This window comes from Pan paniscus, chromosome 8 (genome assembly GCF_029289425.2).
Source record: "Pan paniscus chromosome 8, NHGRI_mPanPan1-v2.0_pri, whole genome shotgun sequence".
Lineage (NCBI taxonomy): Eukaryota > Metazoa > Chordata > Mammalia > Primates > Hominidae > Pan > Pan paniscus.
In genome coordinates this window covers 5,061,817-5,205,995 of record NC_073257.2, presented here as the reverse complement: position 1 = coordinate 5,205,995, position 144,179 = coordinate 5,061,817, and positions in this window count along the sequence as shown.

Here is a 144,179-nt window from a genome sequence, read left to right as displayed (position 1 = left end):
GTGGTGTAGATATTTCCATGTTTACACAGATGACTGTATAGGTATTTCCATGTTTATACAGATGGCGTTGTACATATTTCCATGTTTATAGAGATAGCGGTGTAGATATTTCCATATTTATACAGATAACGGTGTAGAAATTTCCATGTTTATACAGATATCGGTGTAAATATATCCATGTTTATACAGATCACGGTGTAGATATTTCCATGTTTATAGAGATAGCATTGTAGATATTTCCATGTTTATACAGATAGCGGTGTAGATATTTCCATGTTTACACAGACCGCGGTGTAGATATTTCCATGTTTATACAGATAGCGGTGCAGATATTTCCATGTTTGTACAGATGGCGGTGTTGATATTTCCATCTATACACAGATGACCGTGTAGATATTTCCATGTTTATACAGATGGCGGCGCAGATATTTCTATGGATATGTAGATGGCGGTGTAGATATTTCCATGTTTATACAGATAGCGGTGTAGTTATTTCCATGTTTATATGGAGAGCGGTGTAGATATTTCCATATATGTACACATGGCTGTGTAGATATTTCCATGTTTATACAGATGGCGGTGTAGATATTTCCATGTATATACACATGGCTGTGTAGATATTTCCATGTTTATACAGATGGCGGTGTAGATATTTCCATGTTTATACAGATAACTTTGTAAGTATTTCCATGTTTATAAAGATGGCGGTGTAGATATTTCGATGTTTATAGAGATAGCAGTGGAGATATTTCCATGTTTATACAGATAGCGGTGTAGATATTTCCATGTTTATACTGATCACGGTGTAGATATTTCCATGTTTATAGAGATGGCGGTGTAGATATTTCCATGTTCATAGAGATAGCGGTGTTGATTTTTCCATGTTTATAGAGATAGCTGTGTGGATATTTCCATGTTTATGCAGATAGGGGTGTAGATATTTCCATGTTTATAGAGATGGCGGTGTAGATACTTCCATGTTTATACAGATCACGGTGTAGATATTTCCATGTTTATACAGATCGCAGTGTAGATATTTCCATATTTATACAGATCATGGTGGAGAAATTTCCATGTTTATACAGATCGTGGTGCTGATATTCCCATGTTTATAGGGATAGCGGTGCAAATATTTCCACATTTATAGAGATAGCGGTGTAGTTATTTGCATGTTTATACAGATAGCGGTGTAGATATCTCCATGTATAAACAGATGTCTGTGTATATATTTCCATGTTTAAACAGATGGCGGTATAGATATTTCCTTGTTTATACAAATATCGGTGTAGTTATTTGCATGTTTATACAGATAGCGGTGTAGACATTTCCATGTATATACAGATGGCAGTGTAGATTTTTCCATGTTCCTACACATGACTGTGCCAGGTATTTTCATGTTTATACAGATGGCTTTGTAGATATTTCCATGTTTATAGAGATAGCGGTGTAGATATTTCGATGTTTATACAGATAGCGGTGTAAATATTTCCATGTTTATACAGATCGTGGTGAAGATATTTCCATGTTTACATATACCGGTGTAGAAATTTTCATGTTTATACAGACCGCAGTGTAGATATTTCCATGTTTATACAGATAGCGGTGTAGATATTTCCATGTTTGTACAGATGGCGGTTTTGATGTTTCCATCTATACACAGATTGACGTGTAAGTATTTCCATGTGTATACAGATGGCATTGTAGATATTTCCGTGTTTATACAGATGGTGGTGTAGATATTTCCATGTTTATACATATGACTGTACAGGTATATCCATGTTTTTCCAGACGGCATTGAAGATATTTCCATGTTTACAGAGATAGCAGAGTAGATATTTCCATGTTTATACAGATGGCGGTGTAGATATTTCCATGTTTATAGAGATAGCGGTGTAGATATTGCCATATTTATACAGATAACGGTGTAGATATTTCCATGTTTATACAGATAGCGGTGTAAATATTTCCATGTTTATACAGATCACGGTGTAGTTATTTCCATGTTTATAGAGATAGCGGTGTAGATATTTCCATGTTTATACAGATAGCGGTTTACATATTTTCATGTGTATACAGACCGCGGTGAAGATATTTCCATGTTTATACAGATAGCGGTGCAGATATTTCCATGTTTGTAAAGATGGCGGTGTTGATATTTCCATCTATACACAGATGATCGTGTAGATATTTCCATGTTTATACAGATGGCGGCGCAGATATTTCCATGGGTATGTAGATGGCGGTGGAGATATTTCCAAGTTTATACAGATAGTGGTGTAGTTATTTCCATGTTTATATAGATAACGGTGTAGATATTTCCATGTATATACACATGGCTGTGTAGATATTTCCATGTTTATACAGATGGCGGTGTAGATATTTCCACGTTTATACAGATAACTTTGTAAGTTTTTCCATGTTTATACAGATGGCGGTGTAGATATTTCAATGTTTATAGAGATGGCAGTGGAGATATTTCCATGTTTATACAGATAGCGGTGTAGATATTTCCATGTTTATACTGATCACGGTGTAGCTATTTCCATGTTTATACCGATAACTTTGTAAGTATTTCCATGTTTATACAGATGGCGGTGTAGATATTTCGATGTTTATAGAGATAACAGTGGAGATATTTCCATGTTTATAGAGATAGCGGTGTGGATGTTTCCATGTTTATACAGATAGGGGTGTAGATATTTCCATGTTTATACAGATCACGTTGTAGATATTTCCATGTTTATACAGATCGCGGTGTAGATATTTCCATGTTTATACAGATCATGGTGTAGATATTTCCATGTATATACAGATCGCGGTGTTGATATTACCATGTTTATAGGGATAGAGGTGCAAATATTTCCACATTTATAGAGATAGCGGTGTAGTTATTAGCATGTTTATACAGATAGTGGTGTATGTATTTCCATGTATAAACAGATGTCTGTGTAGATATTTCCATGTTTAAACAGATGGTGGTGTAGATATTTCCTTGTTTATACAAATAGCGGTGTATTTATTTCCATGTTTATACAGATAGCGGTGTAGATTTTCATGTATATACAGACGGCTTTGTAGATATTTCCATGTTTATACAGATGACTTTGCAGGTATTTCCATGTATATACAGATAGGGGTGTAGAAATTTCCATATTTATAGTGATGGCGGTGTAGATATTTCCATGTTTATACAGATCACGTTGTAGATATTTCCTTGCTTATACAAATAGCGGTGTAGTTATTTCCATGTTTATACAGATAGCGATGCAGATATTTCATTGTTTATACAAATAGCACTGTAGATATTTCCATGTTTATACAGATCACGGTGTAGATATTTCCTTGTTTATACAAATAGCAGTGTAGTTATTTCCATGTTTATACAGATAGCGGTGTAGATATTTCCATGTATATACAGATGGCTGTGTAGATATTTCCATGTTTATACAGATGGCTGTGTAGATATGTCCATGTTTATACAGATGACTTGTAGGTATTTCCATGTTTATACAGATGGCGGTGAAGATATTTCCATGTTTATAGAGATACCTCTGTAGATATATCCATGTTTATACAGATAGCGGTGTAGATATTTCCATGTTTATACAGATCGTGGTGTAGATATTTCCATGTTTATGCAGGTCACGGTGTAGATATTTCCATGTTTATATAGATAGCGGTGTAGATATTTCCATGTTTTTACAGATATTGTTGTAGATATTTCCATGTTTACACAGACTGAGGTGTAGGTATTTCCATCTTTCTACAGATGGCATTGTAGATATTTCCATATTTATACAGATGGCGGTGTAGATATTTCCATGTTTATATAGATGGTGGTGTAGATATTACCATGTTTATACAGATAGCTTTGTAGATATTTCCATGTTTATACAGATCGTGGTGAAGCTATTTCCATGTTTATACAGATCGCGGTGTAGATATTTCCATGTTTATACAGATCGCAGTGTATATATTTCCATGTTTATACAGATGGCGGTGTAGATATTTCCATGTTTATAGAGATGGCAGTGTAGATATTTCCATGTTCATTGTGATAACGGTGTAGATATATCCATGTTCATAGAGATAGCAGTGAGGATATTTCCATGTTTATACAGATAGCAGTGTAGATATTTCCATTTTTATAGAGATAGCAGTTTTGATACTTCATATTTATACAGATTGCGGCGTAGATATTTCCATGTTTATACAGATTGCGGTGTAGATATTTCCATGTTTATACAGTTAGCGGTGTAGATATTTCCACGTTTATACAGATGGCGGTGTAGATATTTCCATCTTTCTACAAATGGCAGTGTAGATATTTCCATGTTTATAGAGATGGCTGTGTAGATATTTCCATGTTTATATAGATGGCAATGTAGATATTTTCTTGTTTATGTAGATGGCGTTGTAGATATCTCCATGTTTAAAGAGATGGCAGTGTACATATTTCCATGTTTATAGAGACAGCGGTGTAGGTATTTCCATGTTTATACAGATAGCGGTGCAGATATTTCCATGTTTATACAGATTCCTATGCAGATAGTTCCATATTTATACAGAGGGCTGTGTGGATATTTCTATGTTTATACAGATGGCAGTGTAGATATTTCCATGTTCCTACACATGACTGTGTAGGCATTTCCATGTTTATACAGATGGCTTTGTAGATATTTCCATGTTTATTGAGATAGCGGTGCAGATATTTCCATGTTTATACAGATAGCGGTGTATATATGTAAATGTTTATACAAATCGTGGTGTAGATATTTCCATGTTTATACAGATACCGGTGTAGATATTTCCATGTTTATACAGAGCGCAGTGTAGATATTTCCATATTTATAGAGATAGAAGTGCAGATATTTCCATGTTTGTACAGATGGCATTGTAGATATTTCCATGTTTATAGAGATAGCGGTGTAGATATTTCCATGTTTATACAGATAGCGGTTTAGCTATTTCCATGTTTATACAGACTGCGGTGTAGATATTTCCATGTTTATACAGATAGCGGTGCAGACATTTCCATGTTTGTACAGATGGCGGTGTTGATATTTCCATGTATACACTGATGACCGTGTAGATATTTCCATGTTTATACAGATGGCGGCGCAGATATTTCCATGGCTATGTAGAAGGCAGTGTAGTTATTTCCATGTTTATACAGATAACGGTGTAGTTATTTCCATGTTTATATAGATAGCGGTGTAGATATTTCCATGTATATACACATTGCTGTGTAGATATTTCCATGTTTATACAGATGGCAGTGTAGCTTTTTCCATGTTTATACCGATAACTTTGTAAATATTTCCATGTTTATACAGATGGCGGTGTAGATATTTCGATGTTTATAGAGATAGCAGTGGAGATATTTCCATGTGTATAGAGATAGTGGTGTAGATATTTCCACGTTTATACTGATCGCGGTGAAGATTTTTCCATGTTTATAAAGATAGCCGTGTGGATATTTCCATGTTTATACAGATAGGGGTGCAGATATTTCTATGTTTATAGAGATGGCGGTGTAGATATTTCCATGTTTATACAGATCACGTTGTAGATATTTCCTTGTTTATACAAATAGCGGTGTAGTTATTTCCATGTTTATACAGATAGCAGTGTAGATATTTCTTTGTTTATACAAATAGCACTGTAGATATTTCCATGTTTATACAGATCACGGTGTAGATATTTCCTTGTTTATACAAATAGCGGTGTATTTATTTCCATGTTTATACAGATAGCGGTGTAGATTTTCATGTATATACAGACGGCTGCGTAGATATTTCCATGTTTATAGAGATGGCTTTGTAGATATTTCCATGTTTATACAGATGACTTTGTAGGTATTTCCATGTATATACAGATAGGGGTGTAGAAATTTCCATGTTTATAGTGATGGCGGTGTAGATATTTCCATGTTTATACAGATCACGTTGCAGATATTTCCTTGTTTATACAAATAGCGGTGTAGTTATTTCCATGTTTTTACAGATAGCGCTGCAGATATTTCCTTGTTTATACAAATAGCACTGTAGATATTTCCATGTTTATACAAATCACGGTGTAGTTATTTTCTTGTTTATACAAATAGCAGTGTAGTTATTTCCATGTTTATACAGATAGCGGTGTAGATATTTCCATGTATATACAGATGGCTGTGTAGATATTTCCATGTTTATACAGATGGCTGTGTAGATATGTCCATGTTTATACAGATGACTTGTAGGTATTTCCATGTTTATACAGATGGCGGTGAAGATATTTCCATGTTTATAGAGATACCTCTGTAGATATATCCATGTTTATACAGATAGCGGTGTAGATATTTCCATGTTTATACAGATCGTGGTGTAGATATTTCCATGTTTATGCAGGCCACGGTGTAGATATTTCCATGTTTATATAGATAGCGGTGTAGATATTTCCATGTTTTTACAGATATTGTTGTAGATATTTCCATGTTTACACAGATTGAGGTGTAGGTATTTCCATCTTTCTACAGATGGCATTGTAGATATTTCCATGTTTATACAGATGGCGGTGTAGATATTTCCAAGTTTATATAGATGGTGGTGTAGATATTACCATGTTTATACAGATAGCTTTGTAGATATTTCCATGTTTTACAGATCGTTGTGAAGATATTTCCATGTTTATACAGATCGCGGTGTAGATATTTCCATGTTTATACAGATCGCGGTGTATATATTTCCATGTTTATACAGATGGCGGTGTAGATATTTCCATGTTTATAGAGATGGCAGTGTAGATATTTCCATGTTCATTGTGATAACGGTGTAGATATATCCATGTTCATGGAGATAGCAGTGAGGATATTTCCATGTTTATACAGATAGCAGTGTAGATATTTCCATTTTTATACAGATAGCAGTTTTGATACTTCATATTTATACAGATAGCGGTGTAGATATTTCCATGTTTATACAGATTGCGGTGTAGATATTTCCATGTTTATACAGTTAGCGGTGTAGATATTTCCACGTTTATACAGATGGCGGTGTAGATATTTCCATCTTTCTACAAATGGCAGTGTAGATATTTCCATGTTTATAGAGATGGCGGTGTAGATATTTCCATGTTTATATAGATGGCAATGTAGATATTTTCTTGTTTATGTAGATGGCGTTGTAGATATCTCCATGTTTAAAGAGATGGCGGTGTACATATTTCCATGTTTATAGAGACAGCGGTGTAGGTATTTCCATGTTTATACAGATAGCGGTGCAGATATTTCCATGTTTATACAGATTCCTATGCAGATATTCCCATATTTATACAGAGGGCTGTGTAGATATTTCTATGTTTATACAGATGGCAGTGTAGATATTTCCATGTTCCTACACATGACTGTGTAGGCATTTCCATGTTTATACAGATGGCTTTGTAGATATTTCCATGTTTATAGAGATAGCGGTGCAGATAATTCCATGTTTATACAGAGAGCGGTGTATATATTTCCATGTTTATACAGATCGTGGTGTAGATATTTCCATGTTTATATAGATACCGGTGCAGATATTTCCATGTTTATACAGAGCACAGTGTAGATATTTCCATATTTATAGAGATAGAAGTGTAGATATTTCCATGTTTGTACAAATGGCGGTGTTGATGTTTCCATCTATACACAGATTGCCGTGTAGGTATTTCCATGTGTATACAGATGGCATTATAGATATTTCCATGTTTATACAGATGGTGGTGTTGATATTTCCATGTTAATACAGATGACTGTATAGATATTTCCATGTTTTTACAGATGGCATTGTAGATATTTCCATGTTTACTGAGATAGCGGTGTAGATATTTCATGTTTATACAGATAGCGGTTTAGCTATTTCCATGTTTATACAGACCGCGGTGTAGATATTTCCATGTTTATACAGGTAGCGGTGCAGATATTTCCATGTTTGAACAGATGGCGGTGTTGATATTTCCATCTATACACTGACGACCGTGTAGATATTTCCATATTTATACAGATGGCGGCGCAGATATTTCCATGGATATGTAGAAGGCAGTGTAGTTATTTCCATGTTTATACAGATAACGGTGTAGTTATTTCCATGTTTATATAGATAGCGGTGTAGATATTTCCATGTATATACACATGGCTGTGTAGATATTTCCATGTTTATACAGATGGCAGTGTAGCTATTTCCATGTTTATACCGATAACTTTGTAAGTATTTCCATGTTTATACAGATGGCGCTGTAGATATTTCGATGTTTATAGAGATAGCAGTGGAGATATTTCCATGTTTATAGAGATAGCGGTGTAGATATTTCCAAGTTTATACTGATCGCGGTGTAGATTTTTCCATGTTTTTAAAGATAGCGGTGTGGATATTTCCATGTTTATACAGATAGGGGTGTAGATATTTCTATGTTTATAGAGATGGAGGTGTAGATATTTCCATGTTTATACAGATCACGTTGTAGATATTTCCTTGTTTATACAAATAGCGGTGTAGTTATTTCCATGTTTATACAGATAGCGGTGTAGATATTTCTTTGTTTATACAAATAGCACTGTGGATATTTCCATGTTTATACAGATCACGGTGTAGATATTTCCTTGTTTATACAAATAGCGGTGTAGATATTTCCATGTTTATACATATAGCGGTGTAGATATTTCCAGGTATATACAGAAGGCTGTGTAGATATTTCCATGTTTATACAGATGGCTGTGTAGATATTTCCATGTTTATACAGATGACATGTAGGTATTTCCATGTTTATACAGATGGCGGTGAAGATATTTACGTGTTTATAGAGATAGCTGTGTAGATAATTCCATGTTTATACAGATAGCGGTGTAGATATTTCCATATTTACGCATATCGCTGTGTAGATATTTCCATGTTTATGCAGATCGCGGTGTAGATATTTCCATGTTTATACAGATAGCGGTGTAGATATTTCCATGATTTACAGATATTGTTGTAGATATTTCCATGTTTACTCAGATTGCGGTGTAGGTATTTCCATCTTTCTACAGATGGCATTGTAGATATTTCCATGTTTATACAGATAGCTTTGTAGATATTTCCATGTTTATAGAGATGGAGTTGTAGATATTTCCATGTTCATTGTGATAACGGTGTAGATATATCCATGTTCATAGAGATAGCAGTGAGGATATTTCCATGTTTATACAGATAGCAGTGTAGATATTTCCATTTTTATAGAGATAGCGGTTTTGATATTTCATATTTACAATGATAGCGGTGTAGATATTTCCATGTTTATACAGATTGCGGTGTAGATATTTCCATGTTTATACAGTTAGCGGTGTAGATATTTACACGTTTATACTGATGGCGGTGTAGATATTTCCATCTTTCTACAAATGGCAGTGTAGATATTTCCATGTTTATTGAGATGGCGGTGTAGATATTTCCATGTTTATATAGATGGCAATGTAGATATTTTCTTGTTTATGTAGATGGCGTTGTAGATATCAGCATGTTTAAAGAGATGGCGGTGTACATATTTCCATGTTTATAGAGACAGCGGTGTAGGTATTTTCATGTTTATACAGATAGCGGTGCAGATATTTCCATGTTTATACGTATTCCCATGCAGATATTTCCATATTTATTCAGAGGGCTGTGTAGATATTTCCATGTTTATACAGACAGCGGTGTATATATTTCCATGTTTATACAGATCGTCGTGTAGATATTTCCATGTTTATACAGATACTGGTGTAGCTATTTCCATGTTTATAAAGAGCGCAGTGTAGATATTTCCATGTTTATAGAGATAGCAGTGTAGATATTTCCATGTTTGTACAGATGGCGGTGTTGATGTTTCCATCTATACACAGATTGCCGTGTAGTTATTTCCATGTGTTTACAGATGCCTATGCAGATATGTCCATATTTATACAGAGGGCTGTGTAGATATTTCTATGTGTATACAGATGGCAGTGTGGATATTTCCATGTAACTACACATGACTGTGTAGGTATTTCCACGTTTATACATACGGCTTTGTAGATATTTCCATGTCTATAGAGATAGCGGTGCAGATATTTCCATGTTTATACAGATCGTGGTGTAGATATTTCCATGTTTATGCAGATACCGGTGTAGATATTTCCATGTTTATACAGACCGCCGTGTATATATTTCCATGTTTATAGAGATAGCAGTGTAGATATTTCCAAGTTTGTACAGATGGCGGTGTTGAAGTTTCCATCTATACACTGATTGCCTTGTAGGTATTTCCATGTGTATACAGATGGCATTGTAGATATTTCCATGTTTATACAGAGGGTGGTGTAGATATTTCCATGTTTACACAGGTGACTGTATAGGTATTTCCATGTTTAAACAGATGGCGGTGTAGATATTTCCATGTTTATAGAGATAGCGGTGTAGAAATTTCCATATTTATACAGATAACGGTGAAGAAATTTCCATGTTTATACAGATAGCGGTGTAAATATTTCCATGTTTATACAAGTCACGGTGTAGATAATTCCGTGTTTAAACAAATAGCGGTGTAGTTATTTCCATGATTATACAGATAGCGGAGTACATATTTCCATGTACATACTGATGGCTATATAGATATTTCCATGTTTATACAGATGGCTTTGTAGATATTTCCATGTTTATACAGATAGCGGTGTAGATATTTCCATGTTTATGAAGATCGCGGTGTAGATATTTCCATGTTCATACAGATAGCAGTGTAGATATTTCCATGTTTTTTCAGATATCGGTGTAGATATTTTCATGTTTACACAGATTGCGGTGTACATATTTCCATCTTTCTACAGATGGCATTGTAGATATTTCCTTGTTTATACAGATGGCGGTGTAGATATTTCCATGTTTATATAGATGGTGGTGTAGATATTACCATGTTTATACAGATAGCGGTGTAGATATTTCCATGTTTATACAGATCGTGGTGAAGATATTTCCATGTTTATACAGATCGCAGTGTAGATATTTCCATGTCTATACACATAGCGATGTAGATATTTCCATGTTTATACAGATAGCGGTGTAGATATTTCCATGTTTATAGGGATAGCGGTGTAGGTATTTCCATGTTTATAGACATAGCGGTGTAGATATTTCCATGTTTATATAGATGGCGTTGTAGATATTTCCATGTTTATACCGATAGCGGTGTTGGTATTTCCACGTTTATACAGATAGCGATGTAGATATTTCCATGTTTATACAGCTCGCTGTGCAGATATTTGTATCTTTATACAGATGGCATTGTAGATATTTCGTTATTCTCACAGATGGCGGTGTAGATGTTTCCATGTTTATACAGATGACGGGGTAGTTAGTTCCATGTTTATGGAGATGGCAGTGTAGATAATTTCATGTTTATGGAGATGGCAGTGTAGACATTTTCATGTTTATAGAGATGGCGGTGTATTTATTTCCATGTTTATAGAGATAGCAGTGTAGATAATTACATGTTTATACAGATGGCTGTGTAGATATTTCCATGTGTATACTGATGGCATTGTAGATATTTCCATGTTTATACAGATGACTGTATAGGTATTTCCATGTTTTTACAGATGGCAGTGCAGGTATTTCCATGTTTATAGAGATAGCAGTGTAGATATTTCCATGTTTGTACAGACGGCGTTGCTGATATTTCCATCTATACACAGATGGCCGTGTAGATATTTCCATGTTTATACAGATGGCGGCGTAGATATTTCCATGGACATGCAGATGGCGGTGTAGATATTTCCGTGTTTATACAGATCGCAGTGTAGATATTTCCATGTTTACACAGATGGTGGTGTGGATATTTCCGTGTTAATACACATGGCGGAGTAGATACTTCCATCTTTATGGAGATGGCAGTGTAGTTATTTTCATGTTTATAGAGTTGGCGGTGTAGATATTTCCATACTTATAGAGATAGCGGTGTAGATATTTAAATATTTATACAGATGTCTGTGTAGTTATTTCCATGTGTATACAGATGGTACTGTAGGTATTTCCATGTTTATACAGATGGTGGTGTAGATATTTCCATGTTTATTCAGATGACTGTGTAGTTATTTCCATATTTTTACAGACTGCAGTGTAGATATTTCAATGTTTATAGAGAAGGCGCTGTAGATATTTCCATGTTTATACAGATCTCGGTGTAGATATTTCCATATTTATACAGATTGCGGTGTAGATATTTCCATGTTTTTACAGATATTGGTGTAGATATTTCCATGTTTACACAGATTGCGGTGTAGATATTTCCATCTTTCTACAGATGGCAATGTAGATATTGCCATGTTTATACTGATGGCGGTGTAGATATTTCCATGTTTATATAGATGGTGGTGTAGATATTACCATGTTTATACAGATAGCGGTGTAGATATTTCCATGTTTATACAGATCGTGGTGAAGATATTTCCATGTTTATAAAGATCGGGGTGTAGATATTTCCATGTATATACAGATCGCGGTGGAGATATTTCCATGTTTATAGAGATAGCGGTGTTGATATTTCCATGTTTATAGAGATAGCGGTGTAGGTATTTCCATGTTTATAGACATAGCGGTGTAGATATTTCCATGTTTATACCAATAGCGGTGTTGGTATTTCCACGTTTATACAGATATCGATGTAGATATTTCCATGTTTATACAGCTCGCGGTGCAGATATTTATATCTTTATACAGATGGCATTGTAGATATTTCCTCATTCACACAGATGGCGGTGTAGATGTTTCCATGTTTATACAGATGGCAGAGTAGTTAGTTCCATGTTTATGGAGATGGCAGTGTAGATATTTCAATGTTTATAGAGATGGCGCTGTAAATATTTCTATGTTTATACAGATAACGGTGGAGTTATTTCCATGTTTATACAGACAGCAGTGGAGATATTTCCATGTTGATACACATAGCGGTGTACATATTTCCATGTTTATAGAGACAGCAGTGTAGGTAATTCCATGTTTGTACAGATAGCGGTGCAGAAATTTCCATGTTTATACAGATACCTATGCAGTTATCTCCATATTTATGCAGAGGGCTGTGTAGATATTTCTATGTTTATACAGATGTCAGTGTAGATATTTCCATGTTCCTACACTTGAGTGTGTAGGTATTTCCATATTTATTCAGATGGCTTTGTAGATATTTCCATGTCTATAGAGATAGCGGTGCAGATATTTCCATGTTTATACAGATCGTGGTGTAGATATTTCCATGTTTATACAGATCATGGTGTAGATATTTCCATGTTTATACAGATACCGGTGTAGATATTTCCATGTTTATACAGACAGCAGTGTATATATTTCCATGTTTATAGAGATAGCAGTGTAGATATTTCCAAGTTTGTACAGATGGCGGTGTTGATGTTTCCATCTATACACAGATTGCCGTGTAGGTATTTCCATGTGTATACAGATGGCGTTGTAGATATTTCCATGTTTATACAGATGGTGGTGTAGATTTTTCCATGTTTACACAGATGTCTATATAGGTATTTCCATGTTTATACAGATGGCGTTGTAGATATTCCCATGTTTATAGAGATAGCCGTGTAGATATTTCCATATTTATACAGATAACGGTGTAGAAATTTCCATGAGTATACAGATAGCGGTGTAAATATTTCCATGTTTATACAGATCACGGTGTAAATATTTCCTTGTTTATACAAATAGCGGTGTAGTTATTTCCATGTTTATACAGATAGTGGTGTAGATATTTCCATGTTTATACAGATAGCGGTGAAGATATTTCCATGTTTATACAGATCGCGGTGTAGATATTTCCATGTTTATACACATCACGGTGTAGATATTTCCATGTTTATACAGATAGTGGTGTAGATATTTCCATGTTTATACAGATATAGGTGTAGATATTTCCATGTTTACACCGATTGCGGTGTAGATATTTCCATATTTCTACAGATGGCATTGTAGATATTTCCATGTTTATACAGATGGCGGTGTAGATATTTCCACGTTTATATAGATGGTGGTGTAGATATTACCATGTTTTTACACATAGCGGTGTAGATATTTCCATGTTTTTACAGATCGTGGTGAAGATATTTTCATTTTTACACAGATCACGGTGTAGATATTTCCATGTTTATACAGATCGCGATGTAGATATTTCCATGTTTATAGAGATAGCGGTGTAGATATTTCCATGTTTATACAGATAGCGGTGTAGATATTTCCATGTTTATAGAGATAGCGGTGTAGGTATTTCCATGGTTATAGACATAGCGGTGTAGATATTTCCATGTTTATATAGATGGCGTTGTAGATATTTCCATGTTTATACCGATAGCGGTGTTGGTATTTCCACGTTTATACAGATAGCGATGTAGATATTTCCATGTTTATACCGCTTGCGGTGCAGGTATTTATATCTTTATACAGATGGCATTGTAGATATTTCCTTATTCACACAGATGTCGGTGTAGATGTTTCCATGTTTATACAGATGGAGGAGTAGTTAGTTCCATATTTATGGAGATGGCAGTGTAGATATTTTCATGCTTATAGAGATGGCGGTGGAGACATTTCCATGTTTAGAGAGATAGCAGTGTAGATATTTACATGTTTATACAGATGGCTGTGTAGATATTTCCATGTGTATACAGATGGCATTGTAGATATTTCCATGTTTATACAGATGACTGTATAGGTATTTCCATGTTTTTACAGATGGCAGTGCAGTTATTTCCATGTTTATAGAGATAGCGGTGTAGATATTTCCATGTTTCTACAGATGGCGGTGTTGGTATTTCCATCTATACACAGATGGCCGTGTAGATATTTCCATGTTTATACAAGTGGCGGCGTAGATATTTCCAAGGACATGCACATGGCGGTGTAGATATTTCCATGTTTCTACAGATAGCGGTGTAGATATTTCCATGTTTACACAGATGGTGGTGTAGAGATTTCCGTGTTTATACTCATGGCGGTGTAGATACTTCCACCTTTATGGTGATGGCAGTGTAGATATTTTCATGTTTATAGAGATGGCGGTGTAGATATTTCCATATTTATAGAGATAGCGGTGTAGATATTTCCATCTTCCTACAGATGGCAGTGTAAATATTTCCATGTTTATACAGATGGCAGTGTAGATATTTCCATATTTATACAGATGTCTGTGTTGATATTTCCATGTGTATACAGATGGTATTGTAGCTATTTCCATGTTCATACAGATGGTGGTGTAGATATTTCCATGTTTATTCAGATGACTGTGTAGATATTTCCATGTTTTTACAGATGGCAGTGTAGATATTTCAATGTTTATAGAGATGGCGCTGTATATATTTCCATGTTTATACAGATAACGGTGGAGATATTTCCATGTTTATGCAGAGAGCAGTGGAGATATTTCCATGTTTACACGCATAGCGGTGTACATATTTCCATGTTTATAGAGACAGCGGTGTAGGTATTTCCATGTTTATACAGATAGCAGTGCAGATATTTCCATGTTTACACAGATGCCTATGTAGATATTTCCATATTTTTACAGAGGGCTGTGTAGATATTTCTATGTTTATACAGATGGCAGTGTAGATATTTAAATGCTCCTACACATGACTCTGTAGTTATTTCCATGTTTATACAGATGTCTTTGTAGATATTTCCATGTATATAGAGATAGCGGTGCAGATATTTCCATGTTTATACAGATAGCGGTGTAGATATTTCCATGTTTATACAGACCGCAGTGTAGATATTTCCGTGATTATAGAGATAGCAGTGTAGATATTTCCATGTTTGTACAGATGGCGGTGTTGATGTTTCCATCTATACACAGATTGCCTTGTAGGTATTTCCATGTGTATACAGATGGCATTTTAGATATTTCCATGTTTATACAGATGTTGGTGTAGGTATTCCCATGTTTACACAGATGGCTGTATAGGTATTTCCTTGTTTATACAGATGGCGGTGTAGATATTTCCATATTTATACAGACAATGGTGTAGAAATTTCCATGGTTATACAGATAGCGTTGTAAATATTTCCATGTTTATACAGATCACGCTGTAGATATTTCCATGTTTATAGAGATAGCGGTGTAGGTATTTCCATGTTTATACAGATAGCGGAGTAGTTATTTCCATGTTTATACAGACCACGGTGTAGATATTTCCATGTTTATACAGATAGTGGTGCAGATATTTCCATGTTTGTACAGATGGCGGTGTTGATATTTCCATGTATACACAGATGACCGTGTAGATATTTCCATGTTTATACAGATGGCGGCACAGATATTCCTATGGATATGTAGATGGTGGTGTAGATATTTCCATGGATATACAGATAGCGCTGTACTTATTTCCGTGTTTATATAGAGAACGGTGTAGATATTTCCATGTATGTACACATGGCTTTGAAGATATTTCCATGTTTATACAGATGGCGGTGTAGATATTTCCATGTTTATACAGATAACTTTGTATGTATTTCAATGTTTATACAGACGGCGGTGTAGATATTTCCATGTTTATAGAGATAGCGGTGTAGATATTTCCATATTTATACAGATAATGGTGTAGAAATTTCCATGTTTATACATATAGCGGTGTAAATATTTCCATGTTTATACAAGTCACGGTGTAGATATTTCCTTGTTTATACAAATAGCGGTGAAGTTATTTCCATGTTTATACAGGTAGTGGTGTAGATATTTCCATGTATATACAGATGGCTGTGTAGATATTTCCATGTTTATACAGATGGCTTTGTAGATATTTCCATGTTTATATAGATGACATTGGAGGTATTTCCTTGTTTATACAGATGGCGGTGTAGATATTTCCATGTTTATAGAGATAGCTGTGTAGATATTTCCATGTTTATACAGATCACGGTGTAGATACTTCCATGTTTACACAGATTGTGGTGTAGATATTTCCGTGTTTATACAGATGGCGGAGTAGAGACTTCCATCTTTATGGAGATGGCAGAGTAGTTATTTTCATGTTTATAGAGATGGCGGTGTAGATATTTCCATATTTATAGAGATAGCGGTATAGATATTTCCATCTTTCTACAGATGGCAGTGTAGATATTTCCATGTTTATACAGATGGCGGTGTAGATATTTCCATATTTATACAGATGACTGTGTAGATATTTCCATGTTTATACAGATAACGGTGTAGAAATTTCCATGTTTATACAGATAGCGGTATAAATATTTCCATGTTTATACAGATCACGGTGTAGATATTTCCATGTTTATAGAGACAGCGGTGCAGATATTTCCATGTTTATACAGACCGCGGTGTAGATATTTCCATGTTTATACAGATAGCGGTGCAGATATTTCCATGTTTGTACAGATGGTGGAGTTGATATTTCCATCTATACACAGATGACCGTGTCGATATTTCCATGTTTATACAGATGGCGGCGCAGATATTTCCATGGATATGTAGATGGCGGTGTAGATATTTCCATGTTTATACAGATAGCAGTGTAGTCATTTCCATGTTTATATAGATAGCGGTGTAGATATTTCCATGTATATACACATGGTTGTGTAGATATTTCCATATTTATACAGATGGTGGTGTAGATATTTCCATGTTTATACAGATAACTTTGTAATTATTTCCATGTTTATACAGATGGCGGTGTAGATATTTCGATGTTTATAGAGATAGCAGTGGAGATCTTTCCATGTTTATACAGATGGCGTTGTAGATATTTCCATGTTTATACAGATAGAATTGCAGATATTTCCATGTTTATACAGATAGCAGTGTAGATATTTCCACTGATATAGAGATAGCGGTTTAGATATTTCATATTTATACAGATAGCGGTGTAGATATTTCCATGTTTATACAGATTGCGGTGTAGATATTTCCATGTTCATACAGATGCCTATGCAGATATCTCCATATGGTATTGTAGGTACTTCCATGTTTACACATATGGTGGTGTAGATATTTCCATGTTTATTCAGATAACTGTGTAGTTATTTCCATGTTTTTACAGATGGCAGTGTATATATTTCAATGTTTATAGAGATGTCGCTGTAGATATTTCCATGTTTAAACAGATACCGGTGTAGATATTTCTATGTTTATACAGACCGCAGTGTAGATATTTCCATGTTTATAGAGATAGCAGTGTAGATATTTCCATGTTTGTACAGATGGCGATTTTGATGTTTCCATCTATACACAGATTGCCGTGTAGGTATTTCCATGTGTATACAGATGGCGGTGTAGATATTTCCATGTTTATAGAGATAGCGGTGTAGATATTTCCATATTTATACAGATAACGGTGTAGAAATTTCCATCTTTATACAGATAGCGGTGTACATATTTCCATGTTTATACAGATCACGGTGTAGATATTTCCATGTTTATAGAGATAGCAGTGTAGATATTTCCATGTTTATACAGATAGTTGTGTAAATACTTCCATTTTTATACAGACCGCGGTGTAGATATTTCCATGGTTATACAGATAGCAGTGCAGATATTTCCATGTTTGTACAGATGGCGGTGTTGATATTTCCATCTATACACAGATGACCGTGTAGATATTTCCATGTTTATACAGATGGCGGCGCAGATATATCCATGGATATGTAGATGGTGGTGTAGATATTTCCATGTTTATACAAATAGCGGTGTAGTTATTTCCATGTTTATATAGATAGCGGTGTAGATATTTCCATGTATATACACATGGCTGTGTAGATATTTCCATGTTTATAGAGATGGCAGTGTAGATATTTCCATGTTTATACAGATAACTTTGTAAGTATTTCCATGTTAATACAGATGGCGGTGTAGATATTTCGATGTTTATAAAGATAGCAGTGGAGATATTTCCATGTTTATACAGATAGCATTGTAGATATTTCCATGTATAAACTGATCGTGGTGTAGATATTTCCATGTTTATAGAGATGGCGGTGCAGATATTTCCACGTTCATAGAGATAGCGGTGTTGATATTTCCATGTTTATAGATATAGCGGTGTGGATATTTCCATGTTTATACAGATAGGGGTGTAGATATTTCCATGTTTATAGAGATGGCGGTGTAGATATTTCCATGTTTATACAGATCACGGTGTAGATATTTGCTTGTTTATAAAAATAGCGGTGTAGTTATTTCCATATTTATACAGATCGCGATGTAGATATTTCCAAGTATATACAGATGGCTGTGTATATATTTCCATGTTTATATAGATGGCTGTGTAGATATTTCCATGTTTATACAGATGAGTTTGTAGTTATTTCCATGTTTATACAGATGGCGGTGTAGATATTTCCATGTTTATAGAGATAGCTGTGTAGATACTTCCATGTTTATACAGATCGCAGTCTAGATATTACCATGTTTATACAGATAGCGGTGTAGATATTTCCATGTATATACAGATCATGGTGAAGATGTTTCCATGTTTATACAGATCACGGTGTAGATATTTCCATGTTTGTACAGATGGCGGTGTAGATATTTCCATGTTTATACAGATAGCGATGTAGATATTTCCATGTTTATACAGATAGCGGTGTAGTTATTTCCATGTTTATAGAGATAGCGGTGTAGGTATTTCCATGTTTATAGACATAGCGGTGTAGATATTTCCATGTTTATATAGATGGCGTTGTAGATGTTTCCATGTTTATACCGATAGCGGTGTTGCTATTTCCACCTTTATACAGATAGCGATGTAGATATTTCCTTGTTTATGCAGCTCGCGGTGCAGATATTTATGTCTTTATAAAGATGGCATTGTAGATATTTCCTTGTTCACCCAGATGGCGGTGTAGATGTTTCCTTGTTTACACAGATGGCGGAGTAGTTTGTTCCATGTTTATGGAGATGGCAGTGTGGATATTTCCATGCTTATAGAGATAGCAGTGTAGATATTTACATGTTTATCCAGATGGATGTGTAGATATTTCCATGTGTATACAGAAGGCATTGTAGTTATTTCCATGTTTATACAGATGACTGTATAGGTATTTCCATGTTTTTACAGATGGCAGTGCAGATATTTCCATGTTTATACAGATAGCGGTGTAGATATTTCCATGTATAAACAGATGTCTCTGTAGATATTTCCATGTTTAAACAGATGGTGGTGTAGATATTTCCTTGTTTATACAAATAAATGTGTATTTATTTCCAAGTTTATACAGATAGCGGTGAAGATATTTCCATGTATATACAGACGGCTGTGTAGATATTTCCATGTTTATACAGATGGCTGTGTAGATATTTCCATGTTTATACAGATCGCGGTGTTGATATTTCCATGTTATACAGATCGCGGTGTAGATATTTCCATGTTTATACAGATCGCGGTGTAGATATTTCCATGTTCCTACACATGACTGTGTTGGTATTTCCATGTTTATACAGATGGCTTTGTAGATATTTCCATGTTTATAGAGATAGCGGTGTAGATATTTCCATGTTTATACAGATAGCGGTGTAAATATTTCCATGTTTATACAGATCGTGGTGTAGAAATTTCCATGTTTATGCAGACCGCAGTGTAGATATTTCCATGTTTATACAGATGGCGGTGTAGATATTTCCATGTTTATAGAGATAGCGGTGTAGGTATTTCCATATTTATACAGATAACGGTGTACATATTTCCATGTTTATACAGATAGCAGTGTAAATATTTCCATGTTTATATAGATCACGGTGTAGATATTTCCATGTATATAGAGATAGCGGTGTAGATATTTCCATGTTTATACAGATAGCGGTGTAGATATTTCCATGTTTATACAGAACGCGGTGTAGATATTTCCATGTTTATACAGATAGCGGTGTAGATATTTCCACGTGTGTACAGATGGCGGTGTTGATATTTCCATCTATACACAGATGACCATGTAGATATTTCCATGTATATGCAGACGGCGGCGCAGGTATTTCCATGGATATGTAGATGGCGGTGTAGATATTTCCATGTTTATACAGATAGCGGTGTAGTTATTTCCATGTTTATATAGATAGCGTAGTAGATATTTCCATGGATTTACACATGGCTATGTTGGTATTTCCATGTTTATACAGATGGCGGTGTTGATATTTCCATGTTTATACCGATAACTTTGTAAGTATTTCCATGTTTATACAGATGGCGGTGTAGATATTTCGATGTTTATAGAGATAGCAGTGGAGATATTTCCATGTTTATAGAGATAGCGGTGTAGATATTTCCACGTTTATACTGATCGCGGTGTAGATATTTTCATGTTTGTAGAGATGGCGGTGTAGATATTTCCATGTTCATAGAGATAGCGGTGTTGATTTTTCCATGTTTATAGAGATAGGGGTGTGGATATTTCCAAGTTTATACAGATAGGGGTGTAGATATTTCCGTGTTTATAGAGATGGCGGTGTAGATATTTCCATGTTTATACACATCACGGTGTAGATATTTCCACGTTTATACAGATCGCGATGTAGTTATTTCCATGTTTATACAGATCATGTTGTAGATATTTCCATGTTTATACAGATCGCGCTGTTGTTATTACCATGTTTATAGGGATAGCGGTGCAAATATTTCCACATTTATGCAGAGAGCGGTGTAGTTATTAGCATGTTTATTCAGATAGCGGTGTAGTTATTTCGATGTGTGAACAGATGTCTGTGTATATATTTCCATGTTTAAACAGATGGCGGTGTAGATATTTCCTTGTTTATACAATTAGCGGTGTAGTTATTTCCATGTTTATACAGATCACGGTGTAGATATTTCCTTGTTTATACAAATAGCGGTGTAGTTATTTCAATGTTTGTACAGATAGCGGTGTAGATATTTCCTTGTTTATACAGATAGCGGTGTAAATATTTCCATGTTTATACAGATCACGGTGTAGATATTTCCTTGTTTATACAAATAGCGGTGTAGTTATTTCCATGTTTATACAGATAGCGGTGTAGATATTTCCATGTATGTACAGATGGTTGTGTAGATATTTCCATGTTTATACAGATGGCTGTGTAGATATTTCCACGTTCATACAGATGACTTTGTAGGTATTTCCATGTTTATACAGATGGCGGTGTAGATATTTCCATGTTTATAGAGATAGCTGTGAAGATATTTCCATGTTTATAGAGATAGCTGTGTAGATATTTCCATGTTTATAGAGATAGCGGTGTAGATATTTCCATTTTTATACTGAAAGTGGTGTAAATATTTCCATGTTTATACAGACTGCCGTGTAGATATTTCCATGGTTATACAGATAGCAGTGCAGATATTTCCATGTTTGTGCAGATGGCGGTGTTGATATTTCCATCTATACACAGATGACCGTGTAGTTATTTCCATGTTTATACAGATGGCGGCACAGATATTTCCATGGATATGTAGATGGCGTTGTAGATATTTCCATGTTTATACAGATGGCAGTGTAGATATTTCCATGTTTATACAAATAGCGGTGTAGTTATTTCCATGTTTATATAGATAGCAGTGGAGTTATTTCCATGTTTATACAGATAGCAGTGTAGATATTTCCATGTTTATACTGATCGTGGGGTAGATATTTCCATGTTTATAGAGATGGCGGTGCAGATATTTCCATGTTCATAGAGATAGCGGTGTTGATATTTCCATGTTTATAGAGATAGCGGTGTTCATATTTCCATATTTATACAGATAGGGGTGTATGTATTTCCATGTTTATAGAGATGGCGGTGTAGATATTTCCATGTTTATACAGATCACGGTGTAGATATTTGCTTGTTTATAAAAATAGCGGTGTAGTTATTTCCATATTTATACAGATAGCGGTGTAAATATTTCCATGTATATACAGATGGCTGTGTAGATATTTCCATGTTTATACAGATGGCTGTGTAGATATTTCCATGTTTATACAGATGAGTTTGTAGTTATTTCCATGTTTATGCAGATGGCGGTGTAGATATTTCCATGTTTATAGAGATAGCTGTGTAGATGTTTCCATGTTTATTCAGATAGCGTTGTAGATATTTCCATGTATATACAGATGATTGTAAAGGTATTTCCATGTTTTTACAGATGGCAGTGCAGATATTTCCATGTTTATAGAGATAGCGATGTAGATATTTCCATGTTTGTAGAGATGGCGGTGTAGATATTTCCATGTTTATACAGATGGCGGCGTAGATATTTCCAAGGACATGAAGATGGCGGTGTAGATATTTCCATGTTTATACAGATAGCGGTGTAGATATTTCCATGTTTACACAGATGGTGGTGTAGATATTTCCGTGTTTATACACATGGCGGAGTAGATACTTCCATCTTTATTGAGATGGCAGTGTAGATATTTTCATGTTTATAGAGATGGCGGTGTAGATATTTCCATATTTATAGAGATAGCGGTGTACATATTTCCATCTTTCTACAGATGGCAGTGTAGATATTTCCATGTTAATACAGAAGGCCGTGTAGATATTTCCATGTTTCTACAGAAGGCCGTGTAGATATTTCCATATTTATACAGATGTCTGTGTAGATATTTCCATGTGTATACAGATGGTATTGTAGGTATTTCCATGTTTATACAGATGGTGGTATAGATATTTCCATGTTTATTCAGATGACTCTGTAGATATTTCCATGTTTTTACAGAGGGCAGTGTAGATATTTCAATGTTTATGGAGATGGCGCTGTAGATATTTCCATGTTTACACAGATGCCTATGCAGATATTTCCATATTTATACAGAGGGCTGTGTAGATATTTCTATGTTTATACAGATGGCAGTGTAGATATTTCCATGTTCCTACACATGACTGTGTAGGTATTTCCATGTTTATACAGATGGTTTTGTAGATATTTCCATGTTTATAGAGATAGCGGTGCAGATATTTCCATGTTCATACAGATTGCGCCGTATATATGTCCATGTTTATACAGATCGTGGTGTAGATATTTCCATGTTTATACAGATACTGGTGTAGATATTTCCATGTTTATACAGACCGCAGTGTAGATAATTCCATGTTTATAGAGATAGCAGTGTAGATATTTTCATGTTTGTACAGATGGCGGTGTTGATGTTTCCATCTATACACAGATTGCCGTGTAGTTATTTCCATGTGTATACAGATGGCATTGTAGATATTTCCATGTTTATACAGATGGCGGTGTAGATATTTCCATGTTTATAGAGATAGCGGTGTAGATATTTCCATATTTATACAGATAACGGTGTAGAAATTTCCATTTTTATACAGATAGCGGTGTAAATATTTCCATGTTTATACAGATCACGGTGTAGATATTTCCATGTTTATACAGATAGCGGTGTAGATATTTTCATGTTTACACAGATGGTGGTGTAGATATTTCCGTGTTTATACACATGGCGGAGTAGATACTTCCATCTTTATGGAGATGGCAGTGTAGATATTTTCATTTTTAAAGAGATGGCTGTGTAGATATTTCCATATTTATAGAGATAGCGTTGTACATATTTCCATCTTTCTACAGATGGCAGTGTAGATATTTCCATGTTTATACAGAAGGCCGTGTAGATATTTCCATGTTTATATAGAAGGCCGTGTAGATATTTCCATATTTATACAGATGTCTGTGTAGATATTTCCATGTGTATACAGATGGTATTGTAGGTATTTCCATGTTTATACAGATGGTGGTGTAGATATTTCCATGTTTATTCAGATGACTGTGTAGATATTTCCATGTTTTTACAGAGGGCAGTGTAGATATCTCAATGTTTATGGAGATGGCGCTGTAGATATTTCCATGTTTAAACAGATAACGGTGGATATATTTCCATGTTTATACACATACCGGTGTACATACTTCCATGTTTATACAGACAGCGGTGTAGGTATTTCCATGTTTATACAGATAGCGGTGCAGATATTTCCATGTTTACACAGATGCCTATGCAGATATTTCCATATTTATACAGAGGGCTGTGTAGATATTCCTATGTTTATACAGATGGCAGTGTAGATATTTCCATGTTCCTACACATGACTTTGTAGCTATTTCCATGTTTATAAAGATGGTTTTGTAGATATTTCCATGTTTATAGAGATAGCGGTGCTGATATTTCCATGTTCATACAGATTGCGCCGTATATATGTCCATGTTTATACAGATCGTGGTGTAGATATTTCCATGTTTATACAGATACCGGTGTAGATATTTCCATGTTTATACAGACCGCAGTGTAGATAATTCCATGTTTATAGAGATAGCAGTGTAGATATTTTCATGTTTGTACAGATGGCGGTGTTGATGTTTCCATCTATACACAGATTGCCGTGTAGTTATTTCCATGTGTATACAGATGGCATTGTAGATATTTCCATGTTTATACAGATGGCGGTGTAGATATTTCCATGTTTATAGAGATAGCGGTGTAGATATTTCCATATTTATACAGATAACGGTGTAGAAATTTCCATTTTATACAGATAGCGGTGTAAATATTTCCATGTTTATACAGATCACGGTGTAGATATTTCCATGTTTATAAAGATAGCCGTGTAGATATTTCCATGTTTATACAGATAGTGGTGTAGATATTTCCATGTTTATACAGACCGCGGTGTAGATATTTCCATGGTTATACAGATAGCGGTGCAGATATTTCAATGTTTGTACAGATGGCGGTGTTGATATTTCCATCTATACACAGATGACCGTGTAGATATTTCCATGTTTACACAGATAGCGGTGTAGTTATTTCCATGTTTGTATAGATAACGGTGTAGATATTTCCATGTATATACACATGGCTGTGTAGATATTTCCATGTTTATACAGATGGCGGTGTAGATATTTCCATGTTTATACAGATAACTTTGTAAGTATTTCCATGTTTATACAGATGGCAGCGTAGATATTTCCAAGGACATGCAGATGGCGGTGTAGATATTTCCATGTTTATACAGATAGCGGTGTAGATTTTTCCTTGTTTACACAGATGGTGGTGTAGATATTTCCGTGTTTATACACATGGCGGAGTAGATACTTCCATCTTTATGGAGATGGCAGTGTAGATATTTTCATGTTTATAGAGATGGCGGTGTAGATATTTACATATTTATAGAGATAGCGGTGTACATATTTCCATCTTTCTACAGAAGGCCGTGTAGATATTTCCATATTTATACAGATGTCTGTGTAGATATTTCCATGTGTATATAGATGGTATTGTAGGTATTTCCATGTTTATACAGATGGTGGTGTAGATATTTCCATGTTTATTCAGATGACTGTGTAGATATTTCAATGTTTTTACAGAGGGCAGTGTAGATATTTCTATGTTTATACAGATGGCAGTGTAGATATTTAAATGTTCCTACACATGACTGTGTAGGTATTTCCATGTTTATACAGATGACTTTGTAGATATTTCCATGTTAATAGAGATAGCGGTGCAGACATTTCCTTGTTTATACAGATAGTGGTGTAGATATTTCCATGTATATACAGATGGCTGTGTAGATATTTCCATGTTTATACAGATGGCTTTGTAGATATTTCCATGTTTATACAGATGGCTGTGCCGATATTTCCATGTTTATACAGAGTTATCTTTAGCTATTTCGATGTTTATATAGATGACAGTGTAGATATTTCCATGTTAATACAGATGGCGGTGTAGATATTTCCATGTTAATACAGATCACGTTGTAGATATTTCCATGTTTATTCAGATCGCGGTGTAGATATTTCCATGTTTATACAGATAGCGGTGTAGATATTTCCATGTTTATACAGATGGCGGTGAAGATATTTCCATGTTTATAGAGATAGCGGTGTAGATATTTCCATGTTTATTGAGATAGCGGTGTAAATATTTCCATATTTACACAGATAGTGGTTTAGATATTTCCATGTTTTTACAGATAGCGGTGTAGATATTTCCATCTTTATTCAGAGAGTGCTGTACATATTTCCATGTTTATACAGATCACTGTGTAGATATTTCCATGTTTATACTGATAACGTTGTAGATATTTCCATTTTATACAAACGGTGGTGTAGATATTTCCATGTTCCTACACATGACTGTGTAGTTATTTCCATGTTTATACAGATGGCGGTGTAGATATTTCCATATTTATAGAGATAGCAGTGTAGATATTTCCAGGTTTATACAGATAGTGGTGTAAATATTTCCATGTTTATACAGATCGCGGTGTATATATTTCCATGTTTATACAGATACCGGTGTAGATATTGCCATGTTTATACAGACTGCAGTTTAGGTATTTCTATGTTTATGCAGATAGCGGTGTAGATATTTCCATGTTTGTACAGATGGCGGTGTTGATATTTCCATCTGTACACAGATTGCCTTGTAGATATTTCCATCTTTATACAGATGGCGTTGTAGATGTTTCCATGGATATGAAGATGGCGGTGTGGATATTTCCATGTTTATAGAGATAGCGGTGTAGGTATTTCCATGTTTATAGACATAACGGTGTAGATATTTCCATGTTTATATAGATGGCGTTGTAGATATTTCCATGTTTATACCGATAGCGGTGTTGGTATTTCCACGTTTATACAGATAGCGATGTAGATATTTCCATGTTTATACAGCTCGCGGTGCAGATATTTATATCTTTATACAGATGGCATTTTAGATATTTCCTTATTCACAGAGATGGCGGTGTAGATGTTTCCTTGTTTACACAGATGGCGGAGTAGTTTGTTCCATGTTTATGGAGATGGCAGTGTAGATATTTTCATGTTTGTAGAGATGGCGGTGTAGATACTTCCATGCTTATAGAGATAGCAGTGTAGATATTTACATGTTTATCCAGATGGATGTGTAGATATTTCCATGTGTATACAGAAGGCATTGTAGTTATATCCATGTTTATACAGATGACTGTATAGGTATTTCCATGTTTTTACAGATGGCAGTGCAGATATTTCCATGTTTATACAGATAGCGGTGTAGATATTTCCATGTATAAACAGATGTCTCTGTAGATATTTCCATGTTTAAACAGATGGTGGTGTAGATATTTCCTTGTTTATACAAATAAATGTGTATTTATTTCCAAGTTTATACAGATAGCGGTGAAGATATTTCCATGTATATACAGACGGCTGTGTAGATATTTCCATGATTATACAGATGGCTGTGTAGATATTTCCATGTTTAAACAGATGACTTTGTAGGTATATCCATGTTTATACAGATTGCGGTGTAGATATTTCCATGTTTATAGAGATAGCTGTGTAGATATTTCCATGTTTATACAGATCGCGGTGTAGGTATTTCCATGTTATACAGATCGCGGTGTAGATATTTCCATGTTTATACAGATCGCGGTGTAGATATTTCCATGTTCCTACACATGACTGTGTTGATATTTCCATGTTTATACAGATGGCTTTGTAGATATTTCCATGTTTATAGAGATAGCGGTGTAGATATTTCCATGTTTATACAGATAGCGGTGTAAATATTTCCATGTTTATACAGATCGTGGTGTAGAAATTTCCATGTTTATACAGACCGCAGTGTAGATATTTCCATGTTTATACAGATGGCGGTGTAGATATTTCCATGTTTATAGAGATAGCGGTGTAGGTATTTCCATATTTATACAGATAACGGTGTACATATTTCCATGTTTATACAGATAGCAGTGTAAATATTTCCATGTTTATACAGATCACGGTGTAGATATTTCCATGTATATAGAGATAGCGGTGTAGATATTTCCATGTTTATACAGATAGCGGTGTAGATATTTCCATGTTTATACAGAACGCGGTGTAGATATTTCCATGTTTATACAGATAGTGGTGTAGATATTTCCACGTGTGTACAGATGGCGGTGTTGATATTTCCATCTATACACAGATGACCATGTAGATATTTCCATGTATATGCAGACGGCGGCGCAGATATTTCCATGGATATGTAGATGGCGGTGTAGATATTTCCATGTTTATACAGATAGCGGTGTAGTTATTTCCATGTTTATATAGATAGCGTAGTAGATATTTCCATGGATTTACACATGGCTATGTTGGTATTTCCATGTTTATACAGATGGCGGTGTTGATATTTCCATGTTTATACCGATAAGTTTGTAAGTATTTCCATGTTTATACAGATGGCGGTGTAGATATTTCGATGTTTATAGAGATAGCAGTGGAGATATTTCCATGTTTATAGAGATAGCGGTGTAGATATTTCCACGTTTATACTGATCGCAGTGTAGATATATTCATGTTTGTAGAGATGGCGGTGTAGATATTTCCATGTTCATAGAGATAGCGGTGTTGATTTTTCCATGTTTATAGAGATAGGGGTGTGGATATTTCCAAGTTTATACAGATAGGGGTGTAGATATTTCCGTGTTTATAGAGATGGCGGTGTAGATATTTCCATGTTTATACACATCACGGTGTAGATATTTCCATGTTTATACAGATCGCGATGTAGTTATTTCCATGTTTATACAGATCATGTTGTAGATATTTCCATGTTTATACAGATCGCGCTGTTGTTATTACCATGTTTATAGGGATAGCGGTGCAAATATTTCCACATTTATGCAGAGAGCGGTGTATTTATTAGCATGTTTATTCAGATAGCGGTGTAGTTATTTCGATGTGTGAACAGATGTCTGTGTATATATTTCCATGTTTAAACAGATGGCGGTGTAGATATTTCCTTGTTTATACAATTAGCGGTGTAGTTATTTCCATGTTTATACAGATCACGGTGTAGATATTTCCTTGTTTATACAAATAGCGGTGTAGTTATTTCAATGTTTGTACAGATAGCGGTGTAGATATTTCCATGTTTATAGAGATAGCGGTGTAGATATTTCCATATTTATACAGATATCGGTGTAGAAATTTCCATTTTTATACAGATAGCGGTGTAAATATTTCCATGTTTATACAGATCACGGTGTAGATATTTCCATGTTTATAGAGATAGCCGTGTAGATATTTCCATATTTATACAGATAGTGATGTAAATATTTCCATGTTTATACAGACCGCGGTGTAGATATTTCCATGGTTATACGGATAGCAGTGCAGATATTTCCATGTTTGTACAGATGGCGGTGTTGATATTTCCATCTATACACAGATGACCGTGTAGATATTTCCATGTTTATACAGATGGCGGCGCAGATATTTCCATGGATATGTAGATGGCGGTGTAGATATTTCCTTGTTTATACAAATAGCGGTGTAGTTATTTCCATGTTTATATAGATAGCGGTGTAGATTTTTCCATGTATATACACACGGCTGTGTAGATATTTCCATGTTTATACAGATGGCGGTGTAGATATTTCCATGTTTATACAGATAACTTTGTAAGTATTTCCATGTTTATACAGATGGCGGTGTAGATATTTCGATGTTTATAGAGATAGCAGTGGAGATATTTCCATGTTTATACAGATAGCAGTGTAGATATTTCCATGTTTATACTGATCGTGGTGTAGATATTTCCATGTTTATAGAGATGGCGGTGCAGATATTTCCATGTTCATAGAGATAGCGGTGTTGATATTTCCATGTTTATAGAGATAGCGGTGTGGATATTTCCATGTTTATACAGATAGGGGTGTAGATATTTCCATGTTTATAGAGATGGCGGTGTAGATATTTCCATGTTTATGCAGATCACGGTGTAGATATTTGCTTGTTTATAAAAATAGCGGTGTAGTTATTTCCATATTTATACAGATAGCGATGTAGATATTACCATGTATATACAGATGGCTGTGTAGATATTTCCATGTTTATACAGATGGCTGTGTAGATATTTCCATGTTTATACAGATGAGTTTGTAGTTATTTCCATGTTTATACAGATGGCGGTGTAGATATTTCCATGTTTATAGAGATAGCTGTGTAGATATTTCCATGTTTACACAGATAGCGTTGTAGATATTTCCATGTTTATACAGATCACGGTGTAGATATTTCCATGTTTATACAGATCGTGGTGTAGATATTTCCATGTTTATACAGATAGCGGTGTAGATATTTCCATGTTTATACAGATGGCGATGAAGATATTTCCATGTTTATAGAGATAGCGGTGTAGATATTTCCATGTTTATAGAGATAGCGGTGTAGATATTTCCATATTTATACAGATAACGGTGTAGAAATTTCCATTTTTATACAGATAGCGGTGTAAATATTTCCATGTTTATACAGATCACGGTGTAGATATTTCCATGTTTATAGAGATAGCCGTGTAGATATTTCCATATTTATACAGATAGTGATGTAAATATTTCCATGTTTATACAGACCGCGGTTTAGATATTTCCATGGTTATACGGATAGCAGTGCAGATATTTCCATGTTTGTACAGATGGCGGTGTTGATATTTCCATCTATACACAGATGACCGTGTAGATATTTCCATGTTTATACAGATGGCGGCGCAGATATTTCCATGGATATGTAGATGGCGGTGTAGATATTTCCTTGTTTATACAAATAGCGGTGTAGTTATTTCCATGTTTATATAGATAGCGGTGTAGATTTTTCCATGTATATACACATGGCTGTGTAGATATTTCCATGTTTATACAGATGGCGGTGTAGATATTTCCATGTTTATACAGATAACTTTGTAAGTATTTCCATGTTTATACAGATGGCGGTGTAGATATTTCGATGTTTATAGAGATAGCAGTGGAGATATTTCCATGTTTATACAGATAGCAGTGTAGATATTTCCATGTTTATACTGATCGTGGTGTAGATATTTCCATGTTTATAGAGATGGCGGTGCAGATATTTCCATGTTCATAGAGATAGCGGTGTTGATATTTCCATGTTTATAGAGATAGCGGTGTGGATATTTCCATGTTTATACAGATAGGGGTGTAGATATTTCCATGTTTATAGAGATGGCGGTGTAGATATTTCCATGTTTATGCAGATCACGGTGTAGATATTTGCTTGTTTATAAAAATAGCGGTGTAGTTATTTCCATATTTATACAGATAGCGATGTAGATATTACCATGTATATACAGATGGCTGTGTAGATATTTCCATGTTTATACAGATGGCTGTGTAGATATTTACATGTTTATACAGATGAGTTTGTAGTTATTTCCATGTTTATACAGATGGCGGTGTAGATATTTCCATGTTTATAGAGATAGCTGTGTAGATATTTCCATGTTTACACAGATAGCGTTGTAGATATTTCCATGTTTATACAGATCACGGTGTAGATATTTCCATGTTTATACAGATCGTGGTGTAGATATTTCCATGTTTATACAGATAGCGGTGTAGATATTTCCATGTTTATACAGATGGCGATGAAGATATTTCCATGTTTATAGAGATAGCGGTGTAGATATTTCCATGTTTATTGAGATAGCGGTGTAAATATTTCCATATTTACACAGATAGTGGTTTAGATATTTCCATGTTTTTACAGATAGCGGTGTAGATATTTCCATCTTTATTCAGAGAGTGCTGTACATATTTCCATGTTTATACAGATCACTGTGTAGATATTTCCATGTTTATACTGATAACGTTGTAGATATTTCCATTTTATACAAACGGTGGTGTAGATATTTCCATGTTCCTACACATGACTGTGTAGTTATTTCCATGTTTATACAGATGGCGGTGTAGATATTTCCATATTTATAGAGATAGCAGTGTAGATATTTCCAGGTTTATACAGATAGTGGTGTAAATATTTCCATGTTTATACAGGTCGCGGTGTAGATATTTCCATGTTTATACAGATACCGGTGTAGATATTGCCATGTTTATACAGACTGCAGTTTAGGTATTTCTATGTTTATGCAGATAGCGGTGTAGATATTTCCATGTTTGTACAGATGGCGGTGTTGATATTTCCATCTGTACACAGATTGCCTTGTAGATATTTCCATCTTTATACAGATGGCGTTGTAGATGTTTCCATGGATATGAAGATGGCGGTGTGGATATTTCCATGTTTATAGAGATAGCGGTGTAGGTATTTCCATGTTTATAGACATAACGGTGTAGATATTTCCATGTTTATATAGATGGCGTTGTAGATATTTCCATGTTTATACCGATAGCGGTGTTGGTATTTCCACGTTTATACAGATAGCGATGTAGATATTTCCATGTTTATACAGCTCGCGGTGCAGATATTTATATCTTTATACAGATGGCATTTTAGATATTTCCTTATTCACAGAGATGGCGGTGTAGATGTTTCCTTGTTTACACAGATGGCGGAGTAGTTTGTTCCATGTTTATGGAGATGGCAGTGTAGATATTTTCATGTTTATAGAGATGGCGGTGTAGATATTTCCATACTTATAGAGATAGCAGTGTAGATATTTACATGTTTATCCAGATGGATGTGTAGATATTTCCATGTGTATACAGAAGGCATTGTAGTTATTTCCATGTTTATACAGATGACTGTATAGGTATTTCCATGTTTTTACAGATGGCAGTGCAGATATTTCCATGTTTATACAGATAGCGGTGTAGATATTTCCATGTATAAACAGATGTCTCTGTAGATATTTCCATGTTTAAACAGATGGTGGTGTAGATATTTCCTTGTTTATACAAATAAATGTGTATTTATTTCCATGTTTATACAGATAGCGGTGAAGATATTTCCATGTATATACAGACGGCTGTGTAGATATTTCCATGTTTATACAGATGGCTGTGTAGATATTTCCATGTTTAAACAGATAACTTTGTAGGTATTTCCATGTTTATACAGATTGCGGTGTAGATATTTCCATGTTTATAGAGATAGCTGTGTAGATATTTCCATGTTTATACAGATCGCGGTGTAGATATTTCCATGTTATACAGATCGCGGTGTAGATATTTCCATGTTTATACAGATCGCGGTGTAGATATTTCCATGTTCCTACACATGACTGTGTTGGTATTTCCATGTTTATACAGATGTCTTTGTAGATATTTCCATGTTTATAGAGATAGCGGTGTAGATATTTCCATGTTTATACAGATAGCGGTGTAAATATTTCCATGTTTATACAGATCGTGGTGTAGAAATTTCCATGTTTATACAGACCGCAGTGTAGATATTTCCATGTTTATACAGATGGCGGTGTAGATATTTCCATGTTTATAGAGATAGCGGTGTAGGTATTTCCATATTTATACAGATAACGGTGTACATATTTCCATGTTTATACAGATAGCAGTGTAAATATTTCCATGTTTATACAGATCACTGTGTAGATATTTCCATGTATATAGAGATAGCGGTGTAGATATTTCCATGTTTATACAGATAGCGGTGTAGATATTTCCATGTTTATACAGAACGCGGTGTAGATATTTCCATGTTTATACAGATAGCGGTGTAGATATTTCCACGTGTGTACAGATGGCGGTGTTGATATTTCCATCTATACACAGATGACCATGTAGATATTTCCATGTATATGCAGACGGCGGCGCAGATATTTCCATGGATATGTAGATGGCGGTGTAGATATTTCCATGTTTATACAGATAGCGGTGTAGTTATTTCCATGTTTATATAGATAGCGTAGTAGATATTTCCATGGATTTACACATGGCTATGTTGGTATTTCCATGTTTATACAGATGGCGGTGTTGATATTTCCATGTTCATACCGATAACTTTGTAAGTATTTCCATGTTTATACAGATGGCGGTGTAGATATTTCGATGTTTATAGAGATAGCAGTGGAGATATTTCCATGTTTATAGAGATAGCGGTGTAGATATTTCCACGTTTATACTGATCGCGGTGTAGATATTTTCATGTTTGTAGAGATGGCGGTGTAGATATTTCCATGTTCATAGAGATAGCGGTGTTGATTTTTCCATGTTTATAGAGATAGGGGTGTGGATATTTCCAAGTTTATACAGATAGGGGTGTAGATATTTCCGTGTTTATAGAGATGGCGGTGTAGATATTTCCATGTTTATACACATCACGGTGTAGATATTTCCATGTTTATACAGATCGCGATGTAGTTATTTCCATGTTTATACAGATCATGTTGTAGATATTTCCATGTTTATACAGATCGCGCTGTTGTTATTACCATGTTTATAGGGATAGCGGTGCAAATATTTCCACATTTATGCAGAGAGCGGTGTATTTATTAGCATGTTTATTCAGATAGCGGTGTAGTTATTTCGATGTGTGAACAGATGTCTGTGTATATATTTCCATGTTTAAACAGATGGCGGTGTAGATATTTCCTTGTTTATACAATTAGCGGTGTAGTTATTTCCATGTTTATACAGATCACGGTGTAGATATTTCCTTGTTTATACAAATAGCGGTGTAGTTATTTCAATGTTTGTACAGATAGCGGTGTAGATATTTCCATGTTTATAGAGATAGCGGTGTAGATATTTCCATATTTATACAGATAACGGTGTAGAAATTTCCATTTTTATACAGATAGCGGTGTAAATATTTCCATGTTTATACAGATCACGGTGTAGATATTTCCATGTTTATAGAGATAGCCGTGTAGATATTTCCATATTTATACAGATAGTGATGTAAATATTTCCATGTTTATACAGACCGCGGTGTAGATATTTCCATGGTTATACGGATAGCAGTGCAGATATTTCCATGTTTGTACAGATGGCGGTGTTGATATTTCCATCTATACACAGATGACCGTGTAGATATTTCCATGTTTATACAGATGGCGGCGCAGATATTTCCATGGATATGTAGATGGCGGGGTAGATATTTCCTTGTTTATACAAATAGCGGTGTAGTTATTTCCATGTTTATATAGATAGCGGTGTAGATTTTTCCATGTATATACACATGGCTGTGTAGATATTTCCATGTTTATACAGATGGCGGTGTAGATATTTCCATGTTTATACAGATAACTTTGTAAGTATTTCCATGTTTATACAGATGGCGGTGTAGATATTTCGATGTTTATAGAGATAGCAGTGGAGATATTTCCATGTTTATACAGATAGCAGTGTAGATATTTCCATGTTTATACTGATCGTGGTGTAGATATTTCCATGTTTATAGAGATGGCGGTGCAGATATTTCCATGTTCATAGAGATAGCGGTGTTGATATTTCCATGTTTATAGAGATAGCGGTGTGGATATTTCCATGTTTATACAGATAGGGGTGTAGATATTTCCATGTTTATAGAGATGGCGGTGCAGATATTTCCATGTTCATAGAGATAGCGGTGTTGATATTTGCTTGTTTATAAAAATAGCGGTGTAGTTATTTCCATATTTATACAGATAGCGATGTAGATATTACCATGTATATACAGATGGCTGTGTAGATATTTCCATGTTTATACAGATGGCTGTGTAGATATTTCCATGTTTATACAGATGAGTTTGTAGTTATTTCCATGTTTATACAGATGGCGGTGTAGATATTTCCATGTTTATAGAGATAGCTGTGTAGATATTTCCATGTTTACACAGATAGCGTTGTAGATATTTCCATGTTTATACAGATCACGGTGTAGATATTTCCATCTTTATACAGATCGCGGTGTAGATATTTCCATGTTTATACAGATAGCGGTGTAGATATTTCCATGTTTATACAGATGGCGGTGAAGATATTTCCATGTTTATAGAGATAGCGGTGTAGATATTTCCATGTTTATTGAGATAGCGGTGTAAATATTTCCATATTTACACAGATAGTGGTTTAGATATTTCCATGTTTTTACAGATAGCGGTGTAGATATTTCCATCTTTATTCAGAGAGTGCTGTACATATTTCCATGTTTATACAGATCACTGTGTAGATATTTCCATGTTTATACTGATAACGTTGTAGATATTTCCATTTTATACAAACGGTGGTGTAGATATTTCCATGTTCCTACACATGACTGTGTAGTTATTTCCATGTTTATACAGATGGCGGTGTAGATATTTCCATATTTATAGAGATAGCAGTGTAGATATTTCCAGGTTTATACAGATAGTGGTGTAAATATTTCCATGTTTATACAGGTCGCGGTGTAGATATTTCCATGTTTATACAGATACCGGTGTAGATATTGCCATGTTTATACAGACTGCAGTTTAGGTATTTCTATGTTTATGCAGATAGCGGTGTAGATATTTCCATGTTTGTACAGATGGCGGTGTTGATATTTCCATCTGTACACAGATTGCCTTGTAGATATTTCCATCTTTATACAGATGGCGTTGTAGATGTTTCCATGGATATGAAGATGGCGGTGTGGATATTTCCATGTTTATAGAGATAGCGGTGTAGGTATTTCCATGTTTATAGACATAACGGTGTAGATATTTCCATGTTTATATAGATGGCGTTGTAGATATTTCCATGTTTATACCGATAGCGGTGTTGGTATTTCCACGTTTATACAGATAGCGATGTAGATATTTCCATGTTTATACAGCTCGCGGTGCAGATATTTATATCTTTATACAGATGGCATTTTAGATATTTCCTTATTCACAGAGATGGCGGTGTAGATGTTTCCTTGTTTACACAGATGGCGGAGTAGTTTGTTCCATGTTTATGGAGATGGCAGTGTAGATATTTCCATGTTTATAGAGATAGCGGTGTAGGTATTTCCATATTTATACAGATAACGGTGTACATATTTCCATGTTTATACACATAGCAGTGTAAATATTTCCATGTTTATACAGATGGCGGCGCAGATATTTCCATGGATATGTAGATGGCGGGATAGATATTTCCTTGTTTATACAAATAGCGGTGTAGTTATTTCCATGTTTATATAGATAGCGGTGTAGATTTTTCCATGTATATACACATGGCTGTGTAGATATTTCCATGTTTATACAGATGGCGGTGTAGATATTTCCATGTTTATACAGATAACTTTGTAAGTATTTCCATGTTTATACAGATGGCGGTGTAGATATTTCGATGTTTATAGAGATAGCAGTGGTGATATTTCCATGTTTATACAGATAGCAGTGTAGATATTTCCATGTTTATACTGATCGTGGTGTAGATATTTCCATGTTTATAGAGATGGCGGTGCAGATATTTCCATGTTCATAGAGATAGCGGTGTTGATATTTCCATGTTTATAGAGATAGCGGTGTGGATATTTCCATGTTTATACAGATAGGGGTGTAGATATTTCCATGTTTATAGAGATGGCGGTATAGATATTTCCATGTTTATGCAGATCACGGTGTAGATATTTGCTTGTTTATAAAAATAGCGGTGTAGTTATTTCCATATTTATACAGATAGCGATGTAGATATTACCATGTATATACAGATGGCTGTGTAGATATTTCCATGTTTATACAGATGGCTGTGTAGATATTTCCATGTTTATACAGATGAGTTTGTAGTTATTTCCATGTTTATACAGATGGCGGTGTAGATATTTCCATGTTTATAGAGATAGCTGTGTAGATATTTCCATGTTTACACAGATAGCGTTGTAGATATTTCCATGTTTATACAGATCACGGTGTAGATATTTCCATGTTTATACAGATCGCGGTGTAGATATTTCCATGTTTATACAGATAGCGGTGTAGATATTTCCATGTTTATACAGATGGCGGTGAAGATATTTCCATGTTTATAGAGATAGCGGTGTAGATATTTCCATGTTTATTGAGATAGCGGTGTAAATATTTCCATATTTACACAGATAGTGGTTTAGATATTTCCATGTTTTTACAGATAGCGGTGTAGATATTTCCATCTTTATTCAGAGAGTGCTGTACATATTTCCATGTTTATACAGATCACTGTGTAGATATTTCCATGTTTATACTGATAACGTTGTAGATATTTCCATTTTATACAAACGGTGGTGTAGATATTTCCATGTTCCTACACATGACTGTGTAGTTATTTCCATGTTTATACAGATGGCGGTGTAGATATTTCCATATTTATAGAGATAGCAGTGTAGATATTTCCAGGTTTATACAGATAGTGGTGTAAATATTTCCATGTTTATACAGATCGCGGTGTAGATATTTCCATGTTTATACAGATACCGGTGTAGATATTGCCATGTTTATACAGACTGCAGTTTAGGTATTTCTATGTTTATGCAGATAGCGGTGTAGATATTTCCATGTTTGTACAGATGGCGGTGTTGATATTTCCATCTGTACACAGATTGCCTTGTAGATATTTCCATCTTTATACAGATGGCGTTGTAGATGTTTCCATGGATATGAAGATGGCGGTGTGGATATTTCCATGTTTATAGAGATAGCGGTGTAGGTATTTCCATGTTTATAGACATAACGGTGTAGATATTTCCATGTTTATATAGATGGCGTTGTAGATATTTCCATGTTTATACCGATAGCGGTGTTGGTATTTCCACGTTTATACAGATAGCGATGTAGATATTTCCATGTTTATACAGCTCGCGGTGCAGATATTTATATCTTTATACAGACGGCATTTTAGATATTTCCTTATTCACAGAGATGGCGGTGTAGATGTTTCCTTGTTTACACAGATGGCGGAGTAGTTTGTTCCATGTTTATGGAGATGGCAGTGTAGATATTTTCATGTTTATAGAGATGGCGGTGTAGATATTTCCATGCTTATAGAGATTGCAGTGTAGATATTTACATGTTTATCCAGATGGATGTGTAGATATTTCCATGTGTATACAGAAGGCATTGTAGTTATTTCCATGTTTATACAGATGACTGTATAGGTATTTCCATGTTTTTACAGATGGCAGTGCAGATATTTCCATGTTTATACAGATAGCGGTGTAGATATTTCCATGTATAAACAGATGTCTCTGTAGATATTTCCATGTTTAAACAGATGGTGGTGTAGATATTTCCTTGTTTATACAAATAAATGTGTATTTATTTCCAAGTTTATACAGATAGCGGTGAAGATATTTCCATGTATATACAGACGGCTGTGTAGATATTTCCATGTTTATACAGATGGATGTGTAGATATTTCCATGTTTAAACAGATGACTTTGTAGGTATTTCCATGTTTATACAGATTGCGGTTTAGATATTTCCATGTTTATAGAGATAGCTGTGTAGATATTTCCATGTTTATACAGATCGCGGTGTAGATATTTCCATGTTATACAGATCGCGGTGTAGATATTTCCATGTTTATACAGATCGCGGTGTAGATATTTCCATGTTCCTACACATGACTGTGTTGGTATTTCCATGTTTATACAGATGGCTTTGTAGATATTTCCATGTTTATAGAGATAGCGGTGTAGATATTTCCATGTTTATACAGATAGCGGTGTAAATATTTCCATGTTTATACAGATCGTGGTGTAGAAATTTCCATGTTTATACAGACCGCAGTGTAGATATTTCCATGTTTATACAGATGGCGGTGTAGATATTTCCATGTTTATAGAGATAGCGGTGTAGGTATTTCCATATTTATACAGATAACGGTGTACATATTTCCATGTTTATACAGATAGCAGTGTAAATATTTCCATGTTTATATAGATCACGGTGTAGATATTTCCATATATAGAGAGATAGCGGTGTAGATATTTCCATGTTTATACAGATAGCGGTGTAGATATTTCCATGTTTATACAGAACGCGGTGTAGATATTTCCATGTTTATACAGATAGCGGTGTAGATATTTCCACGTGTGTACAGATGGCGGTGTTGATATTTCCATCTATACACAGATGACCATGTAGATATTTCCATGTATATGCAGACGGCGGCGCAGATATTTCCATGGATATGTAGATGGCGGTGTAGATATTTCCATGTTTATACAGATAGCGGTGTAGTTATTTCCATGTTTATATAGATAGCGTAGTAGATATTTCCATGGATTTACACATGGCTATGTTGGTATTTCCATGTTTATACAGATGGCGGTGTTGATATTTCCATGTTCATACCGATAACTTTGTAAGTATTTCCATGTTTATACAGATGGCGGTGTAGATATTTCGATGTTTATAGAGATAGCAGTGGAGATATTTCCATGTTTATAGAGATAGCGGTGTAGATATTTCCACGTTTATACTGATCGCGGTGTAGATATTTTCATGTTTGTAGAGATGGCGGTGTAGATATTTCCATGTTCATAGAGATAGCGGTGTTGATTTTTCCATGTTTATAGAGATAGGGGTGTGGATATTTCCAAGTTTATACAGATAGGGGTGTAGATATTTCTGTGTTTATAGAGATGGCGGTGTAGATATTTCCATGTTTATACACATCACGGTGTAGATATTTCCATGTTTATACAGATCGCGATGTAGTTATTTCCATGTTTATACAGATCATGTTGTAGATATTTCCATGTTTATACAGATCGCGCTGTTGTTATTACCATGTTTATAGGGATAGCGGTGCAAATATTTCCACATTTATGCAGAGAGCGGTGTATTTATTAGCATGTTTATTCAGATAGCGGTGTAGTTATTTCGATGTGTGAACAGATGTCTGTGTATATATTTCCATGTTTAAACAGATGACGGTGTAGATATTTCCTTGTTTATACAATTAGCGGTGTAGTTATTTCCATGTTTATACAGATCACGGTGTAGATATTTCCTTGTTTATACAAATAGCGGTGTAGTTATTTCAATGTTTGTACAGATAGCGGTGTAGATATTTCCATGTTTATAGAGATAGCGGTGTAGATATTTCCATATTTATACAGATAACGGTGTAGAAATTTCCATTTTTATACAGATAGCGGTGTAAATATTTCCATGTTTATACAGATCACGGTGTAGATATTTCCATGTTTATGGAGATAGCCGTGTAGATATTTCCATATTTATACAGATAGTGATGTAAATATTTCCATGTTTATACAGACCGCGGTGTAGATATTTCCATGGTTATACGGATAGCAGTGCAGATATTTCCATGTTTGTACAGATGGCGGTGTTGATATTTCCATCTATACACAGATGACCGTGTAGATATTTCCATGTTTATACAGATGGCGGCGCAGATATTTCCATGGATATGTAGATGGCGGGGTAGATATTTCCTTGTTTATACAAATAGCGGTGTAGTTATTTCCATGTTTATATAGATAGCGGTGTAGATTTTTCCATGTATATACACATGGCTGTGTAGATATTTCCATGTTTATACAGATGGCGGTGTAGATATTTCCATGTTTATACAGATAACTTTGTAAGTATTTCCATGTTTATACAGATGGCGGTGTAGATATTTCGATGTTTATAGAGATAGCAGTGGAGATATTTCCATGTTTATACAGATAGCAGTGTAGATATTTCCATGTTTATACTGATCGTGGTGTAGATATTTCCATGTTTATAGAGATGGCGGTGCAGATATTTCCATGTTCATAGAGATAGCGGTGTTGATATTTCCATGTTTATAGAGATAGCGGTGTGGATATTTCCATGTTTATACAGATAGGGGTGTAGATATTTCCATGTTTATAGAGATGGCGGTATAGATATTTCCATGTTTATGCAGATCACGGTGTAGATATTTGCTTGTTTATAAAAATAGCGGTGTAGTTATTTCCATATTTATACAGATAGCGATGTAGATATTACCATGTATATACAGATGGCTGTGTAGATATTTCCATGTTTATACAGATGGCTGTGTAGATATTTCCATGTTTATACAGATGAGTTTGTAGTTATTTCCATGTTTATACAGATGGCGGTGTAGATATTTCCATGTTTATAGAGATAGCTGTGTAGATATTTCCATGTTTACACAGATAGCGTTGTAGATATTTCCATGTTTATACAGATCACGGTGTAGATATTTCCATGTTTATACAGATCGCGGTGTAGATATTTCCATGTTTATACAGATAGCGGTGTAGATATTTCCATGTTTATACAGATGGCGGTGAAGATATTTCCATGTTTATAGAGATAGCGGTGTAGATATTTCCATGTTTATTGAGATAGCGGTGTAAATATTTCCATATTTACACAGATAGTGGTTTAGATATTTCCATGTTTTTACAGATAGCGGTGTAGATATTTCCATCTTTATTCAGAGAGTGCTGTACATATTTCCATGTTTATACAGATCACTGTGTAGATATTTCCATGTTTATACTGATAACGTTGTAGATATTTCCATTTTATACAAACGGTGGTGTAGATATTTCCATGTTCCTACACATGACTGTGTAGTTATTTCCATGTTTATACAGATGGCGGTGTAGATATTTCCATATTTATAGAGATAGCAGTGTAGATATTTCCAGGTTTATACAGATAGTGGTGTAAATATTTCCATGTTTATACAGATCGCGGTGTAGATATTTCCATGTTTATACAGATACCGGTGTAGATATTGCCATGTTTATACAGACTGCAGTTTAGGTATTTCTATGTTTATGCAGATAGCGCTGTAGATATTTCCATGTTTGTACAGATGGCGGTGTTGATATTTCCATCTGTACATAGATTGCCTTGTAGATATTTCCATCTTTATACAGATGGCGTTGTAGATGTTTCCATGGATATGAAGATGGCGGTGTGGATATTTCCATGTTTATAGAGATAGCGGTGTAGGTATTTCCATGTTTATAGACATAACGGTGTAGATATTTCCATGTTTATATAGATGGCGTTGTAGATATTTCCATGTTTATACCGATAGCGGTGTTGGTATTTCCACGTTTATACAGATAGCGATGTAGATATTTCCATGTTTATACAGCTCGCGGTGCAGATATTTATATCTTTATACAGATGGCATTTTAGATATTTCCTTATTCACAGAGATGGCGGTGTAGATGTTTCCTTGTTTACACAGATGGCGGAGTAGTTTGTTCCATGTTTATGGAGATGGCAGTGTAGATATTTCCATGTTTATAGAGATAGCGGTGTAGGTATTTCCATATTTATACAGATAACGGTGTACATATTTCCATGTTTATACAGATAGCAGTGTAAATATTTCCATGTTTATACAGATGGCGGCGCAGATATTTCCATGGATATGTAGATGGCGGGATAGATATTTCCTTGTTTATACAAATAGCGGTGTAGTTATTTCCATGTTTATATAGATAGCGGTGTAGATTTTTCCATGTATATACACATGGCTGTGTAGATATTTCCATGTTTATACAGATGGCGGTGTAGATATTTCCATGTTTATACAGATAACTTTGTAAGTATTTCCATGTTTATACAGATGGCGGTGTAGATATTTCGATGTTTATAGAGATAGCAGTGGAGATATTTCCATGTTTATACAGATAGCAGTGTAGATATTTCCATGTTTATACTGATCGTGGTGTAGATATTTCCATGTTTATAGAGATGGCGGTGCAGATATTTCCATGTTCATAGAGATAGCGGTGTTGATATTTCCATGTTTATAGAGATAGCGGTGTGGATATTTCCATGTTTATACAGATAGGGGTGTAGATATTTCCATGTTTATAGAGATGGCGGTATAGATATTTCCATGTTTATGCAGATCACGGTGTAGATATTTGCTTGTTTATAAAAATAGCGGTGTAGTTATTTCCATATTTATACAGATAGCGATGTAGATATTACCATGTATATACAGATGGCTGTGTAGATATTTCCATGTTTATACAGATGGCTGTGTAGATATTTCCATGTTTATACAGATGAGTTTGTAGTTATTTCCATGTTTATACAGATGGCGGTGTAGATATTTCCATGTTTATAGAGATAGCTGTGTAGATATTTCCATGTTTACACAGATAGCGTTGTAGATATTTCCATGTTTATACAGATCACGGTGTAGATATTTCCATGTTTATACAGATAGCGGTGTAGATATTTCCATGTTTATACAGATAGCGGTGTAGATATTTCCATGTTTATACAGATGGCGGTGAAGATATTTCCATGTTTATAGAGATAGCGGTGTAGATATTTCCATGTTTATTGAGATAGCGGTGTAAATATTTCCATATTTACACAGATAGTGGTTTAGATATTTCCATGTTTTTACAGATAGCGGTGTAGATATTTCCATCTTTATTCAGAGAGTGCTGTACATATTTCCATGTTTATACAGATCACTGTGTAGATATTTCCATGTTTATACTGATAACGTTGTAGATATTTCCATTTTATACAAACGGTGGTGTAGATATTTCCATGTTCCTACACATGACTGTGTAGTTATTTCCATGTTTATACAGATGGCGGTGTAGATATTTCCATATTTATAGAGATAGCAGTGTAGATATTTCCAGGTTTATACAGATAGTGGTGTAAATATTTCCATGTTTATACAGATCGCGGTGTAGATATTTCCATGTTTATACAGATACCGGTGTAGATATGGCCATGTTTATACAGACTGCAGTTTAGGTATTTCTATGTTTATGCAGATAGCGGTGTAGATATTTCCATGTTTGTACAGATGGCGGTGTTGATATTTCCATCTGTACACAGATTGCCTTGTAGATATTTCCATCTTTATACAGATGGCGTTGTAGATGTTTCCATGGATATGAAGATGGCGGTGTGGATATTTCCATGTTTATAGAGATAGCGGTGTAGGTATTTCCATGTTTATAGACATAACGGTGTAGATATTTCCATGTTTATATAGATGGCGTTGTAGATATTTCCATGTTTATACCGATAGCGGTGTTGGTATTTCCACGTTTATACAGATAGCGATGTAGATATTTCCATGTTTATACAGCTCGCGGTGCAGATATTTATATCTTTATACAGATGGCATTTTAGATATTTCCTTATTCACAGAGATGGCGGTGTAGATGTTTCCTTGTTTACACAGATGGCGGAGTAGTTTGTTCCATGTTTATGGAGATGGCAGTGTAGATATTTTCATGTTTATAGAGATGGCGGTGTAGATATTTCCATACTTATAGAGATAGCTGTGTAGATATTTACATGTTTATCCAGATGGATGTGTAGATATTTCCATGTGTATACAGAAGGCATTGTAGTTATTTCCATGTTTATACAGATGACTGTATAGGTATTTCCATGTTTTTACAGATGGCAGTGCAGATATTTCCATGTTTATACAGATAGCGGTGTAGATATTTCCATGTATAAACAGATGTCTCTGTAGATATTTCCATGTTTAAACAGATGGTGGTGTAGATATTTCCTTGTTTATACAAATAAATGTGTATTTATTTCCAAGTTTATACAGATAGCGGTGAAGATATTTCCATGTATATACAGACGGCTGTGTAGATATTTCCATGTTTATACAGATGGCTGTGTAGATATTTCCATGTTTAAACAGATGACTTTGTAGGTATTTCCATGTTTATACAGATTGCGGTGTAGATATTTCCATGTTTATAGAGATAGCTGTGTAGATATTTCCATGTTTATACAGATCGCGGTGTAGATATTTCCATGTTATACAGATCGCGGTGTAGATATTTCCATGTTTATACAGATCGCGGTGTAGATATTTCCATGTTCCTACACATGACTGTGTTGGTATTTCCATGTTTATACAGATGTCTTTGTAGATATTTCCATGTTTATAGAGATAGCGGTGTAGATATTTCCATGTTTATACAGATAGCGGTGTAAATATTTCCATGTTTATACAGATCGTGGTGTAGAAATTTCCATGTTTATACAGACCGCAGTGTAGATATTTCCATGTTTATACAGATGGCGGTGTAGATATTTCCATGTTTATAGAGATAGCGGTGTAGGTATTTCCATATTTATACAGATAACGGTGTACATATTTCCATGTTTATACAGATAGCAGTGTAAATATTTCCATGTTTATATAGATCACGGTGTAGATATTTCCATGTATATAGAGATAGCGGTGTAGATATTTCCATGTTTATACAGATAGCGGTGTAGATATTTCCATGTTTATACAGAACGCGGTGTAGATATTTCCATGTTTATACAGATAGCGGTGTAGATATTTCCACGTGTGTACAGATGGCGGTGTTGATATTTCCATCTATACACAGATGACCATGTAGATATTTCCATGTATATGCAGACGGCGGCGCAGATATTTCCATGGATATGTAGATGGCGGTGTAGATATTTCCATGTTTATACAGATAGCGGTGTAGTTATTTCCATGTTTATATAGATAGCGTGGTAGATATTTCCATGGATTTACACATGGCTATGTTGGTATTTCCATGTTTATACAGATGGCGGTGTTGATATTTCCATGTTTATACCGATAACTTTGTAAGTATTTCCATGTTTATACAGATGGCGGTGTAGATATTTCGATGTTTATAGAGATAGCAGTGGAGATATTTCCATGTTTATAGAGATAGCGGTGTAGATATTTCCACGTTTATACTGATCGCGGTGTAGATATTTTCATGTTTGTAGAGATGGCGGTGTAGATATTTCCATGTTCATAGAGATAGCGGTGTTGATTTTTCCATGTTTATAGAGATAGGGGTGTGGATATTTCCAAGTTTATACAGATAGGGGTGTAGATATTTCCGTGTTTATAGAGATGGCGGTGTAGATATTTCCATGTTTATACACATCACGGTGTAGATATTTCCATGTTTATACAGATCGCGATGTAGTTATTTCCATGTTTATACAGATCATGTTGTAAATATTTCCATGTTTATACAGATCGCGCTGTTGTTATTACCATGTTTATAGGGATAGCGGTGCAAATATTTCCACATTTATGCAGAGAGCGGTGTAGTTATTAGCATGTTTATTCAGATAGCGGTGTAGTTATTTCGATGTGTGAACAGATGTCTGTGTATATATTTCCATGTTTAAACAGATGGCGGTGTAGATATTTCCTTGTTTATACAATTAGCGGTGTAGTTATTTCCATGTTTATACAGATCACGGTGTAGATATTTCCTTGTTTATACAAATAGCGGTGTAGTTATTTCAATGTTTGTACAGATAGCGGTGTAGATATTTCCTTGTTTATACAGATAGCGGTGTAAATATTTCCATGTTTATACAGATCACGGTGTAGATATTTCCTTGTTTATACAAATAGCGGTGTAGTTATTTCCATGTTTATACAGATAGCGGTGTAGATATTTCCATGTATGTACAGATGGTTGTGTAGATATTTCCATGTTTATACAGATGGCTGTGTAGATATTTCCACGTTCATACAGATGACTTTGTAGGTATTTCCATGTTTATACAGATGGCGGTGTAGATATTTCCATGTTTATAGAGATAGCTGTGAAGATATTTCCATGTTTATAGAGATAACTGTGTAGATATTTCCATGTTTATAGAGATAGCGGTGTAGATATTTCCATTTTTATACTGATAGTGGTGTAAATATTTCCGTGTTTATACAGACTGCGGTGTAGATATTTCCATGGTTATACAGATAGCAGTGCAGATATTTCCATGTTTGTACAGATGGCGGTGTTGATATTTCCATGTTTATACAAATAGCGGTGTAGTTATTTCCATGTTTATATAGATAGCAGTGGAGATATTTCCATGTTTATACAGATAGCAGTTTAGATATTTCCATGTTTATACTGATCGTGGGGTAGATATTTCCATGTTTATAGAGATGGTGGTGCAGATATTTCCATGTTCATAGAGATAGCGGTGTTGATATTTCCATGTTTATAGAGATAGCGGTGTTCATATTTCCATATTTATACAGATAGGGGTGTATGTATTTCCATGTTTATAGAGATGGCGGTGTAGATATTTCCATGTTTATACAGATCACGGTGTAGATATTTGCTTGTTTATAAAAATAGCGGTGTAGTTATTTCCATATTTATACAGATAGCGGTGTAAATATTTCCATGTATATACAGATGGCTGTGTAGATATTTCCATGTTTATACAGATGGCTGTGTAGATATTTCCATGTTTATACAGATGAGTTTGTAGTTATTTCCATGTTTATGCAGATGGCGGTGTAGATATTTCCATGTTTATAGAGATAGCTGTGTAGATGTTTCCATGTTTATTCAGATAGCGTTGTAGATATTTCCATGTATATACAGATGATTGTAAAGGTATTTCCATGTTTTTACAGATGGCAGTGCAGATATTTCCATGTTTATAGAGATAGCGATGTAGATATTTCCATGTTTGTAGAGATGGCGGTGTAGATATTTCCATGTTTATACAGATGGCGGCGTAGATATTTCCAAGGACATGAAGATGGCGGTGTAGATATTTCCATGTTTATGCAGATAGCGGTGTAGATATTTCCATGTTTACACAGATGGTGGTGTAGATATTTCCGTGTTTATACACATGGCGGAGTAGATACTTCCATCTTTATGGAGATGGCAGTGTAGATATTTTCATGTTTATAGAGATGGCGGTGTAGATATTTCCATATTTATAGAGATAGCGGTGTACATATTTCCATCTTTCTACAGATGGCAGTGTAGATATTTCCATGTTAATACAGAAGGCCGTGTAGATATTTCCATGTTTCTACAGAAGGCCGTGTAGATATTTCCATATTTATACAGATGTCTGTGTAGATATTTCCATGTGTATACAGATGGTATTGTAGGTATTTCCATGTTTATACAGATGGTGGTGTAGATATTTCCATGTTTATTCAGATGACTGTGTAGATATTTCCATGTTTTTACAGAGGGCAGTGTAGATATTTCAATGTTTATGGAGATGGCGCTGTAGATATTTCCATGTTTAAACAGATAACGGTGGATATATTTCCATGTTTATACACATACCGGTGTACATACTTCCATGTTTATACAGACAGCGGTGTAGGTATTTCCATGTTTATACAGATAGCGGTGCAGATATTTCCATGTTTACACAGATGCCTATGCAGATATTTCCATATTTATACAGAGGGCTGTGTAGATATTTCTATGTTTATACAGATGGCAGTGTAGATATTTCCATGTTCCTACACATGACTGTGTAGGTATTTCCATGTTTATACAGATGGTTTTGTAGATATTTCCATGTTTATAGAGATAGCGGTGCAGATATTTCCATGTTCATACAGATTGCGCCGTATATATGTCCATGTTTATACAGATCGTGGTGTAGATATTTCCATGTTTATACAGATACTGGTGTAGATATTTCCATGTTTATACAGACCGCAGTGTAGATAATTCCATGTTTATAGAGATAGCAGTGTAGATATTTTCATGTTTGTACAGATGGCGGTGTTGAATATTTCCATCTATACACAGATTGCCGTGTAGTTATTTCCATGTGTATACAGATGGCATTGTAGATATTTCCATGTTTATACAGATGGCGGTGTAGATATTTCCATGTTTATAGAGATAGCGGTGTAGATATTTCCATATTTATACAGATAACGGTGTAGAAATTTCCATTTTTATACAGATAGCGGTGTAAATATTTCCATGTTTATACAGATCACGGTGTAGATATTTCCATGTTTATACAGATAGCGGTGTAGATATTTTCATGTTTACACAGATGGTGGTGTAGATATTTCCGTGTTTATACACATGGCGGAGTAGATACTTCCATCTTTATGGAGATGGCAGTGTAGATATTTTCATTTTTATAGAGATGGCTGTGTAGATATTTCCATATTTATAGAGATAGCGGTGTACATATTTCCATCTTTCTACAGATGGCAGTGTAGATATTTCCATGTTTATACAGAAGGCCGTGTAGATATTTCCATGTTTATATAGAAGGCCGTGTAGATATTTCCATATTTATACAGATGTCTGTGTAGATATTTCCATGTGTATACAGATGGTATTGTAGGTATTTCCATGTTTATACAGATGGTGGTGTAGATATTTCCATGTTTATTCAGATGACTGTGTAGATATTTCCATGTTTTTACAGAGGGCAGTGTAGATATTTCAATGTTTATGGAGATGGCGCTGTAGATATTTCCATGTTTAAACAGATAACGGTGGATATATTTCCATGTTTATACACATACCGGTGTACATACTTCCATGTTTATACAGACAGCGGTGTAGGTATTTCCATGTTTATACAGATAGCGGTGCAGATATTTCCATGTTTACACAGATGCCTATGCAGATATTTCCATATTTATACAGAGGGCTGTGTAGATATTCCTATGTTTATACAGATGGCAGTGTAGATATTTCCATGTTCCTACACATGACTTTGTAGCTATTTCCATGTTTATACAGATGGTTTTGTAGATATTTCCATGTTTATAGAGATAGCGGTGCAGATATTTCCATGTTCATACAGATTGCGCCGTATATATGTCCATGTTTATACAGATCGTGGTGTAGATATTTCCATGTTTATACAGATACCGGTGTAGATATTTCCATGTTTATACAGACCGCAGTGTAGATAATTCCATGTTTATAGAGATAGCAGTGTAGATATTTTCATGTTTGTACAGATGGCGGTGTTGATGTTTCCATCTATACACAGATTGCCGTGTAGTTATTTCCATGTGTATACAGATGGCATTGTAGATATTTCCATGTTTATACAGATGGCGGTGTAGATATTTCCATGTTTATAGAGATAGCGGTGTAGATATTTCCATATTTATACAGATAACGGTGTAGAAATTTCCATTTTATACAGATAGCGGTGTAAATATTTCCATGTTTATACAGATCACGGTGTAGATATTTCCATGTTTATAAAGATAGCCGTGTAGATATTTCCATGTTTATACAGATAGTGGTGTAGATATTTCCATGTTTATACAGACCGCGGTGTAGATATTTCCATGGTTATACAGATAGCGGTGCAGATATTTCAATGTTTGTACAGATGGCGGTGTTGATATTTCCATCTATACACAGATGACCCTGTAGATATTTCCATGTTTACACAGATAGCGGTGTAGTTATTTCCATGTTTGTATAGATAACGGTGTAGATATTTCCATGTATATACACATGGCTGTGTAGATATTTCCATGTTTATACAGATGGCGGTGTAGATATTTCCATGTTTATACAGATAACTTTGTAAGTATTTCCATGTTTATACAGATGGCAGCGTAGATATTTCCAAGGACATGCAGATGGCGGTGTAGATATTTCCATGTTTATACAGATAGCGGTGTAGATTTTTCCTTGTTTACACAGATGGTGGTGTAGATATTTCCGTGATTATACACATGGCGGAGTAGATACTTCCATCTTTATGGAGATGGCAGTGTAGATATTTTCATGTTTATAGAGATGGCGGTGTAGATATTTCCATATTTATAGAGATAGTGGTGTACATATTTCCATCTTTCTACAGAAGGCCGTGTAGATATTTCCATATTTATACAGATGTCTGTGTAGATATTTCCATGTGTATATAGATGGTATTGTAGGTATTTCCATGTTTATACAGATGGTGGTGTAGATATTTCCATGTTTATTCAGATGACTGTGTAGATATTTCAATGTTTTTACAGAGGGCAGTGTAGATATTTCTATGTTTATACAGATGGCAGTGTAGATATTTAAATGTTCCTACACATGACTGTGTAGGTATTTCCATGTTTATACAGATGACTTTGTAGATATTTCCATGTTAATAGAGATAGCGGTGCAGACATTTCCTTGTTTATACAGATAGTGGTGTAGATATTTCCATGTATATACAGATGGCTGTGTAGATATTTCCATGTTTATACAGATGGCTTTGTAGATATTTCCATGTTTATACAGATGGCTGTGCCGATATTTCCATGTTTATACAGAGTTATCTTTAGCTATTTCGATGTTTATATAGATGACAGTGTAGATATTTCCAGGTTTATACAGATGACTGTGTAGATATTTCCATGTTAATACAGATGGCGGTGTAGATATTTCCATGTTTATACAGATCACGTTGTAGATATTTCCATGTTTATTCAGATCGCGGTGTAGATATTTCCATGTTTATACAGATAGCGGTGTAGATATTTCCATGTTTATACAGATGGCGGTGAAGATATTTCCATGTTTATAGAGATAGCGGTGTAGATATTTCCATGTTTATTGAGATAGCGGTGTAAATATTTCCATATTTACACAGATAGTGGTTTAGATATTTCCATGTTTTTACAGATAGCGGTGTAGATATTTCCATCTTTATTCAGAGAGTGCTGTACATATTTCCATGTTTATACAGATCACTGTGTAGATATTTCCATGTTTATACTGATAACGTTGTAGATATTTCCATTTTATACAAACGGTGGTGTAGATATTTCCATGTTCCTACACATGACTGTGTAGTTATTTCCATGTTTATACAGATGGCGGTGTAGATATTTCCATATTTATAGAGATAGCAGTGTAGATATTTCCAGGTTTATACAGATAGTGGTGTAAATATTTCCATGTTTATACAGATCGCGGTGTAGATATTTCCATGTTTATACAGATACCGGTGTAGATATTGCCATGTTTATACAGACTGCAGTTTAGGTATTTCTATGTTTATGCAGATAGCGGTGTAGATATTTCCATGTTTGTACAGATGGCGGTGTTGATATTTCCATCTGTACACAGATTGCCTTGTAGATATTTCCATCTTTATACAGATGGCGTTGTAGATGTTTCCATGGATATGAAGATGGCGGTGTGGATATTTCCATGTTTATAGAGATAGCGGTGTAGGTATTTCCATGTTTATAGACATAACGGTGTAGATATTTCCATGTTTATATAGATGGCGTTGTAGATATTTCCATGTTTATACCGATAGCGGTGTTGGTATTTCCACGTTTATACAGATAGCGATGTAGATATTTCCATGTTTATACAGCTCGCGGTGCAGATATTTATATCTTTATACAGATGGCATTTTAGATATTTCCTTATTCACAGAGATGGCGGTGTAGATGTTTCCTTGTTTACACAGATGGCGGAGTAGTTTGTTCCATGTTTATGGAGATGGCAGTGTAGATATTTTCATGTTTATAGAGATGGCGGTGTAGATATTTCCATGCTTATAGAGATAGCAGTGTAGATATTTACATGTTTATCCAGATGGATGTGTAGATATTTCCATGTGTATACAGAAGGCATTGTAGTTATTTCCATGTTTATACAGATGACTGTATAGGTATTTCCATGTTTTTACAGATGGCAGTGCAGATATTTCCATGTTTATACAGATAGCGGTGTAGATATTTCCATGTATAAACAGATGTCTCTGTAGATATTTCCATGTTTAAACAGATGGTGGTGTAGATATTTCCTTGTTTATACAAATAAATGTGTATTTATTTCCAAGTTTATACAGATAGCGGTGAAGATATTTCCATGTATATACAGACGGCTGTGTAGATATTTCCATGTTTATACAGATGGCTGTGTAGATATTTCCATGTTTATAGAGATAGCTGTGTAGATATTTCCATGTTTATACAGATCGCGGTGTAGATATTTCCATGTTATACGGATCGCGGTGTAGATATTTCCATGTTTATACAGATCGCGATGTAGATATTTCCATGTTCCTACACATGACTGTGTTGGTATTTCCATGTTTATACAGATGGCTTTGTAGATATTTCCATGTTTATAGAGATAGCGGTGTAGATATTTCCATGTTTATACAGATAGCGGTGTAAATATTTCCATGTTTATACAGATCGTGGTGTAGAAATTTCCATGTTTATACAGACCGCAGTGTAGATATTTCCATGTTTATACAGATGGCGGTGTAGATATTTCCATGTTTATAGAGATAGCGGTGTAGGTATTTCCATATTTATACAGATAACGGTGTACATATTTCCATGTTTATACAGATAGCAGTGTAAATATTTCCATGTTTATACAGATCACGGTGTAGATATTTCCATGTATATAGAGATAGCGGTGTAGATATTTCCATGTTTATACAGATAGCGGTGTAGATATTTCCACGTGTGTACAGATGGCGGTGTTGAGATTTCCATCTATACACAGATGACCATGTAGATATTTCCATGTATATGCAGACGGCGGCGCAGATATTTCCATGGATATGTAGATGGCGGTGTAGATATTTCCATGTTTATACAGATAACGGTGTAGTTATTTCCATGTTTATATAGATAGCGTAGTAGATATTTCCATGGATTTACACATGGCTATGTTGGTATTTCCATGTTTATACAGATGGCGGTGTTGATATTTCCATGTTTATACCGATAACTTTGTAAGTATTTCCATGTTTATACAGATGGCGGTGTAGATATTTCGATGTTTATAGAGATAGCAGTGGAGATATTTCCATGTTTATACAGAGAGCGGTGTAGATATTTCCATGTTTATACAGATCGCGGTGTAGATATTTCCATGTTTATACAGACCGCACTGTAGATATTTCCATGTTTATACAGATAGCGGTGTAGGTATTTCCACGTTTTTACAGATAGCGGTGTAGATATTTCCATGTTTACACAGATTGCGGTGTAGATATTTCCATCTTTCTACAGACGGCATTGTAGATATTTCCATGTTTGTACAGATGTCGGTGTAGATATTTCCATCTTTATATAGATGGGGATGTAGATATTACCATGTTTATACAGGTAGCTGTTTAGATTTTTCCATATTTATGCAGATTGTGGTGAAGATATTTCCATGTTTATAGAGATAGCGGTGTAGATATTTCCATGTTTATGCAGATAGCGGTGTAGATATTTCCATGTTTATACAGATCACGGTGTAGATATTTCCAAGTTTATAGAGATAGCGGTGTAGATATTTCCCTGTTTATACAGATAGCGGTGTAGATATTTCCATGTTTATACAGACTGTTGTGTAGATATTTCCATGTTTATACAGATAGCGGTGCAGATATTTCCATGTTTGTACAGATGGCGGTGTTGATAATTCCATCTATACACAGATGACTGTGTAGATATTTCCATCTTTATACAGATGGCGGTGCAGGTATTTCCATGGATATGTAGATGGCGGTGTAGATATTTCCATGTTTATACAGATAGTGGTGTAGTTATTAACATGTTTACATGGATAGTGGTGTAGATATTTCCATGTATATACACATGGCTGTGTAGATATTTCCATGTTTATACAGAAGGCGGTGTAGATATTTCCATGTATACAGAGAACTTTGTAAGTATTTCCATGTTTATACAGATGGCAGTGTAGATATTTCGATGTTTATAGAGATAGCAGTGGAGATATTTCAATGTTTATACAAATAGCCGAGTAGTTATTTCCATGTTTATATATACAGCGTTGTAGATATTTCCATCTATATACACATGGCTGTTTAGATATTTCCATGTTTATACACATGGTGGTGTAGATATTTCCATGTTTATACAGATAACTTTGTAAGTATTTCCATATTTATACAGATGGCGTTGTAGTTATTTTGATGTTTATAGAGATAGCAGAGGAGATATTTCCATGTTTATGCAGATAGCGGTGTAGATATTTCCATGTTTATAGAGATGGCGGTGTAGATATTTCCATGTTCATAGAGATAGCGGTGTTGATTTTTCCGTGTTTATAGAGATAGCGGTGTGGATATTTCCATGTTTATACAGATAGGGGTGTAGATATTTCCATGTTTATAGAGATAGCGTTGTAGATATTTCCATGTTTATATAGATCACGGTGTAGATATTTCCATGTTTATACAGATCATGGTGTAGATATTTCTATGTTTATACATGTCGCGGTGTTGATATTTCCATGTTTATAGGGAGAGCCGTGCAAATATTTCCACATTTATACAGATAGCGGTGTAGTTATTAGCATGTTTATACAGATAGCGGTGTAGATATTTCCATGTATAAACAGATGTCTGTGTATATATTTCCATGTTTAAACAGATAGCGGTGTAGATATTTCCTTGTTTATACAAATAGCGGTGTAGTTATTCCCATGTTTACACAGATAGCGGTGTAGATATTTCCATGTATATACAGATGGCTGTGCAGATATTTCCATCTTTATACAGATAGCAGTGGAGATATTTCCATGTTTACACAGATAGCGGTGTAGATATTTCCATGTTTATAATGATCATGGTGAAGATATTTCCATGTTTATAGAGATGGCGGTGTAGATATTTCCATGTTCATAGAGATAGCGGTGTTGATTTTTCCATGTTTATAGAGATAGCGGTGTGGATATTTCCATGTTTATACAGATAGGGGTGTAGATATTTCCATGTTTATAGACATGGTGGTGTAGTTATTTCCATGTTTATACTGATCACGGTGTAGATATTTCCTTGTTTATACTAATAGCGGTGTAGTTATTTCTATGTTTGTACAGATAGCGGTGTAGATATTTCCATGTATATACACATGGCTGTGTAGATATTTCCATGTATATACAGATGGCTGTGTAGATATTTCCATGTTTATACTGATGACTTTGTAGGTATTTCTATGTTTATACAGTTGGCGGTGAAGTTATTTCCATGTTTATAGAGACAGCTGTGTAGATATTTCCATGTTTACAGAGATAGCATTGTACATATTTCCCTGTTTATACAGATTGCGGTGTAGTTATTTCCATGTTGATACAGATAGCGGTGTAGATATTTCCATCTTTATACAGGTAGCGGTGTAGAAATTCCCAAGTTGATACAGATCGCTTTGTAGACATTTCCATCTTTCTACAGATGTCAGTGTAGATATTTCCAAATTTATGCAGACGGCAGTGTAGATATTTCCATGTTTATACAGATGTCTTTGTAGATATTTCCATGTTTATGAAGATGGCGGTGTAGATATTTCCATCTTTATAGAGATGGCGGTGAAGTTATTTCTACGTTTATAGAGATAGCGTTGTAAATATCTCCATGTTTATTGAGATGATGGTGTAAGTATTTTCATGTTTATAGAGATAGCGGTGTAGATATTTCCATGTTTATACAGATAACGGTATTGTTATTTCCATGTTTATAGTGATAGCGGTGTAGATATTTCCATGTTTACGCAGATAGCATTGTATATATTTCCATGTTTATACAGATAGCGGTGTAGATATTTCCATGTTCATACAGAAATCCGTGTAGATATTTCCATGTTCATACAGATAGCAGTGTAGGTATTTCCATGTTTCTACAGATAGCGGTGTAGAACTTTCCATGTCTATAGAGATAGCGGTGTAGCTATTTCCATGTTTATACAGCTCGCGGTGTAGATATTTCCATCTTTATACAGATGGCAGTGTAGATATTTCCATGTTTCTACAGATAGCGGTGTAGAACTTTCCATGTCTATAGAGATAGCGGTGTAGGTATTTCCATATTTATACAGATTGCGGTGTACATATTTCCAAATTTATACAGATGGCGGTGTAGATATTTCCATGTTTATCCAGATGGCAGTGAAGTTATTTCCATGTTTATACAGATAGTGGTGTAGATATTTCCATGTTTATACAGATGGCGGTGTAGATATATCCATGTTTCTGAAGATGGCGGTGTAGATATTTCCATGTTTATACAGATGTCTGTGTTGATATTTACATGTTTATGCAGATAGCGGTGTATATATTTCCATGTTCATAGAGATGGCGGTATAGTTATTTCTAAGTTTATAGAGATAGCGGTGTAAATATTTTCATGTTTATAGAGATGGTGGTGTAAGTATTTTCATGTTTATTGAGATAGCCGTGTAGGTATTTCCATGTTTATACAGATAGCGGTGTTGGTATTTCCATCCTTATACAGATAGCGGTGAGATATTTTCAAGTTTATAAAGCTCACGGTGTAAATATTTCCATCTTTATACAGATGGCAGTGTAGATATTTCCATGTTTATACAGATAGCGGTGTAGATATTTCCATGTGTATAGAGATAGCGGTGTAGTTATTTCCATATTTATACAGATTGCGGTGTAGATATTTCAATCTTTATACAGATGGCGGTGTAGATATTTCCATGTTTATACAGATGGAAGTGAAGATATTTCCATGTTTATACAGATAGTGGTGTAGATATTTCCATGTTTATACAGATGGCGGTGTAGATACATTCATGTTTCTGAAGATGTCGGGGAGATATTTTCATGTTTATAGAGATGGAGGTGTAGATATTTCCATGTATATAGTGATAGCAGTGTAGATATTTTCATGTTTATAGATAAAGCGGTGTAGGTATTTCCATATTTATAGAGATAGCGGTGTAGTTATTTCCATATTTATACAGATAGTGGTGTAGGTATTTCCATGTTTCTACAGATGGCGGTGTAGATATTTCCTTGTTTATACAGACAGCGGTGTAGATATTTCCATGTTTATACAGGTAGCGGGGTAGATATTTCCAAGTTTACAGAGATAGCGGTGTAGTTATTTCCATCTTTGCACAGATTGCCATGTAGATATTTCCACGTTTACGCAGATAGTTGTGTAGATATTTTCAAGTTTACACAGATAGCTGTGTAGATATTTCCATGTTTACACACATACCGTGGTAGATATTTCCATGTTTATACAGACTGCGGTTTAGATATGTCCATGATTATACAGATAGCGGTGTAGATATTTTCATGTTTATACAGATAGCGGTGGAGATATTTCCATGTTTATAGAGGCAGCGGTTTAGATATTTCCATGTTTATATAGATAGCGGTGTAGATATTTCCATGTTTTCAGAGATAGCAGTGTAGATATTTCCATCTTTGCACAGATTGCTGTGTAGATATATCCATTTTTACACAGATAGCTGTGTAGATATTTCCAAGTTTACACAGATAGCTGTGTAGATATTTCCATGTTTACGCAGATAGCATTGTATATATTTCCATGTTTATACAGATAGCGGTGTAGATATTTCCATGTTTATAAAGAAAGTGTTGTAGATATTTCCCTGTTTATACAGATAGCGATGTAGATATTTCCATGTTTATAGAGATAGCGGAGTAGATATTTCCATGTTTATACAGATGGCTGTGTAGATATTTCCATGTTTTTACAGATGGCAGTGTAGATATTTCCATGTTTATACAGATGGCGCTGTAGATATTTCCATGTTTATACAGATGTCACTGTAGATATTTACATGTTTATACAGATAGCTGTGTAGATATTTCCAAGTTTACAGAGATAGCGGTGTAGATATTTCCATCTTTGCACAGATTGTGGTGTAGGTATTCCCAAATTTACACAGATTGCGGTGTAGATATTTCCAAGTTTACACAGATAGCTGTGTAGATATTTCCATGTTTACAGAGATAGCATTGTAGATATTTCCATGTTTATACAGATTGCGGTGTAGTTATTTCCATGTTGATACAGATAGTGGTGTAGATATTTCCATGTTTATACAGGTAGCGGTGTAGAAATTCCCATGTTTATACAGACCGCTTTGTAGTCATTTCCATCTTTCTACAGATGTCAGTGTAGATATTTCCAAGTTTATACAGATGGTAGTGTAGATATTTCCATGTTTATACAGATGTGTGTGTAGATATTTCCATGTATGTGCAGATGGTGGTGTAGATATTTCCTTGTTTATAGGGATGGAGGTGTACTTAATTCTATCTTTATAGAGATAGCGGTGTAAATATTTCCATGCTTATAGAGATGGTGGAGCAAGTAATTTCATGTTTATAGATTTAGCGGTGTAGATATTTCCATCATTATACAGATAACAGTGTTGGTATTTCCATGTTTATAGAGATAGCGGTGTAGATATTTCCATCTTTACGCAGATAGCATTGTATATATTTCCATGTTTATACAGATTGCGGTGTAGATATTTCCATGTTTATACAGAAAGCGGTGTAGATATTTCCAAGTTTATACAGATAGTGGTGGAGATATTTCCCTGTATATACAGATAGCGGTGTAGATATTTCCATCTTTATACAGATGGCAGTGTAGGTATTCCCATGTTTATAAAGATTGTGGTGTAGATATTTACATGTCTATAGAGGTAGCGGTGTAGGTATTTCCATATTTATACAGATTGCGGTGTAGGTATTTCCATCTTTATACAGATGGCGGTGTAGATATTTCCATGTTTATACAGATAGAAGTGAAGATATTTCCAGGTTTATACAGATAGTGGCGTTGATAATTCCAAGTTTATAGAGATGGCGGTGTAGATACATCCATGTTTCTGAAGATGGCGGTGTAGTTATTTTCATGTTTATAGAGATGGCGGTGTAGATATTTCCATGTATATAGAGATAGTGGTGTAGATATTTCCATTTTTAAAGAGATAGCGGTTTAGGTATTTCCATGTTAATACAGATTGCGGCGTAGATATTTCCATGTTTCTACAGATGGCGGTGTAGAGATTTCCTTGTTTATACAGACAGCGGTGTAGATATTTTCATGTTTATACAGGTAGCGGTGTAGATATTTCCATGTTTACAGAGATAGCGGTGTAGTTATTTCCATCTTTGCACAGATTGCCGTGTAGATATTTCCATGTTTACGCAGATAGCTGTGTAGATATTTCCAAGTTTACACAGATAGCTGTGTAGATATTTCCATGTTTACACACATAGCGTTGTAGATATTTCCATGTTTATACATACTGCGGTGTAGATATGTCCATGTTTATACAGAAAGCGGTGTAGATATTTTCATGTTTATACAGATAGCGGTGGAGATATTTCCATGTTTATGGAGACTGCGGTATAGATATTTCCATGTTTATACAGATAGCGGTGTAGATATTTCCATGTTTACAGAGATAGCAGTGTAGATATTTCCATCTTTGCACAGATTGCTGTGTAGATATTTCCATTTTTACACAGACAGCTGTGTAGATATTTCAAAGTTTACACAGATAGCTGTGTAGATATTTCCATGTTTACACAGATAGCATTGTAGATATTTCCATGTTTATACAGATAGCGGTGTAGATATTTCCATGTTTCTACAGATAGCGGTGTAGATATTTCCATGTTTATAGAGATAGCAGTGTAGATATTTCCATGTTTATACAGATGGCTTTGAAGATATTTCCATGTTTATACAGATGGCGCTGTAGATATTTCCATGTTTATACAGATGGCAGTGTAGATATTTCCATGTTTATACAGATATCGATGTAGATATTTCCATGTTTACCGAGATAGAGGTGTAGGTATTTCCATCTTTGCTCAGATTGTGGTGTAGTTATTGCCAAATTTACACAGATAGCGGTGTAGATATTTCCAAGTTACACAGATACCTGTGTTGTTATTACCATGTTTACAGAGACAGCATTGTAGATATTTCCGTGTTTATACAGATTGCGGAGTAGTTATTTCCATGTTTATACAGATAACGGTGTAGATATTTCCATGTTTATACAGATCGCGTTGTAGATATTTCCATGTTTATACAGACAGCAGTGGAGATATTTCCATGTTTATACACATAGCGGTGTACATATTCCCATGTTTATAGAGACAGCGGTGTTGGTATTTCCATGTTTGTACAGATAGCGGTGCAGATATTTCCATGTTTATACAGATGCCTATGCAGATATTTCCATATTTATACAGAGGGCTGTGTAGATATTTCCATGTTTATACAGATGGCAGTGTAGATATTTCCGTGTTCCTACACATAACTGTGTAGGTATTTCCTTGTTTATGCAGATGGCTTCGTAGATATTTCCATCTTTATTGAGATAGCAGTGTAGATATTTCCATGTTTATACAGATAGCGGTGTAGATATTTTCATCTTTTTACAGACCGCGGTGTAGATATTTCCATGTTTTTACAGATAGCAGTGCAGATAATTCTATGTTTGTACAGATGGCAGTGTTGATATTTCCATCTATATACAGATAACCGTGTAGATATTTCCATGTTTATACAGATGGCGGTACAGATATTTCTAAGGTTATGTTGATGGTGGTGTAGATATTTCCATGTTTATACTGAGAGCGGTGTAGTTATTTCCATGTTTATATAGATAGCGGTGTAGATATTTCCATGTATATACACATGGCTGTGTAGATATTTCCATGTTTATACAGATGGCGGTGGAAATATTTCCATGTTTGTACAGATAACTTTGTAAGTATTTTCATGTTTATACAGAAAGCGGTGTAGATATTTCGATGTTTATAGAGATAGCAGTGGAGATATTTCCATGTTTATTCTGATAGCAGTGTAGATATTTCCCTGTTTATACTGATCGCGTTGTAGATATTTCCATGTTTATAGAGTTGGCGGTGTAGATATTTCCATGTTCATAGAGATAGCGGTGTTGATTTTTCCATGTTTATAGAGATAGCTGTGCGGATATTTCCATGTTTGTACAGATAGGGGTGTAGATATTTCCATGTTTATAGAGATGGCGGTGTAGATATTTCCATGTTTATACAGATCACGGTGTGGATATTTCCATGTTTATACAGATCGCGGTGTAGATATTTCCATGTTTATACAGATCATGGTGTAGATATTTCCATGTTTATAGAGATCGCGGTGTTGATATTACCATGTTTATAGGGATAGCGGTGTAAATATTTCCACATTTATACAGATAGCGGTGTAGTTATTAGCATGTTTATACAGATAGCGTTGTAGATATTTCCATGTATAAACAGATGTCTGTGTATATATTTCCATGTTTAAACAGATGGCGGTGTAGATATTTCCTTGTTTATAGAAATAGCGGTGTAGATATTTCCATGTTTATACAGATAGCGGTGTAGATATTTCCATGTATATACAGATGGCTGTGTAGATATTTCCATGTATATACAGATGGCTGTGTAGATATTTCCATGTTTATACAGATGGCTGTTTAGATATTTACATGTTTATACAGATGACTTTGTAGGTATTTCCATGTTTATACAGATGGCGGTGTAGATATTTCCATGTTTGTAGAGATAGCTGTGTGGATATTTCCATGTTTACACAGATTGCGGTTTAGATATTTCCATGTTTATACAGATCGCGGTGTAGATATTTCCATGTTTATACAGATCGCGGTGTAGATATCTCCATGTTTATACAGATAGCGGTGTAGATATCTCCACGCTTATACAGATGGCGGTGTAGATATTTCCGTCTTTCTACAAATGGCAGTGTAGGTATTTCCATGTTTATAGAGATGGCGGTGTAGATATTTCCATGTTTATATAGATGGCAGTGTAGATATTTTCTTGTTTATGTAGATGGCGTTGTAGATACCTCCATGTTTAAAAAGATGGCGGTGTGTATATTTCCATGTTGATGGAGATAGCGGTGTAGATATTTCCATGTTTATAGAGATAGCGGTGTACTTATTTCCATGTTTATAGAGATAGCGTTGTAGATATTTCCATGTTTCTACAGATGACTGTGTAGATATTTCCATGTTTGTACAAATGGCAGTGTAGATATTTCCATGTGTATAGAGATAACGGTGTAGATATTTTCATGTTTATACATATTGCGGTGCATATTTGTCTATGTTTATACAGATAGCAATGGAGATATTTCCACGTTAATACACATAGCGGTGTAGATATTTCCATGTTTATACAGATTGCGGTGTAGATATTTCCATGTTTATACAGGTGGCTGTGCCGATATTTCCATGTTTATACAGAGTTCTCTGTAGATATATCCATTTTTATATTGATGACACTGTAGATATTTCCAGGTTTATACAGATGACTGTGTAGCTATTTCCATGTTAATACAGATGGCGGTGTAGGTATTTCCATGTTTATCAAGATAGCGGTGTAGATATTTCCATGTTTATAGGGATAGTGGTTTAAATATTTCCATCTTTATACAGATAGTGGTGTAGTTATTTCCATGTTTATACAGATGGCGGTGTAGATACAGCCATGTTTCTGAATATGGCAGTGTAGATATTTTCATGTTTACATAGATGGTGGTGTAGATATTTCCATGTTTACAGAGATTGCGGTGTAGATATTTCCATGTGTATAGTGCAAGTGGTGTAGTTATTTCCATGTTTATAGAGATAGCAGTGTAGACATTTCCATATTTATACAGGTAGCGGTGTAGGTATTTCCATGTTTATACAGATGGCGGTGTAGATATTTCCATGTTTCTAAAGATGGTGATGTAGATATTTCCTTGTTTATACAGATAGCCGTGTAGATATTTCCATGTATATGCAGATAGCGGTGTAGATTTTCCATGTTTACACAGATAGCGGTGGAGATATTTCCCTGTTTCTACAGATAGCGATTTAGAAATTTCTATGTTTGTACAGATAGCGGTGTAGATATTTCCATGTTTATAGAGATGGCTGTGTAGATATTTCCATGGGTATACAGATGTCAGTGTAGATATTTCCAAGTTTGCACATATATCGGTGTAGATTTTTCCATGTTTACAGATATAGCGGTAAAGATATTTCCATCTTTGCGCACCCTGCGGTGTAGACATTGCAAACTTTACACAGATTGCGGTGTAGATATTTCCTAGTTTACACCGATAGCTTTGTCGATATTTCCATGTTTACAGAGATATCATTGTAGATATTTCCATGTTTATACAGATAGCGGTGTAGTTATTTACATGTTGATACAGATAGCGGTGTAGATATTTTCAGGGTTATACAGATAGTGGTGTAGATATTTCCACGTTTTACAGATAGCTGTGTAGATATTTCCATGCTTACACAGATTGCGGTGTAGATATTTCCAAGTTTACACAGATAGCTGTGTAGATATTTCCATGTTTACATAGATAGCGTTGTAGATATTTCATTGTTTATAGAGATAGCGGTGTAGGTATTTCCATTTTTTTAAAGATACCGGTGTAGGTATTTCCGTGTTTATAAAGATAGCAGTGGAGATACTTCCATGTTTATACTGGTAGCGGTGTAGGAATTCAAATGTTTATACAGATCGCTTTGTGGATATTTCCATCTTTCTGCAGATGTCAGTGTAGATATTTCCAAGTTTATACAGATGTCTGTGAATATATTTCCATGTTTATGCAGATGGCGGTGTAGATATTTCCAGGTTTATAGAGATGGCGGTGTAGTTATTTCTATGTTTATAGAGATAGCGGTGTAAATATTTCCATGTTTATAGATTTGGTGGTGTAAGTATTTTCATGTTTATAGAGATAGCGGTGTAGATATTATCATGTTTATACAGATAGCGGTGTTGCTACTTCCATGTTTATACAGATAGCGGTGTAGATATTTCCATGTTTATACAGCTCGCGGTGTAGATATTTCCATCTTTATACAGATGGGAGTGGAGATATTTCCATGTATATACAGATAGCGGTGTAGATATTTCCATGTGTATAGAGATAGCGGTGAAGGTATTTCCATATTTATACAGATTGCGGTGTAGATATTTCCATCTTTATACAGATGGCGGTGTAGATATTTCCATGTTTATACAGATGGAATTGAAGATATTTCCATGTTTATACAGATAGTGGTGTAGATATTTCCAAGTTTATACAGATGGCGGTGTAGATACATCCATGTTTCTGAAGATGGCGGTGCAGATACTTTCATATTTATAGAGATGGCGGTGTAGATACTTCCATGTATATAGAGATTGCAGTGTAGATATTTCCATGTTTATAGAGAAAGTGGTGTAGGTATTTCCATGTTTATAGAGATAGCGGTGTAGATATTTCCATATTTATACAGATATCGGTGTAGGTATTTCCATGACTATACAGATTGCGGTGTAGATATTTCCATGTTTCTACAGACGGCGCTGTAGATATTTCCTTGTTTATACAGACAGCGGTGTAGATATTTCCATGTTTATACAGGTAGCGGTGTAGATATTTCCACGTTTACAGAGATAGCGGTGTACTTATTTCCATCTTTGCACAGATTGCCGTGTAGATATGTCCATGTTTACGCAGAGAGCTGTGTAGATATTTCCAAGTTTACACAGATAGATGTGTAGATATTTCCATGTTTACACACATAGCGTTGTAGATATTTCCATGTTTATACAGATTGCGGTGTTGATATGTCCATGTCTACACAGAAATCAGTGTAGATATTTTCATGTTTATACAGATAATGGTGGAGATATTCCCATGTTTATAGAGACTGCGGTATAGATATTTCCATGTTTATACAGATAGCGGTGTAGATATTTCCATGTTTACAGAGATAGCATTTTAGATATTTCCATCTTTGCACAGATTGCTGTGTAGATATTTCCATTTTTACTCACATAGCTGTGTAGATATTTCCAAGTTTACACAGAGAGCTGTGTAGATATTTCCATGTTTACTCAGATAGATTTGTAGATATTTCCATGTTTATACAGATAGCGGTGTAGATATTTCCATGTTTATACAGATAGCGGCATAGATATTTCCATGTTTATACAGATAGCGGTGGAGATATTTCCCTGATTATACAGATAGCGATGTAGATATTTCCATGTTTATAAAGATAGCGGTGTAGATATTTCCATGATTATAGAGATAGCAGTGTAGATATTTCCATGTTTATACAGATGGCTGTGTAGATATTTCCATGTGTGTACAGATGGTGGTATAGATATTTCCATGTTTATACAGATGGCGCTGCAGATATTTCCATGTTTATACAGATGGCAGTGTTGATATTTCCATGTTTATACTGATATCGGTGAAGATATTTCCAAGTTTACAGAGATAGCGGTGTAGGTATTTCCATCTTTTCACAGATGACTGTATAGGTATTTCCATGTTTATACAGAAGGCGGTGTAGATATTTCCATGTTTATAGAGATAGCAGTGAAGATATTTCCTTATTTATACAGATAACGGTGGAGAAATTTCCATGTTTATACAGATCACAGTGTACATATTTCCATGTTTATATAGATAGCGGTGTAGATATTTCCATGTTTATACAGATAGCGGTGTAGATATTTCCATGTTTATACACACCGCGGTGTAGATATTTCCATGTTTATACAGGTAGCGGTGCAGATATTTCCATGTTTGTACAGATGGCGGTGTTGATATTTCCATCTATACACAGATGACCGTGTAGATATTTCCATGTTTATACAGATGGCGGCCCCGATATTTCCATGGATATGTAGATGGCGGTTTAGATATTTCCATGTTTATACAAATAGCGGTGTAGTTATTTCCAAGTTTATATAGATAGCGGTGTAGATATTTCCATGTATATACACATGGCTTTGTAGATATTTCCATGTTTATACAGATGGCGGTGTAGATATTTCCATGTTTATACAGATAACTTTGTAAGTATTTCCATGTTTATACAGATGGCGGTGTAGACATTTCGATGTTTATAGAGATAGCAGTGGAGATATTTCCATGTTTATACAGATAGCGGTGTAGATATTTACATGTTTATACTGATCGTGGTGTAGATATTTCCATGTTCATAGAGATGGCGGTGTAGATATTTCCATGTTCATAGAGATAGCGGTGTTAATTTTTCTATGTTTATAGAGATAGCGGTGTAGATATTTCCATGTTTATACAGATAGGGTTGTAGATATTTCCATGTTTTTACAGATATCGGTGTAGATATTTCCATGTTTGCACAGATTGCAGTGTAGATATTTCCATCTTTCTACACATGGCATTGTAGATATTTCCATGTTTATACAGATGGCGGTGTAGATATTTCCATGTTTATATAGATGGTGGTGTAGGTATTACCATGTTTATACAGATGACTCTATAGGTATTTCCATGTTTTTACAGATGGCAGTGCAGATATGTCCATGTTTATAGAGATAGCAGTGTAGATATTTCCATGCTTGTACAGATGGCGGTTTTGATATTTCCATCTATACACAGATGGTCGTGTGGACATTTCCATGTTTATACAGATGGCGGCGTAGATATTTCCATGGACATGCAGATAGCGGTGTAGATATTTCCATGTTTATACAGATAGCGGTGTAGATATTTCCATGTTTACAGAGATGGTGGTTTAGATATTTCCTTGTTTATACACATGGTGGAGTAGATAATTCCATCTTTATGGAGATGGCAGTGTAGATATTTTCATGTTTATAGAGATGGCGGTGTAGATATTTCCATATTTATATAGATAGCGGTGTAGATATTTCCATGTATATACAGATGGCTGTGTAGATATTTCCATGTTTATACAGAAGGCCTTGTAGATATTTCCATGTTTATATAGATGACATAGCAATTATTACCAAGTTTATAAAGATAGCGGTGTACATATTTCCATGTTTATGCAGATCGTGGTGAAGATATTTTCATGTTTATACAGATCGCGGTGTAGATATTTCTATGTTTATACGGATCGCGGTGTAGATATTTCCATGTTTATACAGATAGCGGTGTTGATATTTCCATGTTTATACTAATCGTGGTGTAGATATTTCCATGTTTATAGAGATGGTGGTGTAGATATTTCCATGTTCATAGAGATAGCGGTGTAGATTTTTCCTTGTTTATAGAGATAGCGGTGTGGATATTTCCATGTTTATACAGATAGGGGTGAAGATATTTCCATGTTTATAGAGATGGCGGTGTAGATATTTCCATGTTTATACAGATCACGGTGTAGATATTTGCTTGTTTATACAGATGGCTGTGTAGATATTTCCATGTTTATACAGATGACTTTGTAGGTATTTCCATGTTTATACAGATGGCGGTGAAGATATTTCAATGTTTACACAGATTGCGGTGTAGATATTTCCATCTTTCTCCAGATGGCATTGTAGATATTTCCATGTTTATACAGATGGTGGTGTAGATATTTCCATGTTTATATAGATGGTGGTGTAGCTATTACCATGTTTATACAGATAGCGGTGTAGATATTTCCATGTTTATACAGATCGTGGTGAAGATATGTCCATGTTTATACAGATCGTGGTGTAAATATTTCCATGTTAATACAGATCGCGGTGTAGATATTTCCATGTTAATACAGATCGCGGTGTAGATATTTCCATGTTTATACAGATAGCGGTGTAGATATTTCCATGTTTATACAGATAGCGGTGTAGATATTTCCATGTTTATACAGATGGCGGCGCAGATATTTCCATGGATATGTAGATGGCGGTGTAGATATTTCCATGTTTATACAGATTGCGGTGTAGTTTTTACATGTTTATATAGATAGCGGTGTAGTTATTTCCATGTATATACACATGGCTGTGTAGATATTTCCATGTTTATACAGATGGCGGTGTAGATATTTCCATGTTTATACTGATAACTTTGTAAGTATTTCCATGTTTATACAGATGGCGTTGTAGATATTTCCATGTCTATAGAGATAGCAGTGGAGATATTTCCATGTTTATACAGATGGCGGTGTAGATATTTCCATGTTTATAGAGATAGCTCTATAGATATTTCCATGTTTATACAGATAGCGGTGTAGATGTTTCCATGTTTATAGTGATCGTGGTGTAGATATTTCCATGTTTATAGAGATGGCGGTGTAGATATTTCCATGTTCATAGAGATAGCAGTGTTGATATTTTCATGTTTATAGAGATGGCGGTGTAGATATTTCCATGTTTATACAGTTCACGGTGTAGATATTTTATTGTTTATACAAATAGCTATGTAGTTATTTCCATGTTTATACAGATAGCGGTGTAGATATTTCCATGTATATACAGATGGCTTTGTAGATATTTCCATGTATATACAGATGACTTTGTAGGTATTTCCATGTTTATACAGATGGCGGTGTAGGTATTTCCATGTTTATAGAGATAGCTGTGTCGATATTTCCATGTTTCTACAGATAGCGTTGTAGATATTACCATGTTCATACAGATCGCGGTGTAGATATTTCCATGTACATACAAATCGTGGTGAAGATATTTCCATGTTTTTACAGATCGCGGTGTAGATATTTCCATGTTTATATAGATGGTGGTGTAGATATTACCATGTTTATACAGCTCACGGTGCAGATATTTATATCTTTATACAGATGGTATTGTAGATATTTCCGTGTTCACACAGATGGCGGTGTAGTTGTTTCCATGTTTATACAGATGGCGGAGTAGTTAGTTCCATGTTTATGGAGATGGCAGTGTAGATATTTTCATGTTTATAGAGAAGGCGGTGTAGATATTTCCATGTTTATAGAGATAGCCGTGAAGATATTCACATGTTTATACAGATTGCTGTGTAGATATTTCCATGTGTATACAGATGGCATTGTAGATATTTCCATGTTTATGCAGATGAATGTATACGTATTTCCATGTTTTTACAGATGGCAGTGCAGATATTTCCATGTTTATAGAGATAGCGGTGTAGATATTTCCATGTTTCTACAGATGGCGGTATTGATATTTCCATCTATACACAGATGGCCGTCTAGATATTTCCATGCTTATACAGATGGCGGCGTAGATATTTCCATGGACATGCAGATGGCGGTGTAGATATTTCCATGTTTAAACAGATAGCGGTGTAGATATTTCCATGTTTACACAGATAGTGGTGTAGATATTTCCGTGTTTATACACATGGCAGAGTAGATACTTCCATCTTTATGGAGATGGCAGTGTAGATATTTTCATGTTTATAGAGATGGCGGTGTAGATATTTCCATATTTATAGAGATAGCGGTGTAGATATTTCCATCTTTCTACAGATGGCAGTGTAGATATTTCCATGTTTATACAGATGGCGGTGTAGATATTTCCATATTTATACAGATGTCTGTGTAGATATTTCCATGTGTATTCAGATGGTATTGTAGGTATTTCCATGTTTATATAGATGGTGGTGAAGATATTTCCATGTTTATTCAGATGACTGTGTAGATATTTCCATGTTTTTACAGATGGCAGTGTAGATATTTCAATGTTTATAGAGATGGCGCTGTAGATATTTCCATGTTTATATAGATAACGGTGGAGATATTTCCATGTTTATACACATAGCGGTGTACATATTTCCATGATTATAGAGACAGCGGTGTAGGTATTTCCATGTTTATGCAGAGAGCGGTGCAGATATTTCCATGTTTACACAGATGCCTATGCAGATATTTCCATATTTATACAGAGGGCTGTGTGGATATTGCTATGTTTATACAGAAGACAGTGTAGATATTTAAATGTTCCTACACATGACTGTGTAGGTATTTCCATGTTTATACAGATGTCTTTGTAGATATATCCATGTTAATAGAGATAGCGGTGCAGACATTTCCATGTTTATACAGATAGCGGTGTAGATATTTCCATGTTTATACAGATAGTGGTGTAGACATTTCCATGTTTACACAGACCGCGGTGTAGATATTTCCATGTTTATACAAATAGCGCTGCAGGTATTTCCATGTTTGTACAGATGGCGGTGTTGATATTTCCATTTATACACAGATGACCTTGTAGATATTTCCATGTTTATACAGATGGAGGCGCAGATATTTCCATGGATATGAAGATGGTGGTGTAGATATTTCCATGTTTATACAGATTGCGGTGTAGTTTTTCCATGTTTATATAGATAGCGGTGTTGTTATTTCCATGTAAAAACACATGGCTGTGTAGATATTTCCATGTTTATACAGATGGCGGTGTAGATATTTCCATGTTTATACAGATAACTTTGTAAGTATTTCCATGTTTATACAGATGGCGGTGTAGATATTTCCATGTCTATAGAGATAGCAGTGGAGATATTTCCATGTTTATACAGATGGCGGTGTAGATATTTCCATGTTTATAGAGATAGCTGTGTACATATTTCCATGTTTATACAGATAGCGGTGTAGATGTTTCCATGTTTATAGTGATCGTGGTGTAGATATTTCCATGTTTATAGAGATGGCGGTGTAGATATTTCCATGTTCATAGCGATAGCGGTGTTGATATTTCCATGTTTATAGAGATAGCGTTGTGGATATTTCCATGTTTATACAGATAGGGGTGTAGATATTTCCTTGTTTATAGAGATGGCGGTGTAGATATTTCCATGTTTATACAGTTCACGGTGTAGATATTTGCTTGTTTATACAAATAGCTATGCAGTTATTTCCATGTTTATACAGATCGCGGTGTAGATATTTCCATGTTTATACAGACAGCGGTGTAGTTATTTCCATGTTTATATAGATAGCGGTGTAGATATTTACATGCTTATACAGATGGCTGTTTAGACATTTCCATGTGTATACAAATGGCATTGTAGATATTTAAATGTTTATACAGATGACTGTATAGGTATTTCAATGTTTTTCAGATGGCAGTGCAGATATCTCCATGTTTTTAGAGATAGCGGTGTAAATATTTCCATGTTTGTACAGATGGCGGTGTGATTTCCATCTATACACAGATGGCCGTGTAGATATTTCCATGTTTATACAGATGGTTGCGTAGATATTTCCATGGACATGCAGATGGCGGTGTAGATATTTCCATGTTTATACAGATAGCGGTGTAGTTATTTCCATGTTTATATAGATAGCGGTGTAGATATTTCCATGTATATACACATGGCTGTGTAGATATTTCCATGTTTATACAGAGGGCGGTGTGGATATTTCGATGTTTATAGAGATAGCAGTGGAGATATTTCCATGTTTATACAGATTGCGGTGTAGATGTTTCCATGTTTATACAGATCATGGTGTAGATATTTCCATGTTTATACAGATACCGGTGTAGATATTTCCATGTGTATACAGACTGCAGTGTAGATATTTCCATGTATAAACAGATTGCGGAGCAGATATTTCCTTGCTTGTACAGATGTCAGTGTTGATATTTCCATCTATACACAGATGACCGTGTAGATATTTCCATGTTTATACAGATGGCGGCGCAGATATTTCCATGGATATGCAGATGGCGGTGTAGATATTTCCATGTTTACACAGATAGCGGTGTAGTTATTTCCATGTTTATATAGAAAGCGGTGTAGGTATTTCCATGTATATACACATGGCTGTGTAGATATTTCCATGTTTATACAGATGGCGGTGTAGGTATTTCCATGTTTATACAGATAACTTTGTAAGTATTTCCATGTTAATACAGATGGCGGTGTAGATATTTCGATGTTTATAGAGATAGCAGTGGAGATATTTCCAGGTTTATACAGATAGCATTGTAGATATTTCCATGTTTATACTGATCGTGGTGTAGATATTTCCATGTTTATAGAGATGGCGGTGTAGATATTTCCATGTTCATAGAGATAGCGGTGTTGATTTTTCCATGTTTATAGAGATAGCGGTGTGGATATTTCCATATTTATACAGATAGGGGTGTAGATTTTTCCGTGTTTATAGAGATGGCGGTGTAGATATTTCCATGTTTATACAGATCACGGTGTAGATATTTCCTTGTTTGTACAAATAGCGGTGTAGTTATTTCCATGTTTATACAGATAGCGGTGTACATATTTCCATGTATAAACAGATTGCTGTGTAGATATTTCCATGTTTATACAGATGGCTGTGTAGATATTTCCATGTTTATACAGATGACTTTGTTGGTATTTCCATGTTTATACAGATGGCGGTGTAGATATTTCCATGTTTATAGAGATAGCTGTGTAGATATTTCTATGTTTATACAGATATTGTTGTAGATATTTCCATGTTTATACGTATCATGGTGAAGATATTTCCATGTTTATACAGATTGCGGTGTAGATATTTCCCTGTTTATACAGATAGCGCTGTAGATATTTCCATGTTTTTACAGATAGCGGTGTAGATATTTCCCTGTTTACACAGATTGCGGTGTAGATATTTCCATTTTTCTATTGATGACATTGTAGATATTTCCATGTTTATACACATGGCGGTATAGATATTTCCATGTTTATATAGATGGTGGTGTAGATATTACCATGTTTATACTGATAGCAGTGTAGATATTTCCATGTTTATACAGATCGCGGTGAAGATATTTCCATGTTTACACACATCGCGGTGTAGATATTTCCATGTTTATAAAGATCGCGGTGCAGATATTTCCATGTTTATACAGATAGCGGTGTAGATATTGCCATGTTTATACAGATAGCGGTGTATATATTTCCATGTTTATACAGCTCGCGGTGCCGGTATTTATATGTTTATACAGATGGCATTGCAGATATTTCCTTATTCACACAGATGGCGGTGTAGATGTTTCCATGTTTATACACATGGCGGAGTAGTTAGTTCCATGTTTATGGAGATGGCATTGTAGATATTTTCATGTTTATAGAGATGGCGGTGTATATATTTCCATGTTTATAGAGATGGCGGTGTAGATATTTCCATGTTCATAGAGACAGAGGTGTTGATTTTTCCATGTTGATAGAGATAGCGCTGTGGATATTTCCATGTTTATACAGATAGGGGTGTAGATATTTCCATGTTTATACAGATGGCGGTGAAGATATTTCCATGTTTATACAAATCACGGTGTAGTTATTTCCATGTTTATACACATCATGGTGTAGATATTTCCATGTTTATACAGATCGCGGTGTTGATATTACCATGTTTATAGGGATAGCGGTGCAAATATTTCCACATTTATACAGATAGCGGTGAAGATATTTCCATGTTTATACAAATCACGGTGTAGTTATTTCCATGTTTATACACATCATGGTGTAGATATTTCCATGTTTATACAGATCGCGGTGTTGATATTACCATGTTTATAGGGATAGCGGTGCAAATATTTCCACATTTATACAGATAGCGGTGTAGTTATTAGCATGTTTATACAGATGGTGGTGTAGATATCTCCATGTTTACACAGATGACTGTATAGGTATTTCCATGTTTATACAGATGGCGGTGTAGGTATTTCCAAGTTTATAGAGATAGCGGTGTAGATATTTCCATATTTATACACATAACGGTGTTGAAGATTCCATGTTTATACAGATAGCGGTGTAAATATTTCCATGTTTATACAGATCATGGTGTAGATATTTCCATGTTTATAGAGATAGCGGTGTAGATATTTCCATGTTTATACAGACCGCGGTGTAGATATTTCCATGTTTATACAGATAGCGGAGCAGATATATCCATGTATGCACAGATGGTGGTGTTGATATTTCCATCTATACACAGATGACCGTGTAGATAATTCCATGTTTATACAGGTAGCGGTTTAGAAATTCCCATGTTCATACAGATCTCTTTGTAGATATTTCCATCTTTCTACAGATGTCAGTGTAGATATTTCCAAGATTATACAGATGGCGGTGTAGATATTTCCATGTTTATACAGATAGCGGTGTAGATATTTCCATGTTTACACAGATGGTGGTGTAGATATTTCCGTGTTTATAGACATGGCGGAGTAGATACTTCCATATTTTTGGAGATTGCAGTGTAGATATTTTCATGTTTATAGAGATGGCGGTGTACATATTTCCGTATTTATAGAGATAGCGGTGTAGATATTTCCATCTTTCTACAGATGGCAGTGTAGATATTTCCATGTTTATACAGCTGGCGGTGTAGATATTTCCATATTTATACAGATGTCTGTGTAGATATTTCCATGTGTATACAGATGGTATTGTAGGTATTTCCATGTTTATACAGATGGTGGTGTAGATATTTCCATGTTTATTCAGATGACTGTGCAGATATTTCCATGTTTTTACAGATGGCAGTGTAGATATTTCAATGTTTATAGAGATGGCGCTGTAGATATTTCCATGTTTATACAGATAACGGTGGAGATATTTCCATGTTTATACAGAGAACAGTGGAGATATTTCCATGTTCATACACATAGCGGTGTACATATTTCCAAGTTGATAGAGACAGTGGTGTAGGTATTTCCAAGTTTATACAGATAGCGGTGCAGATATTTCCATGTTTATACAGATGCCTATGCAGATATTTCCATATTTATACAGAGGGCTGTGTAGATATTTCTATGTTTATACAGACGGCTGTGTAGATATTTCCATGTTCCTACACATGACTCTGTAGGTAATTCCATGTTTATAGAGATGGCTTTGTAGATATTTCCATGTTTATAGGGACAGCGGTGCAGATATTTCCATGTTTATACAGATAGCGGTGTAAATATTTCCATGTTTATACAGATCACGGTGTAGATATTTCCATGTTTATAGAGATAGCGGTGTAGATATTTCCATATTTATACAGATACCGGTGTAGATATTTCCATGTTTACACAGATAGCGGTGTGGTTATTTCCATGTTTATATAGATAGCGGTGTAGATATTTCCATGTATATACACATGGCTTTGTAGATATTTCCATGTTTATACAGATGGCGGTGTAGGTATTTCCATGTTTATACAGATAACTTTGTAAGTATTTCCATGTTTATACAGACGGCGGTGTAGGTATTTCGATGTTTATAGAGATAGCAGTGGAGATATTTCCATGTTTATACAGATAGCGGTATAGATATTTCCACGTTTATACTGATCGCGGTGTAGATAATTCCATGATTATAGAGATGGCAGTGTAGATATTTCCATGTTCATAGAGATAGCGGTGTTGATTTTTCCATGTTTATAGAGATAGCGGTGTGGATATTTCCATGTTTATACCGATAGGGGTGTAGATATTTCCATGTTTATAGAGATGGCAGTGTAGATATTTCCATGTTTATACAGATCACGGTGTAGATATTTCCAAGTTTATACAGATAGCGGTGTAGATATTTCCATGTTTATACAGATCATGCTGTAGATATTTCCATGTTTATACAGATCGCGGTGTTGATATTACCATGTTTATAGGGATAGCGGTGCGAATATTTCCACATTTATACAGATAGCGGTGTAGTTATTAGCATGTTTATACAGATAGCGGTGTAGATATTACCATGTATAAACAGATGTCTGTGTATATATTTCCTTGTTTAAACAGAAGGCAGTGTAGATATTTCCTTGTTTATACAAATAGCGGTGTAGCTATTTCCATGTTTATAGAGATCACGGTGAAGATATTTTCCTGTTTATTCAAATAGCGGTGTAGAAATTTCCATGCTTATACGGATAGCGGTGTAGATATTTCCTTGTTTATACAAATAGCGGTGTAGATATTTCCATGTTTATACAGATCACGGTGTAGATATTTCCCTGTTTATACAAATAGCGGTGTAGTTATTTGCATGTTTATACAGATAGCGGTGTAGATATTTCCATGTATATACAGATGGCTGTGTAGATATGTCCATGTTTATACAGATGGCTGTGTAGATGTTTCCATGTTTATGCAGATGACTTTGTAGGTATTTCCATGTTTATACAGATGGCGGCGTAGATATTTCCATGTTTATAGAAATTGCGGTGTTGATATTTCCCTGTTCATACAGATAGTGGTGTAGATATTTCCATGTCTATACAGATCGCGGTGTAGATATTTCCATGTTGATACACATCGCGGTGTAGATATTTCCATGTTTATACAGATAGCGGTGTAGATATTTCCATGTTTTTACAGATATCGGTGTAGATATTTCCATGTTTACACAGATTGCGGTGCAGATATTTCCATCTTTCTGCAGATGGCATTGTAGATATTTCCATGTTTATACAGATGGTTGTGTAGATATTTCCATGTTTATATAGATGGTGGTGTAGATATTACCATGTTTATACAGGTAGCGGTGTAGACATTTCCATGTTTATACAGATCGTGGTGAAGATATTTCTATCTTTATACAGATTGCGGTGTAGATATTTCCATGTTTATGCAGATCGCGGTCTAGATATATACATGTTTATAGAGATAGCGGTGTAGGTATTTCCATGTTTATACAGATAGCGGTGTAGATATTACCATGTTTATAGAGATAGCGGTGTAGGTATTTCCATGTTTATAGAAATAGCGGTGTAGATATTTCCATGTTTATATAGATGGCGTTGTAAATAATTCCATGTTTATACTGATAGCGGTGTTGGTATTTCCACGTTTATACAGACAGCGATGTAGATATTTCCATGGTTATAGAGCTCGCGGTGCAGATATTTATATCTTTATACAGATGGCATTGTAGATATTTCCTTATTCACACAGGAGGCAGTGTGGTTGATTCCATGTTTATACAGATGGCGGAGTTGTTATTTCCATGTTTATGGAGATGGCAGTGTAGATATTTTCATGTTTATAGAGATGGCGGTGTAGATATTTCCATGTTTATAGAGATAGCAGTGTAGATATTTACATGTTTATACAGATGGCTGTGTAGATATTTCCATGTTTATACAGATGGCGGCGTAGATATTTCCATGTTTATAGAGATAGCAGTGTAGATATTTACATGTTTATACAGATGGCTGTGTAGATATTTCCATGTGTATACAGATGGCATTGTAGATATTTCCATGTTTATACAGATGACTGTATACCTATTTCCATGTTTTTACAGATGTCAGTGCAGATATTTCCATGTTTATAGAGATAGCGGTGTAGATATTTCCAGGTTTGTACAGATGGCGGTGTTGATATTTCCATCTATACACAGATGGCCGTGTAGATATTTCCATGTTTATACAGATGGCGGCGTAGATATTTCCATGGACATGCAGATGGCGGTGTAGATATTTCCATGTTTATAAAGATAGCGGTGTAGATATTCCCATGTTTATACAGATCGTGGTGAAGATATTTCTATGATTATACAGTTCGCGGTGTAGATATTTCCATGTTTATACAGTTCGCGGTGTAGATATATCCATGTTTATAGAGATATCGGGGTAGGTATTTCCATGTTTATACAGATAGCGGTGGAGATATTTCCATGTTTAAACAGATGCCTATGCAGATATTTCCATATTTATACAGAGGGCTGTGTAGATATTTCTATGTTTATACAGATGGCAGTGTAGATATTTCCATGGTTATAGAGATAGCGGTGCAGATATTTCCATGTTTATAAAGATTGCAGTGTATATATTTCCATGTTTATATAGATCGTGGTGTAGATATTTCCGTGTTTATACAGATACCGGTGTAGATATTTCCATGTTTATACAGACGGCAGTGTAGATAATTCCATGTTTATAGAGATAGCAGTGTAGATATTTCCATGTTTGTACAGATGGCGGGGTTGATGTTTCCATCTATACACAGATTGCCGTGTAGGTATTTCTATGTGCATACAGATGGCATTGTAGTTATTTCCATGTTTATACAGATGGTGGTGTAGATATTTCCATGTTTACACAGATGACTCTATAGGTATTTCCATGTTTATACAGATGGCGGTGTAGATATTTCCAAGTTTATACAGATAGCGGTGTAGATATTTCCATATTTATACAGATAACGGTGTAGATGTTTCCATTTTTATACAGATAGCGGTGTAAATAATTCCATGTTTATACAGATCACGGTGTAGATATTTCCATGTTTATAGAGATAGCGGTGTAGATATTTCTATGTTTATACAGATAGCGGTGTTGATATTTCCATCTATACACAGATGACCGTGTAGATATTTCCATGTTTATAGAGATGGCGGTGCAGATATTTCCATGGATATGTAGATGGCGGTGTAAATATTTCCATGTTTATACAGATAGCGGTCTAGTTATTTCCATGTTTATATAGATAGCGGTGTAGATATTTCCATGTATATACACATGGCTGTGTAGATATTTCCATGTTTATACAGATGGCGGTGTAGATATTTCCATGTTTATACAGAGAACTTTGTAAGTATTTCCAGGTTTATACAGATGGCGGTGGAGATATTTCGAAGTTTATAGAGATAGCAGTGGAGATATTTCCATGTTTATACAGATAGCGGTGTAGATATTTCCATGTTTATACTGATCTTAGTGTAGATATTTCCATGTTTATAGAGATGGCGGTGTAGATATTTCCATGTTCATAGAGATAGCTGTGTTGATTTTTCCAAGTTTATAGAGATAGCGGTGTGGATATTTCCATGTTTATACAGATAGGGGTGTAGATATTTCCATGTTTATAGAGATGGCTGTGTACATATTTCCATGTTTATACACATCACGGTGTAGATATTTCCTTGTTTATACAACTAGCATTGTAGTTATTTCCATGTTTATACAGATAGCGGTGTAGATATTTCCATGTATATACAGATGGCTGTGTAGATATTTCCATGTTTATACAGATGGCAGTGTAGATATTTCAATGTTTATAGAGATGGCGTTGTAGATATTTCCATGTTTATACAGATAACGGTGGAGGTATTTCCATGTTTATACAGAGAGCAGTGGAGATATTTCCATGTTTATACACATAGCGGTGTACATATTTCCATGTTTATAGAGACTGCTGTGTAGGTTTTTCCATGTTTATACAGATAGCGGTGCAGATATTTCCATGTTTACACAGATGTCTATGCAGATATTTCCATATTTATACAGAGGGCTGTGTAGATATTTCTATGTTTATATAGATGGCAGTGTAGATATTTGAATGTTCCTACACATGACTGTGTAGCTATTTCCATGTTTATACAGATGTCTTTGTAGATATTTCCATGTTTATACAGGTAGCGATGTATATATTTCCAGGTTTATACAGATCATGGTGTAGATATTTCCATGTTTATACAGCTGGCGGTGTAGATATTTCCATGTTTATAAAGATGGCGTTGTAGATATTTCCATATTTATACAGATAACGGTGTAGAAATTTCCATGTTTATACAAATAGCGGTGTAAATATTTCAATGTTTATACAGATCACGGTGTAGTTATTTCCATGTTTATAGAGATAGGGGTGTAGATATTTCCATGTTTATACAGATAGCGGTGCAGATATTTCCATGTTTGTACAGATGGCAGTATAGATATTTCCTTGTTTATACAAATAGCGGTGTAGATATTTCCATGTTTATACAGACCGCGGTGTAGATATTTCCATGTTTATACAGATAGCGGTGCACATATTTACATGTTTGTACAGATGGCGGTGTAGATATTTCCTTGTTTATACAAATAGCGGTGTAGGTATTTCCATGTTTATACAGACCGCAGTGTAGACATTTCCATGTTTATAGAGATAGCAGTGTAGATATTTCCATGTTTTTACAGATGGCGGTGCTGATGTTTCCATCTATACAGAGATTGCCGTGTGGGTATTTCTATGTGTATACAGATGGCATTGTAGATATTTCCATGTTTATACAGATGGTGGTGTAGATATTTCCATGTTTACACAGATGACTGGATAGGTATTTCCATGTTTATACAGATGGCGGTGTAGATATTTCCAAGTTTATAGAGATAGCGGTGTAGATATTTCCATATTTATACAGATAACGGTGTAGATGTTTCCATATTTATACAGATTGTGGTGTAAATATTTCCATGTTTATACAGATCACGGTGTAGATATTTCCATGTTTATAGAGATAGCGGTGTAGATATTTCCATGTTTATACAGATAGCGGTGTAGGTATTTCCATGTTTATACAGACCGCGGTGTAGATATTTCCATGTTTATACAGATAGCGGTGCAGATATTTAAATGTTTGTAGAGATGGCAGTGTTGATATTTCCACCTATACACAGTTGACCATGTAGATATTTCCATGTTTATACAGATGGCTGCGCAGATATTTCCATGGATATGTAGATGGCGGTGTAGATATTTCCATGTTTATACAGATAGCGGTGTAGTTATTTACATGTTTATATAGATAGCGGTGTAGATATTTCCATGTATATACACATGGCTGTGTAGATATTTCCATGTTTATACAGATAGCGGTGTAGATATTTCCATGTTCATAGAGATAGCGGTGTTGATTTTTCCATGTTTATAGAGATCGCGGTGTGGGTATTTCCATGTTTATACAGATAGGGGTGTAGATATTTCCATGTTTATAGAGATGGCGGTGAATATATTTCCTTGTTTATACACATCACGTTGTAGATATTTCCTTGTATATACAAATACCGGTGTAGTTATTTCCTTGTTTATACAAATAGCGGTGTAGAAATTTCCATGCTTACACAGATAGCCGTTTAGATATTTCCTTGTTATACAAATAGCGGTGTAGATATTTCCATGTTTATACAGATCACGGTGTAGATATTTCCTTGTTTATACAAATAGCGGTGTGGATATTTCCATGTTTATACAGATAGCGGTGTAGATATTTCCATGTATATACAGATGGCTGTGTAGATATTTCCATGTTTATACAGATGGCTGTGTAGATATTTCCATGTTTATACAGATGACTTTGTAGGTATTTCCATGTTTATACAGATGGCGGTGTAGATATTTCCATGTTTATAGAGATAGCTGTGTAGATATTTCCATGTTTATACATATAGCGGTGTAGATATTTCCATGTTTATACAGATCGCGGTGTAGATATTTCCATGTTTATACAGGTCGCGGTGTAGATATTTCCATGTTTATACAGATAGCGATGTAGATATTTCCATGTTTATACAGAGAGCGGTGTAGATATTTCCATGTTTATAAAGATAGCGGTGTAGGTATTTCCATGTTTATAGACACAGCGGTGTAGATATTTCCATGTTTATATAGATGGCGTTGTAGATATTTCCATGTTTATACCGATAGCAGTGTTGGTATTTCCACGTTTATACAGATAGCGATGTAGATATTTCCATGTTTATACAGCTCGCGGTGCAGGTAATTATATCTTTATACAGATGGCATTGTAGATATTTCCTTATTCACACAGATGGCGGTGTAGATGTTTCCATGTTTATACAGATGGCAGAGTAGTTAGTTCGATGTTTATGGAGATGGCAGTGTAGATATTTTCATGTTTATAGAGATGGCGGTGTAGATATTTCCATGTTTACAGAGATAGCAGTTTAGATATTTACATGTTTATAAAGATGCCTGTGTAGATATTTCCATGTGTATACAGATGGCATTGTAGATATTTCCATGTTTGTACAGATGACTCTATAGGTATTTCCATGTTTTTTCAGATGGCTGTGCAGATATTTCCATGTTTATAGAGATAGCGGTGTAGATATTTCCATGTTTGTACAGATGGCGGTGTTGATATTTCCATCTATACACAGATGGCCGTGTAGATATTTCCATGTTTATACAAATGGCGGCATAGATATTTCCATGGACATGCAGATGGCGGTGTAGATATTTCCATGTTTATACAGATAGCGGTGTAGATATTTCCATGTTTACACAGATGGTGTTGTAGATATTTCCATGTTCATACATATGGCGGTGTAGGTACTTCCATCTTTTTGGAGATGGCAGGGTTGATATTGTCATGTTTATAGAGAAGGCGGTGTAGATATTTCCATATTTATAGAGATAGCGGTGTACATATTTCCATCTTTCTACAGATGGCAGTGTAGATATTTCCATGTTTATACAGATGGCCGTGTAGATATTTCCATGTTTATACAGATAACTTTGCAAGTATTTCCATGTTTATACAGATGGCGGTGTAGTTATTTCGATGTTTATACAGATAGCAGTGGAGATATTTCCATGTTTTTTCAGGTAGCGGTGTAGATATTTGCATGTTTATAGTGATCGCGGTGTAGATATTTCCATGTTTATAGAGATGGCGGTGTAGATATTTCAATGTTCATAGAGATAGCGGTGTTGATTTTTCCATGTTTATAGAGATAGCGGTGTGGATATTTCCATGTTTATACAGCTAGGTGTGTAGATATTGCCACGTTTATACAGATGGCGGTGTAGATATTTCCATTTTTATAGAGATCACGGTGTAGATATTTCCTTCTTTATACACATAGCTGTGTAGTTATTTCCATGTTTATACAGATAGCGGTGTAGATATTTCCATGTATATACAGATGGCTGTGTAGATATTTCCATGTTTATACAGATGGCTGTGTAGGTATATCCATGTTTAGTCAGATGACTTTGTAGGTATTTCCATGTTTACACAGATTGCGGTGTAAATATTTCCATCTTTCTACAGATGGCATTGTAGATATTTCCATGTTTATATAGATTGTGATGTAGATATTACCATGTTTATACAGATAGCGGTGTAGATATTTCCATGTTTATACAGATCGCGGTGTAGATATTTCCATGTTTATACAGATCGCGGTGCAGATATTTCCATGTTCATACAGATGTCTGTGTAGATATTTCCATCTTTATTCAGATGGCGGTGTAGATATTTCCATGTTTATACAGATAACCGTGGAGATATTTCCATGTTTATACAGAGAGCAGTGGAGATATTTCCATGTTTATACACATAGCGGTGTACATATTTCCATGTTGATAGAGACAGCGTTGTAGGTTTTTCCATGTTTATACAGATAGCAGTGCAGATATTTCCATGTTTACACAGATGCCTATGCAGGTATTTCCATATTTATACAGAGGGCTGTGTAGATATTTCTATGTTTATACAGATGGCAGTGTAGATATTTAAATGTTCCTACACATGACTGTGTAGGTATTTCCATGTTTATACAGATGTCTTTGTAGATATTTCCATGTTTATAGTGATAGCGGTGCAGATATTTCCATGTTTATAGAGATAGCGGTGTATATATTTCCATGTTTATACAGATAGCGGTGTAGATATTTCCATGTTTTTACAGACCGCGGTGTAGATATTTCCATGTTTATACAGATAGCAATGCAGACATTTCCATGTTTGTACAAATGGCGGTGTAGATATTTCCATGTATATACAGATGGCTGTGTAGATATTTCCAAGTTTATTCAGATTGCTGCGTAGATGTTTCCATGTTTATACAGATGACTTTGTAGGTATTTCCATGTTTATACAGATGGCGTTGTAGATATTTCCATGTTTATTAATAGCTGTGTAGATATTTCCATGTTTATACAGATAGCGGTGTCGATATTTCCATTTTTATACAGATCGCGGTGGAGATATTTCCATGTTTATACAGATAGCGGTGTAGATATTTCCATGTTTATACAGATCGTGGTGTAGATATTTCCATGTTTATGCAGATCGTGGTGTAGATATTTCCATGTTCACACAGATGTCTGTGTAGATATTTCCATGTTTATTCAGATGGCGGTGTAGATATTTCCATGTTTATAGAAATGGCGTGGTAGTTATTTCTATGTTTATAGAGATAGCGGTGTAAATATCTCCATGTTTATAGAGATGGTGGTGTAAGTATTTTCATGTTTATAGAGATAGCGGTGTAGATATTTCCATGTTTATACAGATAACGGTGTTGGTATTTCCATGTTTATACAGATGGTGGTGTAGATATTTCCATATTTACACAGACGACTGTATAGGTATTTCCATGTTTATACAGATGGCGGTGTAGATATTTCCAAGTATATAGAGATAACGGTGTTGGTATTTCCATGTTTATACAGATGGTGGTGTAGATATTTCCATGTTTACACTGACGACTGTATAGATATTTCCATATTTATACAGACAGCAGTGCAGATATTTCCATGTTTGTACAGATGGCGGTGTTGATATTTCCATCTATGAACAGATGACCGTGTAGATATTTCCATGTTTATACAGATGGTGGCGCAGATATTTCCATGGATATGTAGATGGCGGTGTAGATATTTCCATGTTTATACAGATAGCGGTGTAGTTATTTCCATGTTTATATAGATAGCGGTGTAGATATTTCCATGTTTATACAGATAACTTTGTAAGTATTTCCATGTTTATACAGATGGCGGTGTAGATATTTCGATGTTTATACAGATAGCAGTGGAGATATTTCCATGTTTTTTCAGGTAGCGGTGTAGATATTTCCATGTTTATACTGATCGCGGTGTAGATATTTCCATGTTTATAGAGATGGCGGTGTAGATATTTCAGTGTTCATAGAGATAGCGGTGTTGATTTTTCCATGTTTATAGAGATAGCGGTGTGGATATTTCCATGTTTATACACCTAGGTGTGTAGATATTTCAACGTTTATACAGATGGCGGTGTAGATATTTCCATGTTTATACAGATCACGGTGTAGATATTTCCTTGTTTATACACATAGCTGTGTAGTTATTTCCATGTTTATACAGATAGCGGTGTAGATATTTCCATGTATATACACATGGCTGTGTAGATATTTCCATGTTTATACAGATGGCTGTGTAGGTATTTCCATGTTTAGTCAGATGACTTTGTAGGTATTTCCATGTTTACACAGATTGCGGTGTAAATATTTCCATCTTTCTACAGATGGCATTGTAGATATTTCCATGTTTATATAGACTGTGGTGTAGATATTACCATGTTTATACAGATAGCGGTGCAGATAATTCCATGTTTATACAGATCGCGGTGCAGATAGTTCCATGTTCATACAGATGTCTGTGTTGATATTTCCATCTTTATTCAGATGGCGGTGTAGATATTTCCATGTTTATAGTGATGGCGATGTAGTTATTTCTATGTTTATAGAGATAGCGGTGTAAATATCTCCATCTTTATAGAGATGGTGGTGTAAGTATTTTTATGTTTATACAGATCGCGGTGTAGATATTTCCATGTTTATACAGATCGCGGTGTAGATATTTCCATGTTTATACAGATTGCGGTGTAGATATTTCCATGTTTATACAGATAGCGGTGCAGATGTTTCCATGTTTATACAGATAACAGTGTAGATATTTCCATGTTTATACCGATAGCGGTGTTGGTATTTCCATGTTTATACAGATAGCGATGTAGATATTTCCATGTTTATACAGCTCGCGGTGCAGATATTTATATTTTATACAGATGGCATTGTAGATATTTCCTTATTCACACTGATGGCGGTGTAGATATTTCCATGTTTATAGAGATAGCACTGTAGATATTTACAAGTTTATACAGATGGCTGTGTAGATATTTCCATGTGTATACAGATCGCATTGCAGATATTTCCATGTTTATACCGATGACTCTATACGTATTTCCATGTTTTTACAGATGGCAGTGAAGATATTTACATGTTTATACAGATAGCGGTGTAGATATTTCCATGTTTGTACAGATGGCGGTGTTGATATTTCCATCTATACACAGATGGGCGTGTAGATATTTCCATGTTTATACAGATGGCGGCGTAGACATTTCCATGGACATGCAGATGGCTGTGTAGATATTTCCATGTTTATGCTGATAGCGGTGTAGATATTTCCATGTTTACACAGAGGGTGGTGTAGATATTTCCGTGTTTACACACATGGCGGAGTAGATACTTCCATCTTTATGGCGATGGCAGTGTAGATATTTTCATGTTTATAGAGATGGCGGTGTAGATATTTCCATATTTATAGAGATAGCAGTGTAGATATTTCCATCTTTCTACAGATGGCTGTGTAGTTATTTCCATGTTTATACAGATGGCGGTGAAGATATTTCCATATTTATACATATGTCTGTGTAGATATTTCCATGTGTATACAGATGGTATTGTAGGTATTTCCATGTTTATACAGATGGTGGTGTAGATATTTCCATGTTTATTCAGATGACTGTGTAGATATTTCCATGTGTTTACAGATGGCAGTGTAGTTATTACAATGTTTATTGAGATGGCACTGTAGATATTTCCAAGTTTATACAGATAACGGTGGAGATATGTCCATGTTTATACAGACAGCAGTAGAGATATTTCCATGCTTATACACATACCGGTGTACATATTTCCATGTTTATAGAGACAGCGGTGTATGTATTTCCATGTTTATACAGATAGCGGTGCAGATATTTCCATGTTTATACAGATGCCTTTGCAGATATTTCCATATTTATACAGAGGGCTGTGTAGATATTTTTGTGTTTATATAGATGGCAGTGTAGATATTTAAACGTTCCTACACATGACTGTGTAGGTATTTCCATGTATATACAGATGGCTTTGCAGATATTTCCATGTTTATAGAGATAGCGGTGCAGATATTTCCATGTTTATACAGATAGCGGTGTATATATTTCCATGTTTATACAGATCGTGGTGTAGATATTTCCATGTTTACACAGATACGGGTGTAGATATTTCCATGTTTATACAGATCACAGTTTAGAGATTTCCATGTTTATAGAGATAACTGTGTAGATATTTCCATGTTTGTACAGATGGCGGTGTTGATGTTTCCATCTATACACAGATTGCCGTGTAGTTATTTCCATGTGTATACAGATGGCATTGTAGATATTTCCATGTATACACAGATGACTGTATAGGTATTTCCATGTTTATACAGATTGCGGTGTAGATATTTCCATGTTTATAGAGATAGCGGTGTAGATATTTCCATGTTTACACAGATAGCTGTGTAGGTATTTCCATGTTTATACAGATAGCGGTGTAGATATTTCCATGTTTATACAGATCACGGTGTAGATATTTCCTTGTTAATACAAATAGCGGTGTAGTTATTTCCATGTTTATACAGATAGCAGTGGAGTTATTTCCATGTTTATATAGATAGCGGTGTAGATATTTCCATTTATATACACATGTCTGTGTAGATATTTCCATGTTTATACAGATGGCGGTGTAGATATTTCCATGTTTATACAGACAACTTTGTAAGTATTTCCATGTTTATACAGATGGCGGTGTAGATATTTCGATGTTTATAGAGATAGCAGTGGAAATATTTCCATGTTTATACAGATAGCGGTGTAGATATTTCCATGTTTATAGCGATCGCGGTGTAGATATTTCCAGGTTTATAGAGATGGCGGTGTAGATATTTCCATGTTCATAGAGATAGCGGTGTTGATTTTTCCATGTTTATAGAGATAGCGCTGTGGATACTTCCATGTTTATACAGATAGGGGTGTAGATATTTCCATGTTTATACAGATGGTGTTGTAGATATTTCCATGTTTATACAGATCACGGTGTAGATATTTCCATGTTTATACAGATCATGGGGTAGATATTTCCAAGTTTGTACGGATCGTGGTGTTGATATTACCATGTTTATAGGGATAGCGGTGCAAATATTTCCATATTTATACAGATTGCAGTGTAGATATTATCATGTTTATACAGATAGCGGTGAAGGTATTTCCATATATAAACAGATGTCTGTGTATGTATTTCCATGTATATACAGATGGCTGTGTAGATATTTCCATGTTTATACAGATGGCGGTGTAGATATTTCCATGTTCATAGAGATAGCGGTGTTGATTTTTCCATGTTTATAGAGATAGCGGTGTGGATATTTCCATGTTTATACAGACAGGGGTGTAGGTATTTCCATGTTTATAGAGATGGCGGTGTAGATATTTCCTTGTTTATACAAATAGCGGTCTAGGTATTTCCATGTTTATACAGATCACGGTGTAGATATTTCCATCTTTATACAGATCATGGTGTAGATATTTCCATGTTTATACAGATCGTGGTGTAGAAATTTCCATGTTTATACAGATACTGGTGTAGATATTTACATGTTTATACAGACCACATTATAGGTATTTCCATGTTTATAGAGATAGTGGTGTATATATTTCCATGTTTATACAGATGGCGGTGTTGACGTTTCCATCTATACACAGATTGCTGTGTAGGTATTTCCATGTGTATACAGATGGCACTGTAGATATTTCCGTGTTTATACAGATGGTGGTGTAGAGATTTCCATGTTTATACAGATGACTGTATAGGTATTTCCATGTTTTTACAGATGTCATTGTAGATATTTCCATGTTTATAGAGATAGCAATGAAGATATTTCCATCTTTATACAGATGGCGGTGTAGGTATTTCCATGTTTATAGAGATAGCGGTGTAGATATTTCCATATTTATACACATAACTGTGTAGATATTTCCGTGTTTATACAGATAGCGGTGAAAATATTTCCATGTTTATACAGATCATGGTGTAGATATTTCCATGTTTATAGAGATAGCGGTGTAGATATTTCCATGTTTATACATATAGCGGTGTAGATATTTCCATGTTTATACAGACCACGGTGTAGATAATTCCATGTTTATACAGATAGCGGTGCAGATATTTCCATGTTTGTACAGATGGCGGCAGAGATATTTCTATGTATATGTAGATGGCGGTGTAGATATCTCCATGTTTATACAGATTGCGGTGTAGTTATTTCCATGTTTATATAAATAGCGGTGTACATATTTCCATGTATATACACATGGCCGTGTAGATATTTCCATATTTATACAGATGTCTGTGTAAATATTTCCATGTGTATACAGATGGTATTGTGGGTATTTCCATGTTTATACAGATGGTGGTGTTTATATTTCCATGTTTATTCGGATGACTGTGTAGATATTTCCATGTTTTTACAGATGGCAGTGTAGATATTTCCATGTTTATAGAGATGGCGCTGTAGATATTTCCATGTTTATACAGATAAAGGTGGAGATATTTCCATGTTTATACAGACAGCTGTGGAGGTATTACCATGTTTATACACATAGCGGTGTACATATTTCCATGTTTATGGAGACAGCTGTGTAGGTATTTCCATGTTTATACAGATAGCGGTGTGGATATTTCCATGTTTATACAGATGCCTATGCAGATATTTCCATATTTATACAGAGGGCTGTGTACATATTTCCATGTTTATACACATGGCAGTGTAGATATTTCCATGTTCCTACACATGACTGTGTAGTTATTTCCATGTTTATGCACATGGCTTTGCAGGTATTTCCTTGTTTATAGAGATAGCGGTGTAGATATATCCATGTTTATACAGTTAGCGGTGTAAATATTTCCATGTTTTATACAGATGGTGGTGTAGATATTTCCATCTTTATAAAGATACCGGTGTAGATATTTCCATGTTTATACATACCGCAGTGTAGATATTTCCATGTTTATAGAGATAGCGGTGTAGATATTTCCATGTCTGTACAGATGGCGGTGTTGATGTTTCCATCTATACACAGATTGCCGTGTAGGTATTTCCATGTGTATACAGATGGCATTGTAGATATTTCCATGTTTATACAGATAGTGGTTTAGATATTTCTATGTTTCTACAGATGGCGTTGTAGGTATTTCCATGTTTATGCAGATAACGGTGTAGATATTTCCATGTTTATACAGATAGCGGTGTAAATATTTCCATGTTTATACAGATCACGGTGTAGATATTTCCATGTTTATAGAGATAGTGGTGTAGATATTTCCATGTTTATACAGATAGCGGTTTCGATATTTCCATGTTTATACAGACCGCAGTGTAGATATTTCCATGTTTATACAGATTGCGGCGCAGATATTTCCATGTTTGTACAGATGGCGGTGTTGATATTTCCATCTATACCCAGATGACCGTGTAGATATTTCCATGTTTATACAGATGGCGGCGCAGATATTTCCATGGATATGCAGATGGCAGTGTAGATATTTCCATGTTTATACAGATAGCGGTGTAGTAATTTCCATGTTTATATAGATAGCGGTGTAGGTATTTCCATGTATATACACATGGCTGTGTAGATATTTCCATGTTTATACAGATGGCGGTGTAGATATTTCCATGTTTATATAGATAGCGGTGTAGATATTTCCATGTTTATACAGATGGCAGTGTAGTTATTTCCTTGTTTACACTGATGGCAGTGAAGATATTTAAATGTTTATACAGATGGCGGTGTAGATATTTACATGTTTATACACATGGCATTGTAGACGGTTCCATGATTACGGAGATGGTGGTGTAGATACTTTCATGTTTATAGAGTTGGCGGTGTAGATATTTCCATGTTTATAGAGATAGCAGTGTAGATATTTCCATGTTTATTCAGATAGCATTGAAGTTATTTCCATGTTTATAGAGATGGTGGTGTAGATATTTCCATCTTTATACAGATGGCGGTGTAGATATTTCTATGTTTATACAGATAGTGGTGTAGATATTTCCATGTTTATAGGGATAGCGGTGTAGGTATTTCCATGTTTATACAGATGACCTTTTAGATCTTTCCATGTTTATAGAGATGGTGGTGTAGATATTTCCATTTTTATACAGAGGATTGTGTAGATATTTCCATGTTTATACAGATGGTGGTTTATATATTTCCATGTTTATAGAGATAGCGGTGTAGATATTTGCATGTTTCTACAGATAGCGCTGTAGATATTTCCATGCTTACAGTGATAGAGGTGTAGATATTTCCATATTTATTCTGATACCGGTGTAGATATTTCCCTGTTTATACAGATAGCCTTGTAGATATTTCCATGTTTATACTGATAGCGATATAGATATTCCCATGTTTATACAGATAGTGCTGTAGATATTTCCATGTGTATACAGATGGCAGTGTAGATGTTTCCATGTTTATACAGATGACCGTTTAGATATTTCCATGTTGTTACAGATGGCGGTGAAGATATTTCCATGTTTATACAGTTTTCATTGTGGCTATTTCCATGTTCATAAAGATAGCGGTCTAGATATTTCCATGTTCATATAGATGGCATTGTAGATATTTCCAAGTTTATACAGATGGCAGTGAAGATATTTCCAGGTTTATACAGAGGGTCGTGAAGATATTTCCATGTTTATACAGATGACTCTGTAGTTATTTAAATGTTTATACAGAAGGCGGTTTATATATTTCCATGTTTATATAGATAACCGTCTAGATATCTCCATGTTTATACAGATATCGTTGTAGAGATTTCCATGTTTATAGAGATAGCGGTGTAGATATTTCCATGTTTATACAGATAGCGGTGTGGATGTTTCCATGTTTATACAGATAGCGGTGGAGATATTTCCATGTTTACACAGATAGCGGTGTAGACATTTCCATATTTGCACAGATTGCAGTGTTGATATTTTCACCTTTACACAGATAGTGGTGTACATATTTCCATGTTTACACAGATAGCTTTGTAGATATTTCCATGATTATACAGATAGTGGTGTGCATATTTACACGTTTACAGAGATAGCAGTGTAGATATTTCCTTGTTTACAGAGACAGCGTTGTTGATATTTCCATATTTGCACATATTGCGGTGTAGATATTTCCATCTTTACACAGATAGCGGCGTACATATTTCCACGTTTATACAGCTTGTGGTGTAGTCGTTTCCATTTTTATACAGATGGCAGTGTAGATATTTCCATGTTTATACAGATAGCGGTGTAGATATTTCCATGTTTACTCTGACGGCTCTGTAGATAGTTCCATGTTTATAGAGATTGCGGTGTAGGTATTTCCATGTGTATAGAGATAGCGGTGCAGATGTTTCCATGTTTATACTGATGGCTGTGTAGATATTTCCATGTGTATACAGATGGCAGTGTACATATTTCCATGTTTATTGAGATGTTGGTGTAGATATTTCCATGTACATACAGATGAATGTGTAGATATTTCCATGTTTAAGGAGATGACGGTGTAGATATTTTCGTGTTTATACAGATAACGGTGTGCATATTTCCATGTTAATACAGCTTGCAGTGCAGTTATTTCCATGTTTATACAGATAGCGGTGGAGATATTTCCATCTTTACACAGATAGCGGTGTAGATATTTACATGTTTACACAGACAGCTGTGTAGATATTTCCATGTTTATACAGATAGCATTCTAGATTTTTCCAAGTTTATGGAGATAGTGGTGTAGATATTTCCATGTTTATGCACATAGAAGTGTAGATGTTTCCATGCTTATACAGATAGCGGTGGAGATATTTCCATGTTTACACAGATAGCGTTCTAGATATTTTCATGTTTATAGAGATAGCGTTGTAGATATTTTCATGTTTATACAGATAGCGGTGTAGATATTTCCAAGTTTACACAGATGGCGGTGTAGTTATTTCCATGTTTATACAGATAGCGGTGTAGATAATTCCATGTATGTAGAGATAGCTGTGTAGATATTTCCATATTTATACAGAAAGCGGTGTAGATATTTCCATGTTTATACAGATAACGATGTAGATATTTCCATGTTTATACAGATTGCGGTGTTGTTGTTTCCTTGTTAATATAGATAGATGTGTAGATATTTTCATGTTTATACACATGGCAGTGTAGATATTTCCATGTTTATACAGATGGCAGTGAAGATATTTCCATGTTTATACAGATGGAGATGTATATATTTCCATATTTATACAGATGACTGTTTAGATATTTCCATGTTTTTACAGATGGCGGTCTGGCTATTTCCATGTTTATACAGATAGCGGTCTGGCTATTTCCATATTTATACAGATAGCGGTGTAGATATTTCCATGTTTATAGAGATGCCTGTGTAAATATTTCCATGTTTATACTGATGGCTGTGTGGATATTTCCATGTTTATACAGATGGCAGAGTAGATATTACCATGTTTATACAGATAGTGGTGTAGATATTTCCACGTTTATACAGAGGACTCTGTAGTTATTTCCATCTTTATGCAGATGGCGTTGTAGCTATTTCCATGTTTATAGACATAGCCATGTAGATATTTCATTGGTTATACAGATATCGGTGTAGACATTTTGATGTTTATAGAGATAGCGGTGTAGATGATTCCATATTTATACAGATAGCAGTGTAGATATTTCCATGTTTACAGAGATAGCGGTGTAGAAATTTGCATATTTGCACAGATAGCGGTGCAGGTATTTCCATGTAAACACAGATATTGTTGTAGATATTTCCATGTTTATACAGATTGCGGTATAGATATTTCCATGTTTATAGAGATAGCGGTGTAGATATTTCCATGTTTATACAGATAGCGGTGGAGATATTTACATGTTTATACAGATAGCGGTGGAGATATTTCCATGTTTACACAGATGGCGGTGGAGATATTTCCATGTTTATACAGATAGCGGTGGAGATATTTACATGTTTATACAGATATTGGTGGAGTTATTTCCATGTTTATACAGATGGCGGTGAATATATTTCCAAGTTAAAAAAGATAGCATGGTAGATATTTCCATGTTTATACAGAGAGCGGTGTAGATATTTCCATGTTTATACAGACTGCGGTGTAGGTATTTCCATGTTTATAGAGATAGCAGTGTAGATATTTCGTTGTTTATACAGATGGCTCTGTAGATATTTCCATGTGTATATAGATGGCGGTGTAGTTATTTCCATTTTTATGCAGATGTAGGTGTAGATATTTCCATGTTTATACAGATGACTGTGTAGATATTTTCATGTTTTTACAGATGGCGGTGTAGATTTTTCCATGTTCATACAGATAGCGTTGTGGCTATTTCCATGTTTATACAGATAGTAGTGTAGATATTTCCATGTTTATAGAGATGGCTGTGTAGATATTTCCATGTTTATACAAATGGCAGTGTAGATATTTCCATGTTTATACAGATAGCGGTGTAGATATTTCCATGTTTATACAGATGGCGGGGTAGATATTTCCATGTGTACACAGATGGCAGTGTAGATATAACAATCTTAATACAGATGGAGGTGTAGGTATTTCCATGTTTATACAGATAGCGGTGTAGACATTTCCATGTGTATAGAGATAGCGGTGTAGATATTTCCATGTTTATACAGATAGCCTTGTAGATATTTCCATGTTTATACACATAGCAGTGTAGATATTTCCATGTTTACACAGATGGCGGTGTAGATAGCTCCATGTTTATGGAGATGGCGGTGTAGATATTTTTATGTTTATAAAGATGGCTTTGTAGGTATTTCCATGTTTATAGAGACTGCGGTGTAGAGATTTCCATGTTTATAGAGATTGCCATGTGGGTATTTTCATGTGTATAGAGATAGCGGTGCACATGTTTCCATGTTTATACTGATGGCTGTGTAGATATTTCCATGTGTATACAGACGGCAGTGTAGATATTTCCAAGTATATAGATGTGGTTGTGTAGATATTTCCATGTACATACAGATGACTGTGTTGATATTTCCATGTTTATACAAATGGCGGTGTAGTTATTTCCATGTTTATACAGATAGCGGTGTAGATATCTCCATGTTTATACAGATAGCGGTGCAGATATTTCCATGTTTATACAGATATCGGTGAAGATATTTCCATGTTTATACAAATAGCGATGTAGATATTTCCATGTTTATACAAATAGCGATGTAGATATTTCCATGTTTATAATGATAGCGGTGTAGATATTTCCATGTTTATACAGGTAGCGCTGGAGATATTTCCATGTTTATACAGTTAGCGATGTAGATATTTAGATGTTTATACAGATCGCCGTGTAGATATTTCCATGTTTTTGCAGATGGCTGTGTAGATATTTCTAAGTTTATAGAGATGGCGGTGTAGATATTTCTAAGTTTATATAGATAGCGGTGTAGATAATTCCATGTTTATAGAGATGGTGGTGTAAGTATTTCCATGTTTATAGATATAGCGGTGTAGATAATTCCATGTTTATAGAGATGGTGGTGTAAGTATTTCCATGTTTATAGAGATAGTTGTGTAGATATTTCCATGTTTATTCAGATAGCGGTGCAGATATTTCCATGTTTATACAGATAGCGGTGTAGACATTTCCATGTTTATTCAGCTCGCGGTGTAGATATTTCCATGTTTATAGAGATGGCAGTGTATGTATTTCCATGTTTATGCAGATAGCGGTGTAGATATTTCCATGTTTATAGAGATGCAGAGTAGATATTTCCATGTTTATACAGATAGTGGTGTAGATAATTCCATGTTTATACAGATGACTGTGTAGGTATTTCCATGTTTATTCAGAAGGCGGTATAGATATTTTTATGTTTATCGAGATAGCCATGTAGATATTTCCATGTTTGTAGAGATAGCGGTGTAAACATTTCCATGTTTATAGAGATAGAGTTGTAGATATTTACATGTTTATACAGATAGTGGTTTAGATATTTCCATGTTTATACAGAGAGCAGTGTAGATATTTCCATTTTTATACAGATAGCAGTGGAGATATTTCCATGTTTATACAGATGGCAGTTTAGATATTTCCATGTTTATACTGATTGCGGTGGAGATATTTCCCTATTTATAAAGATGGCTGTGTAGATATTTCCATGTTTATACAGATGGCGGTGTAGTTATTTCCATGTTCATGCAGATGGCGGTTTAGATATTTCCATGTTTATAGTGATGGCGGTGTAGTTATTTCTATGTTTACATAGATAGCAGTGTAGATATTTCCATGTTTATAGAGATGGCGTTGTAAGTATTTCCATGTTTATAGAGAAGGCGGTGTATTTCCATGTTTATTGAGATAGCGGTGTAGATATTTCCATGTTTAAACACATAGTGGTGTAGATATTTCCATGTTTACAGATAGCGGTGTTGGTATTTCCCTGTTTATAAAGATAGCGGTGTAGATATTTCCATGTTTATACAGCTCACGGTGTAGATATTTGCATGTTTACACAGATAGCGGTGTAGATATTACCATCTTTGCACAGATTACAATGTAGATATTTCCATCTTTACACAGATAGTGGTTTAGATATTTCCATCATTGCACATATTGTGCTGTAGATATTCCAATCTTTACACAGATAGTGGTGTAGATATTTCCATGTTTACACAGACAGCAGTGTAGATATTTCCATCTTTACACAGATAGCAGTGTAGGTATTTCCTTGTTTATACAGATAGCAGTGTAGATATTTCCATGTTTATAATGATAGCAGTGCGGAAATTTCCATGTTTATACAAATCGCGCTGTAGATAATTCCATGTTTCTACAGATGTCAGTGTAGTTATTTACATGTTTATTCAGATAGCGCTGTAGATATTTACAAGTTTTTACAGATCGCCGTGTAGTTATTTCCATATTTATGCAGATGGCGGTGAAAGTATTTCCGTATTTATAGAGATGACGGTTTAGATATTTCTATGTTTATACAGATAGCGGTGTAGATATTTCCATGTTTAAACAGATAGCGGTGTTGTTATTCCCATGTTTTTACAGACAGCGGTGTAGATATTTCCATGTTTATATCGCTCGCGGTGTAGATATTTCCATCTTTATACAAATGGCAGTGTAGATATTTCTATGTTTATACGGGTAGTGCAGAAGGTATTTCCATGTTTACACAGCTCGCTGTGTAGATATTTCCATGTTTATACAAATGGCAGTGTAGATATTTCCATATTTATACAGATAGTGTTGTAGATATTTCCATGTTTATACAGATGGCGGTGAAGATAGCTCCATGTTTTTGGAGATGGCTGTGTAGATATTTCCATGTTTATACAGATGCAGTGTAGATATTTCCATGATTATACAGATAGTGGTGTATATATTTCAATGTTTATACAGATGACTGTGTGGTATTTCCATGTTTATACAGATGGCGCTATAGATATTTACATGTTTATAGATATAGCCATGTACTTATTTCCATGTTTATATAGATAGCGGTGAAACATTTCCATGTTTATAGAGATAGCGGTGTAGATATTGCCATGTTTATACAGATAGCTGTGTAGATATTTGCATGTTTACACAGATAGCGCTGTAGATATTTCCATCTTTCCACAGATTGTGGTGTAGATATTTCCATCTTTACACAGGTTGCGGTGTAGATATTTCCATCGTTGCACAGATTGTGCTGTAGATATTTCAAACTTTAAGCAGATAGTGGTGTAGATATTTCCATGTTTACACAGATAGCGTTTTATATTTGCATGTTTATACAGATAGCGTTGTAGATATTTCCTTGTTTATACAGATAGCGGTGTAGATATTTCCATCTTCATAGAGATAACGATGTAGATATTTCCATATGTATACAGATGGCATTGAAGATATTTCCATGTTTATTCAGATGTCAGTGTAGATATTTCCATGTTTATACAGATGGCGGAGTAGATATTTCCATGTTTATACAGATAGAGGTGTAGATATTTCCATGTTTATACAGATAGCGGTGTAGATATTACCAAGTTTACACAGATAGCGGTGTTGATATTTCCATATTTCCACAGGTTGCGGTGTAGATATTTCCATCTTTACACAGATAACGGTGTAGATATTTCCATCATTGCACAGATTGTGCTGTAGATATTTCAATCTTTACACTGATAGTGGTGTAGATATTTCCATGTTTACACAGATAGCGTCGTATATATTTGCATGTTTATACAGATAGTGGTGTAGATAGTTCCATGTTTATACAGGTATCAGTGTAGATATTTCCATGTTTATGCAGATATCGGTGTAGATAATTCCATGTTTATACAGTCAGCGGTGTAGTTATTTCCAAGTTTATACAGATAGCGGTGGAGATATTTCCATGTTTATACAGATAGCGGTGTAGATATCTCCATGTTTATACAGATGGTGGTGTAGCTATTTCCATGTTTATACAGATAGCGGTGTAGATATTTCCAAGTTTATACAGATAGTGGTGTAGGTAGTTAAATGTTTTTACTGAGAGCGTTGTAGATATTTCCATTTTTATACAGATAGCGGTGGAGGTATATCCATCTTTATTCAGATGGCTGTGTAGATATTTCCATGTTTATACAGATTGCGGTGTAGATATTTAACTATTTATAGAGATGGCGGTGTAAATATTTCCATGTATACACAGATAGCAGTGTAGATATTTCCATCTTTGCACAGATTGCGGGGTAGATATTTCCATCTTTATACATATAGTGGTGCATATATTTCCATGTTTACACAGATAGCGTTGTAGATATTTCCATGTTTATAGAGATAGCGGTTTAGATATTTCCGTGTATGTGCAGATAAGTTTGTAGACATTTCCATGTTTACAGGGATAGCGGTGTAGATATTTCCATGTTTTTACAGATAACGGTGTAGATATTTTCATCTTTATACAGATAGCGGTGTAGATATTTCCATGTTTATACAGATAGCGGTGTAGATATTTCCAAGTTAATAAAAGTAGCAGTGTAGAAATTTCCATGTTTATACAGATCGCGATGTGGATATTTCCATCTTTCTACAGATGGCAGTGTAGATATTTCCATGTTTATACAGATGGCGTTATAGATATTTCAATGCTTATACAGATAGCGGTGTAGATATTTCAATGTTTATGCACACGGCGGTGTAGATATTTCCATGTTTTTAGAGATGGTGGTGTAGATATTTCTATGTTTATACAGATGACTGTGTAGATATTTCCATGTTTTTACAGATGGCGGTGCAGATATTTCCATGTTTATACAGATATCGGTGTGGCTATTTCCATGTTTATGCAGATAGCGTTGTAGATATTTCCATGTTTATTGAGTTGGCTGTGTAGATATATCCATGTTTATACACATCGCAGTATAGATATTTCCAGGTTTATGCAGATGGTGGTGTAGATATTTCCATGTTTTTACAGATGACTGTGAAGATATTTCCATGTTTTAACAGATGGCAGTGGAGATATTTCCATGTATATAGAGATAGCTTTGTAGATATCTCCAAGTTTATACAGATAGCGGTGTAGATATTTCCATGTTTATACACACAGCGGTGTAGATGTTTCCATGTTTACAGATAGCGGTGTTGTTATTTCCATGTTTACACAGATAGCGGTGTAGATATTTCCATGTTTATACTGCTCGCGGTGTAGATATTTCCATCTTTATACAGATGACATTGTAGATATTTCCATGTTTATTCAGATAGCGCTGTAGATATTTCCATGTTTATACAGATGGCGATGCAGATAGTTCCATGTTTATTCAGATAGCACTGTAGATATTTCCAGGTTTATAAAGATGGAGATGCAGACAGTTCCATGTTTATGGAAATGATGTTGTAGATATTTTCATGTTTACAGAGATGGCGGTGTAGATATTTCCATGTTTATAGAGATAGCGGTGTTGGTATTTCCATGTTTATTCAGATGGCGGTGTAGATATTTCCATGTTTATACAGGTAGCAGTGTGGCTATTTCCATGTTTATACAGCTAGCGGTCTAAATATTTCCATGTTTATGGAGATGGCTGAGTAGATATTTCCATGTTTATACAGATGCAGTGTAGATAATTCCATGTTTATACAGATAGTGGTGAAGATATTTGCATCTATATACAGATGACTGTGTAGGTATTTCCATGTTTATACAGATGGCGGTATGGATATTTCCATGTTTATGGATTTAGCCATGTAGATATTTCCATGTTTATACAGATAGCGGTGTAAACATTTCCATGTTTATAGAGATAGCGGTTTAGATATTTCCATGTTTATACAGAGAGCGGTGTAGATATTTCCATGTTTATACAGATAGCGGCGTAGATATTTAGATATTTATGCAGATAGCAGTGTAGATATTCCCATGTTTACAGAGATAGTAGTGTAGATATTTCCATATTTACACAGATTGTGGTGTAGATATTTCCATCTTTTCCCAGAGAGCGGTGTACATATTTCCATGTTTACCCAGATAGCTGTGTAGATATTTCCATGTTTACACAGATAGTGTTGTAGATATTTCCATGTATTTACAGACAGCGGTGTAAACATTTCCATGTTTATAAAGATAGCGGTGTAGATATTTCCATGTTTATAGAGATAGCAATGGAGGTATTTCCATGTTTATACACATAGCGATGTAGATATTTCCATGTTTATACAGACAGCGGTGTAGATATTTCCATGTTTATACAGATAGCGATGTAGATATTTCCATGTTTATACAGATAGCGGTGTAGATATTTCCATGCTTACACAGATAGCGGTGAAGATATTTCCATTTTTATACAGATAGCATTGGAGATATTTCCATGTTTACACAGATGGCTGTGTAAATATTCCATGTATATACAGATTGCGGTGTAGCTATTTCCCTATTTATGCAGATGGCGGTGTAGATATTTCCATGTTTATACAGATAGCGGTGTCGCTATTTCCATGTTTATACAGATAGCGGTGTAGATATTTCCATGTTTATAGAGATGTCTGTGTAGATATTTCCACGTTTATACAGATGGCATTATAGATATTTCCATGTTTATACAAATGTTGGTATAGATATTTCCATGTTTATACAGATGACTGTGAAGAAATTTCCATGTTTTTACAGATGGCGGTGTAGATATTTCTTGTATATAGAGATAGCGGTGTAGATATCTCCAAGTTTATACAGATAGCGGTGTAGATATTTCCATGTGTATAAAGATAGCGGTGTAGACATTTCCCTATTTATACTGATGGCGGTGTATATATTTCCATGTTTATACAGATGGCGGTGTAGATATTTCCAGGTTTATACAGATGGCGGTGTAAGTATTTCCATGCTTATAGAGATAGCTCTGTAGATATTTCCATGATTACACAGATAGTGTTGTAGATATTTCCATGTTCATAGAGATAGCAGTTTAGATATTTGCATGTATGTGCAGATAGCGTTTCAGACGTTTCCATGTTTACAGGAATAGCGGTGTAGATATTTCCATGTTTTTACAGATAGCGGTGTAGATATTTTCATGTTTATACAGATAGCGGTGTAGATATTTCCATGTTTATACAGATAGCAGTGTAGATATTTCCAAGTTTATAAAGGTAGCAGTGTAGAAATTTCCATGTTTATACAGATCGCGATGTGGATATTTCCATCTTTCTACAGATGGCAGTGTAGATATATCCATGTTTATACAGATGGCGTTATAGATATTTCAATGTTTATACAGATAGCGGTGTAGATATTTCCATGTTTACAGAGATAGCGGTGTAGATATTTCCATCTTTGCACAGATTGCGATGTAACTATTGCCAAATTTACACAGATAGAAGTGTAGATATTTCCAAGTTTACACAGATAGCTCTGTAGATATTTCCATGTTTACAGAGATAGCATTGTAGATATTTCCATGTTTATACAGATTACGGTGTAGATATTTCCATGTTTATACAGCTCACGGTGTAGATATATCCATCTTTGTACAGATGGCAGTGTAGATATTTCCATGTTTATACAGATAGCGGTGTAGATATTTACATGTCTATAGAGGTAGCATTGTAGTTATTTCCATATTTATACAGATTGCTGTGTAGTTTTTTCCATCTTTATACAGATGGCGGTGTAGTTATTTCCCTGTTTATACAGAAGGCAGTGAAGATATTTCCATTTTTATACAGATAGTGGTGTACATAATTCCATGTTTATACAGATGGCGGTGTAGATACATCCATGTTTCTGAAGATGGCGGTGTAGATATTTCATGTTTATAGAGATGGCTGTGTAGATATTTCCATGTATATAGAGATTGCAGTGTAGATATTTCCATCTTTATAGAGAAATCGGTGTAGGTATTTCAATGTTTATAGACATAGCGGTGTGGATATTTCCATATTTATACAGATAGCGGTGTAGGTATTTCCATGTTTATATTGATGGCGGTGTAGATATTTCCTTGTTTATACAGATATCGGTGTAGATATTTCCAGGTTTATACAGAGAACGGTGTAGATATTTCCACGTTTTACAGATAGTGCTGTAGATATTTCCATCTTTATACAGATAGCGGTGCAGATATTTCCATGTTTACACAAATATCCGTGTAGATATTTCTATGTTTACACAGATAGAGTTGCAGACATTTCCGTGTTTATAAAGATAGCGGTGTGGCTATTTCCATGTTTAAACAGATAGCGGTGTGGGTATTTCCATGTTTATACAGATAGCGGTATAGATATTTCCATGTTTATAGAGATGACTGTCTAGATATTTCCATGTTTATACAGCTTTCCGTGTAGATATTTCTCCGTTTATACAGATGGTGGTGTAGACATTTCCATGTTTATACAGATGACTGTGAAGTTATTTCCATGTTTATACATATGTCAGTGTAGATATTTCCATGTTTATAGAGATAGCGGTGTAGATATTTCCATATTTATACAGATAACGGTGTAGATATTTCCATGTTTATACAGATAGCGGTGTAAGTATTTCCATGTTTATACAGATCACGGTGTAGTTATTTCCTTGTTTATAGAGATAGCGATGTAGATATTTCCATGTTTATACAGATAGCGGTTTAGATATTTCCATGTTTATACAGACCGCGGTGTAGATAATTCCATGTTTATACAGATAGCGGTGCAGATATTTCCATGTTTGTACTGATGGCGGTGTTCATATTTCCATCTATACACAGATGACCGTGTAGATATTTCCATGTTTATACCGATGGCGGCTCAGATATTTCCATGGATATGTAGATGGCGGTGTAGTTATTTCCATGTTTATAGAGATGGAGGTGTAGGTATTTCCATGTATATAGAGATAACAGTGGAGATATTTTTATGTTTATAGAGAAAGTGGTGTAGGTATTTCCATGTTTATACAGATGGCAGAGTATATATTTCCATGTTTATACAGATATCGGTGTAGATATTTCCATGTTTACAGAGATTGCGGTGTAGCAATTTCTATCTTTGCACAGATTGCGGTGTAGGTATTGCCAAACTTACAGAGATAGCGGTGTAGATATTTCCAAGTTTACACAGATATCGGTGTAGTTATTTCCATGTTTATATAGATAGCCGTGTAGATATTTCCATGTATATACACATGGCTGTGTAGATATTTCCATGTTTATACAGATGGCGGTGTAGATATTTCCATGTTTATACAGATAACTTTGTAAGTTTTTCCATGTTTATACAGATGGCGTTGTAGATATTTCGATGTTTATAGAGATAGCAGTGGAGGTATTTCCATGTTTATAAAGATAGCGGTGTAGATATTTCCATGTTTATACTGATCGCGGTGTAGATATTTACATGTTTATAGAGATGGCGTTGTAGATATTTCCATGTTCATAGAGATAGCGGTGTTGATTTTGCCATGTTTAAAGAGATAACGGTGTGGATATTTCCATGTTTATACAGATAGGGGTGTAGATATTTCCATGTTTATAGAGATGGCGTAGTAGATATCTCCATGTTTATACAGATCACGGTGGAGATACTTCCATGTTTATACAGATCGCGGTGTAGATATTTCCATGTTTATACAGATCGTGGTGTAGATATTTCCATGTTTATACAGATCACGGTGTTGACATTTCCATGTTTATAGGGATAGCGGTGCAAATATTTCCACATTTATACAGATAGCGGTGTAGTTATTAGCATGTTTATACAGATAGCGGTGTAGATATTTCCATGTATAAACAGATGTCTGTGTAGATATTTCCCTGTATAAACATATGTCTGTGTAGATATTTCCATGTTTAAAGAGATGGTGGTGTAGATATTTCCTTTTTTATACAAATAGCAGTGTGTTTATTTCCATGCTTATACAGATAGCGGTGTAGATATTCCCATGTATATACAGATGTCTGTGTAGATATTTCCATGTTTATACAGATGGCTGTGTAGATATTTCCATGTTTATACAGATAACTTTGTAGGTATTTCCATGCTTATACAGATTGCTGTGTAGATATTTCCATGTTTATAGAGATAGCTGTGTAGATATTTCCATGTTTGTACAGATACCTGTGTAGATATTTCCATGTTTATACAGATCGCGGTGTAGATATTTCCATGTTCCTACACATGAGTGTGTTGGTATTTCCATGTTTATACAGATGGCTTTGTAGATATTTCCATGTTTATAGAGATAGCGGTGTGGATATTTCCATGTTTATACAGATAGCGGTGTAAATATTTCCATTTTTATACGGATCGTGGTGTCGATATTTCCATGTTTATACAGATACCGTTGTAGAAATTTCCATGTTTATACATACCGCAATGTAGATATTTCCATGTTTATAGAGATGGCGGTGTAGATATTTCCATGTTTATATAGATGGTAATGTAGATATTTTCTTGTTTATGTAGATGGCGTTGTAGATATCTCCATGTTTAAAGAGATGGCAGTGTATATATTTCCATGTTGATGGAGATAACGGTGTAGATATTTCCATGTATATAGAGATAGCGGTGTAGTTATTTCCATGTTTATAGAGATAGCGCTGTAGATATTTCCATATTTCTACAGATGACTGTGTAGATATTTCCATATTTGTACAGATGGCAGTGTAGATATTTCCATGTTTATAGAGATAGCGGTGTAGATATTTCCAAGTTTATTGAGATAGCGGTGTAAATATTTCCATATTTATACTGATAGTGGTGTACATATTTCCATGTTTATACAGATCACTGTGTAGATATCTCCATGTTTATACAGATAACTTTGTAGATATTTCCATCTTTATCCAAACGGTGGTGTAGATATTTCCGTGTTCCTACACATGACTGTGTAGTTATTTCCATGTTTATACAGATGGCGGTGTAGATATTTCCATATTTATAGAGATAGCAGTGTAGATATTTTCAGGTTTATACAGATAGCGGTGTAAATATTTCCATGTTTATGCAGATCGTGGTGTAGATATTTCCATGTTTATACAGATACCGCTGTAGATATTTCCATGTTTATACAGACTGCAGTGTAGGCATTTCTATGTTTATACAGATAGCGGTGCAGATATTTCTATGTTTGTACAGATGGCGGTGTTGATATTTCCATCTGTACACAGATGGCCGTGTAGATATTTCCATCTTTATACAGATGGCGTTGTAGATATTTCCATGGATATGCAGATGGCGGTGTGGATATTTCCATGTTTATAGAGATAGCCTTGTAGGTATTTGCATGTTTATAGAATTAGCGGTGCAGATATTTCTATGTTTATATAGATGGCGTTGTAGATATTTCCATGTTTATACCGGTAGCGGTGTTGGTATTTCCACGTTTATACAGATAGCGATGTAGATATTTCCATGTTTATACAGCTCGCGGTGCAGATATTTATATCTTTATAGAGATGGCATTGTAGATATTTCCTTATTCACACAGATGGTGGTGTAGATGTTTCCATGTTTAGACAGATGGCGGAGTAGTTAGTTCCATGTTTATGGAGATGGCAGTGTAGATATTTTCATGTTTATAGATTTGGCGGTGTAGATATTTCCCTGTATTTACAGATAGCGGTGTAGTTATTTCCATGTTTATATAGAGAGCGGTGTAGATATTTCCATGTATGTACACATGGCTGTGTAGATATTTCCGTGTTTATACAGATGGCGGTGTAGATATTTCCATGTTTGTACAGATAACCTTGTAAATATTTCCATGTTTATACAGATGGCGGTGTAGATATTTCGATGTTTATAGAGATAGCAGTGGAGATATTTCCATGTTTATACAGATAGTGGTGTAGATATTTCCATGTTTATACTGATCACGGTGTAGATATTTCCATGTTTATAGAGATGGCGGTGTAGATATTTCCATGTTCATAGAGATAGCGGTGGTGATTTCTCCATGTTTATAGGGATAGCTGTGTGGATATTTCCATGTTTATACAGATAGGGGTGTAGATATTTCCATGTTTATAGAGATGGCGGTGTAGATATTTCCATGTTTATACAGATCACGGTGTAGATATTTCCATGTTTATGCAGATCGCGGTGTAGATATTTCCATTTTTATACAGATCATGGTGTAGATATTTCCATGTTTATACAGATCGTGGTGTTGATATTACCATGTTTATAGGGATAGCGGTGCAAATATTTCCATATTTATACAGATAGTGGTGTAGTTATTAGCATGTTTATACAGATAGCGGTGTAGATATTTCCATGTATAAACAGATGTCTGTGTATATATTGCCATGTTTAAACAGATGGCGGTGTAGATATTTCCTTGTTTATACAAATAGCGGTGTAGTTATTTCCATGTTTATACAGATAGCGGTGTAGATATATCCATGTATATACAGATGGCTCTGTAGATATTTCCATGTTTATACAGATGGCTGTGTAGATATTTCCATGTTTATAAAGATGACTTTGTAGTTATTTCCATGTTTATACAGATGGCGGTGTAGATATTTCCATGTTTATAGAGATAGATCTGTAGATATTTCCATGTTTGTACAGATAGCGGTGTAGATATTTCCATGTTTATACAGATCGCGGTGTAGATATTTCCATGTTTATGCAGATCGCGGTGTAGGTATTTCCGTGTTTATACCGATAGCGGTGTAGATATTTCGATGTGTATACAAATGGCATCGTAGATATTTCCATGTTTATACAGATGACTGTATAGTTATTTCCATGTTTTTACAGATGGCAGGGCAGATATTTCCATGTTTATACAGAGAGCGGTGCAGATATTTCCATGTATAAACAGATGTCTGTGTAGATATTTCCATGCTTAAACAGATGGCGGTGTAGATATTTCCTTGTTTATACAAATAGCAGAGTATTTATTTCCATGTTTATACAGATAGCGGTGTAGATATTTACATGTATATACAGACGGCTGTGTACATATTTCCATGTTTATACAGATGGCTGTGTCGATATTTCCATGTTTATACAGATGACTTTGTAGGTATTTCCATGTTTATACAGATAGCGGTGTAGATATTTCCATGTATAAACAGATGTCTGTGTATATATTTCCATGTTTAAACAGATGGCGGTGTAGATATGTCCTTGTTTATACAAATATCGGTGTTGATATTTCCATGTTTATACAGCTCGCGGTGTAGACATTTCCATCTTTATACAGATGGCAGTGTAGACATTTCCAAGTTTATACAGATAGCGGTGTAGATATTTCCATGTCTATAGAGATAGCGGTGTAGTTATTTCCATCTATATACAGATTGCGGTGTAGATATTTCCATCTTTATACAGATGTCGGTGTAGATATTTTCATGTTTATACAGATGGCAGTGAAGATATTTCCATATTTATACAGATAGTGGTGTAGATATTTCCATGTTTATACAGATGGCGGTGTAGATACATCCATGTTTCTGAAGATGGCGGTGTAGATATTTTCATGTTTATAGAGATGGAGGTGTAGGTATTTCCATGTATATAGAGATAACAGTGGAGATATTTTCATGTTTATAGAGAAAGTGGTGTAGGTATTTCCATGTTTATACAGATGGCAGTGTAGATATTTCTATGTTTATACAGATATCGGTGTAGATATTTCCATGTTTACAGAGATAGCGGTGTAGCTATTTCTATCTTTGCACAGATTGCGGTGTAGGTATTGCCAAACTGACAGAGATAGCGGTGTAGATATTTCCAAGTTTACACAGATAGCTGTGTAGATATTTCCATGTTTACAGAGATAGCATTGTAGATATTTCCATGTTTATACAAGTAGCGGTGTAGAAATTCCCATGTTTATAGAGATCGCTTTGTAGACAATTCCACCTTTCTATAGATGTCAGTGTAGATATTTCCAAGTTTATACAGATGGCAGTGTAGAAATTTCCATGTTTATACAGATGTCTGTGTAGATATTTCCATGTTTATGCACATGGATGTGTAGGTATTTCCATGTTTATAGAGATGGCGGTGTAGTTATTTCTATGTTTATAGAGATAGCAGTGTAAATATCTCCATGTTTATAGAGATGGTGGTGTAAGTATTTTCATGTTTATAGGGATAGCGCTGTATATATTACCATGTTTATACAGATAACGGTGTTGGTATTTCCATGTTTATACAGATAGCGGTGTAGATATTTCCAAGTTTATACAGCTCGCGGTGTAGATATTTCCACCTCTATACAGATGGCAGTGTAGATACTTCCATGTTTATACAGATAGCGGTGTATATATTTCCTTGTCTATAGAGATAGCGGTGTTGTTATTTCCATCTTTATACTGATTGCGGTGTAGATATTTCCATCTTTATACAGATGGCGGTGTAGATATTTCCATGTTTATACGGATGGCAGTGAAGGTATTTCCATGTTTATACAGATAGTGGTGTAGATATTTCCAAGTTTATACAGATAGCGGTTTAGATACATCCATGTTTCTGAAGAGGGCGGTGTAAATATTTTCATGTTTATAGAGATGTAGGTGTAGACATTTCCATGTATATAGAGATAGCAGTGCAGATATTTTCATGTTTATAGAGAAAGCGGTGTAAGTATTTCCATGTTTATAGAGATAGCGGTGTAGATATTTCCATATTTATACAGATAGAGGTGTAGCTATTTCCATGTTTATACAGATTGCGTTGTAGATATTTCCATGTTTCTACAGATGGCAGTGTAGATATTTCCTTGTTTATACAGACAGTGGTGTAGATTTTCCATGTTTATACAGGTAGCGGTGTAGATATTTCCATGTTTACAGAGATAGCGATGTAGATATTTCCATCTTTGCACAGATTGCCGTGTAGGTATTTCCATGTTTACACAGATAGCTGTGTAGACATTTCCAACTTTACACAGATAGCTGTGTAGATATTTCCATGTTTACACACATAGCGTGGTACATATTTCCATGTTTACACAGATTGCTGTGTAGATATGTCCATGATTATACTGATAGCGGTGTAGATATTTTCATGTTTATACAGATAGCAGTGGAGATATTTCCATGTTAATAGAGACTGCGGTATAGATACTTCCATGTTTATACAGATAGCGGTGTAGATATTTCCATGTTTACAGTGATAGCGGTGTAGATATTTCCATCTTTGCACAGATTGCTGTGTAGATATTTCCATTTTTACACAGATAGCTGGGTAGATATTTCCAAGTTTACACAGATAGCTGTGTAGATATTTCCATGTTTTCACAGATAGCATTGTATATATTTCCATGTTTATACAGATAGCGGTGTAGATATTTCCATGTTTATACAGATAGCTGTGTAGATATTTCCATGTTTATACAGATAGCGGTGGAGATATTTCCCTGTTTATACAGATAGCGATGTAGATATTTCCATGTTTATAAAGATAGCGGTGTAGATATTTCCATGTTTATAGTATTAGCGGTGTAGATATTTCCATGTTTATACAGATGGCTGTGTAGATATTTCCATGTGTGCACAGATGGCAGTGTAGATATTTCCATGTTTATACAGATGGCGCAGTAGGTATTTCCATGTTTATACAGATGGCAGTGTAGACATTTCCATGTTTATACAGATAGCGGTTTAGATATTTCCATGTTTACAGAGATAGCGGTGTAGATATTTCCATCTTTGCACAGATTGCGGTGTAAATATTGCCAAATTTACACAGATAGCGTTGTAGATATTTCCAAGTTTACACAGATAGCTGTGTAGATATTTCCATGTTTACAGAGAGCATTGTAGATATTTCCATGTTTATACAGATTGCGGTGTAGATATTTCCATGTTTATACAGCTCGCGGTGTAGATATTTTCATCTTTATACAGATGGCAGTGTAGATATTTCCATGTTTATACAGATAGCGGCGTAGATATTTACATGTCTATAGAGGTAGCGTTGTAGGTATTTCCATATTTATACAGATTGCGGTGTAGATATTTCCATCTTTATACAGATGGCGGTGTAGATATTTCCATGTTTATACAGATGGCAGTGACCATATTTCCATGTTTATACAGACAGTGGTGTAGGTATTTCCATGTTTATACAGATGGCGGTGTAGATACATCCATGTTTCTGAAGATGGCGGTGTAGATATTTTCATGTTTATAGAGATGTCGGTGTAGATATTTCCATGTATATAGAGATTGCACTGTAGATAATTCCATGCTTATAGAGAAATCGGTGTAGTTATTTCCATGTTTATAGAGATAGCGGTGTGGATATTTCCATATTTATACAGATAGCGGTGTAGGTGTTTCCATGTATATACAGACGGCGGTGTAGATATTTCCTTGTTTATGCAGATATCGGTGTAGATATTTCCAGGTTTATACAGAGAGCGGTATAGATATTATCATGTTTACAGAGATAGCGGTGTAGATATTTCCATCTTTTCACGATTGCTGTGTAGATATTTCCATTTTTACACAGATAGCTGGGTAGATATTTCCAAGTTTACACAGGTAGCTGTGTAGATATTTCCATGTTTACACAGATAGCATTGTATATATTTCCATGTTTATAGAGATAGCGGTGTAGATATTTCCATGATTATAGAGACAGCGGTGTAGGTATTTCCATGTTTATACAGATAGCGGTGCAGATATTTCCATGTTTATACAGATGCCTATGCAGATATTTCCATATTTATACAGAGGGCTGTGTCGATATTTCTATGTTTATACAGATGGCAGTGTAGATATTTCCATATTCCTACACATGACAGTGTAGGCATTTCCATGTTTATACAGATGGCTTTGTAGGTATTTCCATGTTTATAGAGATAGCGGTGCATATATTTCCATGTTTATACAGATAGCGGTGTATATATTTCCATGTTTATACAGATCATGGTGTAGATATTTCCATGTTTATACAGATACCGGTGTTGGTATTTCCATGTTTATACAGACCGCAGTGTAGATATTTCCACGTTTATATAGATAGCAGTGTAGATATTTCCATGTTTGTACAGATGGCGGTGTTGATGTTTCCATCTATACACAGATTGCCACGTAGGTTTTTCCATGTGTATTCACATGGCATTGTAGATATTTCCATGTTTATACAGATGGTCGTGTCGATACTTCCATGTTTACACAGATGACTGTATAGGTATTTCCATGATTATACAGATGGCGGTGTAGATATTTCCATGTTTATAGAGATAGCGGTGTAGATATTTCCATATTTATACAGATAACGGTGTAGAAATTTCCATGTTTATACAGATATCTGTGTAAATATTTCCATGTTTATACAGATCACGGTGTAGATATTTCCATGTTTATAGAGATAGCGGTGTATATATTTTCATGTTTATACAGATAGCGATGAAGATATTTACATGTTTATACAGACCACGGTGTAGATATTTCCATGTTTATACAGATAGCGGTGCAGATATTTTCATGTTTGTACATAAGCGGTGTTGATATTTCCATCTATACACAGATGAGCGTGTAGATATTTCCATGTTTATACAGATGGCAGCGCAGATATTTCCATGGATATGTAGATGGCCGTGTAGATATTTCCATGTATATACAGATAGCGGTGTTGTTATTTCCATGGTTATATAGAGAGCGGTGTAGATATTTCCATGTATGTACACATGGCTGTGTAGATATTTCCATGTTTATACAGATGGCGGTGTAGATATTTCCATGTTAATACAGATAACTTTGTAAGTATTTCCATGTTTATACAGATGGCGGTGTAGATATTTCGATGTTTATAGAGATTGCAGTGGAGATATTTCCATGTTTATACAAATAGTGGTGTAGTTATTTTCATGTTTATATAGATAGCGGTGTAGATATTTCCATGTATATACACATGGCTGTGTAGATGTTTCCATGTTTATACAGATGGCGGTGTAGATATTTCCAAGTTTATACAGATAACTTTGTAAGTATTTCCATGTTTATACAGAAGGCGTTGAAGATATTTCGATGTTTATAGAGATAGAAGTGGAGATTTTCCATGTTTTCACAGATAGCGGTGTAGATATTTCCATGTTTATACAGAGGTCTGTGTAGATATTTCCATGTTTATGCAGATGGCGGTGTAGATATTTCCATGTTTATAGAGATGGCGGTGTAGTTATTTCTAGGTTTATAGAGATAGCGGTGTAAATATCTCCATGTTTATAGAGATGGTGGTGTAAGTATTTTCATGTTTATAGAGATAGCGCTGTAGATATTTCCATGTTTATACAGATAACGGTGTAGCTATTTCCATGTTTATACTTATAGCGGTGTAGATATTTCCATGTTTATACAGCTCGCGGTGCAGTTATTTCAATCTTTATACAGATTGCGGTGTAGATATTTCCATCTTTATACAGATGGCTGTGTAGATATTTCCATGTTTATACAGATGGCATTGAAGATATTTCCATGTTTATACAGATAGCGGTGCAGATATTTCCATGTTTATACAGATAGCGGTGTAGATACATCCATGTTTCTGAAGATGGCGGTGTAGTTATTTTCATGTTTATAGAGATGGAGGTGAAGATATTTCCATGTATACAGAGATAGCAGTGTAGATATTTTCATGTTTATAGAGAAAGCGGTGTAGGTATTTCCATGTTTATAGAGATAGCGGTGTAGTTATTTCCATTTAAATACAGATAGCGGTGTAGGTATTTCCATGTTTATACAGATTGCGGTGTAGATATTTCCATGTTTCTACAGATTGCGGTGTAGATATTTCCATGTTTACAGAGATAGCCGTGTAGATATTTCCATCTTTGCACAGATTGCCGTGTAGATATTTCCATGTTTATGCAGATAGCTGTGTAGATATTTCCAAGTTTACACAGATAGCTGTGTAGATATTTCCATGTTTACACACATTGCGTGGTAGATATTTCCATGTTTATACACATTGCGGTGTAGATATGTCCATGACTATACAGATAGCGGTGTAGATATTTTCATGTTTATACAGATAACGGTGCAGATATTTCCATGTTTATAGAGACTGCGGTAAAGATATTTCCATGTTTATACAGATAGCGGTGTAGATATTTCCATGTTTACAGAGATAGCGGTGTAGATATTTCCATCTTTGCACAGATTGCTGTGTAGGTATTTCCATTTTTACACAGATATCTGGGTAGATATTTCCAAGTTTACACAGGTAGCTGTGTAGATATTTCCATGTTTACACAGATAGCATTGTATATATTTCCATGTTTATACAGATAGCGGTTTAGATATTTCCATGTTTATAGAGACAGCGGTGTAGGTATTTCCATGTTTATACAGATAGCGGTGCAGATATTTCCATGTTTATAGAGATGCCTATGCAGATATTTCCATATTTATACAGAGGGCTGTGTAGATATTTCTATGTTTATACAGATTGCAGTGTAGATATTTCCATGTTCCTACACATTACTGTGTAGTCATTTCCATGTTTATGCAGATGGCTTTGTAGTTATTTCCATGTTTATAGTGATAGCAGTGCAGATATTTCCATGTTTATACAGAAAGCGGTTTATATATTTCCATGTTTATACAGATCATGGTGTAGATATTTGCATGTTTATACAGATACCGGTGTAGTTATTTCCATGTTTATACAGACGGCAGTGTAGATATTTCCATGTTTATAGAGATAGCAGTGTAGATATTTCCATGTTTGTACAGATGGTGGTGTCGATATTTCCATGTTTACACAGATGACAGTATAGGTATTTCCATGTTTATAAAGATGGCGGTGTAGATATTTCCATGTTTATAGAGATAGTGGTGTAGATATTTCCATATTTATACAGATAACGGTGTAGAAATTTCCATGTTTATACAGATATCGGTGTAAATATTTCCATGTTTATACAGATCACGGTGTAGATACTTAAATGTTTATAGAGATAGCGGTGTATCTATTTCCATGTTTATACAGATAGCAGTGAAGTTATTTCCATGTTTATATAGACCGCGGTGTAGATATTTCCATGTTTATACAGATAGCGGTGCAGATATTTTCATGTTTGTACAGATGGCGGTGTTGATAGTTCCATCTATACACAGATGAGCGTGTAGATATTTCCATGTTTATACAGATTGCAGCGCAGATATTTCCATGGATATGTAGATGGCGGTGTAGACATTTCCATGTATATATAGATAGCGGTGTTGTTATTTCCATGTTTATATAGAGAGCGGTGTAGATATTTCCATGTATATACACATGGCTGTGTAGATATTTCCATGTTTATACAGATGACATGTAGATATTTCCATGTTTATACAGATCACGGTGTAGATATTTCCATGTTTATACAGATCGCGGTTTACATAATTCCATGCTTACACAGATCATGGTGTAGATATTTCCATGTTTATACGGATCGCGGTGTTGATATTACCATGTTTATAGGGATAGCGGTGCAAATATTTCCACATTTATACAGATAGCGGTGTAGTTATTAGCATGTTTATACAGATAGCGTTGTAGAAATTTCCATGTATAAACATATGTCTGTGTATATATTTCCATGTTTAAACACATGGCGGTGTAGATATTTCCTTCTTTATACAAATAGCGGTGTAGTTATTTCCATGTTTATACAGATAGCGGTGTAGATATTTCCAAGTATATACAGATGGCTGTGTAGATATTTCCATGTTTATACAGATGGCTGTGTAGATATTTCCATGTTTATACAGATTACTTTGTAGTTATTTCCATGTTTATACAGATGGCGGTGTAGGTATTTCCATGTTTATAGAGATAGCTTTGTAGATATTTCCATGTTTATACAGATAGCGGTGTAGATATTTCCATGTTTATACAGACAGCAGTGGAGATATTTCCATGTTTATACACATAGCGGTGTACATATTTCCATGTTTATAGAGACAGCGGTGTAGGTATTTCCATGTTTATACAGATAGCGGTGCAGATATTTCCATGTTTATAGAGATGCCTTTGCAGATTTTTCCATATTTATACAGTGGGCTCTGTAGATATTTCCATGTTTATACAGATGGCAGTGTAGATATTTCCATGTTCCTACACATGACTGTGTAGGTATTTCCATGTTTATACAGATGGCTTTGTAGATATTTCCATGTTTATAGAGATAGCGGTGTACATATTTCCATGTTTATACAGACAGCGGTTTAGATATTTCCATGTGTATACACACCGCGGTGTAGATATTTCCATGTTTATACAGATAGCGGTGTAGATATTTCCATGTTTGTCCAGATGGCGTTGTTGATATTTCCATCTATACACAGATGACCGTGTATATATTTCCATGTTTATACAGACGGCGGCGCAGATATTTCCATGGATATATAGATGGCGGTGTAGATATTTCCATGTTTATACAGATAGCGGTGTAGTTATTTCGATGTTTATATTGATCATGGTGTAGATATTTCCATGTTTATACAGATCGCGGTGTTGATATTCCCATGTTTATAGGGATAGCGGTGCAAATATTTCCACATTTATGCAGATAGCGGTGTAGTTATTAGCATGTTTATACAGATAGCGGTGTAGATATATCCATGTTTATAGAGATTGCTGTGTAGATATTTCCATGTTTATACAGATAGTGGTGTAGATATTTCCATGTTTATACAGATCGCGGTGTAGATATTTTCATATTTATACAGATCGCGGTGTAGATATTTCCATGTTTATACAGATAGCGGTGCAGATATTTCCATGTTTATACAGATAGAGGTGCAGATATTTCCATGTTTGTACAGATGGCGGTGTTGATATTTCCATCTATACACAGATGACCGTGTAGATATTTCCATGTTTATACAGATGGCGGCGCAGATATATCCATGGATACGTAGAAGGCCGTGTAGATATTTCCATGTTTATACATATAGCGGTGTAGTTATTTCCATGTTTATGTCGATAGCGGTGTAGATATTTCCATGTATATGCACATGACTGTGTAGATATTTCCATGTTTATACAGATGGCGATGTAGATATTTCCATGTATATACCGATAACTTTGTAAGTATTTCCATGTTTATACAGATGGCGGTGTAGATATTTAGATGTTTATAGAGATAGCAGTGGAGATATTTCCATGTTTATAGAGATAGCGGTGTGGATATTTCCATGTTTATACAGATAGGGGTGTAGATATTTCCATGTTTATAGAGATGGCGGTGTAGATATTTCCTTGTTTATACACATAGCAGTGTAGATATTTCCATGTTTATACAGATCACGGTGCAGATATTTCCTTGTTTATTCAAATAGCGGTGTAGTTATTTCCATGTTTATACAGATAGCGGTGTAGTTATTTCCATGTTTATACAGATAGCGGTGTAAATATTTCCATGTATATACAGATGGCTGTGTTAATATTTCCATGTCTATAAAAATGACTGTGTAGATATTTCCATGTTTATACAGATGACTTGTAGGTATTTCCATGTTTATACAGATGGCGGTGTAGATATTTCCATATTTATAGAGATAGCTGTGTAGATATTTCCATGTTTATACAGATAGTGGTGCAAGTATTTCCATGTTTATAGAGATCGCGGTGTAGATATTTCCATGTTTATGCAGATCGCGGTGTAGATATTTCTATGTTTATATAGATGGCCATGTAGTTATTTTCTTGTTTATGTAGATGGCGTTGCAGATATCGCCATGTTTAAAGAGATGGCGGTGTATAATTTTCCAAGTTGATGGAGATAGCGGTGTAGATATTTCCATGTTTATAGTGATAGTGGTGTAGTTATTTCCATGTTTATAGAGATAGCGGTGTAGATATTTCCATATTTCTACAGATGACTTTGTAGATTTTTCCATGTTTGTACAGATGGCAGTGTAGATATTTCCATGTTTGTACAGATGGCAGTGTAGATATTTCCATGTTCATAGAGATATCGGTGTAAGTATTTTCATGTTTATACAGATTGCAGTGGAGGTATGTACATGTTTATACAGATAGCAATAGAGATATTTCCACGTTAATACACATAGCGGTGTAGATATTTCCATGTTTATACAGATAGCGGTGAAGATATTTCCATGTTTATACAGATGGCGGTGTAGATATTTCGATGTTTATAGAGATAGCAGTGGAGATATTTCCATGTTTATAGAGATAGCGGTGTAGATATTTCTATGTTTATTGAGATAGCGGTGTAAATATTTCCATATTTATACAGATAGTGGTATAGGTATTTCCATGTTTTTACAGATAGCGGTGTAGACATTTCCATCTTTATTCAGAGAGTGCTGTACATATTTCTATGTTTATACAGATCACTGTGTAGATATTTCAGTGTTTATGCAGATAACGTAGTTATTTCCATCTTCATACAAACGGTGGTGTAGATATTTCCATGTTCCTACACATGACTGTGTAGTTATTTCCATGTTGATAGAGATGGCGGTGTAGATATTTCCATATTTATAGAGATAGTAGAGTAGATATTTCCAGGTTTATACAGATAGCGGTGTAAATATTTCCATGTTTATACAGATCGTGGTGTAGCTATTTCCATGTTTATACAGATACCGGTGTAGATATTTCCATGTTTATACAGACTGCAGTGTAGGTATTTCTATGTTTATACAGATAGCGGTGTAGATATTTCCATGTTTGTATAGATGGCGGTGTTGATATTTCCATCTGTACACAGATTGCCGTGTAGATATTTCCATGTTTATACTGATCACGGTGTAGATATTTCCATGTTTATACAGATGGCGGTGTAGATATTTCGATGTTTATAGAGATAGGGGTGTAGATATTTCCATGTTTATAGAGATGGCGGTGTAGATATTTCCATATTTATACAGATCACGGTGTAGATATTTCCTTGTTTATACAAATAGCTGTTTAGTTATTTACATGTTTATACAGATAGCGGTGTAGATATTTTCTTGTTTATACAAATAGCAGTGTAGATATTTCCATGTATATACAAATCACGGTGTAGATATTTCCTTGTTTATACAAATAGCGGTGTAGTTATTTCCATGTTTATACAGATGGCTGTGTTAATATTTCCATGTTTATACAGATGACGGTGTAGATATTTCCATGTATATACAAATGGCTGTGTTAATATTTCCATGTTTATACAGATGACTGTGTAGATATTTCCATGTTTATTCAGATGACTTGTAGGTATTTCCATGTTTATACAGATGGCGGTGTAGATATTTCCATGTTTATAGAGATAGCTGTGTAGATATTTCCATATTTATACAGATAGCGGTGTAGATATTTCCATGTTTATACAGATCGCGGTGTAGATATTTCCATGTTTATGCAGATCGCGGTGTAGGTATTTCCATGTTTATAGAGATGGCGGTGTAGATATTTCCATGTTTATATAGATGGCAATGAAGGTATTTTCTTGTTTATGTAGATGGCGTTGTAGATATCTCCATGTTTAAAGAGATGGCGGTGTATATATTTCCATGTTGATGGAGATAGCGGTGTAGATATTTCCATATTTATACAGATAACGGTGTAGATATTTCCATGTTTATACAGATGGCGGTGTAGATATTTCCATGTTTATAGAGATAGCTGTGTAGTTATATCCATGTTTATAGAGATGGCGGTGGAGTTATTTCCATATTTCTACAGATGACTGTGTAGATATTTCCATGTTTGTACAGATGGCAGTGTAGATATTTCCATGTTTGTACAGATGGCAGTGTAGATATTTCCATGTTTATAGAGATAGCGGTTTAGATATTTCCATGTTTATACAGACCGCGGTGTAAATAATTCCAAGTTTATACAGATAGCGTTGTAGATATTTCCATGTTTGTACAGATTGCGGTGTTGATATTTCCATCTGTACACAGATGACCGTGTAGATATTTCCATGTTTATACAGACGGCGGCGCAGATATTTCTATGGATATGTAGATGGCAGTGTAAATATTTCCATGTTTATACAGAAAGCGGTGTAGTTATTTCCATGTTTATATAGATAGCGGTGTAGATATTTCCATGTATATACACATGGCTGTGTAGATATTTCCATGTTTATACTGATGGTGGTGTAGATATTTCCATGTTTATACAGATAACTTTGTAAGTATCTCCATGTTTATACAGATGGCGGTGTAGATATTTTGATGTTTATAGAGATAGCAGTGGAGATATTTCCATGTTTATACAGATAGCGGTGTAGATATTTCCATGTTTATACTGATCGCGGTGTAGATATTTCCATGTTTATAGAGATGGCAGTGTAGATATTTCCATGTTCATAGAGATAGCGTTGTTGACTTTTCCATGTTTATAGAGATAGCGATGTGGATATTTCCATGTTTATACAGATAGGGGTGTAGATATTTCCATGTTTATATAGATAGCGGAGAAGATATTTCCATATTTACTGGTATAGATGTGTAGATATTTCCATATTTACAGATTGCGGTGTAGATATTTCCACCTTTATACAGATAGATGTGTAGATATTTCCATGTTTTCACAAATAACGGTGTAGATATTTCCATCTTTATGCAGATGACTTTGTAGATATTTCCATGCGTATACAGATGGCAGTGTAGTTATTTCCACGTTTATGCAGATAGCGGTGTGGCTATTTCCGTGTTTATAGAAGTAGCGTTGTAGATATTTCCATGTTTATAGAGATGGCTGTGTAGATATTTCCATGTTTATACAGATGGCAGTGTAGATATTTCCACGTTTATACAGATAGTGGTGTAGATGGTTCCATGTTTATACAGATGATTGTGTAGCTATTTCCATGTATATACAGATGGCAGTGTAGATATTTCCATGTTTATAGAGATAGCGGTGTAGTTATTTCCATGTTTATACAGATGGCAGTGTAGATATTTTCATGTTTATACAGAACGCGGTGTAGACATTTCCATGTTTATAGAGATAGCGGTGTAGATATTTCCATATTTATACAGATAGCGGAGTGGATATTTCCATGTTTATACAGATAGTCGTGTAGATATTTCCATGTTTATACAGATTGTGGTGTAGATATTTCCATGTTTATACAGATTTTGATGAGGATATTTCCAAGTTTATACAGATAGCGGTGTAGATATTTCCATGTTTATACAGATGGTGGTGTAGATGTTTCCATGTTTATACAGATGACTGTGAAATTATTTCCATGTTTATACATATGTCAGTGTAGAGATTATCATGTTTATAGAGATAACGATGTAGATATTTCCATGTTTATACAGATAGCGGTGTAGACATTTCCATGTTTAGAAAGACAGCGTTGTAGGTATTTCCATATTTATACAGATAGCTGTGTAGATCTTTCCAGGTTTATATAGATAGCGGTGTAGATATTTCCATTTTTATACAGATAGCGGTGTAGATATTTCCATGTTTATACAGATAGTGGTATAGATATTTCCATCTTTATACAGATGGTGCTGTAGATACAGCCATGTTTCTGAAGATGGCGGTGTAGATATTTTCATGTTTATAGAGATGGCGGTGTAGATAATTCCAAGTTTATTGAGATTGCGATGTAGATATTTCCATGTTTATTGAGAAAGTGGTGTTGGTAATTCCATGTTTATAGAGACAGCGTTGTAGACATTTCCATATTTCCACAGATAGTGGTGTAGGTATTTCCATGTTTATACAGATGGCGGTGTAGATATTTCCTTTTTTATACAGATAGTGGTGTAGATATTTCCATGTTTATACAGATAGAGGTGTAGATATTTCCATGCTTTCAGAGATAGTGGTGTAGGTATTTCCCTCTTTGCACAGATAGCGGTGTAGATATTTCCATTTTTACACAGATACCTGTGTAGATATTTCCAAGGTTACAAAGATAGTTGTGTAGATATTTCCATGTTTACACAGATAGCGTTGTTGATCTTTCAATGTTTATACAGATAGTGGTGTAGATATTTCCATGTTTATACAGAAAACGGTGTTGATATTTCCATGTTTATACAGATAGCGGTGGAGATATTTCCCTGTTTATACAGATAGCGATGTAGATATTTCCATGTTTATACAGATAGCGGTGTATATATTTCCATGTTTATAGAGATAGCGGTGTAGATATTTCCATCTTTATACAGATAGCGGTGTAGATATTTCCATGTTTATACAGATGGCGGTGTAGATAGTTCCATGTTTATGGAGATGGCGATGTAGAGATTTTCATGTTTACATAGATGGCGGTGTAGATATTTCCATGTTTGTAGAGATTGTGGTGTTGATATTTCCATGTTTATAGAGATAGCGCTGTAGGTATTTCCTTGTTTATAGAGATAGTTGTGAAGATACATCCATGTTTATACAGATGGCTGTGTAGATATTTCCATGTGTATACAGATGACTCTGTAGATATTTGTATGTTTACACAAATGGCGGTGTAGATATTTCCATATTTATTCAGATAGCGGTGAAGATATTTCCATGTTTATACAGATAACGGTGTAGATATATCCATGTTTATACAGATAGCGATGTAGATATTTCCATGTTTATACAGATAGTGGCGTAGATATTTCCATGTTTACAGAGATGGTGGTGTAGATATTTCCATCTTTGCACAGATTGCGGTGTAGATATTTCCATCTTTACACAGATAGCGTTGTAGATATTTTCATATTTATACAGATCGTGGTGTGGATATTTCCATCTTTCCACAGATGGCAGTTTAGATATTTCCATGTTTATACAGATAACGGTGTAGATATTTCCATGTTTTTACAGATATCGGTGTAGATATTTCCATGTTTACACAGATTGCGGTGTAGATATTTCCATCTTTCTACAGATGGCATTGTAGATATTTCCATGTTTATACAGATGGCGGTGTAGATATTTCCATGTTTATATAGATGGTGGTGTAGATATTACCATGATTATACAGATAGCGGTGTAGATACTTCCATGTTTATACAGATCGTGGTGAAGGTATTTCCATGTTTATTCAGATCGCGGTGTAGATATTTCCATGTTTATACAGATCGCGGTGTAGATATTTCCATGTTTATACAGATAGCAGTGTAGATATTTCCATGTTTATACAGATAGCGGTGTAGATATTTCCATGTTTATACAGATGGCGGTGTAGATAATTCCTTGTTTATAGAGATGGCAGTGTAGATATTTCCATGTTTATTTAGATAGCGGTGTAGATATATACATGTTCATAGAGATAGCAGTGAGGATATTTCCATGTTTATACAGATAGCAGTGTTGATATTTCCGTTTTTATAGAGATAGCGGTTTATATATTTCATATTTATACAGATAGCAGTGTAGATATTTCCATGTTTATACAGATTGCGGTGTAGATATTTCCATGTTTATACAGATAGCGGTGTAGATTTCTACACGTTTATACAGATGGCGGTGTAGATATTTCCATCTTTCTACAAATGGCAGTGTAGATATTTCCATGTTTATAGAGATGGCGGTGTAAATATTTCCATGTTTATATAGATGGCAGTGTACATATTTCCTTGTTTATGTAGATGGCGTTGTAGATATCTCCATGTTTAAAGAGATGGCGGTGTATATATTTCCATGTTGATGGAGATAGCGGTGAGGATATTTCCATGTTTATAGAGATAGCGGTGTAGTTATTTCCATGTTTATAGAGATAGCGGTTTAGATATTTTCATGTTTATAGAGATAGCGGTGTAAATATTTCCATGTTTATACAGATCGTGGTGTAGATATTTCCATGTTTATACAGATAGCGGTGTAGATATTTCCAAGTTTGTTCAGATGGCAGTGTTGATGTTTCCATCTATACACAGATTGCCGTGTAGTTATTTCCAAGCTTATACAGATGGAATTGTAGATATTTCCATGTTTCTACAGATGGTGGTGTAGATATTTCCATGTTTATACAGATGACTGTATAGGTATTTCCATGTTTTTACAGATGGCATTGTAGATATTTCCATGTTTATAGGGATAGCAGTGTAGATATTTCCATGTTTATACAGATGGAGGTGTAGATATTTCCATGTTTATAGAGATAGTGGTGTACATAATTCCATGTTTATACAGACAGCGGTTTAGATATTTCCATGTGTATGCAGACCGCGGTGTAGATATTTCCATGTTTATACAGATAGCGGTGTAGTTATTTCCATGTTTGTCCAGATGGCGTTGTTGATACTTCCATCTATACACAGATGACCGTGTAGATATTTCCATGTTTATACAGATGGCGGCGCAGATATTTCCATGGATATATAGATGGCGGTGTAGATAATTCTATGTTTATACAGATAGCGGTGTAGTTATTTCCATGTTTATATTGATCATGGTGTAGATATTTCCATGTTTATACCGATCGCGGTGTTGATATTCCCATGTTTATAGGGATAGCGGTGCAAATATTTCCACATTTATGCAGATAGTGGTGTAGTTATTAGCATGTTTATACAGATAGCGGTGAAGATATTTCCATGTATAAACTGATGTCTGTGTATATATTTCCATGTTTAAACAGATGGCGGTGTAGATATTTCCTTGTTTATGGAAATAGCGGTGTAGTTATTTCCATGTTTATACAGATCACGGTGTAGATATTTCCTTGTTTATACATATAGCGGTGTAGTTATTTTCATCTTTATACAGATAGCGGTGTAGATATTTCCTTGTTTATACTAATAGCGGTGTAGACATTTCCATGTTTTTACACATCACGGTGCAGATATTTCCTTGTTCATACAAATAGCGGTGTAGTTATTTCCATGTTTATACCAATAGCGGTGTAGATATTTCCATATATATACGGATGGCTGTGTAGATATTTCCATGTTTATACAGATGGCTGTGTAGATATTTCCATGTTTATACAGATGACTTTGTAGGTATTTGCATGTTTATACAGATAGCGGTGTAGATATATCCATGTTTATAGAGATTGCTGTGTAGATATTTCCATGTTTATACAGATAGCGGTGTAGATATTTCCATGTTTATACAGATAGTGGTGTAGATATTTCCATATTTATACAGATCGCGGTGTAGGTATTTCCATGTTTATACAGATAGCGGTGTAGATATTTCCATGTTTTTACAGATATTGGTGTAGATATTTCCATGTTTACACAGATTGCGGTGTAGATATTTCCATCTTTCTACAGATGGCATTGTAGATATTTCCATGTTTATACAGATGGCGGTGTAGATATTTCCATCTTTACGTAGATGGTGGTGTAGATATTACCATGTTTATACAGATAGCGGTGTAGATATTTCCATGTTTATACTGATCGTGTTGAAGGTATTTCCATGTTTATACAGATAGCGGTGTAGATTTCTCCACGTTTATACAGATGGCGGTGTAGATATTTCCATCTTTCTACAAATGGCAGTGTAGATATTTCCATGTTTATAGAGATGGCGGTGTAAATATTTCCATGTTTATATAGATGGCAGTGTAGATATTTCCTTGTTTATGTAGATGTCGTTGTAGATATCTCCATGTTTAAAGAGATGGCGGTGAATATATTTCCATGTTGATGGAGATAGCGGTGAGGATATTTCCATGTTTATAGAGATAGCGGTGTAGTTATTTCCATGTTTATAGAGATAGCGGTGTAGATATTTCCATGTTTATAGAGATAGCGGTTTAGATATTTCCATGTTTATGGAGATAGCGGTGTAAATATTTCCATGTTTATACAGATCGTGGTGTAGATATTTCCATGTTTATACAGATAGCGGTGTAGATATTTCCAAGTTTGTTCAGATGGCAGTGTTGATGTTTCCATCTACACAGATTGCCGTGTAGTTATTTCCATGCTTATACAGATGGAATTGTAGATATTTCCATGTTTCTACAGATGGTGGTGTAGATATTTCCAGGGTTATACAGATGACTGTATAGGTATTTCCATGTTTTTACAGATGGCATTGTAGATATTTCCATGTTTATAGGGATAGCAGTGTAGATATTTCCATGTTTATACAGATGGAGGTGTAGATATTTCCATGTTTATAGAGATAGCGGTGTACATATTTCCATGTTTATACAGACAGCGGTTTAGATATTTCCATGTGTATGCAGACCGCGGTGTAGATATTTCCATGTTTATACAGATAGCGGTGTAGATATTTCCATGTTTGTCCAGATGGCGTTGTTGATATTTCCATCTATACACAGATGACCGTGTAGATATTTCCATGTTTATACAGATGGCGGTGCAGATATTTCCATGGATATATAGATGGCGGTGTAGATAATTCTATGTTTATACAGATAGCGGTGTAGTTATTTCCATGTTTATATTGATCATGGTGTAGATATTTCCATGTTTATACCGATCGCGGTGTTGATATTCCCATGTTTATAGGGATAGCGGTGCAAATATTTCCACATTTATGCAGATAGTGGTGTAGTTATTAGCATGTTTATACAGATAGCGGTGAAGATATTTCCATGTATAAACTGATGTCTGTGTATATATTTCCATGTTTAAACAGATGGCGGTGTAGATATTTCCTTGTTTATGGAAATAGCGGTGTAGTTATTTCCATGTTTATACAGATCACGGTGTAGATATTTCCTTGTTTATACATATAGCTGTGTAGTTATTTCCATCTTTATACAGATAGCAGTGTAGATATTTCCTTGTTTATACTAATAGCGGTGTAGACATTTCCATGTTTTTACACATCACGGTGCAGATATTTCCTTGTTTATACAAATAGCGGTGTAGTTATTTCCATGTTTATACCGATAGCGGTGTAGATATTTCCATATATATACGAATGGCTGTGTAGATATTTCCATGTTTATACAGATGGCTGTGTAGATATTTCCATGTTTATACAGATGACTTTGTAGGTATTTCCATGTTTATACAGATAGCGGTGTAGATATATCCATGTTTATAGAGATTGCTGTGTAGATATTTCCATGTTTATACAGATAGCGGTGTAGATATTTCCATGTTTATACAGATAGCGGTGTAGATATTTCCATATTTATACAGATCGCGGTGTAGATATTTCCATGTTTATACAGATAGCGGTGTAGATATTTCCATGTTTTACAGATATTGGTGTAGATATTTCCATGTTTACACAGATTGCGGTGTAGATATTTCCATCTTTCTACAGATGGCATTGTAGATATTTCCATGTTTATACAGATGGCGGTGTAGATATTTCCATGTTTATGTAGATGGTGGTGTAGATATTACCATGTTTATACAGATAGCGGTGTAGATATTTCCTTGTTTATACTAATAGCGGTGTAGACATTTCCATGTTTTTACACATCACGGTGCAGATATTTCCTTGTTTATACAAATAGCGGTGTAGTTATTTCCATGTTTATACCGATAGCGGTGTAGATATTTCCATATATATACGGATGGCTGTGTAGATATTTCCATGTTTATACAGATGGCTGTGTAGATATTTCCATGTTTATACGGATGACTTTGTAGGTATTTCCATGTTTATACAGATAGCGGTGTAGATATATCCATGTTTATAGAGATTGCTGTGTAGATATTTCCATGTTTATACAGATAGCGGTGTAGATATTTCCATGTTTATACAGATAGTGGTGTAGATATTTCCATATTTATACAGATCGCGGTGTAGATATTTCCATGTTTATACAGATAGCGGTGTAGATATTTCCATGTTTTTACAGATATTGGTGTAGATATTTCCATGTTTACACAGATTGCGGTGTAGATATTTCCATCTTTCTACAGATGGCATTGTAGATATTTCCATGTTTATACAGATGGCGGTGTAGATATTTCCATCTTTACGTAGATGGTGGTGTAGATATTACCATGTTTATACAGATAGCGGTGTAGATATTTCCATGTTTATACTGATCGTGTTGAAGGTATTTCCATGTTTATACAGATAGCGGTGTAGATTTCTCCACGTTTATACAGATGGCGGTGTAGATATTTCCATCTTTCTACAAATGGCAGTGTAGATATTTCCATGTTTATTGAGATGGCGGTGTAAATATTTCCATGTTTATATAGATGGCAGTGTAGATATTTCCTTGTTTATGTAGATGGCGTTGTAGTTATCTCCATGTTTAAAGAGATGGCGGTGTATATATTTCCATGTTGATGGAGATAGCGGTGAGGATATTTCCATGTTTATAGAGATAGCGGTGTAGTTATTTCCATGTTTATTGAGATAGCGGTTTAGATATTTCCATGTTTATAGAGATAGCGGTGTAAATATTTCCATGTTTATACAGATCGTGGTGTAGATATTTCCATGTTTATACAGATAGCGGTGTAGATATTTCCAAGTTTGTTCAGATGGCAGTGTTGATGTTTCCATCTACACAGATTGCCGTGTAGTTATTTCCATGCTTATACAGATGGAATTGTAGATATTTCCATGTTTCTACAGATGGTGGTGTAGATATTTCCAGGGTTATACAGATGACTGTATAGGTATTTCCATGTTTTTACAGATGGCATTGTAGATATTTCCATGTTTATAGGGATAGCAGTGTAGATATTTCCATGTTTATACAGATGGAGGTGTAGATATTTCCATGTTTATAGAGATAGCGGTGTACATATTTCCATGTTTATACAGACAGCGGTTTAGATATTTCCATGTGTATGCAGACCGCGGTGTAGATATTTCCATGTTTATACAGATAGCGGTGTAGATATTTCCATGTTTGTCCAGATGGCGTTGTTGATATTTCCATCTATACACAGATGACCGTGTAGATATTTCCATGTTTATACAGATGGCGGCGCAGATATTTCCATGGATATATAGATGGCGGTGTAGATAATTCTATGTTTATACAGATAGCGGTGTAGTTATTTCCATGTTTATATTGATCATGGTGTAGATATTTCCATGTTTATACCGATCGCGGTGTTGATATTCCCATGTTTATAGGGATAGCGGTGCAAATATTTCCACATTTATGCAGATAGTGGTGTAGTTATTAGCATGTTTATACAGATAGCGGTGAAGATATTTCCATGTATAAACTGATGTCTGTGTATATATTTCCATGTTTAAACAGATGGCGGTGTAGATATTTCCTTGTTTATGGAAATAGCGGTGTAGTTATTTCCATGTTTATACAGATCACGGTGTAGATATTTCCTTGTTTATACATATAGCTGTGTAGTTATTTCCATCTTTATACAGATAGCAGTGTAGATATTTCCTTGTTTATACTAATAGCGGTGTAGACATTTCCATGTTTTTACACATCACGGTGCAGATATTTCCTTGTTTATACAAATAGCGGTGTAGTTATTTCCATGTTTATACCGATAGCGGTGTAGATATTTCCATATATATACGAATGGCTGTGTAGATATTTCCATGTTTATACAGATGGCTGTGTAGATATTTCCATGTTTATACAGATGACTTTGTAGGTATTTCCATGTTTATACAGATAGCGGTGTAGATATATCCATGTTTATAGAGATTGCTGTGTAGATATTTCCATGTTTATACAGATAGCGGTGTAGATATTTCCATGTTTATACAGATAGCGGTGTAGATATTTCCATATTTATACAGATCGCGGTGTAGATATTTCCATGTTTATACAGATAGCGGTGTAGATATTTCCATGTTTTACAGATATTGGTGTAGATATTTCCATGTTTACACAGATTGCGGTGTAGATATTTCCATCTTTCTACAGATGGCATTGTAGATATTTCCATGTTTATACAGATGGCGGTGTAGATATTTCCATGTTTATGTAGATGGTGGTGTAGATATTACCATGTTTATACAGATAGCGGTGTAGATATTTCCTTGTTTATACTAATAGCGGTGTAGACATTTCCATGTTTTTACACATCACGGTGCAGATATTTCCTTGTTTATACAAATAGCGGTGTAGTTATTTCCATGTTTATACCGATAGCGGTGTAGATATTTCCATATATATACGGATGGCTGTGTAGATATTTCCATGTTTATACAGATGGCTGTGTAGATATTTCCATGTTTATACAGATGACTTTGTAGGTATTTCCATGTTTATACAGATAGCGGTGTAGATATATCCATGTTTATAGAGATTGCTGTGTAGATATTTCCATGTTTATACAGATAGCGGTGTAGATATTTCCATGTTTATACAGATAGTGGTGTAGATATTTCCATATTTATACAGATCGCGGTGTAGATATTTCCATGTTTATACAGATAGCGGTGTAGATATTTCCATGTTTTTACAGATATTGGTGTAGATATTTCCATGTTTACACAGATTGCGGTGTAGATATTTCCATCTTTCTACAGATGGCATTGTAGATATTTCCATGTTTATACAGATGGCGGTGTAGATATTTCCATCTTTACGTAGATGGTGGTGTAGATATTACCATGTTTATACAGATAGCGGTGTAGATATTTCCATGTTTATACTGATCGTGTTGAAGGTATTTCCATGTTTATACAGATAGCGGTGTAGATTTCTCCACGTTTATACAGATGGCGGTGTAGATATTTCCATCTTTCTACAAATGGCAGTGTAGATATTTCCATGTTTATAGAGATGGCGGTGTAAATATTTCCATGTTTATATAGATGGCAGTGTAGATATTTCCTTGTTTATGTAGATGGCGTTGTAGATATCTCCATGTTTAAAGAGATGGCGGTGTATATATTTCCATGTTGATGGAGATAGCGGTGAGGATATTTCCATGTTTATAGAGATAGCGGTGTAGTTATTTCCATGTTTATTGAGATAGCGGTTTAGATATTTCCATGTTTATAGAGATAGCGGTGTAAATATTTCCATGTTTATACAGATCGTGGTGTAGATATTTCCATGTTTATACAGATAGCGGTGTAGATATTTCCAAGTTTGTTCAGATGGCAGTGTTGATGTTTCCATCTACACAGATTGCCGTGTAGTTATTTCCATGCTTATACAGATGGAATTGTAGATATTTCCATGTTTCTACAGATGGTGGTGTAGATATTTCCAGGGTTATACAGATGACTGTATAGGTATTTCCATGTTTTTACAGATGGCATTGTAGATATTTCCATGTTTATAGGGATAGCAGTGTAGATATTTCCATGTTTATACAGATGGAGGTGTAGATATTTCCATGTTTATAGAGATAGCGGTGTACATATTTCCATTTTTATACAGACAGCGGTTTAGATATTTCTATGTGTATGCAGACCGCGGTGTAGATATTTCCATGTTTATACAGATAGCGGTGTAGATATTTCCATGTTTGTCCAGATGGCGTTGTTGATATTTCCATCTATACACAGATGACCGTGTAGATATTTCCATGTTTATACAGATGGCGGCGCAGATATTTCCATGGATATATAGATGGCGGTGTAGATAATTCTATGTTTATACAGATAGCGGTGTAGTTATTTCCATGTTTATATTGATCATGGTGTAGATATTTCCATGTTTATACCGATCGCGGTGTTGATATTCCCATGTTTATAGGGATAGCGGTGCAAATATTTCCACATTTATGCAGATAGTGGTGTAGTTATTAGCATGTTTATACAGATAGCGGTGAAGATATTTCCATGTATAAACTGATGTCTGTGTATATATTTCCATGTTTAAACAGATGGCGGTGTAGATATTTCCTTGTTTATGGAAATAGCGGTGTAGTTATTTCCATGTTTATACAGATCACGGTGTAGATATTTCCTTGTTTATACATATAGCTGTGTAGTTATTTCCATCTTTATACAGATAGCAGTGTAGATATTTCCTTGTTTATACTAATAGCGGTGTAGACATTTCCATGTTTTTACACATCATGGTGCAGATATTTCCTTGTTTATACAAATAGCGGTGTAGTTATTTCCATGTTTATACCGATAGCGGTGTAGATATTTCCATATATATACGAATGGCTGTGTAGATATTTCCATGTTTATACAGATGGCTGTGTAGATATTTCCATGTTTATACAGATGACTTTGTAGGTATTTCCATGTTTATACAGATAGCGGTGTAGATATATCCATGTTTATAGAGATTGCTGTGTAGATATTTCCATGTTTATACAGATAGCGGTGTAGATATTTCCATGTTTATACAGATAGCGGTGTAGATATTTCCATATTTATACAGATCGCGGTGTAGATATTTCCATGTTTATACAGATAGCGGTGTAGATATTTCCATGTTTTACAGATATTGGTGTAGATATTTCCATGTTTACACAGATTGCGGTGTAGATATTTCCATCTTTCTACAGATGGCATTGTAGATATTTCCATGTTTATACAGATAGCGGTGTAGATATTTCCATGTTTATGTAGATGGTGGTGTAGATATTACCATGTTTATACAGATAGAGGTGTAGATATTTCCTTGTTTATACTAATAGCGGTGTAGACATTTCCATGTTTTTACACATCACGGTGCAGATATTTCCTTGTTTATACAAATAGCGGTGTAGTTATTTCCATGTTTATACCGATAGCGGTGTAGATATTTCCATATATATACGGATGGCTGTGTAGATATTTCCATGTTTATACAGATGGCTGTGTAGATATTTCCATGTTTATACAGATGACTTTGTAGGTATTTCCATGTTTATACAGATAGCGGTGTAGATATATCCATGTTTATAGAGATTGCTGTGTAGATATTTCCATGTTTATACAGATAGCGGTGTAGATATTTCCATGTTTATACAGATAGTGGTGTAGATATTTCCATATTTATACAGATCGCGGTGTAGATATTTCCATGTTTATACAGATAGCGGTGTAGATATTTCCATGTTTTTACAGATATTGGTGTAGATATTTCCATGTTTACACAGATTGCGGTGTAGATATTTCCATCTTTCTACAGATGGCATTGTAGATATTTCCATGTTTATACAGATGGCGGTGTAGATATTTCCATCTTTACGTAGATGGTGGTGTAGATATTACCATGTTTATACAGATAGCGGTGTAGATATTTCCATGTTTATACTGATCGTGTTGAAGGTATTTCCATGTTTATACAGATAGCGGTGTAGATTTCTCCACGTTTATACAGATGGCGGTGTAGATATTTCCATCTTTCTACAAATGGCAGTGTAGATATTTCCATGTTTATAGAGATGGCGGTGTAAATATTTCCATGTTTATATAGATGGCAGTGTAGATATTTCCTTGTTTATGTAGATGGTGTTGTAGATATCTCCATGTTTAAAGAGATGGCGGTGTATATATTTCCATGTTGATGGAGATAGCGGTGAGGATATTTCCATGTTTATAGCGATAGCTGTGTAGTTATTTCCATGTTTATAGAGATAGCGGTGTAGATATTTCCATGTTTATAGAGATAGCGGTGTAAATATTTCCATGTTTATACAGATCGTGGTGTAGATATTTCCATGTTTATACAGATAGCGGTGTAGATATTTCCAAGTTTGTTCAGATGGCAGTGTTGATGTGTCCAGCTACACAGATTGCCGTGTAGTTATTTCCATGCTTATACAGATGGAATTGTAGATATTTCCATGTTTCTACAGATGGTGGTGTAGATATTTCCAGGGTTATACAGATGACTGTATAGGTATTTCCATGTTTTTACAGATGGCATTGTAGATATTTCCATGTTTATAGGGATAGCAGTGTAGATATTTCCATGTTTATACAGATGGAGGTGTAGATATTTCCATGTTTATAGAGATAGCGGTGTACATATTTCCATGTTTATACAGACAGCGGTTTAGATATTTCCATGTGTATGCAGACCGCGGTGTAGATATTTCCATGTTTATACAGATAGCGGTGTAGATATTTCCATGTTTGTCCAGATGGCGTTGTTGATATTTCCATCTATACACAGATGACCGTGTAGATATTTCCATGTTTATACAGATGGCGGCGCTGATATTTCCATGGATATATAGATGGCGGTGTAGATAATTCTATGTTTATACAGATAGCGGTGTAGTTATTTCCATGTTTATATTGATCATGGTGTAGATATTTCCATGTTTATACCGATCGCGGTGTTGATATTCCCATGTTTATAGGGATAGCGGTGCAAATATTTCCACATTTATGCACATAGTGGTGTAGTTATTAGCATGTTTATACAGATAGCGGTGAAGATATTTCCATGTATAAACTGATGTCTGTGTATATATTTCCATGTTTAAACAGATGGCGGTGTAGATATTTCCTTGTTTATGGAAATAGCGGTGTAGTTATTTCCATGTTTATACAGATCACGGTGTAGATAGTTCCTTGTTTATACATATAGCGGTGTAGTTATTTCCATCTTTATACAGATAGCAGTGTAGATATTTCCTTGTTTATACTAATAGCGGTGTAGACATTTCCATGTTTTTACACATCACGGTGCAGATATTTCCTTGTTTATACAAATAGCGGTGTAGTTATTTCCATGTTTATACCGATAGCGGTGTAGATATTTCCATATATATACGAATGGCTGTGTAGATATTTCCATGTTTATACAGATGGCTGTGTAGATATTTCCATGTTTATACAGATGACTTTGTAGGTATTTCCATGTTTATACAGATAGCGGTGTAGATATATCCATGTTTATAGAGATTGCTGTGTAGATATTTCCATGTTTATACAGATAGCGGTGTAGATATTTCCATGTTTATACAGATAGCGGTGTAGATATTTCCATATTTATACAGATCGCGGTGTAGATATTTCCATGTTTATACAGATAGCGGTGTAGATATTTCCATGTTTTACAGATATTGGTGTAGATATTTCCATGTTTACACAGATTGCGGTGTAGATATTTCCATCTTTCTACAGATGGCATTGTAGATATTTCCATGTTTATACAGATAGCGGTGTAGATATTTCCATGTTTATGTAGATGGTGGTGTAGATATTACCATGTTTATTCAGATAGAGGTGTAGATATTTCCTTGTTTATACTAATAGCGGTGTAGACATTTCCATGTTTTTACACATCACGGTGCAGATATTTCCTTGTTTATACAAATAGCGGTGTAGATATTTCCATGTTTATACCGATAGCGGTGTAGATATTTCCATATATATACGGATGGCTGTGTAGATATTTCCATGTTTATACAGATGGCTGTGTAGATATTTCCATGTTTATACAGATGACTTTGTAGGTATTTCCATGTTTATACAGATAGTGGTGTAGATATATCCATGTTTATAGAGATTGCTGTGTAGATATTTCCATGTTTATACAGATAGCGGTGTAGATATTTCCATGTTTATACAGATAGTGGTGTAGATATTTCCATATTTATACAGATCGCGGTGTAGATATTTCCATGTTTATACAGATAGCGGTGTAGATATTTCCATGTTTTTACAGATATTGGTGTAGATATTTCCATGTTTACACAGATTGCGGTGTAGATATTTCCATCTTTCTACAGATGGCATTGTAGATATTTCCATGTTTATACAGATGGCGGTGTAGATATTTCCATCTTTACGTAGATGGTGGTGTAGATATTACCATGTTTATACAGATAGCGGTGTAGATATTTCCATGTTTATACTGATCGTGTTGAAGGTATTTCCATGTTTATACAGATAGCGGTGTAGATTTCTCCACGTTTATACAGATGGCGGTGTAGATATTTCCATCTTTCTACAAATGGCAGTGTAGATATTTCCATGTTTATAGAGATGGCGGTGTAAATATTTCCATGTTTATATAGATGGCAGTGTAGATATTTCCTTGTTTATGTAGATGGCGTTGTAGATATCTCCATGTTTAAAGAGATGGCGGTGTATATATTTCCATGTTGATGGAGATAGCGGTGAGGATATTTCCATGTTTATAGAGATAGCGGTGTAGTTATTTCCATGTTTATTGAGATAGCGGTTTAGATATTTCCATGTTTATAGAGATAGCGGTGTAAATATTTCCATGTTTATACAGATCGTGGTGTAGATATTTCCATGTTTATACAGATAGCGGTGTAGATATTTCCAAGTTTGTTCAGATGGCAGTGTTGATGTTTCCATCTACACAGATTGCCGTGTAGTTATTTCCATGCTTATACAGATGGAATTGTAGATATTTCCATGTTTCTACAGATGGTGGTGTAGATATTTCCAGGGTTATACAGATGACTGTATAGGTATTTCCATGTTTTTACAGATGGCATTGTAGATATTTCCATGTTTATAGGGATAGCAGTGTAGATATTTCCATGTTTATACAGATGGAGGTGTAGATATTTCCATGTTTATAGAGATAGCGGTGTACATATTTCCATGTTTATACAGACAGCGGTTTAGATATTTCCATGTGTATGCAGACCGCGGTGTAGATATTTCCATGTTTATACAGATAGCGGTGTAGATATTTCCATGTTTGTCCAGATGGCGTTGTTGATATTTCCATCTATACACAGATGACTGTGTAGATATTTCCATGTTTATACAGATGGCGGCGCAGATATTTCCATGGATATATAGATGGCGGTGTAGATAATTCTATGTTTATACAGATAGCGGTTTAGTTATTTCCATGTTTATATTGATCATGGTGTAGATATTTCCATGTTTATACCGATCGCGGTGTTGATATTCCCATGTTTATAGGGATAGCGGTGCAAATATTTCCACATTTATGCAGATAGTGGTGTAGTTATTAGCATGTTTATACAGATAGCGGTGAAGATATTTCCATGTATAAACTGATGTCTGTGTATATATTTCCATGTTTAAACAGATGGCGGTGTAGATATTTCCTTGTTTATGGAAATAGCGGTGTAGTTATTTCCATGTTTATACAGATCACGGTGTAGATATTTCCTTGTTTATACATATAGCGGTGTAGTTATTTCCATCTTTATACAGATAGCGGTGTAGATATTTCCTTGTTTATACTAATAGCGGTGTAGACATTTCCATGTTTTTACACATCACGGTGCAGATATTTCCTTGTTCATACAAATAGCGGTGTAGTTATTTCCATGTTTATACCGATAGCGGTGTAGATATTTCCATATATATACGGATGGCTGTGTAGATATTTCCATGTTTATACAGATGGCTGTGTAGATATTTCCATGTTTATACGGATGACTTTGTAGGTATTTCCATGTTTATACAGATAGCGGTGTAGATATATCCATGTTTATAGAGATTGCTGTGTAGATATTTCCATGTTTATACAGATAGCGGTGTAGATATTTCCATGTTTATACAGATAGTGGTGTAGATATTTCCATATTTATACAGATCGCGGTGTAGATATTTCCATGTTTATACAGATAGCGGTGTAGATATTTCCATGTTTTTACAGATATTGGTGTAGATATTTCCATGTTTACACAGATTGCGGTGTAGATATTTCCATCTTTCTACAGATGGCATTGTAGATATTTCCATGTTTATACAGATGGCGGTGTAGATATTTCCATCTTTACGTAGATGGTGGTGTAGATATTACCATGTTTATACAGATAGCGGTGTAGATATTTCCATGTTTATACTGATCGTGTTGAAGGTATTTCCATGTTTATACAGATAGCGGTGTAGATTTCTCCACGTTTATACAGATGGCGGTGTAGATATTTCCATCTTTCTACAAATGGCAGTGTAGATATTTCCATGTTTATTGAGATGGCGGTGTAAATATTTCCATGTTTATATAGATGGCAGTGTAGATATTTCCTTGTTTATGTAGATGGCGTTGTAGTTATCTCCATGTTTAAAGAGATGGCGGTGTATATATTTCCATGTTGATGGAGATAGCGGTGAGGATATTTCCATGTTTATAGAGATAGCGGTGTAGTTATTTCCATGTTTATTGAGATAGCGGTTTAGATATTTCCATGTTTATAGAGATAGCGGTGTAAATATTTCCATGTTTATACAGATCGTGGTGTAGATATTTCCATGTTTATACAGATAGCGGTGTAGATATTTCCAAGTTTGTTCAGATGGCAGTGTTGATGTTTCCATCTACACAGATTGCCGTGTAGTTATTTCCATGCTTATACAGATGGAATTGTAGATATTTCCATGTTTCTACAGATGGTGGTGTAGATATTTCCAGGGTTATACAGATGACTGTATAGGTATTTCCATGTTTTTACAGATGGCATTGTAGATATTTCCATGTTTATAGGGATAGCAGTGTAGATATTTCCATGTTTATACAGATGGAGGTGTAGATATTTCCATGTTTATAGAGATAGCGGTGTACATATTTCCATGTTTATACAGACAGCGGTTTAGATATTTCCATGTGTATGCAGACCGCGGTGTAGATATTTCCATGTTTATACAGATAGCGGTGTAGATATTTCCATGTTTGTCCAGATGGCGTTGTTGATATTTCCATCTATACACAGATGACCGTGTAGATATTTCCATGTTTATACAGATGGCGGCGCAGATATTTCCATGGATATATAGATGGCGGTGTAGATAATTCTATGTTTATACAGATAGCGGTGTAGTTATTTCCATGTTTATATTGATCATGGTGTAGATATTTCCATGTTTATACCGATCGCGGTGTTGATATTCCCATGTTTATAGGGATAGCGGTGCAAATATTTCCACATTTATGCAGATAGTGGTGTAGTTATTAGCATGTTTATACAGATAGCGGTGAAGATATTTCCATGTATAAACTGATGTCTGTGTATATATTTCCATGTTTAAACAGATGGCGGTGTAGATATTTCCTTGTTTATGGAAATAGCGGTGTAGTTATTTCCATGTTTATACAGATCACGGTGTAGATATTTCCTTGTTTATACATATAGCTGTGTAGTTATTTCCATCTTTATACAGATAGCAGTGTAGATATTTCCTTGTTTATACTAATAGCGGTGTAGACATTTCCATGTTTTTACACATCACGGTGCAGATATTTCCTTGTTTATACAAATAGCGGTGTAGTTATTTCCATGTTTATACCGATAGCGGTGTAGATATTTCCATATATATACGAATGGCTGTGTAGATATTTCCATGTTTATACAGATGGCTGTGTAGATATTTCCATGTTTATACAGATGACTTTGTAGGTATTTCCATGTTTATACAGATAGCGGTGTAGATATATCCATGTTTATAGAGATTGCTGTGTAGATATTTCCATGTTTATACAGATAGCGGTGTAGATATTTCCATGTTTATACAGATAGCGGTGTAGATATTTCCATATTTATACAGATCGCGGTGTAGATATTTCCATGTTTATACAGATAGCGGTGTAGATATTTCCATGTTTTACAGATATTGGTGTAGATATTTCCATGTTTACACAGATTGCGGTGTAGATATTTCCATCTTTCTACAGATGGCATTGTAGATATTTCCATGTTTATACAGATGGCGGTGTAGATATTTCCATGTTTATGTAGATGGTGGTGTAGATATTACCATGTTTATACAGATAGCGGTGTAGATATTTCCTTGTTTATACTAATAGCGGTGTAGACATTTCCATGTTTTTACACATCACGGTGCAGATATTTCCTTGTTTATACAAATAGCGGTGTAGTTATTTCCATGTTTATACCGATAGCGGTGTAGATATTTCCATATATATACGGATGGCTGTGTAGATATTTCCATGTTTATACAGATGGCTGTGTAGATATTTCCATGTTTATACAGATGACTTTGTAGGTATTTCCATGTTTATACAGATAGCGGTGTAGATATATCCATGTTTATAGAGATTGCTGTGTAGATATTTCCATGTTTATACAGATAGCGGTGTAGATATTTCCATGTTTATACAGATAGTGGTGTAGATATTTCCATATTTATACAGATCGCGGTGTAGATATTTCCATGTTTATACAGATAGCGGTGTAGATATTTCCATGTTTTTACAGATATTGGTGTAGATATTTCCATGTTTACACAGATTGCGGTGTAGATATTTCCATCTTTCTACAGATGGCATTGTAGATATTTCCATGTTTATACAGATGGCGGTGTAGATATTTCCATCTTTACGTAGATGGTGGTGTAGATATTACCATGTTTATACAGATAGCGGTGTAGATATTTCCATGTTTATACTGATCGTGTTGAAGGTATTTCCATGTTTATACAGATAGCGGTGTAGATTTCTCCACGTTTATACAGATGGCGGTGTAGATATTTCCATCTTTCTACAAATGGCAGTGTAGATATTTCCATGTTTATAGAGATGGCGGTGTAAATATTTCCATGTTTATATAGATGGCAGTGTAGATATTTCCTTGTTTATGTAGATGGCGTTGTAGATATCTCCATGTTTAAAGAGATGGCGGTGTATATATTTCCATGTTGATGGAGATAGCGGTGAGGATATTTCCATGTTTATAGAGATAGCGGTGTAGTTATTTCCATGTTTATTGAGATAGCGGTTTAGATATTTCCATGTTTATAGAGATAGCGGTGTAAATATTTCCATGTTTATACAGATCGTGGTGTAGATATTTCCATGTTTATACAGATAGCGGTGTAGATATTTCCAAGTTTGTTCAGATGGCAGTGTTGATGTTTCCATCTACACAGATTGCCGTGTAGTTATTTCCATGCTTATACAGATGGAATTGTAGATATTTCCATGTTTCTACAGATGGTGGTGTAGATATTTCCAGGGTTATACAGATGACTGTATAGGTATTTCCATGTTTTTACAGATGGCATTGTAGATATTTCCATGTTTATAGGGATAGCAGTGTAGATATTTCCATGTTTATACAGATGGAGGTGTAGATATTTCCATGTTTATAGAGATAGCGGTGTACATATTTCCATTTTTATACAGACAGCGGTTTAGATATTTCTATGTGTATGCAGACCGCGGTGTAGATATTTCCATGTTTATACAGATAGCGGTGTAGATATTTCCATGTTTGTCCAGATGGCGTTGTTGATATTTCCATCTATACACAGATGACCGTGTAGATATTTCCATGTTTATACAGATGGCGGCGCAGATATTTCCATGGATATATAGATGGCGGTGTAGATAATTCTATGTTTATACAGATAGCGGTGTAGTTATTTCCATGTTTATATTGATCATGGTGTAGATATTTCCATGTTTATACCGATCGCGGTGTTGATATTCCCATGTTTATAGGGATAGCGGTGCAAATATTTCCACATTTATGCAGATAGTGGTGTAGTTATTAGCATGTTTATACAGATAGCGGTGAAGATATTTCCATGTATAAACTGATGTCTGTGTATATATTTCCATGTTTAAACAGATGGCGGTGTAGATATTTCCTTGTTTATGGAAATAGCGGTGTAGTTATTTCCATGTTTATACAGATCACGGTGTAGATATTTCCTTGTTTATACATATAGCTGTGTAGTTATTTCCATCTTTATACAGATAGCAGTGTAGATATTTCCTTGTTTATACTAATAGCGGTGTAGACATTTCCATGTTTTTACACATCATGGTGCAGATATTTCCTTGTTTATACAAATAGCGGTGTAGTTATTTCCATGTTTATACCGATAGCGGTGTAGATATTTCCATATATATACGAATGGCTGTGTAGATATTTCCATGTTTATACAGATGGCTGTGTAGATATTTCCATGTTTATACAGATGACTTTGTAGGTATTTCCATGTTTATACAGATAGCGGTGTAGATATATCCATGTTTATAGAGATTGCTGTGTAGATATTTCCATGTTTATACAGATAGCGGTGTAGATATTTCCATGTTTATACAGATAGCGGTGTAGATATTTCCATATTTATACAGATCGCGGTGTAGATATTTCCATGTTTATACAGATAGCGGTGTAGATATTTCCATGTTTTACAGATATTGGTGTAGATATTTCCATGTTTACACAGATTGCGGTGTAGATATTTCCATCTTTCTACAGATGGCATTGTAGATATTTCCATGTTTATACAGATAGCGGTGTAGATATTTCCATGTTTATGTAGATGGTGGTGTAGATATTACCATGTTTATACAGATAGAGGTGTAGATATTTCCTTGTTTATACTAATAGCGGTGTAGACATTTCCATGTTTTTACACATCACGGTGCAGATATTTCCTTGTTTATACAAATAGCGGTGTAGTTATTTCCATGTTTATACCGATAGCGGTGTAGATATTTCCATATATATACGGATGGCTGTGTAGATATTTCCATGTTTATACAGATGGCTGTGTAGATATTTCCATGTTTATACAGATGACTTTGTAGGTATTTCCATGTTTATACAGATAGCGGTGTAGATATATCCATGTTTATAGAGATTGCTGTGTAGATATTTCCATGTTTATACAGATAGCGGTGTAGATATTTCCATGTTTATACAGATAGTGGTGTAGATATTTCCATATTTATACAGATCGCGGTGTAGATATTTCCATGTTTATACAGATAGCGGTGTAGATATTTCCATGTTTTTACAGATATTGGTGTAGATATTTCCATGTTTACACAGATTGCGGTGTAGATATTTCCATCTTTCTACAGATGGCATTGTAGATATTTCCATGTTTATACAGATGGCGGTGTAGATATTTCCATCTTTACGTAGATGGTGGTGTAGATATTACCATGTTTATACAGATAGCGGTGTAGATATTTCCATGTTTATACTGATCGTGTTGAAGGTATTTCCATGTTTATACAGATAGCGGTGTAGATTTCTCCACGTTTATACAGATGGCGGTGTAGATATTTCCATCTTTCTACAAATGGCAGTGTAGATATTTCCATGTTTATAGAGATGGCGGTGTAAATATTTCCATGTTTATATAGATGGCAGTGTAGATATTTCCTTGTTTATGTAGATGGTGTTGTAGATATCTCCATGTTTAAAGAGATGGCGGTGTATATATTTCCATGTTGATGGAGATAGCGGTGAGGATATTTCCATGTTTATAGCGATAGCTGTGTAGTTATTTCCATGTTTATAGAGATAGCGGTGTAGATATTTCCATGTTTATAGAGATAGCGGTGTAAATATTTCCATGTTTATACAGATCGTGGTGTAGATATTTCCATGTTTATACAGATAGCGGTGTAGATATTTCCAAGTTTGTTCAGATG